Source organism: Tursiops truncatus, chromosome 18 (genome assembly GCF_011762595.2).
Source record: "Tursiops truncatus isolate mTurTru1 chromosome 18, mTurTru1.mat.Y, whole genome shotgun sequence".
In the NCBI taxonomy this organism is placed as follows: Eukaryota; Metazoa; Chordata; class Mammalia; order Artiodactyla; family Delphinidae; genus Tursiops; species Tursiops truncatus.
In genome coordinates this window covers 7,854,643-7,996,061 of record NC_047051.1, presented here as the reverse complement: position 1 = coordinate 7,996,061, position 141,419 = coordinate 7,854,643, and the positions used below count along the sequence as shown (strand labels likewise).

At 42.5% G+C, this 141,419-nt stretch overlaps 1 protein-coding gene across 5 annotated transcripts; it reads right to left on the bottom strand.

The window, feature by feature from the left end:
- Window positions 1–29,968: 29,968 nt before the first annotated feature.
- On the bottom strand, window positions 29,969–138,686 carry B3GLCT (beta 3-glucosyltransferase). Of its 5 annotated transcripts, XM_019936777.3 has the most exons (15): window positions 138,477–138,679; window positions 124,633–124,682; window positions 118,342–118,381; window positions 105,027–105,136; window positions 92,988–93,064; window positions 92,065–92,176; window positions 78,696–78,832; window positions 74,562–74,625; window positions 68,939–69,058; window positions 67,294–67,363; window positions 57,212–57,325; window positions 54,776–54,875; window positions 48,177–48,296; window positions 39,363–39,507; window positions 29,969–30,451 (listed from the first exon to the last, which is right to left on the bottom strand). In XM_019936777.3, the coding sequence occupies exons 1-15, from the start codon at window positions 138,547–138,549 to the stop codon at window positions 30,284–30,286; spliced, it is 1,500 nt and encodes a 499-aa protein (XP_019792336.1). In that variant the 5' UTR covers window positions 138,550–138,679; the 3' UTR covers window positions 29,969–30,283. The 5 variants fall into 5 exon arrangements, with proteins under 5 accessions (XP_019792336.1, XP_073651121.1, XP_073651120.1 ...); XM_073795020.1 differs by lacking the exon at window positions 48,177–48,296 and having other exon boundaries at window positions 138,477–138,684; XM_073795019.1 differs by lacking the exon at window positions 57,212–57,325 and having other exon boundaries at window positions 138,477–138,681.
- Between the last annotated feature and the right edge of the window lie 2,733 nt (window positions 138,687–141,419).

Here is a 141,419-nt window from a genome sequence, read left to right as displayed (position 1 = left end):
GTTATAACAAATTACGACCTCTCACCAGTCCACAAATAGGTGCATCTCTGGTCTGTTTTTCAGTGCCCTCTGTCTTCATTTGAAAATCGGAAAGAGAAGTGGATACTTGAAACACCACTGTCCAAAGACTCCTTTCTTGCCTGTGGGGACCAACATTGACCTCAGATGGTCCCCCTAATACTGAGACATTAGCTAAGGACAAACAAAAGTCTGTCACCCTGGAGACACCCTGAAAAGCAGATGCAGCCTGAAGGCTGTGGCATGTGGGGATTATTTTGTACTCACACAGAAGGACCTAAAGAGTGTGTCTGACAAAACACTACTTATTAGCCTCCCTGCAGCTTCCAGAACAGAAGGGCCACAGGTGTGTGCTGCTGTGAGCGTCCTCCAGAGCCCTTTCTGCACCAGTGGTGCTGGCATGCCACCAAGAGCAATGTTGAAACCAAACCAAAGATTAAAACTTAACATTTGGCTTCTCAGTAATGACAGATGCCCTGCCTCCACCCACGTGTACTCTTGTGAGACGAGGCCTGGAGGCGTGGCCTCCTTTGCCTCCTAACTCAGTTTAAATACTAGTTCATGTTGAGTAACTGTGCATCGCAAGAAAAGTGATCAGTACCGTTTTTGCTTCTGTTTATTTCAGAAAGTTTTGCTTATTTAAATGGAAGGCATGCTTGTGATGACTGTGATAGATAAATTCTTGGCTCAAACTGTTGGAATTGCTTCCTGGTGACACTCCGGAGAGTAACTTGGGACGTCTTAGTGGGCTTTCTTTTTGTTTTTTTCTTTTTTGTTAGTTTTTTGTCCTTTGAGGAGATTTTAATTTTTTTATTTGGTCTTGTTTTTTAATTAATTAACCAGGGGACCGTGGAAAGTCCTTGAGCAGAGGAGGATGGATTGAGTACCCACTCCACCTCCTAGATCTACTGGGAAGACACATTCCCCATCTGGTGCAATTAGGAAGTAAGAGTAAATGTCTTCTATAAGCCACATAGCCCTTTTTGAAAGTTGCCTTTTTTCCTCCACCCTTGACTGGATCCAATATTTAATGAAACGTGTGAGAGTGAATGAAAATTTCATGCCCCTCATCTTTTCTAGGATGTACCATGTATGTGACTGTGACTTTCAGGGAAATTTGTTTGCTACTTATGAAGTTATTTTCTAACTTATTTCATTGTTGAATGAAGAAAATTATTGCATCTTTTGAAATAATCCAAGTAGCTTAAGTTCGTAATTACTTCCCTGTTTTGAAATATGCACACAATGTGGGATTATAGCCCACTGAATAAAATAATAACCCACGAGTCCATGTTAATAAAAATAATATAAAGTGGAGAAGGGAAAGCTCTTCTTTAAAAGAGAATGCCAAGCAACATGTGTCGAAGGCATGATAAAAATAATTGCCGCTTGGCCACCATCACAGCAGCAGGTGACACAGGCAGGAGTTTTCAGTGCATGTGAGGTTTGGTGGATGGAGGTTTGAGGATAGGATGATTTCACAGCATCTCTCCACAAAACACTGATCAAATACAAAGGGGGAGAAGAAGGCTGACAGTTGCTAACTTGCCCAGGTGATCATGAAGAACATCTTAGTGGAACCAGTGCAACAGCATCATGTGTGCCCTGACGTGAAACTAGATCGGTAGTCACGTTACAGATCACCTGTATTCTTTAAGATTTGCAGGGACATGAGGACAGGAAAAGACTGAAGGAAACTTATGTGACTGTGATGTCCCCACTAAACACAACACACATCCCTGGATGGGGTGCTGCACCAGAAAGGAAAACAAGACCGTGGTGGGACAGGTGATGAAACTGGATCAGGGTCTGTGGACTGGATGGGAATGTGGTACCAACATCGATGTCCTGACTTTCAGAGAGTTGCACAGTGGCAGCATAGGAGAGCGTTCTTGTCTGGGGAAGTACATCCCAGAATAGTTAGTGGTAAAGGGGAACCTGGATGAAAGGGATGAGGGAGTTCTGTGTTTTGTTCTTGCAACTTTTCAGTAGGTTTGAAACCATTAAAAAGAAAAGACGGGAAGAAAATAAAGCAAAATGCTAAGAGTAGTTGCCCTCTGAAGGCCTGCTTTTTAAATGTTTTGTTAAATTTTGGTGTACTTTTCAGATATTCTACAGTAGACATGCATTTTCTAATTGAGGGCTATAATAAAGAACAAACTTTATTGTCTGACTTGACTTCTAGTGTACGTACCGTCATGACGTTGACTTTCCAACACCATAGAAGTTTCCCTTAGGTGGTTTCCTTGCCCATACCCAGCCCTCCCGCCAGAATTTTCCATTGTTCCATTTCTATCAACTATTTTTACCAGTTCTTGAATTTCATGTAAATGAGCCGCACAGTACGTTCTCTTTTGTGTCTGGTGTCTTTTGCTCAATATACCTATGAGAGAATCATTCATGTTATATCTACCAATACTTTGCTCCTTTTAATTGCTGTAAAGTACTCCACTGTATGAATATATGGGAATTTATCCATTCTCTTTTTGGTGGGAATTTAGGTTTTTTTTCCAGTTTGGGGCTATTAAAGTAAAACTTTGATGAACTCCCTTGAACATTTCATTTGTAGAACTATGCACTTAGGAAAGGAATTGCTGAGACATAGTGTAGACCAGGGATCAGCACACTTTTTCTGTAAAGGGACAGATAATAAATACCTTGGGTTTTGCAAGCCATATATTCTGTCATAGCTGGTCAACTCGGCCATAGATGACCCCTGAGCAAATAATTCCTGTGAAACAAAATTTTGCTGAATCCTGAGGCAGATGTTTGGTTTGCTTTAGCAGAAACTGCTGAATGGTTTTCCAAAGTGGCTGCTCTTTTAAAACTCTAAGCAGTGCTTCACAAGAATTCAGTAGTTGCTTCACATCCTCGCCAACACTCAGAATTGTCAGTCTTTTTTGTTTCAGCCATGTTGTAGTTGCGTAGCATATCTCATTGTGATCTTAATTTGTGATTCCATGATATTAATGATGCTGATGAGCACTTAAAACGTATATTTATTAGTCAGTTGAATTTCTGTGAAGTGTTTGTTCAAGTATTTTGGACGTTTTTGATCGGGTTGTGCTTGTCTCAGATTTGTAGGAGGTATTCTGCCTATGAGTCTGCATCATGTATTGCAGCACAGCAATATTACCACAAACCTGGTGACACAGAACAACATACGTTCATCATCTGACAGTTTCTGTGGATGAAGAGGCTGAGCACGAGGCTGCAGTCAAGGTGTTGGTCGGGGCTGCGGTCTTCCGGGCTCCGGCCGGGTATGGTCTGCTTCCGGGCTCGTGGTTGTCGACAGCATCCGGTTCCTTGTGGGCTGTCAGTTCGTGGGCTTCAGCTTCTTGTTGACTGTTGCCTGGAGGCTGCCCTGACTTCCTTGCCACGTGGGCTTCCCCAGCACGACAACTCGTTTCCTAGAGTCGGCAAGGGAGGGTGTCTCCTCACAGGCTTATGGAACATAATCACACACATCCCGTCCCCTTTGCCATATTTTGTCGGTTACAGATAAGCCGCAGGTCCCCCTACAACTCCAGGGGAGAGGGTTACACAAGGGTATGGGTACCAGGCGTCAGGGGTTAGGGGGCCCATTTTGGAGTCTGCCTGCCAGAGTCCTTGTCAGACATACGGATCATATGTACCTTCTTCAAGTCTGTGACTTACCTTTTCCTTTTCTTTGATAGAAAAAATGGTTTTATTTCTAACGAAATCAAATGTATCCATCTTTTATTTCACGGGTAGTGTTTCTTCTGATCTGTTCAATACTTCATTGCTACCTAAGATCATGAGGCTATTCTCCTGTTGTTTCTTCTAGACGAGGGGTTGTCAGCCTTGGCAGTACTGACGTATGGGGCTGAATAATTCTTGGTGGTGGGGACTCTCCTGTGCCTTGTGACATATTTAACAGCATCGAGATTTCCGTAGCACGTCCTCCCCATTGTGACAGCCAGAAACCTGGCCAAATGTCTCCTGGAGCCACAAAGCCCCCTGTGAGAACCACTGTTCTATATGCTGTTAGTTTAAGCTTTGAATAGTATGTTATTATCCATCAAAGCTTATGTGGCTGTTTCTATTGTTCCATAGACATATCTAATTTCTCTCCATAATTTCCCTCGTGAACTGCACTTACTGCTTTTGTCTTAAAGTGCCCATATATGTATGCATCTATTTTTGAACTCTGTTCTGTTCAGTCTGTCTAATTTATATCCTTCTGCCATAAAACACTTTTTAGTGGTTTTTTGCTAAGTCTTGAAATCTGGTCATGTAAATCTTCAAACCTTGTCATCAAGATTGGTCCAGCTGTGCTAGGTTCGTTGCATTTGCATATATATTTAGAATCAGCACGTCCGTCAACTTTTACACACAAAAAAATCTACAGAGATTTTGATTGGAACTGAAGCTGTAGATGAGTTTGAGATCATCGTGGTCCTAGCAATATTGAATAGTTCAGTACATGAAATGATAACTCTCTCATGTATTTAGTTCCTTTTAAATATCTCTCAGCAAAATTCTATGGCTTTCAAGGTGGAGGTCTTGCAACTATTACATTAAATTTGTTTCTAGGTATTTGATATTTTTGATTTGATTGTAAAGAACATTATTTTTCTAATTTTATTTTCTAACTGTTGCTAGTATGTAGAAATACATTTAATTTTTACATCAAACTTATATCTGGTGACCTTGGTAAAGTCATTAGATATGGTACTTATTAAATTTGTTTGGATTTTCTCTGTATTCAGTCATTTCATTACTGATATTGTTGGATTTAAGTGTTTTTACTTAGTTTCTGTTGGTCACATCTGTTCTTTGTTCATATTTTCTTCCTTTTTCTGAATTATTTTGGATTAATTATCTTAACATTCCATTTTATCTCTTCTACTAGATTTTTAGTTTTTATTTTATTTTTAGTGACTAGCAATTACAGTATACATTCTTGATTTATCTGCACCTGTCATAAATTTGTACTTTACCTCTTCACGAGTAGTACAATAAACAAGAGCACAACTCCGTTTACTCTCTTCTGCCCTTTGTACTTAGGTTGTCATATATTGTATTTCTATGTAGACTCTAAATCTCATAAGTTGTTATTGTTGTTCGTTTAAGTGGTCAGTACTCTTTTATATTCAGCCACGTATCTAGCCTTTCACAGATTATTCCTTTCAGCTAGAAAAATTTTCTTTAGTACTTCTTAATCGTAGGTCTGCTGGAAATTATTTATCTAGATTTTTATTTGTTTTCAGATATCTATTTTACCTTCATTTCCAGTTGATAACTTCACAGAGTTAGGAATACTAGGTCCTTTAGCACCTTAAAGATATTCCATTGTCATCCAGATTCCAGAGTTTCTATTGGAAAGTTTATCAATCTGTTTTTCCTTTGAAGTTAATGTGTCTTTTAATTCCTCTGGCTGCTTTAAAGATTTTTTTCCCCTGTATCATCAGTTTTAAGGATTATTTGGCCTGTGATGTATCTAAATTTTGACTTCTTGTATTTTTCTTGCTTGGGATGCGCTGAGATTCTTAGTCTGTGGATTGAGATCTTTCATCAGGTTTAGAAAATTCATATACTGCTTTTGCCCCATTTTCTGTCTCCTTTAGGGCTTCAACCACATATGTTACATGATTTGACAGTGTTCTTCACATGTTTTATACACTGGTTTTTATTTTAAATTCCTTTGTCTCTGGGTGCTTAGGTTTGGATGATATCGATCCAATTTTGAGTTCACTAATTGTGTCTTTTCATGTGTTTAGTGTGCTATTAAACTAAAGACTCAAATACAGAGAACAAACTAGTTGTTGCCAGAGGGGAGGGGGTGGGGAATGGAAAAATAGGTGAAGGGGCTTAAGAGGTACAAGCTACCAGTTATATAATGGAATACGTAAGTCACAGGGATGTAATGTACGGCCCAGGGAATATAGTCAATGTTATAATAACTTCATGTGGTACATAATGTATAAAGATATCAAATCACTATGATGTACAACTAAAACTAATATAAGTCAACTATACTTCAGTAAAAAACTTTTTTTAAATTTTTTCTAACTTGCCATTAACTCAGCATCTCCTGTTCATTTTTCGTCCCTCCTGCTCTCTTAGTATTCTTCCCCTCCTCTTATGCCTTCTGCTCTCCACATTGCCAGCTCTCTTTGGGATTTCACCTGAAATCCACTTCATTACCCTGTATATGTTGATACTTTCAATATGTCTTTTTTTTTTAAGATTTTTTTTTTTTTTTTTTGGTGTGGACCATTTTTAAAGTCTTTATTGAATTTGTTACAATACTGCTTCTGTTTTATGTTTTGGTTTTTTGGCCACGAGGCACGTGGGATCTTAGCTCCCCAACCAGGGATGGAACCCACAGCCCCTGCATTGGAAGGCAAAGTCTTAACCACTGGGCCACCAGGGAAGTCCCTCAATATGTCTTTTCTTACCTGAATCGTAGATATTGTAAATAGGCTTGGGGAGAATGACAGCAACTTTTACTAATTTACTTTAAATTGGCAGCAGCAGTTCAAAAGGTTTTGAATTTCTAGATTAAGGCAATGGATTGTTCTATTAATTCAGCCATTTAATACAGAAGAATTTGCTGGCTTTTGAGTCAACATGGCAAAGCGAAGACTCAGTAACTTTTTTGAAGTGAGCTAAGCAAATGTTTACTTCAGTAAAGAAGAGCAAATGTGAATCCCACACTTCTGATACCTTGGCATTGCTTTCTATTTTGGCTAAAACAGTGATTCTCAGAAAGGTACTCCTACAGAATAGTTTCCCAAGGAGATGGGTTATCGTGCTCAAGTGCTCAGGTTTTAACAACGGTTTTTTCCCAATTGCCTGGGGAAAACTAGATGAATTGAAATGCTTTCTGGATTTTAAGATCCCCACCCCACCCCGCCGTGGTGCCCACACCCATGCAAGCTACTGCTGCTTATCTGTTAGCAAAAGAAGACAGCCAAATCTAATGACAGCGGCAGATATTAACAGGGAATCCTAGTTGATGGTCCTCATAAACCTGATGGCATTTTTTCCATATATATCTATCATTTTATGTGTATGAAATTGTTCCTGGCTTCATGAGGAAATAAACTCAATATTTGTGGGTTTCTCAAATGAATTCTTTGATTTCTAGTCGATCTACTATCTAAACAAAGTTGTGACTCATTATTCCAGACCGTGACACAGATCAGTGGCCCCTCGTAACTGCAAAATTACAGTGTTTAAATTCAGTCTTGCAGCATCCTCATGCCACCTAATTCTATATTCTTCCAAATTCATTGGCGAAACCAGCCAGCCCAAGAGGGACTCCTGAATGAACACTAAAGAAGGTCAGTGCTCTACAGCAGGACTGTCCCTCCCATTGCCTCCTCTGTGGACTTTCTCATCTGGTTTGGCCCCTTAAAACCACAAAGTCAGAATGTTTCTTTCCTTCTGTGTATGTTGATTTGAAAACTGGTTGTTCCTGTCTAGGAAAACTTGGCCTACATAATGCCAAATGAACTTCTCCCAGGCTTCTTTCTTTGTTGATGGTAGTGCTGGAATGACATACCATTCAACCTCAGGTCAACAGAATGATTTAAACCACTATCTCTGTGGACCCATTTAAGATGAAAACACAGAAATCAAGTGCTATGAAATAATGAAGGCAACATCACTCATCAAACTGTTAGTCTGCAGGAATGAGGCTGGACGCCGGGCTAGCGTGGAGGGGAGTAAAGCCATCTCAAAACGTTTTTCACATATGGAAGCCGCGTGCCCAGGTGTTTGTGGTATAGATTATCTTGCAGGAGACTTCCTGCCTCCACTGAGAGAATGCACTTGATATTTATGACCCATCTGTCAACTCAAAGTTTCCCTTGGTTTTTATGTTCCTAGTGTTCCCTATCTTTGTGGTCACAAGAAAGTCAAGCAGTAATTGGTTACCATGGAGATATCATCACTCCTTGCATGGCGAACATTTGAATTCCACTCGTTTTCACCTTTAAGTGTATTAATAAATTGTTCAGATTATCTTTTCCCTGGGTGGATTCCATGTTCACTGTTGTTACTTTTTCCAAATGTCTAGTTGCCCCTAAAGTTACTCTGTGAGAGGTAAGAATACCTTGGCTGGTTTGAAATCGATAACCAAGACAGAATGACCCAGCACTTCATGGAAAATAAGTACCAGTAAATGTACTGACTGAGAGCCAGCTACCCTAACTTATCCAACTAAAATTCTACCTGTTACTACCTAACAATTAAGTGAAAAGTGAAAAATTCATTTGGTTTTTCTGGTTATTTTTCACAGCCTATGTATTCCGTTTCCCACTAAATAACTGCTAATTTCATGCCACGTAACTAGACAATTGCGATAGAGAATATGAAAATAAAGTGAGTTTCAAACAGTGTCTGTGCCAGGAGTTCTGAGATAAAGAGAGGTGTGTGCAAATCAGCGGCCAGGTGTCCTCTGAGGCATCCAGCCCCCAGGACGCTGCCGTTCCTCCGGGATCTTTTTGGAGATGCTCTTCTGGCCCGTGGCTCCTCCTGTGGCCTCTCTCTAAGTGATGTAACCCACAGTCATGGCCTCAGTGGACCCTAGGCAGGTGTGTGTGCTTGCCCCCAAACATCCCTCCAGAGCCATACACCCATGTTTCCAACTGGCCCAGGGACCTTCCAAAGGCCACGTCAGGGACTTCAAATGCAATGTGACCAAATGTAAACTTTTGTCTTCCCCCCTAGGTCAACCCGCCTCCCTTTATTCTTTACCTGTAGGATGGGCTGCACACACCCTCACTGCCCAAGCCACCCATCCTCACGTCCGATGCCCGCTGCTTGTTCAGGCCCTCAACTCTTCCTCCTTGTTGTAGTGCAGTAGCCTCCTTACTGTGACCTGTCTCTAGTCTTAAACCACATCAAATCAATCCCTCAAAATCTTTCTGCACTACGCAAATTGTACTAAGCCTTTCCCTTGATAAAAATTCTTCAAGATCTTACCCTAACCTAGGACAAAATCTACTCCTTTTTACAGACCACCAAGTTCTTCATAAATCTGGACCTTAGTTTTCAAATCAACACCATCTTTTAAATTTCATTGCTTTTGAGGTGTTTGTCTTTTCACATTTTATAAAAATAATACATACACATAGTCTTAAAAATCAAGTAATACAGAGGGAAGGTAGTGAAAAGCACAAGTTCTTTTTCTAGTCCTTTCCTCCCCAGTTCAGATCTCCAGGGCAGGCACTTTTCATCACTCGTTTCTAACTCTTCTGGTGTTTACCAGTGTATTTCTACATGATACACTTTTACTATCATTATTCACTTAGCAAATTTAGGGGACCCCCTTACCTGCATTCTCCACCTTCCCCCAATATAGTTATAGCACCTATTTATCTCTCTACTAATCACCTTTCTTAACTTCAAATAATATAGTTAAATTTTTATCTCTTACAGCATCAACTCTAGATATTATCTTTCAACACTTCAGATTGTATTGATAATATGAGCACATAGCCTTCCTACCCCTCCATCACCTCCTCTCCCCACTCTTCCTCACTCCTTGCCCCTTTGTCATATGCACTTTTACAATCTTTATATGCTATTTGGAATGATAATTAATTCTTCTGTTCTTTGTAGGTGGATTTTTAAGGTTTTAAATATCAATAATGTACTGACATTACTATATCTGTGTAAATACTGTTCACCGCAGAGCTAGTGTGTGATGATCATGTGTCATTCCTTTACAACTTTTATTTTCTGAAATATCTAACTGCCTTTCTAACATTTCCTCCCTTTGTCATATTCTTAAGTTCATCCAGCATCTCAATAGTACTCTAAGGCCTTATGGATCTCTTTTTCCCCAGGAGATCTCCCTCCTGGAGTTGTCCGTCTTCCTGCTGCAAGCTGGACAGATTTTTCTCTAGACCTGCTGCATTCTGTCACTCTGGACTCTTACTGTTCAACTGGGCCTTTGTTTTCTGGATCCTTTCCTTTGTCTACTGTCTCATTTGGCTGGAACATGAGCAACTTCCTAAGAAGCAGTGCACAGTGCATGAGAAATAAACTTTCTGCATCTTGGCATATTTAATAATGTATTTACTGGCTCTTCACACTTGATCGACAGTATGGCTTGTATAGCATTCCGAGTTCCAAGTCACTTATTCTCTATTAATAGTATTGCTTAACGCCCATCTTCTTCTCCCTTCTGTAGGAGTCCTGTGGTTTTCTTCATGGACATTTTAGATAGTCCCTTTATCCTTGGTTCTGTCAAATGTCACATTGCTGTCTAAGCATCAGAGGTGCTTATGTTTCGCTTTATGTTTTTTTATTTATCGTGCTAGACATAGACTAGGACCTCTTAATTGGAAAATTGAAGTCTCTCTACCTCCCTGGGAAATTTTAGAAAATTATTTCTGTGATAATTTCTCCTCTGCAGTTTCTATATTATCCATGGAAACCCCAATCATTGGATATTGTACTGGATGTTTTCATTTATATGAAATTCTGGGAAAAGCAAAACTGTCATGACAGAAAGCAGATGAGTGGCTGCCCCAGGGCCCTGGTGGGCAAATGGGATTGTCTCCAAGGGGACGTTTAGAGAGATGAAAATGTTCTACATGATGGTGATTTTGGCGGTAGTTTCATAAATTCATACTTTTATCAAAGCTCATCCACTTGTAACACTTAACCATGGGGTACATTAGACCTCAAAGAAAATAACTTTTTTTTTTAAGTTCCTGAGTCAAAGTAAAAGGTGTAATGAGATCTATAGCAGAATTTATGTTTGTGTAAATTAAAAGTAACCACAGCATAATCCATACGATTAAATATTTCAGCCGTAAATAGAAAAGAAGTATGGACACATGCTACAGCATGGGTGACCCTTGTTTTCAGTGATGCTGAATGAAAGAAGCCAGACACAAAAGGCCGCATACCGTGGGATTCAATTTATATGAAGTATTCAGAATAGGCATATTTATAGAGACAGGAAGCAGACTTGTGGTTTCTAGGGCCTGGGGGAGAAAGGAATGGGAGTGACTGATGAATGGGTGTAGGGTTATTGTGTGGGGTGATGAAAATGTTCTAGAATTAGGTCGTGATGATGGTTGCACAACACTGTGAGTAAACTAAACGCCACTAAATTGTACACTTTAACATGGTTAAAATGGTACATTTTGTGTTATGTGTATTTTCCCACAAAAAAGTACATGTATACTTTTCTGCTCGCAGCACTGATAGAGTAGCTTGTATTAGACCAAACTTTCCACCAAGACCTCTAAAAACAGAGTAAAATTTACAAAAAACAAAACAAAACAACAAAGGTTTTGAGGATGGTCATCAAAGATTGGCCAAGGCAGGCAGGACATGAGGGATAGTGGACTCCCACATGGTCCCCAGTGATCCTTGCCTCATGGTATCCATGCCTTTGTGTAATCCCTTCCTCTTGAGTGTAGGTGTGACTTCTAACTTGCCTCTAACCAGTGTATCACAAAAGTGACAGGCTGTCACTTCTGTGATTTCATTACGTGAGACTGTAACGTCCACCTTGCTAGCAAACTCTCTCTGTAGCCTTCTCAGCATGTAGACATTTGTATAGATGAAGCAGCAGCCATGTTGGAGTAGGCCATGTGGAGGGAACCGAGGGGCTACAGCCAAAAGATGGTGGGGAGTGAGCTCTCAGCCCTGCAGCCCACAAGGATTTGAATCCTTCCAGCAACCCCGAGTGAGCTCGGAAGTGGGTCCTTCCCTGGGCTAACCTTGAGATGAGAACCTAGGTCCAGCTGACACCTTGACTGCAACCTCATGAAAGATCTGGAAGCAGAGGACCCAGCTAAGCCAGGTCTGGATTCCCGACCCTAAGAACCTGTGAAATAATAAATGTGTGTTGTTTTAAGCCTCTAAGTTCATGATAATCTGTTATACAGCAAAAGAAAATTAATACAAGGAGCTAAGCCCAAAGTTAAGGGCAATATACTGAGGTGAGCTGAACCTTCTTTATCCCCCTTTCCCTCAAGAAATAAATCGCTCATTTTCAGTGCAAAAGGTTGAGACTGAGCAGAAAATAGCTGCCTGGAGCTTTTTCCAGTTGGGAGGCAGAAGTGAACGCAGGGTTAATAAGGCAGCCAGGGCTTGAGGTACCAAGATCCTAAAGTCAAGGAAACTACAGAGAACATTCTGTATTATTTCGTATTGCGTCTGTCCTCAAGGAATTTGCCGCATGGTAAACTACTCTGGGTTGAGAGGCCAAGAAATGGCGCAGAAAATAGTTGCTAAGTGGCTACCTGATGAAACAGAGTTTACACAGTCACAGAGCCGAGGAAGTCAAACTGCAGATCAGGATGAGACAAGGAAGAAGGACCTTTGTGAATATTTCAGGTTTTTAGCAGAGATCCCTGAAGTGCCAAGCCCTAGATGTAAGGACAGAATGGAAGACCAGCCCTCAGATAGCCTGAAATTCCCCTTGAATCATCTCAAATCCTGATTGGATCAGTTTTTTGCCCCTAGTCTAGGTACTGTCTAGAGGGAAATGAAATCATGTCTGGGGAAGCTAGAAATAGAAAATAAAGAGAAAATAGAGAAAATCAGTGAAATTGAAAGGTGGTTCTTTGAATAAATTACAGTGTATCTCTATGGTGGAATATTATGCAGTCATTAGAGCAAATACACACACACACACACACACACACACACGTGTTTTTGTATTTATTTGTTGACCTTAAGCATCTTCCTGACATTTTATTAGGTGAAAGCATCAAGTAACAAACCAGTTCGTACTGTATGATCCCAATTTTGTGATTAGACATAAAATAACGCCTTGTACAATGTATATGAATTGTTTTTCCAGGTACAGGTATTACATGTGACTTTTATCTTCTTCAGATATTTTTTCTTCTTTATATATTCTGCACTCTGAATTTTTAATAATGAACATATGCCTTTTAATCAGAAAAAAATACAAAATGTTTCTTATTTATAAAACAAAAAGCAAAGTATTTCCTAAGTTATAAACTTAGGAGCAAAATTTGCTATTCCTAACATGACTGGAAGCTACTCCAGAAGAGGAGGAGAAAGATGTTCTTACATTCAAGTTTGACAAGAATGCTTATAACAAATTGGACATGCTACATAATGTCAGGCCATGGACCCAACTTCCCAGGAGTGGACAACAGGTACCCCACCTACCATCCAAGTCATGTGAGGAAAAGTACCAAAGGGACTTAATGTAGTTCTAGAGTTCAGTCCTTGCTGTGCTACAGGTAATCCCCCACGCCACACCTATTGTCTTAGAGTCTCCAGGGATGGAGCCTGAGCATCTGCACTTGTTCAGAGCCACTCAGGAAATCCTAGTGATCCTTGAGAGTTGAGGACTTAAAGCTCTAAACTGAAGAAGCATGAACAATGAACCTGTTAACTAAATAGAGGAAGGCGTGCTTTGATTCTGCAGTCGAGTAATGCAGAGCACGAGATAAAACAAAAAAAAATTAATTTGAGGAAAAGAGAAACCTTCCCTTTCCTCACTAGAAACATTTTAAACTTTGATTTTGAATTTCCAAAGCGTGTGGGAAAATGTTTGGGGTGAACTCTTTGGTTGTGGCTTTCTTTTTTTATCCTCCATCCTCTTCCCAGGCCAAAAGCCATTTGCTTAGTTGGGAGGATGAAAAGCTGCATGTAATGGATCACTTCCCTTCATAGTTCCATCTGGAAACTGTGGAGCCAAGAACTAGGGGAACAAGCTGCCTCCTGCCCCTGGGCCCAGTCACCCAGACTTGTGTCCCTCCCCTTCCCTTGCCCCTTGGGTCAGCGGTGAGGGTGAGTAGGGTGTTTGGCTGTGGACTCCCCGCCAGGACGACGGCTCTGCCTCCCCCTCTGCCACAGGGCACAGGAGGCCACCGTGAGGCCCCTGCTGGCCGGTCCCGTCCCAGAGGCAGCAGGGTAACAATCTCATTCCTCTCTGCTGGGCCCATGTGATGGTGAGGGAGTCATGGGGAGAGAGGAGATGAGTGAGAGTGTGCTGACCACTCACCCTCACAGATGGACACTGGCAGTGACCCCTGTTCTATGCTGGGGAAACATCTTAATCTTCTGGCCTTAGAATTACCTTCATAAAGCCAGAGGGCAGATAAATATTCTCATCTGGATTATTGGAATATGTATATTACCTCATTAGCAAGGACTAGCTTACAAGTTAATATAGCATGCCTTAGGATGAGTTTAGAGAGCTTGTTATGTTTTTTATATGTTTGCTTTTTTCCCCAATTAAGTTAGCCCTGACTTCCATGTGAGGTTCTGGAATGAAATAATTTGGAAGTGGATTGCAACAAGAGAATATAAAAGCCTGTTTCTTTCACATTTTGAAGATCACTTATTGAAATTTAAGTATAAGCTCCTTGAGAGTTTGCTGGAAGAGAAGAAATGGAGGGGACTACATATCTTTCCCCTTTTGTGTGGTTTGAACTGATTATCCAGCAAATGATGATAGCTCTGATTAGACTCTTCAAACATTGGTGTGTTCTGCTAACTTTCTTGGGTGGACTGCCTTTCTTCGTATCACTGGGGACATGATATGATATTTCTGCATCTTAATTCCAGGCAAGTGAGTCAATACAACTTTACGTGTTAATATGTCAGAATAAAACATCACCATTAGCTTCCGATGATAGAGGATATTTCTCATCTTTCTTAAAGTGCTTACCTCAAAAAATTGTTGTTAAATGCTGATATAACTTTTTAGGTTGTATTTTCTTCATTTTGTGAGTTTCTCTTTGGAATTATATTGGCAGGTATGTCTGGGCTAATTGCGCAGCTGGTATGATGCGTTCGGTGCACCTGTGCTGGAAAGTCGTTTAAATCCATTGAAAGGTCAGCATTGGTGGCCAAGGGAATCCTGTTTTGCAACATCACAAAATCATGGGCTAAATTCTCTAGAGTAGCAGCCTTCAAACTGTAAGTGGTTTTGGATGTTTAACAGAATGCATTTCCAGACCCACGCTTGCATCCATGCTGTGAACTGTGTACCGCGGGTACGGGTTCTCCTTCCCCACCTCCCCTTTCACAGTCTCCCTTCTCACTCTGTAAAAGAAAGGCCTACAGGTCTTCCACCCCTAACCTCACTATGATATATCGCTCTGGGTAGACAGACCCCTAGGTGCAAAACAAAGGATCCATTCAAAACCTTGGAATCAGTGATGGGAAATGACCAGGTGAAAATCCTTATGTAAATCAGGTGGTTTCCAATTCTTTGCTGTCAACAAAATTGAAGGATGATGTAATGGAGTTATTAGCTGGTAGATCACTAAACATCCTTTTGGAGGACTAAATTGCACTGTTGGCATTATAACTCAGGATTTCAAAGAATTAAATGACAATACTATAATAATATTATTTCCATTTCCCATCTACTTATTGATGTGCTTACATCAATAAAAATTAAAATAGCAATAACTAATATTCATCCATGAATATATAAAAATTGTATAAAGCTCCACTAATCTCACTGAGTTGCATTTCCAATAAAATACTTTCTTATATTTAATAACTATCAAAAAAATCTAATACATAACTTGTTTTAATCAATTGTGTTTTCATAGTAATTATGATAAATCAACTGAGAATTTTTTAACATTTAAATCCTCAGAGGAAATTTTTTAAAACAATAATTCCTATATATATATATATCTCTTTTGCCAAGAAATATGACAGGATTATTAATAAATGGCTTTTGAGAATTGTGGGCACGAGCTTAAGGAGGAAAAACAATGATTTAAGCTTCTGCTTGTTAAAGATGAGCTCATTCCTGTATTTTTTAGAGAATGATAGTAGGTATTAAGTCACCATTGTATTTGGATTCATCTGGCTAGATCAAAAGATGATTTAGCAGTTTTAAAGTTTTTACAGTATACTACAATTACATGTTTTATGACTATTTGAACTGTCAAAGCATAACTCACAAAATGTTAAAAACATAATTATCATACAGATAGATGAATGAACATTTTAGTTAACCAACTAAAGAAGGGACCAGCGTGAGACAAAGCCATTTCAAAAAGGATATGAGAAACTGGGGTTTTATGTAGTTAGTGAGAGAAGGAATGCTGAAACAAGACTGCTAAATTAGAAGCAAAACTGGCTAATTCCTACAGGGCAATAAACTCATAATCCTTAAAGGTCATCTGCTCTAGCAAACAGAAGAAAGATCAACACACATTATTTTTCTACAAGCTAACCCCTAACTTTACAGAAATGTAAAATAATAAAATGACTGGGCTCCAATCAAGTATAAAACTAAGTCAAACTTCCATTCCCTCAAAGAGTCAGATTGTTTTAAAACTGGCTTGTTAGAAAATGCTCTTAGCAAAACGAGAAGTTCACAGAATCATCTTTTTATCTTATTTACAAGTTTTGGATAATTCTCAGTAAAATCTATGATTAAACACTTTAAATGTTAACTTCAAAAAGGTAAGAAGAGTAACATAATTTTTCAAAACCCTTTTGAGGACTACACGAACAATAACGCTGTAAGTGTTTAAGTATGCAGTTCACGCTTAGCTATGATTTAGAGGATTAGTAAGTAGGCTATTTTTGCCCAGGGTTGTATGTATTTTCTAAAAACAAGAACAGAAATAATAGCACAAGGATCAAACTCAGAAAATTTAACATAGATAGGATTCTAGGAGTGAATCCACAAATCCACAGATGTCATCATTTATCCCAATCAAGTCCTTTATAGCTGTCTTCCCCTATCTGAGGCCCAGTACGTGAGGCGGTGTGATACGTACCAAAAGAACTCTCCGATCTTTCCCATTTGTGTAGTTAGGAAACGAGAATCTTTGTGGAGATGGATCTCAAGGGCAGGCAATCAAGGCGGAGGAGTATAAAGTTGGATGAGGCTGAGATGGGCTCGCTAAGCACAATTCTGGATTCAGGATTTTAGCAGGAGTAGGAGGAAGAGCTCCGTTCCGTCAAGTGTCTGAAATATGGACTGAAGGTGGCAAATGCCAGCACTGGCTTGGTGTACTGCAGAGGAAGGTACCCAAGATGTAGGGATGTTGGAATGTTAAAGTGGATTTATCATAGAAACCCTGCTCACCCACCTTGGGCGGGACCAGAGAACACACGTGTTACCACGACTGTGGACAGATTTGGTAGGGGACCCCCCAGCATCCTTGCAGGGTCTGTGGTTGCTCTTCTCTGTAGGTCAGAAATTACAGTGGGAACCACTACCACACAACTGGGATCTCTAAGTGCAGTGTGGATTATGGGGTCCCAGGGTGGCAGAGACCAAGAGGTGACACTTTCCAAAGGTGGAAAATACTTAACATGATTCCAGTAAAAATACCAGCATATTTTTTTATTCCTCAGCACTCAGTACTTAGATATACCAGGCCACAGGCCTGTCCTTAGTATTTCCCTACTTGTTATGGAATTCTCATCCAGGGGTGATTTTGTGTGCTCTGGCCACCCTGATCCACCTCTGACTCTCTAGTCATTGTGAGATTCCAGCTCCTCAGTCTTTATATGGAAGTGGTACCTTCAGGGAACCATTCTGAGTTGTTAAAATGTTTCTCTGATCTGTACTCCCCCCCTAACTGTTGGTTGTTATGAATCAGGCCTTCCTACGTCTCTGTGGGCCTCTTTGATCTGAGTTAGATACCATATTGCCCACAGATGCGTCAGTTTCTTCAATAATGTATTTGATTCTCTGGTCCCTCAAAGTGTGAATAATAGAACTTAAATGGGATCATTTGAAAACAATTACATTATCTTCTTCTTCTGAACCCTGAGGTTTTCCTCCCAGAAAAATGTATTCGTAAGTCTTTTTTTTTGCGGTACGCGGGCCTCTCACTGTTGTGGCCTCACTGTTGTGGCTTCTCCCGTTGCAGAGCACAGGCTCCGGACACGCAGGCCCAGCGGCCATGGCTCACGGGCCCAGCCGCTCCGCGGCATGTGGGATCCTCCCGGTCCAGGGCATGAACCCACGTCCCCTGCATCGGCAGGCGGACTCCCAACCGCTGCACCACCAGGGAAGCCCCTTAGGACCTCATTTAACTTTCATTACCTCCCTAAAAATCCTTCCTCCAAATTCAGTCATATTAGGGGTTAGGGCTTCAACCTATGAATTTGGTGGGGATACAGTTCAGTCCATGACAGTTTCTTATGTTATAGCTCTTATACAACTATGAAAAGACAACTAATTGATAAAGTAAATACAAACAACATTCCCAAACCGATAAAACTAATCACATTATTTTTTTAAGTATAGTTGATTTACAGTGTTGTATTAATTTCTGCTGTACAGCAAAGTGACTCAATGATACATATATATATATTCTTTTTCATATTCTCTTCCACTATGGTTTATCACAGGATATTGAACAGAGTTTATACAGTAGGACCTTGTTGTTTATCAATCCTATATATTACTAGTTTGCATCTGCTAACCCCAAACTTCCAATCCTTCCCTCCCCCTTCCCCTTGGAAACAAGTCTCTTCTCCATGTCTGTGGGGTCCGTTTCTGTTTTATAGATATGTTCATTTGTGTCGTATTTTAGATTCCACATATAAATGATATCATATGGTATTTGTCTTTCTGACTTACTTAGTATGATAATCTCTAGGTCCATCCATGTTGCTGCAAATGGCATTATTTTATTCTTTTTTTTATGGCTGAGTAATAGTCCATTGTGTATACGTACTACATCTCTATCCATTCATCTGTCAATGGACGTTTAGGTTGCTTCCATGTCTTGGCTATTGTGAATAGTGCTGCTATGAACATCGGGGTGCATGTGTCTTTTCGAATTATATTGATAGTTTTGTCTGGGCATATGTCCGGGAGTGGGATTGCTGGGTCACACGGCAGCTCTAGTTTTAGTTTTTTGAGGAACCTCCATACTGTTCTCCATAACGGCTGCACCAGTTTACATTCCTACCAGCAGTGTAAGAGAGTTCCCTTTTCTCCACACCCTCTCCAGCATTTATTATTTGTAGACTTTTTAATGATGGCCATTCCGACCGGTGTGAGGTGATACCTCATTGTAGTTTTGATTTGCATTTCTTAAAAATTAGTGGTGACGAACATCTTTTCATAATCACATTAATTTAGTGTGATGAATTCTTTTTTCCCTAAAAGTAAATTTCTGGTATTATGTTTAATAGCAGAAAAATGGAACCTCGGGTCTGGTTCTGTTATGACGCTACCTGCATTCTAACTTCAATAACCGTATAGTGCAAAACAGTATTAATAACCTCAAGACGTATCAAAAGAGCTCAGCCAGACACCAATGACTGACGCTAGCTGGAAGTCACGGAGTCGCAGACCCGTGAGTCTTCCCCTGGTTTCTGGCACACACCCATGCATGGGACCTCGGCTTGACCGGGACACAGCTGGGGACATCAGCACCTCGAGGCTGTGCTCCAGGACAGGGAGCCTGCCCCTCCCCTCCTCCCCCAGCAGGTGCTCTCCCTTTTAGGCAGGAGAGCTGCCTTACAAGCCGGGGAGCCGCTGGGCTGGGGCGCCTGCTGCTCAGGGGAGTTGCACGCTGGGAACAGTACCCAGAGCATCTTGTTAAAGCTTGAGCACACGTGCAGCATCTCCTGCGGAGGGGAGGGAGCGCCTGGTCCCAGCTAACTCACTGGCAACCCTGCCAGGGGTGTCAGAGCCCTGGCAGGAAACAGATCTCACACTCTAATTGGGTAATTGAGAAGAGTTTGAGAAAGGTACTGTTGGCAAAGGTGTGGGCAGTGTGTGCAGGACACCAGCAGGAATCTTGCAGTACCTCAACCCTAGCAACTTGGAGAGGCCCGAAGGGGCAACGGGAGGGGCTGTTACTGGACCACGTGCAGAGGAGCTGCGTGGGAGAGGCTGTCCAACAGGAACAGAAGGGCAGCGCCACCCCACGGTGCCCAGCTTGGAGGGAGCCAGAGGGAAAAGACGTCTCTCTGCACCGCCTCGCAGCCTCCTGCAGGTGTCTCCCACTGGCTAACCCAAACTGGAAGCCAGAGGGCCAGTGAGCCTCCCGGGACATGAAGAAGGGTGGAGATAGATCCAAGGGGCAAACAAAGTATCCAGCACACCCGGCCACCTGGAGAGAGCCTCTGGGGTCATTCTGCAGACAGTCTCATTTGTCTGTCCACAGACACTTGGTTTGCTGGTTCATGATAATTAAACAGGTAACAAAAGCAATGCTAATAGTTATAATAGCAACATTCTTAGAACAAATTGGTCTTTTGAAAAACAAGATTACTATTGTGGCATTATTGAAATCTAATTTAAATGAATATTTAATCCAGTTATTGTGGACTTGGGATCTGAAAACTATCTAAAGTTCATTTGCATGCGAATAATGAAAAAAATTCAAACTCTTAAACCAGTAATAAGGGAAATGGTTTATTCACTCCATTTTCAACAATAAATCAAGGTTTGTTGCTGTTGCTTCCACTTTGCCTTCGATGCCAATTATGTCCACACATGCAAAGTCTATTTTCGTAGGTGCCATGACATCATTTGGCCTTTGCGGTATACAAACTCACCATTTGTGAACTGGGTTTGCCCCTGTTCTTTTCCAACTAAACAATGACAAAGTATCATATTACTCACCCCAAACTGTTGTTTTCACATCAAGTCAAGGCCTTTATTAAGTAGCTCTTTGTGAAAAAGACTTTCATTGATTAATTATCTGAAAAAGGAAAGGTTTACTTCTGTAATTGATAAGAGAATGTGCTGTTGTCATTTTGACATCGGTGATTGCTAGGTGTTGACACAGAGAAACAAAGATTACAGCTATAACTGGTGGTCAGAACGCTTCAGTTGATTATCATGTTATCTAAAGGTAAGCTCAGAATTAAAAGCTTGTCAAAGAGAATTCTCAAACTCCAAGAGAACGTCCAGAGATTTGTAATCTAGGTAGGGGAACTGCGTGGAAGGTTCCTGACCACACAAGGACGTTTGTGCTTTGAAAACACTCAGAAATGTGGGCTCAAGATGGTGGAGAAGGATCTGTTTCATGTGAGCAGAAGGTCCAGGATGGTCAGTCCTGTATTAACCATTGCTGACTGACCTGCAGGTTAATGCTATTCCACACGTATTTATTGAGCACGAGCTCTGTGCTGGGCTCTTTTGTAAAGGACACAAGAACGAGTATGCCGACGTCCTTCACCTGAGACTCCTCCAGGGTAATAGAGGAATAAGTGGATTTAAATCAAAATGAAAAGAAACATACCAAAAAAGGAAGGCTCCCCTAAAGGACAAAAATATTACGAAATATGAAGAGCCGTATGGGTTGGTGGAAGTCTAACTTGGTACATTTTGCTCAAGCACTCCTCCTTGATAACATGCGGTAGACGCCTTCAGACATTTATGTAAGTAGGAATTTAGCCTAAAGAAGTATAATCTTGAACTCTTGAACACGTACCAAGGTTTAGCTATTAGGATGTGCATTACAGCCTATAAAATTTTATATATATAAAATATATTGACAGGTTCTCCCTGGAACCTGTCAATATATATATGTATATGTATAAATGTGTGTGTGTGTGTGTGTATAGAGAGAGAGAGAGAGGAGAATGAAGGGAAAAGGGAGGGAGAGATAGGAAGAGAGTTGGGAGTTGCAATAGACACAGTTTTTACTATTTTCCTTTCACTTTCTTCAAACAAACACCTTTAATAAGAAAAACAGTTAAGTTCCACAACCCACCTACCTGATAGGACCAACATAACCAATCTAACTCAGAATCACCACCTTAAGTCTAAGCCAGGTCATCCTACTTCTCTTGCTTCAATTTAATCTCTTACAAAAATTAAAAGCACGGAAACGGCTTTTATTTGATCAAAATAACCAATAATAGAGAAATCCTTAGATGAATTACTGTATAAACATACAGTGAATACTCTGGCGGGGCGGGGGGGGGGTTGTTGTAGAATATTGACAGCATGTGAGATGTCCATGATGTATTAAGTGAGGAAAGCCAGTTTCAGCGGGCCATGAAATGCGATCCTGAAGCATTCCAGTCTCACTAGCTTTTCTCAGTTTCTCAAAGCAGCTGTAATCCCTCTGCCACAGAGCCTTTGCATCTGCTGTTTCTTCTTCCTAAAATTCTCTCCTCCTGACCCCTTACCTGGTTAACTGTTTTCTATTTCTGTATCTCAAATCAAAGCCCAACTCCGTCAGCATTTAAGTTTATGAGTATATGCTTTATTCGTAGTAGTACTTGTTTTTGATGACCGTCTGTGCCCTAGATGATAAAGTCTGCAAGAACAATGAATGGTGTGCTTTCACTCACCATAGCATCTCCAGAACCTTAAAACATAAGAGAGAACTTAATAAATATTTATTGAATGAGCCAAAGTTAACTTCTGTATCCATAAAATGATATAACCTCAAAACCTTTATTACACAGGTGTCCTATGTTTCTGAATCCATGAATGAAAGTCAGATTTATTTCAAATTGGTTAAACTCAGTATGACAAAATTTTCCAGATTGAGCAGATAATTCATTGTAATGAGAGAACCTTGAAGTGTTGAGATGAAGGTCTTTTCAGGATGGAGCACAGATGTGGAAATAGCACCCACCAGGAATATTTAGTGATGCAGGTCCTATATTTAGACAGTAAAATCATAGCATTTTAAAGTTCAAACTGCATTTCGTTACAAAACTGAAGCCCAGAGACATGACGCGACCTGCCCAAGGTGGCACAGTGAGGCCACAGCTCAGGACCTTTTAACGCAGTGCTCCTCCCACACACCTCGATATAAAAGAGCAGAATAAACTCCCAGTTCCAGTTGTGGAATCAGTAAAAACCCGGAGGAGGGATAAAACAGGAAGGTAAAATAGTGAAAAGAAATTCTGGATTTAGCAATGTCTGAAAATATCCAGTAGACTGGTGGGCAGAGAAGCCCAGAATAATACCAGGCAGGTCTTTAGCCTAATTTCTTCTCTGCCTAAACAATGACCAGCTTTTTAAAATGAGAAATTGATTGTGTGTGTGTGTGTGTTTGCTGATGAGATGGTCCAGGTGGCACCACTGAGTGCCCAGTGTTTAGCACAATGCCTGGCACAAGGTGGTTGCTCAAAACATGTATGTCGGGCTCCCCTGGTGGCGCAGTGGTTGAGAGTCTGCCTGCCGATGCAGGGGACACGGGTTCGCGGCCCGGTCCGGGAGGATCCCACGTGCCGCGGAGCGGCTGGGCCCGTGAGCCATGGCCGCTGAGCCTGCGCGTCCGGAGCCTGTGCTCCGCAACGGGAGAGGCCACAACAGTGAGAGGCCCGCGTACCGCAAAACAAAACAAAACAAAAAAAACCCTTGTATGTCAAGTGAATGAATGAGTGAATGAAAGAAAGAACAGGCAGGCCGTGCTCAGACCCCCCTGATTCACCCACTTGTCTGCCAACGGGAGGAATCACGCGTACTCTGGTAGGCTGAACGGTGCTCCCTCCCCAAAAGATATCCAGATATCCACGTCCTAATCCCTGGAGCCTGTCGATGTCATTTTATATGGAAAAAAAAAAAAGAATTTTGCAGATGTGATTAACTAAAGGGTCTAGAGATGGGGAGGTTATCCTAGCTTATGCAGGTGGGCTCTAATGCAGTCACGTGTATCCTTACGAGAGGCTGGCAGAGGGGTATTTGATACACAGGCATGAGATGAGAAGTCAGAGTGACCACGGGGGCGGAAATTGGAGTTATGTGACCACAGCCAAGGGGTGCAGCAGCCACTAGAAGCAGGAAGAGGCAAAGAATGGATTCTCCCCGAGAGCCCCTGGAGGGAACGCTGTCCTGCCAACACCCTGGCTTTGGCCCAGTGATGCTGTAATAAATTTTGGTTGTTTAAAGCCACTAAGTTTGTGGTAACTTGTTACATCAGCCACAGGGACAGATTTTGGTCCTGGGAAGTGAGATGCTTCTGTAACAGGTGCCTAGGAATGTGGAAGTGGCTTTGGAACTGGGTAGTGGGGAGAAGCTGGAAGAATTTTTGATATGCATGATAGGAAAAGCCTACACTGCCTTAAACAGACTTTTGGTAGAAGTGGATGTTAAAGGTGCTTCTGGTGAGGACTCAGGAGGAGGTAAGGAGCAAGGAGAGAAAGCCTGTATTTTCTTAGAGAACACACGTATCATTAGAAACAGAATGCTGGTAGGTATTTGAACCTTAAAGGCCCTGCCAATGAGGGCCCAGAAAGAAATGAGGAAAATATTTTTGGAAACTGGAGGAAAGGGGATCCTTTGTTATGCAGTAGCAGGAAGTCTAGGAAGTAATTCTTCTAGCAGGAAGTCTGAATTGTGTCCTATAGTTATACGCAAAGCAGAACATATAAGCAGTGAACTTGGATGTTTTGCTGAGATTTCCAAGCAACGTACCGGATATGCAACCTGGTTTCTTCTTGTAGTTTATGGGAAAATTTGAGAGGAAAGAGATAAATTGAGGTAACTGTTAAGGAAAAATGAACCTGGACTTGATGATTTGGGAAAATTTCAGCAAATCCACATGGTAAGAGATGCTAAAATTAGGATATTCACCATTAGAAAAGCACATTCCGAAAAGAAAGCCACAGGTGTAGCTGGACAGTGGCTAGTGCCTTGAAAGGATGGAAAGGTTAGAGTGTCCCATCACACAGAGGGTTCCCTGATGACCAGTGGAGCCCCTCAATCATCTCAGCAGGAGCCGGGAATAGGGATGACATCATCAGAAAAGATCTGTGGAGGAGCCTTTGTCTAATAGCCTGAATCCCCTTAACATACACGGGAGATTCAAAAGGTTTTTGAGCTTGTTATCTAAGCAGAAATGTTGCCAGATTGAATCAGAAGGGACAAAAACAGGACAAGATGAAAGAAGGCTGATAGACTCCCCAAATTCTACAGGCAGGACACAGGATAATTATTTCTGGTTTTTGAAAGCCAGCCAGTTTGTGATAAGTTGTTGCAGGAACAACTGTTAATACTCACGGGAAATTAATACTCACACATTCGGTGCTAAACAAGACATTTTTCTTTAATTAAAGCAAGTCATTATTAACATTAATTACATCAAAATTAAATGTTGAACAGGGAATATTCATAACATATTTATCAGGCATAAAGAATACCTATAAAACAAACACCCGTGTACCCACCAACCTGTTTAAGAAATGGAAATAACCATTAGCTTTGAGTCTCCTGTGTCTCTCTCTGAGAGCATATTCCTCTGTCTTTCCTGCAGAGGTAACTACTGTCTTGAATTTTGTGTTTATCCTTCTCTTTCCTTAATTTTTTAGATGTGTATCTTTACATGTTTATTTTTAAATTCTGCATGGTTTTAAATTATATAAAGGAGATCCTATTGTAAGTTTTGTCCTGTGACTTCAAAATTTGCTTAACATTGAGATGTGTCATGTAGCTGTATTTCATTCGTACTAACCGCAGCATAATGTGATATTGTAAAGACATTCCAGAACTTATTAATCCTTCAAGCAATGGACATGTAGGCTGTTTCCAACTTTCAGCTCTCCTGAACTGTGTATGCTGCTGTGAACGTTCTTGTTTATGCTTCTTAGTGCAAGGATGTGAGTGTCTCACTAGGGTATAGCCTCAGAGTAGAACTTCTGGGTCACAGTGTAACAATGTATGAGGATCTTAACCCTTACCAGAGGTATTGTTTTCCAAAGTTCTAGAACAAAAGTTCAAAATTCAGTTTCAATTCGTTTCTTCCTTTTTTAACCTCCCAGCACATACTGCTTCTATAATTTATTTGATATATAATCATATTTGCCTTTTATCTCTCTTATATAGGGTTACTTCATGATTAACTCTTGGATTCTTGGTGATCTTTACCTGTGATAGTGTTTCAGAACTAGATATACATTCAGTTGGGGAAGAGGCAACATTGTTCCTGATAGAGGTGAAGGAGCACAGGGATTACATGAACAAACTCTAGAGCCAAAATGTCTGGGTTCACAACTTACTAGCTCTGTGACCTTGAGCTGGTTAATCAGTTACCTCCAATATAAATTGGAGAAAGCACTAGTACTCACTTCTGAGGGTTATTGTGAGGATTAAATAACTTAATGTGTGAAACACTTGGAATTGTGCCAAGTATAGTAAGCATTATGTAAGTGGTTGTCATTGTGGTTATTATTATTAACGTTGCGGTTTCCATAAAGCAAACCCATGTAAAAAGTCAAACACTCCCAGCAAATAACACTGTCTCACACTTAATAGAAATGATCAGATGTAAACACCCATATCTTCACATCAGCAAATCTAAAAACCTTTCTCTGTGCCTACACCGTCCCCCCATTTGACCGCAGACCCTCCTGTCAGATTCCCCCACTGGGCTCTGGGTTCCATCTCATGTTGCCAGGACCGTCAGTGCAGTCACTCGTCATCCTCCCTCTCTACGAGGCCATTCGCATCTCATACAGACGTTTCCTAGAATCTTCCATCTTAAAATATAAACTCCCAAGACCCCCTGTTTCCTTGTCTTTAAATCATAAAAAGAATTAACTATAGATCCCCCCTGCCCAAATGTTTATAATCGCTCTCCACAATCGCAGCTCCCATCCTGCCCGCCTCCTGCCCCACTCACTGGGAGCAGTCTTGTCAAGGTCACTTCCACGCTCTCAGTCACACTGTCACTTCTCCGTCCTCTCGGCAACATGTGACACGCTTGATCATTTGCTTCTCAGAACACTCCTTCCTTGGCTTCCCTTACACAGCTCCCCTGCCTGCCCCGGTGTCCCTGCCACCTCACTGACTGCTCAGGCTGACTCTATTTCCTTCTCTCCCTGCACGATCTTGTCCAGTCTTGTGGCTTTCAAAACCTTTAAAAATGCTGATGAGTTCCAGAATTATCACTCCAGCCCGACTGCTCCAATGAGCCCCAGACTTCTGTAGCAACTGTTTGACATCACCTGGATGTTTACTAATAGCAGTGATGACAGGTAAGCGGTCACAGGCTTGCTTTTTCAGACATGCCAGATTTGTCCCCGCCTTAGAGCCTTCACGTTTGCTGTTACTGCGCGCATATCTCAGCGTTCCTGACTCTATCTATTCAGTGGGGTCTTCACTCGACCATCACTTTCTTAGCAGCCCTCTCTGACCACTCTATCCAAGCTAGTCCCCAGCCCCCATCCAGTTCTGCCTCCCTGTTCTTAGTGTCTTTAGGTATTATTAGAAATCATCTTGTTCATTTGTTACCAGTTTATGTCCTTTTCCCTTGTACCTACCCCAACTCCCTCCAGAAATATGTGTCTTTAAAGTGAAAACATGTGCTCAAAGACTTGATGCCAGAAACGAAGTCTTCACTTTCTGTAGATAGGGGGAAAGCACATTTGCAGGTGACATGCTTATAGAAAGCTTGGGAACATAAAACAGTAGCACCTACTGTGTGCCAGGCATTCAAAGGTGCCAGGGATGGAGTGGTGAGTAGAAGAGACAAGGGGCATCCTGGAAGGTCTGACACATAGTAGGGGGTTAATAAACAGTTGCTGGATGAATCATTGATTCATTTTAGTCCACGCAAGTTCCGTCTCTGATTATGAAGGGAAGACAACAGAAACATTCTTACAAATGTCTACTCTGTTATTAATTTTTGAGGAAAATACATAAACAGTTATAATGATATGGATGTGGAAGCACTGAAGGTATTCAGGGGTACTAAAGAAACCCAGGAGCACTGATATTTAAATACCCATGCACAGCATCACTTGCAGCCCAGCATGCTATTGTTCTGTGTTCCCAAACAGCCTACAAAGGCCGTGTTTGTGTCTGGATTTCCAATTTGGCAGAAAGATGTAAAAATCCTACGCTGTCCGATTTTTTTGCTTTGGCTTTGGCCAAATTGCTTTGGCTATATCAGCAGAAGTGGCTTAAAAGCAAGAACGGCATTCCAGTGGTTCCACCTGTACCTCCTTGATGTTGATATCCCAGTATAAAAACGGCCATTTGAAGCAAATTTCTATTTAAAAGGCAAAGAAAATATGAATAGGAAAGAGTCTGTCCAGGAAAGTACAGATTCAAAACTGGTTCTTAAGTTATGAATTCTATGAGAATCAGTTCCAAAATATCTCCAGTTCATTATTTAATAAAATAGATAATGGTTTTGTAGACTTTGTATAAATATATCTTCAGTGTCTGATGGTTTTCTCTTAAAAGGATAGGTTTTTATTTTTATTTTTAAAAACTGTGTTTACTGAGCTGCCAACTTTTTTCTCTGATTTCATTCATTCCTTTTCCTCACAGCCCTCCCAACTCCTGCTCCACTTGGACTAATAAATACATCTGAGAAATCAGAAATTTAGGCAAAGGTCTTTTACTTGTGGTTAGGCTTACATCGTTCCAAAAAGTAAACATAACTAACACCTAAAAGTACCAGAGAAGGTGCTCCGGTATCAGCAGAAGGCACTGATCATCGTCACACAGGGAAAGCGTGATGACGGGGATCTTCCTGTATGGATGCCAGTACAGTCCTATCACGAGTACACTTTTTTCTGAGTGTAACAGTGTTAGGCAAGAGTAGGAACTGGAGGCTCTTCTCCACTGGGTTAGGCAGCCAGGCCCTCCAGGAGCATGATTACAGATGACATGAAGGTGACTACCAGTGACAGTAATCCCAGCTATGACAGCAGTACTGACGTCACCGGCAATAGCTTGGCCAGATCTACACGTCCTGCGGGTGCTTCTTATCCGGCTGATCATCCCGGATCCGTTCCTTGGACGGACCACAAAATCCACCCTCACAGCAGTGAATCCAGTGTATTCAGTTATCACTGAAAACACAACAGTCCTGCTATTTGCTAGTTTGGAAAAATGGTAAATACTATTGCGTCATTTTGGAAATCAGTTACATATAAGCTACAAGAAAAATGTATTGTTAAAAAACACGCACGGATACTTTTGGTGGCATGGCTTTAAAACCCTGTGCTTGGCTATAAAAACGTTACAGGCAAAATTAATAACAATTTTTATTAAAAAAAAGAGGAAAGTATTTTACTATACCAAAACTAGTTTAAGACATATCAAATTTTATGCAAATACCTCTAGAAAACTGAATTATATAGTTAAAATGTTAAATACAGAATATGCTTTAAAATTAATAATGTATTAAGTTACTGTATATTAAAGGTATGATTTGGAAATTAGAGCTGTTTCAAAATACTGTCTGCAAATTTCATTATTTAGGAAACCTGGGAAGTTGCCAAGTCACCATGCGGTCCTCCCTTACACTGGGGGTCTCTTCTGAGTCTGGAGAGAGTCATTATATAACGTACAAATAAAAATAAGAGGAAGACACCAGGTACAATTAATTTAATTCACTTCCTGAGACTCAGAGCTCAGTGACTTGAATAAAATATGACTTTTTTTTTTTTTAAATATTGAGAACATTACCTTCTGGCAGCAGCCACTACACTTTTGTGTTACAAGTAGGTCATAAAGATAGGGCTTCAGGGAGAAACAGAACACAGATGAACCTCTAAAGAGGGAGAAAGCTCTCGCAGAAGACTTATTCTTCTCCTTTTATGAGGTACAAACAGAAAACCAGATAAAACATAACAACCCGGATTACAGACTCCAGGGGATTTTTCATCACTAGACTTTTATGACGTTTTATGAATGATCCTTAACACAGCAGTCTTCCTACTGAGTTACCAGGAAATCATTTCGATCATCAATAATACGGTTAAGGGCTTCCCTGGTGGCGCAGTGGTTGAGAGTCCACCCGCCGATGCAGGGGATGCGGGTTCGTGCCCCGGTCCGGGAAGATCCCACATGCTGCGGAGCGGCTGGGCCTGTGAGCCATGGCCGCTGAGCCTGCGCTCCGCAGCGGGAGAGGCCACAACAGTGAGAGGCCCGCGTACCGCAAAAAAAAAAATACGGTTAAAAAGTTCACCCCATTGTAATGTCCAGATCAAGAGACCTTCCCTCTTCTTTATTTTATGTATATAGTAACACAGTCACGTCTCTCCAGACTCATGCCCAGCTGAAACTTTCATTCTAATGAAGAGACAGGACAGGAAGGAAAATTCTGGTACCATTTATTTTTCTATGACAGAAATAAAGCTGTTTCACAGCTTGAAAGATACACCGTAATCATTGTGTATCACAATAACTGCATAATGCTAAAGCAAGTGATCTTCCCCAGAAAACAAAACTCTCTGTTTTCCCTATGACTCCTTCCCCACCCTCAACTCAAAAATTACCGTATAATAACGTCCACCGAAAGTCAGGAAGCTTCCGATGCTGCATGTCGCACGTAAGCGGTGTGATCCAGCACAGCAGGACAATGCCAGTCTCTGCTTCTGTGTCCTGCCTGTGCCCACAGGCCACCATGCTTTATAACTCTTCTTTAAAGCCTTTTCGTGTCTCCTGCCTGGCTCTGTCTTCCTCACTGGGTGCCAACCATGTGAAATAGACCTTCACGGGATCGATGTTCCAGTGCTTGTGGAACGATATGGGAACTTGGTGAGATAGGTAGTCCTTAGGGTAATCCACAGGCCGAGCCTGCAGGAAGAACAGAGAATCCCGCGCTCTCACTCATCGAAAACAATTGTGCTTCAGAATAGCATTTAAATGCGTGAAACGATTGCTCTCCTTCAATATCTGATGTTTGGTTATGGGAATCTAAAAGCAAGAAGGAAAATCTTTTCCACTAAAATCTTCCCTCTAAGTGTAGGCTCTTTGTTTCTGCATCTCCAATTACTTTTGTATCCCCAGTGCATCGCTTTTTGCTTCTAGGTTCCACAGTCATGCCTCTGGGATATTCCTCAACCATGGTAATAAGTGTGAAAAGTTTTCCTTGGTAAGTCATTTAAGTTACTATTATGACTTCTGCAAAGAGGCAGAAAAACTTATTTCCCAGGTCTAAAGAAACTTTGGCCATACATGGTTGTGTGGCGAGGTGGGGCAAGGAATTTTGGGCGTTCCCACTGCCTGTCCGCTGCTCTAACTTGGAATTAGGCATGTGTCTTTCAGAGTAGGGACAGCCTAGAAAAGGAAACACTTTGGAGACAAAGCAAATCGGTGGTGTTCTGGGTCTGCGAATGGGGGTGGGGAATGAGTGCAGATTCACACAAGGGAGTTTGGGGGGCATGAGCCTAGTGTTTTAAAACTGCGTTTGTGGTTGCCTAGCTCTGGAAATTTGCTAAAATTTTTCAACGTACCATTCACACCATTACTGTGTGTGAATTGTGTATGGTATGTAAATCATACCTCAGGTACAGCTGTAAAAAAAAAAAGTATGTCTAAAATACAATCAATCTCCATTTGTTACACTGTTCAGTGTGCTGTAACCTTTACACATAAGAAGGTTTACATTTTGCTCAATTTCTGTCCCGCTCATGCAGTTTAAGCCAGCGCTCTTTCCGTGTGTACAGCTTCCTACCCTGCTCCGCCTCTGCTCCCAAGTCCTCGTTCCTCACACTGACCCTGCCTGTCTGGGATTTCCTTTTGGCATTTTGGGCACAGAGGTTGATTATAGACTTCTCAGCATCACAGATGCCTCTTTGTATGCATTTTACTCTTCTAGTTTTGTCTTGTTCTTTTCCATGACCTCATTTATCAGAAATGATTAGCACATTCTAATGCTTAATAATCCAGCTCGTCACTTGCAGAGGTGACTCCTGAGAGGCAGTTAATCACTTCTGGAATCTGCATTAATAAAGGCAGAAATATTATGGATTTATTTTTTCCTGTGTTACATCTATTTGTATCTCCAACAGTTCATTTTTAAGTGTGAAAAACAAGCAACAATTTTAATATATTGCTGGACTCAGTTTGCTAATATTGTATTATGGACTTTTGCATCTATGTTGAAGAGTAACACTGGCCTGTCCTTTACTTCTGTAATGTACCATTTTAATTCGTTAACTTCTTAGCTATTTTTTTTTTTTTTTAGTGATTTTCTTAGTGCTTGCTCTAGGGATACAATGTACATCTCTGACATTTTAGGTTAATGTTGGCCTCATAAACTGAGTTAGGAAGCATTCTTGCTTCTCTAATTCAACTTCATCAATGTATATAAGTTTAAATACATTTTCTATTTCTTCTTGAGAAATAGCCTTGCTTAAAAAGTGTAATCTAGAAATTTCTCCATTTCATTTATTTATTTATTTTTCAATTCATCATTAAAAAAAAATTTTTTAGTAGCTTTATTGGAGTATAATTGCTTTACAATGCTGTGTTAGTTTCTGCTGTATAACAAAGTGAATCAGCTGTATGTATACATATATCCCCATACCCCCTCCCTTTTGAGCTTCCCTCCCCCCCCTCTAGGTGGTCCCAAAGCTCGGAGCTGATCTCCCTGTGCTATGCAGCAGCTTCCTACTAGCCATCCTTTTTACATTTGGTAGTGTATATATGTCAATGCTACTCTCTCACTTCGTCCCACATTCCCCTTACCCTCCTGTGTCCTCAAGTCTGTTCTCTACATCTGTGTCTTTATTCCTGCCCTGCCGCTAGGTTCATCAGTACCGTTTTTATAGATCGTATATATGTGCATTAGCATACAGTATTTGTTTTCTCTGACTTACTTCACTCTGTATGACAGACTCTAGGTCCACCCAGCTCACTACAAATAACTCAATTTCGTTTCTTTTTATGGCTGAGTAGTATTCCATTGTGTATATGGGCCACATCTTCTTTATCCATTCATCTGTCGATGGACACTTAGGTTGCTTCCACGTCCTGGCTATTGTAAATAGTGCTGCAATGAACATTGTGGTACATGACTCTTTTTGAATTATGGTTTTCTCAGGGTATATGCCCAGTAGTGGGATCGCTGGGTCATATGGTAGTGCTATTTTCAGTTTTTTAAGGAACCCCCCCCTTACTGTCCTCCATAGTGGCTGTATCTATTTACATTCCCACCAACTGTGCAAGAGGGTTCCCTTTTCTCCACACCCTCTCCAGCATTTACTGTTTGTAAATTTTTTGATGATGGCCATTCTGACGGGTGTGAGGCGATACCTCACTGTGGTTTTGATTTGCATTTCTCTAATGATTAGTGATGTTGAGCCTCTTTTCATGTGTTTGTTGGCAATCTGTATGTCTATTTTGGAGAAACGTCTATCTCCATTTCATTTAAACTGCCTAATTTGTTGGCATAATTGTGGTAGGGTATATAGTGATGTCCCTCCTTCATTTCTGATTTTGGCAATTTTTGTCTTCTCTTTCTCTTGGTCAAGCTAGCTAAAGGTTTACCAAATTAGAGCTAATTTTTGGCTTAATTGATTTTCTCTATTTTTCTGTTTTCTATTTCACTGATTTGTGCTCTGATCTTTAGTATTTCTTTTATTCCACATAGTTCAGATTTGATATTCTTTTGCTTCTCAATGTAGAAACTTAGATTATTGATTTAATATCTTTATTCCTTTCTAACATGTTTAAAACTGTAAATTTCCTTCTAACCACTATATAGCTGCACTCAAAGTTTTTGATATGTTGTGTTTTCATTTTCATTCCATTGAAGGTATTTTCTAATTTTCCTTATGATTTATTTTTTGACCCATGGGTTATTTTAAAGTGTGTTGTTTAATTTCCAAATATTGGGGGAATTTCCCCAATTTTTTTTCTCAATTTCTAATTTCATTCCATTGTTCTGGGAGGTGAGTCTTGTTTCATGACTTAGCATACGGCCTATCCTGGAGAATGTTCTATATACATTTGTAAAGAATGTTCATTCTGTTGTTGTCGGTGAAATACTTTATATGTGACAGGTCACGTAGTTAATACTTGTCTATTTCTCTTTTCAATTCTGTCCCTTTATGTTTCATGTAATTTGAAGATCTGCTGTTAGCTGTATATATACATTTATAATTGTTTTATTCTCTTGATGTATTGACCTTTGTCATGAAATGGCCCACTTCCTGTCTAGTAATATTTCTGTTCTTAAAATCTATTGTTTTTAATATTACTATAGCCACTCAAGCTCTCTGTGATCAACTGTTTACACAGTATATCTTTTTTATTTAAATTTTTAAATTGAAGTATAGTTAATTTACAATGTTGTGTTAGTTTCAGGTGTACAACAGCAAAGTGATTCAGATTATATATATATATATAAAATCTGAATATATATATATAAAATATATATATTATATATATATATTCTTTCCATTACAGATTACAAGATATTGAATATAGTTCCCTGAGCTACATACAGTAGGTGGTTGTTGTTTACATATACACACTACTATATATAAAATAAACACCAAACTCCTGATTTATCCCCCAACCCCCACTATCTCTTTTGGTAACTATGTCTGAGAGTCTAGTTCTGTTTTGTAAATAAGTTCATTTATATCATTTTTTTAGATTCCACATACAAGTAGTGTCATATGATTTTTGTCTTTATCGGACTTAATATGATAACCTCTAGGTCCATCCATGTTGCTGAAAATGGCATTATTTCATTCTTTTCTGTGGCTGAGTAATATTCCATTGTGTATATATATCACATCTTCTTTATCCATTCCTCTGTTGATGGACATTTAGGTTGCTTCCCTGTCTTGGCTATTGTAAATAGTGCTGCAGTGAACATTCGGGTGCATGTATCTTTTCAAATCATGGTTTTCTCTGGATATATGCCCAGGAGTGGGACTGCAGGATCATATGGTAACTCTATATTTAGTTTTTTAAGGAACCTCCGTATTGTCCTCCATAGTGGTTGCACCAATTTACATTCCTCTCTATGATCAACTGTTTGCATGGTATATCTTTTCCTTTTATATTCAACCTGTTTGTGTCTATGAATCTAAAGTATACTTGACTCTTATAGACAACATATAGACAAATCATGCTTTTTATCCAGTCTGACAATCTCTGCCCTTTGACTGGGGTATTTAGTCCATTCATATTTAATGTAACACTTGATATAGCTGTATTTTCATTAGCCATTTGCCATGTTATATGCCATTGTTTTTGTTTTTTTGATACCTTGTTTTTATTTCCTTTTGCTATATACCAGGATGTGGTATTGCTGCAGCATATGGTCCTATATTTAATTTTTTGAGCAACCTCTACAGTTTTTCTGTAGTGTATATGCCATTTTTTAATACATCTTTTTTGTCCATCTGTTCCTCCTTTATTGCCCTTCTTTATTAAAATCTTTTAGTGTACATTTAAGTCTCTTTAAAAATGTAGCTAAAACATCAAAAAAGTTACTTTCTTAAAGGTTTCTCTAGGGATAACATGTATCTTTAACTTATCGGGTTAATACTGACTTAACTCCAACAAAATTAACCTTGCCCCAGTAAAGCTCCACTTCTTTCCCCTGCCTTTGTTCCACTGTCATCATATATATTGCATTTATCTATGTTATAAAGTCAACAATATAGAGTTATATTGTTTTAAACAATCTTGTGAAAGAAAGTAAGAGAAAAATATCTGTATATATACACATCCATATATTTTATGTTCATACGCACATTTTTTCCTTATATACACACATATGTGTATATATACACACAAACCTGTATATACATAGTCTTTCCAGTGTACTTAATTCCTTCCTATATATTCCAGGTACCACATGGTGCCATTTTCTTTCAGCCCAGAGAATTTTCTTTAGTTTTTTTAAGGGAAGGTCTGTTAGCAAAGAATTCTCTCACTTTTTGTTTATCTTGGAATGTCTTTATTTCCGCTTCCATTTGGGAAGGATAGTTTTACTGGATATAGAATTTCTGGTTAACTTTCCTTTTTCTTTCTGCCTTCAGGCCTCTTAGTTCTAATGAGAAATCAGCCAGTAACATTTTAATTTCCATTTTCATTAGGTTTTTTGTTGCTTTTACGATTTTCCCTTTGTCATCGTTTTTCAATGATTTGACTATAACATGTTCATGTGTGATTCTTTTCCTGATTATCCTACTTGGGCCTTGTTGAGTGAGTTTCTCAGATCAATAGATTGTTTCTCATTACATTTTTGAGAAAATGTTTTTCTTCAAAAAAAATTGTTTTTGTCCCTCTCTCTCTCCCTTCTCTTTTTAAAAAGGACCCCCATTAAATGTATGTTGGTATACTTTGTTTTACCACTTGTCTTTGAGGCTGTGTTCATTTTTCTCCGGTCTTTTTTCTGTTCTTTGGATTAGGTAATTTCTATTGATCGGCCTTCAAATTTACTGATTGTTTCTTTTGCCATCTCAAATCTACTGTTACGTCCATTTAGATAATTTCGCATTTCTCTTATTGGGTTTTACAACTATAGAATTTTCATTTGGTTCTTTATCATAGTTTCTATCGTTCTATTAAGACTTGCCATTTGTTGAGTTAACATAATCATATTTTCCTTTGACTACAGTTTCCTTTAATTCTGTGAATATAGTTTTTTTTTTATTAGCTGCTTTGAAGTCTTTGTCAAACCCAACATCTGGTCCCATTCAGAGTCTGTTTCTGTTGATCAGAGTCCATTTCCGTTGACTACATTTTTCCGGAGTTCAGTGTTTCTTTGCATGTTTCACAGTAATTGATTGGAAACTGGTTATTTTTAAATGATGTATTATAGCAACTCACAAATCTGTTTACTACTCTTTTTTAAAAACTAATTTGCCTGAACTTACACTGTGGAATCTTTTCCCCTAGAGTGTGTGGCTGCTAGTTTCTCAAGTTTTAGCTCTTATTTTTATTCTTTAGGATGACTTTCTAGAAGTCACTCCTGTGCCTGAATAACTCAGTAGTTAGTCTGTAATATAGGCAGAGATTGTGCTCAAACGTCTCAAGCCCATAAAGCTTCAATCTGTGTGCGGATTGGAAAGGACGTTCAAAGCTTCAGCGGGTTCTCAAACATGCCTTAGCTTGTTAATTACTTTCATCCACGGTCCCATGTGCACGCACACAGTTTCCCAGTGGACCAGAGAATTGTAGCCAGCTTCTCTAGCCCTACTATGCTCTCTTATTTCCAGGGTATTAGGTATTAAACTTCTGACCAATAATCCCTACACCATAACTGAGACTGCAACTTCAGGCCAGTGAAGATGCAGGTTTTTCTTGTTTGTTTCCTACCCAAATTTGACAATTTTAGCTGACATACCTGTGGGTTTTCATCTCTCCCACAAATCAAGTCCACCCCCTCTGACAGCAAACCTGTTGTTTTTTTCCAGCCAGGCCCATACTGGTGAAACTACTGCTGCTCTCTCCAACCAAGCTTGGATGGAAGGTGGGTAGGGTGGGTTTCAGGCAGAAAGGCCTCAGACTCTGTTGCTCTTACCCAGAACTACAGTAGCTTTTCAGGAATTAATGCTTCTCAGTGCTTTTTGGTTGACTTCCAGATTCCTGAAAGTCATTTTGACAATTTTGTGCAGAGGATTCACTGACCATTGCACACTGCCATACCCATTAGTAGCATATAATTTTAGAAGAGCAGAAAACCACATGCTCTAGATACTTTGTTTTTAACAGAGGGATATACTAGACATTCCTTGAGGCTGCCTTCTGAACCTGTGATCTCACAATAACCTTCCCTGACTAAAAGGAGAAGAAATGTGGCCCAGGCAACTTTGTATCTGAGCTTGTTTCCAAATGCCTGCTCTAACTTACCAGGAATCCGAGATTTTCTCTCTTTCTCAATATGAACAAATAACACTGTTTGGACCAGTGTTCAAACATTACAAGTGGAAAGTAATGTCCAAATCAGAGCAAACTCTCTTAAAAGAGGCTTAAGAATTAGAAGATAAAGCAGTGTCTGTTGGGGAGGATACATTTTGAGCATACTTTATGACTTTGGAAAGGTTTAAAATTTATTATGTGAATTAGAGAAATCAAGAGTTCTAAAGTATGGGAAACAACAATTTTAAAAAAATTTTTTAATTATCTTCAAAGGACTTTTACATAAGGAGAAAAGAAAGAAGGAAAATAATCCTTATCATTTAGTAACGTGTTCCTCCCTAAGTGAAAAAGGCTGCTATGAAAACCTAAGACCGAGTCTTCCCTGGTGGCGCAGTGGTTAAGAATCCGCCTGCCAACACAGGGGACACGGGTTCAACCCTGGCCTGGAAAGATCCCACATGCCGCGGAGCAACTAAGCCCATGCGCCACAACTGCTGAAGCCCACAGGCCTAGAGCCTGTGCTCCTCAACAAGAAAAGCCACCGCGATGAGAAGCCCGCGCACCACAACGAAGAGTAGCCCCCGCTCGCCGCAACTACAGAAAGCCTGCGTGCAGCAACGAAGACACAACTCAGCCAGAAATAAATAAATAAATAAATAAATAAAAACCTAAGACTATGATAGTAACAATGATAAATTATTTCCCTTATACACCAACAGTTTTAATTACCCTTCCTTTCTGTGAGTGCAACATTATGAGAGAGAGGGTAAGAGAGAATAACTTGCTTTTCTAAGTCCTATAATACCACACATAGGCTCAAGGTAAAACATGGCAAAGTACCTTCTGACTAGTACCAGGAGGGAGGTTTCTCATACATTTCTTATTGTAAAGGTCTATCTTTATCTTTCCTTGCAGTCCTCAGGAATGCAGAAATGGATTCTGCCTTTCTTGGTAATGCAAGCACTTTCTTTGCCTGGTTCAGGTGATCTCCTGTAGTGCTATTTCTGTCACGCCCAATTCTCTACATGGCTACAATAGCGCTTGCTACTGGTTACTAAATAAAGCATGAAGACTATATTTTCAATGTAAGGGAGGGCACTTAAAATACCTATGCATTCAAATTTCAAAAAGCTTTGATTTCTTAAAGGAGAGCATTAAGTGAATGTGGGCTCTAGGTATTTTTAGTACAGATATATCTGCTATTATTCTTACAGCATCAGGATAGTCACTGATCAGAATACTCACTAACCCGATTCTTCAAAAAAGAAACTACTAAAATGATTGCAAAAGGATTCCCTTCTTACCCCACACTGCAGGATGGTGAAACTATTAGCACCAACCACCTCTGGTAAACATCATCTCTTCTATAACCCCCAGAGTATATGCTTATTGAGATATTATACTGAAATTTAATTAAGTTTAGTCTGTCAGTTTAATAGCAACCAAAGGGGAGAAAGCCCATTAGACAGTGTAAGGACTGAGGACAGTGTAGAACTGCAAACACTTGGTGGCTAGCGGGACAATGTTAGGTCAGTCCTGTATATTTTTAAATAGCATCTGATAATTTTTAAATACCATCAATTTTTTTTTTTAACTCAAAGAAAAAAAAAACAGCTTTTACCTGAGCCTACGTGCAAGGATGCTGGCCAAACACCATTTCATTTTTTAGATGTTTCTGCGTTCCATCTTCATGCTGTACCTGGTACAGCATCAACCCTCTGCACGAAGAGGTCTGTTAAGGATTTCCCCCTGGAGCCTGTCCACACAGTTAAGACTGCTTCCAGAAGAACAGGTGAGGGGAAAGCAGTAGTACCTTCAAGTGAGAAGAAAACCCCCCTCTCTCCCTCTGAGGTAGGAATAAAAACATTTTTCTCACCTGATGGAAGAGAGGGCTGTGTGTCACAGGGACTCCTAACCCACTGAAGCACATCCCCAGGACCATATCATCTGGAGCGTCATTGCTGTAGCAGCGACACTTGCTGGCGAGAAGTCTCCTGATTGCCTCTCTGCTGAAGACCATCCTGGGGGAAGCCAGAGCAGACAGAGAAGGCGGTTAGCTCCTCACAACCGGTAATCTCAATAAGGAGACAGAGTTCAGAGCCACATTTCTGGTAAATATGTTGACATCAGCAGTGTTTTATATTTGTTATTCTGAGGAAAATGTTTCTGTGTTTCTATGAAAGGAAAAGCACTTTTAAATATGTCTGCCTATCTAATAGGCAATTTTATTTCTTTATATATACCCTATACACTAACACTTGGCAGTGTTCTTTTTCTAGTATGTCACTGGAAAATTAGAATAATTCTTAAGTTTACACACTCTCGATGAGATCAGTAACAAAATCCGCCAACATTCCCAGCAGGTAGATGGGCCCAGAAATACTAGGTACCTCAGTTATACAGGTGACGACTGACAATGAGAGCAAATCTAATTGAAAAAAACCATGCATGGTCCAAGTGATTCCAGTCCACAGAAGCTTCCTTTAGGTAATTTCGAGAAAGAGGGGAAAAAAGAGAGAGAGAGGGAGAAAGAGATTGATTTGCCTCAAATAGTGCTAAGACGCTGCTTGACCAGATACGTTGGGTACTTTCTGGTGGAACTCACAGCCATCCCCACCTTTCTGTGCTCTCCTCAGCACTGCAGGAGGCTAGAAACTCTACAGTATTTTCCAGACTCCCTGGCCAGATGGGTCCTGGCTTCATCCTGACGACAAAGGGCCCAGTACTGGGGGAGGCCCTCTGCTTCTGGCTCTGGTGGTCTCTGCGGCAGAGGCAGGTCATGGGGCGTGGGTAGCCACAGGCTCCAGCACAGCCGGCACGGGATGGCAGAGCGTCGGTGATGGTCCCAAAGCAGCCGTGACCTGGAGCCCATCCCAGGTCTGCCCCAGATGCAGTGCTGTTAACCCGAGAGTAGCAGCGGCCACAGCAACCCACACCAATAGGCCCCAGAAACCAGCACCCTTTGCTCCTTCAGCCTCAGAGGCAACAGTGCTTCCTATAGTTACTGAGCTCTGGGGAAAGCCACCTGCTCCCTCTTATTCCTCTGGCCCTTTCCAATACATTTGTACCAAGTTCCTGCAATAAATTCTCCTCTTTTAAAAAATATAGATTGGTTTCTGCTTTCCCTTCTGGTCCTAGAGTAGTAATGGATCTCCTCATATCATGAATAACCCAATAGCTCATAGGGCTGATATGGTTCACAAGTTCATTCCCAATAAGCAACAACTTTCTTGATGGCAAAACTATCTAGAATTTATCCATATATTCCCAGAGCTAAATACAGGGTCTCACATACAGTAAGCCCTTAGTAGAAGTCTAATGATCCAACAAGTGAGAACAAAGCTGCCTCTGCAGAGCTCTTCCCCAGGGAGGGAGAGTTCTATGAATCAGTCTAGTTGGGAAGGAAAGAGGACAGAGCCCGTGAGCACGATCCCTGACGCACACATGTCGACTCCTGCTCAGCTGGGCTCACAGTTCAGTGCCATGCAACTAACACCAGCGACCACGGCTGGTGATGCAGCGACACGGAAGTCACCCCTGCCCGTGCTGAGATGTCGGAAGACGGGATGGAATATGACCAAACAGGAGGAAAAAGAAGCTCTTCGTTTAAGGTGATACAAGGAAATATGACCGTACAAGAAGAAAAAACAAAAGTGCTTATGACCTATACAACAGGGAAAACTGCAAGTTTGAAAACTCACCGTAAAATGCCTCTCTCTTAAAAATCTAGTGTCCATCAGTGACTCAGGGCCTCACACCTACGTGCCGAGCCAAATTCCTGCTCTACTGACCAATCCCAGGAAAGAGCCTGTGTGAGGGGACATGTGTTCACCCTAAACAGACATTTCCCTTAAAGTGTCTGCCTGATGCCGTCAAGGAAAGTTTCATGGGTAACTAATTGTCCCAGTCACAGCGGGCATCTTGTCCTCTCAAACCCTATTTGAATAAAAATGCTTCTCTTCTGCCAGCATCCAGTAGAACAAAAAAGAAAAGGAAAGCCTTTCATTTTGGCCTGCTCTACCCACCCACCCCCCACCCCCAAAAAGAAAAATTACCAGTTACAGCACGGTATGTCTGTTCTGCCAACTTTTAAATATTAAAAAGATGTTGATCAGTAAAACCAAGAGCTGGTTCTTCGAAAGGGTAAACACAATTGACAAACCTCTGGTCAGGCTCACCAAGAAGAAAAGAGACAGAAACCCAATAAAAAGAAATGAAAAAGGAGAAATCTCAATCGATACCACAGAAATACAAATAACCATAAGGGAATACTATGAACAATTATATGCCAACAAATTTGACAACCTAGAAGAAATGGACAACTTTCTAGAAACACACAGCCCACCAAAACTGAATCAAGAAGAAATAGATAATTCGAACAGACCTATCACTAGAAGTGAAATAGAATCTGTAATAACAAAAATTAAAAATAAAAAAAAAAAACTCCCTACAACCAAAAGTCCAGGACAAGATAGCGTCACGGGCAAATTATACCAAACACACAAATAACTTATACTGATCCTTCTCAAACTCTTCCAAAACATTGCAGAGGCGAGAACACTCCCAAAGACATTCTATGAAGCCACCATCACCCTGATACCAAAACCAGACAGACACTACCAGAAAAGAAAATTACAGGCCAGTATCTTTGATGAATATAGATGCAAAAATTCTCAACAAAATGTTAGCAAACTGAATCCAACAACACATAAAAAAGATCATAGGGCTTCCCTGGTGGCACAGTGGTTGAGAGTCCGCCTGCCGATGCAGGGGACACGGGTTCGTGCCCCGGTCCGGGAAGATCCCACATGCTGCGGAGCAGCTGGGCCCGTGAGCCATGGCCGCTGAGCCTGTGCATCCAGAGCCTGTGCTCCGCAACGGGAGAGGCCACAGCAGTGAGAGGCCCACAGACCGCAAAAAAAAAAAAAGATCATACACCATGACCAAGTGGGATTCATCCCAAGTTCACAAGGATGGTTCAACATATGCAAATTAATCAGTGTAATACACCACATAAACAAAAGAAAAGTAAAAAACCACACGATCATCTCACTAGATGCAGAAAAAGCATTTGACAGAATTCAACATCCATTCATGATAAAAGCTCTTAGCAAAGTGGGTATAAAGGGAACATATCTCAACATAATAAAAGCCATTTATGACAAACCCACAGCCAATATAATACTGAACAGTGAAAAGCTGAAAGCCTTCCTGCTAAAATCTGGAACAAGACAAGGATGTCCACTCTCACCACTTCTATTCAACATAGTATTGGAAGTCCCAGCCACAGCTATCAGACAAGAAAAAGAAATAAAAGGTATCCATATTGGAAGGGAAGAGGTAAAATTGTCACTATATGCAAAGGACATCATACCATATATAGAAAACCCTAAGGACTCCACACAGATACAGCTAGATCTAATAAATGAATTCAGCAAAGTAGCAGGATACAAGATTAACATTCAGAAATTGGTTGCATTTCTTTACACTAACAATGAAATATCAGGAAGGGAATGTAAAAAAAAAAAAAAAAACAATACCTTTTAAAATCACACCAAAAAAATAAAATACCTGGGAATAAACCTGACCAAGAAGGTGAAAGACTTACATGCTGAGAATTATAAAACATTAATAAAGGAAATTAAAGAGGATTCAAAGAAATGGAAAGATATCCCATGCTCTTGGATTGGAAGAATTAGTATTGTTAAAATGGCAATACTACTCAAAGCAATCAACAGATTTAATGTAATCCCTATCAAATTACCCATGACATTTTTCACAGAACTAGAACAAATAATCCAAAAATTTACATAAAACCAAAAAGAAAAAGAAAAAACCAGAATTGCCAAAGCAGTCCTGAGGGGGAAAAAACAAACCAGGAGGTATAACTCTCCCAGGCTTCAGACAGTACTACAAAGCTACAGTAATCAAAACAGTGTGGTACTGGTACAAAAACAGACATACGGATCAATGGAACAGAATAGCGAGCCCAGAAATAAACCCACACACCTACAGTCAATTAATCTTCAACAAAAGAGACAAGAATATAAAATGGGAAAAACATATGAAAATGTGTTTCCCAGTCTCTTCAGCAAGTGATGCTGGGAAAGTTGGACAGCTGCATGTAAATCACTGAAGTTATTAGAACACACCCTCACACCATGCACACAAAAAACAAACCTCAAAATGGCTTAAAGACTTAAAACATAAGACATGACACCATAAAAGTCCTAGAAGAAAACATAGGCAAAATATTCTCTAACATAAATCGCACCAGTGTTTTCTTAGGTCAGTCTCCCAAGGCAATAGAAATAAAAGCAAAAATAAACAAATGAGACCTAGTCAAACTTACAAGCTTTTGCACAACAAAGGAAACCTTAAAAAAAATGAAAAGACAACCTACAGAATGGGAGAAAATATTTGCAAATGACGCAACTGATAAGGGCTTAATCTCCAAAATATACAAACAGCTCACACAACTCAACAACAAAAAAACAACCCAATCGAAAAATGGACAGAAGACCTTAATAGACATTCCTCCAAAGAAGACATATAGATGGCCAGTAGGCACAGGAGAAGATGCTCAACGTCACTAATTATTAGAGAAATGCAAATCAAAACTACAAAACTACAAATCAAAACCTCACAATGGTCGGAATGGCCATCATTAAAAAGTCTACAAATAACAAATGCTGGAGAGGGTGTGGAGAAAAGGGAACCCTCTTACACTGTTGGTGTGAATGTAAATTCACACCATGGAAAACAGTTATGGAGGTTCCTCAGAAACTTAAAAATAGAGTTACCACATGACCCAGCAGTCCTACTCCTGGGCATATACCCAGACAAAACTATAATTCAAAAAGATACATGCCCCCCTATGTTCACAGCAGCACTATTCACAATAGCCAAGACATGGAAACAACTAAAATGCCCATCGACAGAGGAATGGATAAAGAAGATGTGGTACATATATACAATGGAATACTACTCAGCCATAAAAAAAAAAACAAAATAATGCCATTTGTAGCAACATGAATGCAACTAGAGATTATCATACTAAGTGAAGTCAGAAAAAGAAAGACAAATACCGTATGATATCACTTATATGTGGAATCTAAAATATGGAACAAATGAACCTATCTACAAAACAGAAACAGACTCACAGACATAGAGAATAGACTTGTGTTTGCCAAGGCGGCGGGGGGAAGGAGAGGGATGGACTGGGAGTTTGGGATTAGCAGATGCAAACTCTTATATTTAGAATGGCTAAACAACAAGGTCCTCCTGTATAGCACAGGAACTATATCCAGTCTCCTGGGATAAACCATAATGGAAAAGAATATAAAAAAAGAATGTATATATGTGTATAGCTGAGTCACTTTGCTGTACAGCAGAAATTAGCACAACACTGTAAATCAACTATACATCAATTAAAAAAAATTAAAAGAATGTTAATAAAAAACAGATGTTGAAAGGCTGTAAGACTAATAATATGACTTCCTTTAATATACAATATACTAATTTTAAAAATAAGAAAAACTGAAATGAGAGGCAGGGATTTGCCCAAGGGAATACCTGCAAATCAAGAACAGCCATGCAGCGTAGCAACAAACACACAAACACACACCACGTACAGAAGATAAACTGCATCGTCAGAAACGGGCCTGCCCCCCTGGACTCCTAGCAGATGAACGCGGGTCACGGCCGCCTCTTTGGGCAACACTGCCAGGGCCTCTTCATCCTGACCACAGCGTCCTACCCAAATATATGTAAGGAAGTATTTTCAAAAAAGAAAACAGTTATTGAACTAATTGTTATTGAACTAATAGTTATTGAACTAATCCTCCAAATACCCAAACTTTCAAGAAGTAAGCAACAAAGCGGAAAACAGACACTTGGATTCAAATAGTACAAAGGTCTCATTTTCCAAACAATACAGAGTACCTACACATAAATCCCTGGAGTCCACACTCCTGGGTTAGCTCTGATGAGTGGGGCTGAAGAGGGGTGGTTTAAGGCAATGGTTTTCAAAAACCTATTTGACTATAACACAGTGAGAAAACAAGAAACAGTTCATATGCAACCATTTGTGTTTTGTGTATGTGTGTGTATGTGTATAAAAACTGTAAAAATATCACATAACAATAATACTCTTACTACATGTGATGTACACGATATATCTGTTATTCTATTCCATTCTGAATTTCATTATTTTTAAATGATGGTATGATCCATTAATTGGTTTTACCATCCATTAGTTGATCCTGACTTGCTGATTAAAAAAAAAGCTGATTCTTAAGCTAGATGACCAGAAAAGTCTCTTGTAATATTAGAGAAACTCTTATGTCTGCAGCTTTTATCAATGGTAGATATAAGACAATCTCATGAAGAATGTTTCTGCATCTTTGTAAAGTGCTACTAAGAACAGAATATTACACTGGTCAATGTTACGTAAAGATTAGTACCAGTGTTCATGCATCTATTTATTCATTTATCCCTTGTATCCTGTAAAAAATGAGTCCCCATGCTAGGAAGGGGGAATGGAATGGGAAAGGAGACTCAGGTGCTGCCTTCAAATAATTCATAATCTGGGTGGAAAACAGAAAAGTAAACAGGCAATTAGATGATAATGGTTTGTATAATATGCTATGAAGGTATATTAGAAAGGCATCAAACCCAGATTTCAGGGGCTGGACTAGGCCGAAGGCTTCCAGGAATAAGTAACTGATAGCGCTATCAAGTCCAAATGAAGGAGGATTGGCCAGGTGACAGGCAGAAGGCGGGGGTGAGGGACAGTGCGGTGTACAGACCAGCAGACGCCATATCTGAGCGGAGGAGTTAAAAAAATAGTGCCTCTGAGGAACTGAAACAGGTTCAGCACAAATTCTTTTAAGATGAGGGTGCAGATAAATGAGGCTAAGAAGCTAGAACAGCGTCTGCCGAGATCACAAGAGGCCTGGTGAGCCTCAGCGAGGAATTTGGACTTAACGTTCTGACGGCAACGAGAGGTTATAAAAGGATGTGAAAGACTTTAACTCCCCTGGTAACACAAAGAAAAATCCAAATAAAATAAAAATCACATTAACCTATGGAACTGTTGAAGAGATGGATGACATGAAGCCCAGGTGCTTCCAGGGAGGAGCCCTTCCCGGGGGAGCCCTTCCCGGGGGAGCCGCAAGCGGGCAAAGTGGGTCTGGGGGCGGGAAGGCGGAAGGGAAGACCCGCTAGAGACTCCAGCTCCACGGCCTCAGGAGCGCACCCGGGACGCTGGGAATTAGGCCAACAAGAGGTGGTTAAAATTGAGCCCTGACCCAGATCAACGTGGCTCTGGTTGAAATCTGAACGATTATCTCCCAGTCAGATGACAAAAGTAGGAAAGAGTTCGCACTCAAATCCACGGGAAGGCAGCGCAGGCCCCCGAGTAGGGGAGCGAGAGGACCAGGTGCTTTCAGAGAAGCCGTGTGACCGCGGCGCGGACGACAGCACGGAGCGGAGGACGACGACGAGCAGGGAGACCAGGCGGCTGTGGCCGTTCCTTCCGGGTTCAAAGGATTAGCACCTTCCTGCTACAAAACGTACAACCCCCGGTACAAAGAACAGGGCCCTTTACAAAAGGGGAAAGCTCTGGCTTAATGGGCACCGGCGCCTCACCCGGGAAACTAATGCATCACCATAAGCCTGCAAAGAGCTGGAACCTTTTTTTTTTAACGAGGATGAGCTCAATACGCCTTGGCTTTACGCTTTAGTCTCTTCTCAAAGGCCTCTGTGGACCTCTGTCTTCTATTGCTAATGGAGGATCAACCTTAGCACTGGATCAGCAAAGATCAGTACTCCTGCCCAGGCCTGGTCATCACTAGGAAAGGGTCACCTCAGTAACAATGCTGCAGTCACCACTGAACGGGCCAGAGCAAACCAGAACTCCTGGAATACGACCCCGCAGTAGCAGTCCTGCAGCAGGAATGGTTCTAATCTAGGAGATCGCAAGGTAAGAATATAAAGTCCTAGCCTTCAGAAGTCTACAATCCAGTGCCCAGAATGTTGCTCAGCACATAGTGGACATTCAACAAAAACCTGCTGAATAAATTTAAATCACTATAGTGGATAACAAGACTCTCCCTAAATACCCCAATAGCAAAGACTATAGAAATAATAGAACCGACTGACTGCTCGATTGATTTACTCACATAAATCAAATCAAAAATCTTTCCCCATAAGAGATTAGGCAGATGCTTATTTAAAAGCAGTGATGTTTAACTGTTATTTAAACCCTATAAATCCCACACAAATATCACTTAATTGCTTAAGTCTAAACTTCTGTACCACTCTTTTCCCACATGTGATTTATAAGCACCGGGTAATTAAAAAGTCTAATGACTTATTTTCTGAAATTAATATCCAAAACTTTTTGCATTTAGACTATCAAAACTAACTGGCTTCCTAGAAGCACTCACGGCTAAAGGGACATTTCTACCAAGTTCCCTGACATACATTTATATACTGTCCCTTCAAGGAGTAAAATATTCTTCACTGTGGGTTCTTTTTAATGTTCACTTTCCTATTATAGTAGCAGCTCCCATTGACAGAACACCTGCATATCAGTATAGATCCCATGGCCACAGACCCATCTCTGCATCCTGGAAGCGGAAGTGTAATGTCCTGAGTGTCTGCAGAAAGCCATGCTCATAGTTACCCTCCTCCTCCTGTGACGTAGCTGTAGCCGCCGGTGCCCAGGCCGTAGCCGTAACGCTCTCCCAGAAACACGGGTTCACTGGCGTCGTAACAGCTCAGCAGGTGCTGGAGCCTGGAGATGCTAAGGTTCCCAAGGGAATAGAAGCAATAATCACTTAATTCAAATGCATTTTCAGAGTAAATATTTCATGGTTCTTACAGCCCACTGGTTATATTATGCAATACAATATGGAAGTCATTTAGAGATGAAATTCAAGAGATTTACAGAAGAAAGATTTTTTTAAAAAAGAAAAAAAATTGAACACTGTGCATTACTGGAAACAGGAGAGGAACTGAGAAACAAGGGCCTCCTCTCCAGTGTTACCAAGCCCCTGCTGGGCGTGGCTGCCTCGTGTGGGTGGGCAGGGCGGCAGGTGTCCTGGCTCACTTCCACCAGTCCTGCTCACCACTGAGCGTGAACTAATCATCACACCTTTTCAAGTGCACTTGGTATTTTAAAATCTTCTTCATGGCTAAAAAAGGAACTTTTGAAGTATAGATGAGGTCCATGTCAGGCAGGGAGCCAGCAGGTAGGGAAGAGTGTGTGAGCAGCAAAGCTTTCCAGGAAACCTTCAGATTATGATGCACCACTGTGCTTCAATGAGCTTCCCTAATCTACGCTCTTTTGTGTCTATTTGTTTATACCTCTGGCCCCTATGCTTCTTTGTCGTGTCTTGCAAAGGGCCTTGAGAATATCCATGAGCTGCTCAGAAGAATGCCAGCAACTATGGCTGCTGCAAGGATGAGGAAAAAAGATTTCATAGGAAAATAAAATCTATAAATATTTTGTTTTAAGTGGAGACAAAGGTTGATGTTAAGAAAGGCTAGTTTTCCCATGTTTTAAGAACTTCTGTCACTTACAAATGCCCTGTAAAGTCCTTCTACTGTTTCTTCTAATTTAGAGCTTCTCAGGTCATACACACCAAATCCTAGCTTCCCTCATGTTATTAATCAGCGTGCTTGAAAAAAGTTTTCCATGGCCGACCTTGGATTAAATATTTTTTATGCATGCAGTAAATTTCAGTGTTTCTCAAGCCTGTGACTCATGAGCATCGTGCATCTCTAAGAGCTCGATGTATCAAGCATTTCTCTCAGTTACTAATCATGAATTCTTTTCTCAAGAGCAACATTAACATCTAGAACACTGCTGCTCTGGAGTCTCGTTTTTCCTGTCTTTGAGATGTACGGGAAGGGCCGTCTTTTCCATCTGTGCTTATGCATCTTACACCCAGCTAATAAAGCTGACGCTGAAAGAGAAGAAAACAAATTTGATGTATGAAAAAAAATCCTTACAAGTGCGGTGCTCAGAGTCTCCAAGTTGACTGCTCAGGTTTATATCTGCCTAAAGGTCAAGGGCTCTGATAATGGTGACAGTTTCTAAGTGGCCAGAAAGTGTTTGAAAACTACCCTGTTTTTGACACAGAAGTTAAACATTCTAGGCTCCTAGTTTGGAATCAGTATTCAGGAAGTCATCTAATAAATACCTCTGCAGGGGAAAACAGGGAAGGGTGTGGACACCTAGTAAATCACCATTCGGTCATGGAGACACAAAGATCTCTTAGGAAATCGCAGCCTTTGCTTGGTAAAAAGCTCCCTAAAAACCTCAGAGCCCCTTCTAGCAAATGCGTGAAGAAATGAGAAGTATTTCCCTTCTTCCTGCACATTGTAAAATTATCAATTAAACCATAAACACTCAATTTCTGAGGTTAAAATAACTAGGATTTAACATCTCATCTGGGTTTCTTTTCCTGGTAACATTAACCGTTTCCATATTTGCAAGATCATTTTAAAGCTGAAGAAGCATAAGCTGAGCCTGACAACGATTACACACTTCATTCACATTTGGTAGAAACTGGAAATGTGGCCAAAGCAGGCAGATCTCCAGTTCAATCCAAGGGAACTGGCCACCGAACCAGGAAAAGAACTTCATTGAACAATCTGTTACCATTTCAGGCAACCTGAGGCACAGAAATGAACAGAAACAGTATGGAAATGTTCAAGTGCAATCAAAATTGCATTAATACATTTTAGTGCTTTATCATTCTCACTCAGTCTCTCTCTCTATATATACACACACACACACACACACATATCTGTATTATGCCCCTTCCCCCCCAAACACACCAATGTGTATATTCTAAGAACAGTGAAAGTCAGCCACCTCAGAAACTACCACTGACACAAGTTTCTTAAAAAGTTAACACACCTGTTATATGTCCCAACCATTCTGCTCCTCAGTATTTCGCCGAGATAAATGAGAGCAGATGACTATACAAAGACACGTACACAAAGGTTCACAGCAGCCTTAATTATAATCCAGAACTATGAACAGTGACACAGTGCTTGTAGCTAAGCTAACACCCATTGTCCAATTTTATCGACTGACCCAGTAACATTCTTTATAGCAATTTTTCCCTCCAATACAGGATGGAGCCCAGGATCCTTTACTGCATTTATGTTTCACTTTATTCTCCTTTAATCTGGAACAGTTCCTCAGCTTTTTGTCTTTCATGACATTGGTATTTTAAAATAATAAATGCCCCCACACACCCCTTTTTAATGGACTGATCTTCATCTTGGGTTCGTCTGATGTCTCCTCATAATAAAGCCAAGGTTACACATTCCCAGGTGCAGTATTATATAAGTGATGTTGTCTGGCATGTGGTGTCCACCTGTCCTCCAGTGGGAGTATCTATTTTGATCACACAGTGCTGCCTGGTGTCTCCCCTGGACACTTAGTTTTCCCTTTGCCATTTCTCAGGCTCCAGGCAGACACTTTAACAACCAGCAAATATACTGGTCCTCATCAAAATTCACCCCGAGTTTAGCATCCATTAATGATTCTTGCGTGAATCCATCTTTACTATGCTGGTTACAAAGAGATGAATTTTCCAGCTCCATCATCGCTCCACATTTATCAGTCAGAACCCCTCGTTAACCTGCTAGCTAGAGCCCGCCTGTTACGGACTGAATTATGTCCACAACCAAAATATTCATATATTGAAGCCTTAATCGGGGATGTGGCCGTATTTTGAGATGGGGTCTATAAGGAGGTAATTAAGGTTAAATGAGGTCGTAACGGTAGGACCCTGCCGTGACAGAATTAGTGTCTTTAAGAAGAGACACCAGAGGGCGCTCTCTCCATGGCACGCAAAGAAGAGGTCACGTGAGCACACACCAGGCCGGCGGCCACCTTCACACCAGGAGAAGATGCCTCAGAAACCTCCCATGTCAGCCCCTTGATCTTTGACTTTTCCAGCCTCCAAAACTGTGAGAAATAAATTTGTGTTGTTTAAGTCGCCCAGTCTGTCATATTTTGTTATGGTGCCTGATCTGCCTCATTTACTTACTTACCTATTTCTTTATCATAAGCATGGACTCCCTGATTCCTAATTTTAATGGTTGCTAATCCATTACCGTCCTTAATCACACTGATGCTCTTGTCCCAGATTCCGCCAAAGAGAACCTTTCCAAGCTCACTTCTGTGTCCTCTTGACATGCACTTTTCTTTTTTTTTTTTTTCCTAAGCACTTCCTTACTCTCTGGTATAAAAAAGAATGTTCCAAATATCTTCTTGTATCTTCCTTGCCTCAGCCTTTAAATCAGTGATTTCTCTGAGACTGGTGCCTTTTAGTAGGAAAGTAGCAATATCAGTTCCGGTCGTTAGTTGCTCAGGGCTACGGGGGTATCTTTGCTTCTGGTCTTCTTTGGTGAGAAGGACTAGGAAGGGGTGTGTGTGTGTGTGTGCGCGTGCGTGACACACACACACACACACACTTTGGCAATCATGAGTCTCAGAAATTATGAATTCTTGCAGATTTCTCCACTTCCAATCTTCCAGCCCTACCTTAGGCCTCTTCCTTGACCTGGCCCGTCCCATATCCTCCCACAGTGAGCACCACGGTTCCCAACCAACACTTACTCACCTACTCAGCCCCACAGTGTACCTAAAATGCCTTCAGAGTTGCTTCACCCACACGGCGACTGAAAACTCAGGAGCTGTCTGACATGCCCCCCTCCTCCCACCCCTGACTGAAGGTGTGTCTCTAAATCCTGTCTTCAGCTGTATTTGCATTAGTTATACTTTCCCTGTAGTGTGATTACGTTTTCATTTGAAATGCAGTTGGGTTCACTTGTTTCAGCTTTCTCCTCATCCTTGTTGATTTTTCTTGTCCTTACAGATTTATTTTATTTTTCAATAGGTAGAATATTAGCATGCTTCCCAAAGTCAAAACTAAACTAAGAGATAAACTCAGCAAAGGGTCACACACACCCCCCACCCCATCTACCCGATCCTCCCATCCACCCGTTTGGAAACTACTTCACGGTTTTCTGGCTTACCTGTCCATTTGTCTTTTGTACAGGTAAGTCTACATGGGTATGTTTTATTTCCCCCTCTTTCTTCCATACAGGGAAGCAAACTAAATACATTCTTGTGCACTTGGCTTTTTCCATGTAATGGTATCTTCTGGAAATCACTCAATACAATTTGATTTTTTTTTTAAAGGAACCAAAATGTTGGTTCATTAGTTTGATCCTCTGCTTTTTTGACCTCTACCTCATTATTTCTGCGTTTATCTTCATTATTATTTTCTTGTTTTGGGGGGGTTGACTTTGTGATTCTTTTCCTAACTTGTTGAGTTGGGAATTGAATTTTTTAATCTTTATTGTTCCCATTGGCTTGGCAAACCTTATCCATCCCTTTATTGTTAGACTTCTTGAACGATTATGTATCTTTCATATAAAGCATAGAGTTAGGGTTTGTTTTATGAGCCAATGTGAAAAGTTTGTTCTTTTATTAGGGGATTGAAACCCACTCACATCTTGTGATATGACTGATGTTTGATTTCAACACTACAATTATTTTAGGTTTGAATTATTATACATATTATACTATATGTACTGTGTTTCTTTACTAACATTCTGGATATTAGAAAGTTTTCTTTTCCTGGTATTTATGTTCTATTTAACTTTTCATGTCTTATCATGCTTTTTTTCTTACTTGGTCTGTCAGTTTTACATCGGTATCCTTTGAATTCTATCCATTACCTGTACAATAGGCCATGATCTTATCCTATTGTCCTTTTTCCTTCCTTTTTTTTTTTTAAGTTGAATACTTTGTCAGAACATATAACATTTACATACTGTTATTTACCCATGTCCCTACCCCCGTTGTGCTTTTAGTTCTACAAGTTAAATACATGAAATGCTCACCATCAGTCGTTTTACCCAAATTTCATCTTAGTTGCATGAACTTCTTTCCCTAATATCAATATATTCCTTAGGAAGGGCACGTGTGTACACTATTCCCTGAGTTTATGTGCTGAGAACCTTTTCTGTAGCCTCAATATTGAAGAACATCTTAACTGCGTATAAAATCCGTGAGTCACAATTTCTTTGTTGAAAATGTTCCTCCACTGTTACCATATTTCTTGTGTTATTTTGAGAAGTCTGACACCAGTCTAATCTTCTTGGTCTTCAGAGTATTTCATCACTTTGCCTAGAGACTCAGAGGACTTTATGATCAAAATCTAACAGTTTTACTAGGATATGTGAAGAAGCTGATGATCCCAGGTCAGTTTTCCCTGGGACCTACTAGGCCCTTTCAAGATATAAATTAAGGTCTTCTTTTATTTCTGGTAATTTACATATTATTTCTGTTCTTTTGATTTTCGTCCATCAGGGACTCCAATTATACATGTGTTAGATTTCACTGCTTCCTCCATTTCAAACACAGACACTGTAAATGTTACTTTGTTGGGTGCTAGATGTTTTGTGTTTCTATAAATATTCTTGAGGTCTGTTCTTGGATGCAGGTCAATTACTTAGAAACCGTTTGGTCTTTGAGGGTCTTGCTTTAGTATTTGTTAGGTATGACCAAAGCACTGCTTAGTCTAGGGTTAGCTATTTCCCACTATTAAAGCAAGACCCTTCTACAAACTCTACCCAATACCTGTGAATCAAGGGTTTTCCAGTCTGGCTGGTGGGAAGAGGTACCATACTCGGCCCTCTGAGAGTGGTGGGCACCACTCCCTCTAATCACTCTGGTTGGTTCTTTCTCCAGCCTCCAGGAGTTTCCTCATACATATGCACTGACTAAACTCTACTGAATACTTAGGGCACCCCTCCACAGGTCTGCAGTGTTCTCTTCCTATGCAGCTCTCTCCTTTCCAGTGCTCTGTCCTGCAAACTCTAACGGCCTTGGTCTCCCCAGACTCTCAGCATCATCACTTCAACTCAAGGGCTCAGCTGGATTCCACCTGGGTTCCCCTCCCTGAGCAGGGACGTGGAAACTCTCTACGACAGTTAGCTGGGGCAGTCATAGGACTCACCTCATTTGCTTCATGTGTCTCACTGATGACTGTCGTTTGTTGCCTAATATCAGTGTCTTAAAAACACTTATTTCATATATTGTGTCCTTTTTGGGGGTTGTTTCAGATGGGAGGGTAAATCCAGTCCCTGTTACTCCATCTTGGCCAGCGGCAGAAGTACCCATCACCGTTTCTGACTATGAATATATGTAGAATTTAAAGCCACCCTAGGACAGGGACGACTCCTTACCTTATTAATGTGTCATCATCCACAATGACTAACCATGCTATTCTGTCATAGCTGTGATTCAAAAATCTTTCCAAAATGGCAAATGTCTTTCCACAATGACCTAGGAAAGGTGAGAAGAAAACTTACAATGCATTATTTTCCTTAAAATATATATAATTCACTTGGAAACATTATTTTAGTTTTAAAGTGTTGTAAGTAAAAGTGTAAACACTGACATGCACCGTAAGAATTTGAAATTTTAAAAATTATCCTTTTCCAATTTCCATAGACATAGTGAACCAGGAAGAACATTAGAGATCTTGAAATCAAAGGCATTCATTTCACACATGAGGGACTGAAGACCTAGAGAGATGAGGGGAATTACACAAGGTCAAGTACAGGTAGGACTAGTATCTTCACGCCAGACATACAAGAAAATTGTAAGCCTCGAAGAAATTACAGGAGCCTGGCCATCTTTCCTTAGATCTACTTATTCTGAAGGGAAATATTAGAACCTCAAGCATCACAACCTTAGGGAAACAATGGTGCAAAAGTATAGTATTACACCTTCAATTATTTATTTTGTAAATATTTGCTATTAAGTTTCTAATATGCCAGACATGGTGGCCAGTTCTCAGATGTCACTAAAGATACAGTACTGAGTAAGACAGAGGCACAGTCCCTTAGATGCCAACGGATATCGAAGCTTTAATGGAAAATGCTGGGGCCAGGGTAGCAATGGAATGCTTGGGAAGAGAACTCAAGTCAATAAAAAAGAATAAGCCCCTCTCTTCAACAAAGTATTTGGTGACACAATAGAGAATAAACCACTTGATTTAACCTTTATTTTCCTTATTCTTGATCTCTTAAAGTATTTTTAACCATTATAGTATGTATTTTTGAAAGCCACCTCAAATTCCTTTTGGATAAAGTAGACTATAAATGTGAGCAATAATAAGGTCAGACTAAAAATAAATTAAGAAATCAAGTAAGGAGTGCATCAACAAATACGTGATTATTATAGTCAAAGTCTAAACAGCAAGGTTACAGAAACAAACAAACAAAAAAATTCAAACAAAAATCATTTTTCCAAAACAGACAGACTTAGTGATATGTTTACTAACCTTGTCAGAATAATTGATAACTACAGGAATGACGTATCTGATCTACACTGTACTTTTATCAATCAGGGCATATGAGCAACACTACCATAAAATAATCAAGATAAATTATAGAACAAGATAATCAACTCACTTTTTTTTTTCTTTCATAAAAGGGTTTGGAGAAACCAGAAAACTAAGGAAAAAACATGGCAGGAACACTGGATAAAAATTAAGATGAACAGGGCTTCCCTGGTGGCGCAGCGGTTGAGAGTCCGCCTGCCGATGCAGGGGACACGGGTTCGTGCCCCGGTCCGGGAGGATCCCACGTGCCGCGGAGCGGCTGGGCCCGTGAGCCATGGCCGCTGAGCCTGCGCGTCCGGAGCCTGTGCTCCGCAACGGAAGAGGCCACAGCAGTGAGAGGCCCGCGTACCACAAAAAAAAAAAAAAAAAAAAAATTAAGATGAACAAAGAGCACCTGAAGGTGAGGTGGCCAAATTTCTACTTCCATTTTTTTTGAAATAAAAAATGTTTTGAATTAGAAAGCCTGCAATCTGAAGAGAAAAGCAGGTATACTTCCAACAATTTACTAATTAAAAGATTAATATATATGATACATATATGAGCTTATACTACATACAGCCCATGTAGAATGTGGTTAAGTGCTCTCAGAAGTACAAGCAAAATGCATCCTAGACCATAACAGACCATAAGCTTCAGGAGGATGGAAACGGTCAGCTTCATTCCTGCTTCCCTCAGTATCTACCAATGGCTGGCATGCAGCAGTTGGGTAACAGTCCTGGCTGGATAAATGGCTAAAATTAAATGAGGAGATGCTTTGTATGGGAAGATGATAAATTAACTCTGGACACCCCATTATGGCCACAGTGATCTATGAAGGTACAAAGAAATCTATTATTAAACTCTATCATAACTGTCATATGCATAATTGTCATGTGCGTCAATCGTATCAGTATGACCGACTGAAAACTTGTAAACTTTGTTAGCACTAAAAGCACTTAAACTGCAAGAATCCGTCCACATCCATGGGTAAAGATGTGAGGGAAGGAAAGAAAGAAACTTACACGTGGCAAAAATTATACTATTTATAAAATATTTCATTTTTATCTTAATTCACTATATTTACAGAGTGGACATTTTGCTTTTTGCTTTTTTTTTGGTGGTGGTGGGATGGTGGGTCGCCGCATGGCTTGCCGGATCTTAGTTTCCCAACTAGGGATTGAACCCGGGCCATGGCAGTGAAAGTACAGAGTCCAAACCTGGACTCTGGTGGACCGCCAGGGAATTCTCCAGAATGGACACTTTTGAATAAGAGTCGTCAGAACTAAGGACTCACCTCTCTCTGTATTAGGAATTCCCAGATCCACCGTCGGAACAGAACTGTCTGCGTAATCGCTGTAGTATTCGATGTGACCTGCCTGCCCCGCCCAAGTCTGCTTTACGATGGGGACTGAAAAAATGAGAGAGGGGACCGTCACTGGCACGGGCATCTAGGAAGCCTGGAATCTCAAAGTGGCGGGATAACCACCTATAAAGGAAGGGAAGCATTACTTGTTCTTCTTCAGGTGTCTCAAGACTAAGAGCTTGCTTTCTACCCTAAGAAATGCCAACAGCACAGGAATAAAATCCCCTTCTTTGAGGCATTTTCACATATACTCTAGAGCCGAGCACTTCTCATTGCTGGTGGTAAATACACTGCCTCCATATAAGGATAAATTTTCTAGTCTGATTATACTGTTGTGTTTACATTAATTTTAACTTTAATTAATTTTTCTCTTTTCCCAATGGGCTGCTTCATTTAAAATTCACAACTGGACGTCTTAAATGCTTTTGGGGGGGGGAAATATAATTACTCCTAAAGATTGGAATATTGTACGTGGTTGTAGCTGAGATGTAAACTTGCCTCCCTCACGGTGGAGGGGGGACCTTTTCAAACTACACATATCTCTGCCCGAAGATTCTTACAGGACCACCCAACCCTATAAAGGGCATGACCCTACCCCTGAGAATCACTGCACATGATGGCTGACGTTACTGAGCTGCACTTCCGGAAAATGTGGAAAAATAAGATTGAGAACCGTTGCAGATTCTAAAACTCTATCATGAACAGATAAATTATTTTAATACAGTGAACACGAACAGCAGAAAACTCTCCTGGTTTTCTGCATTTTAGGGCGAGATGCTCAAAGGTAGCTGTGTCTCCGCACCTGACACAGGAATCTGCTTGATCACTGTGTGATATTAATTCACTTGACCAACTATCCCAGTAATTATTTTCTTCTGTACTTTTTTTAAATTACTATCTGCATCTCTGAATTTTAAGAGGGGGTTTCTGCTGTTAATTTTAATAGAAAAGATCATCATATCTAGATTTTATATTCTGTTGACTTAAGAATCTCAACTCTGATGAACCACATCTTCAGTTATTATTTTGAGACTTTATCAGATCACTTATCTTTCCCTTTTTCCCAATCTAAATAAAAATAAATGATATGCAAAAACTACCCATGCAATGCCAAATTTAAGTGTCTAGCTATGTTAGCCAGCAAACTGGGAGAGAAACTCAGACAGCCCTTACACAGAAAATACAAAAGTGCACCATTTTATAGTGCCATTATTGACCAGCTTTTAAAAAAGAAAAAGACCGATGAGTTCTGGACATTTGCTATAGTCATCACCAAATTGTGTATTTTAAGCCACTAAATATTATTTTTATACATTAAAATGCAATTCTTCTGTAATCATAAAAAGGCAGATATAAAGATTTCTCCATACCAGAATGGACAAAGATGCAGTAAATAATAGATAAGGTCGCTGAGGGGGAAAAAAAAGAAAAGAAATCCTTACTCTGTCCAAATTCCAGCACAACAAAAACCAACCTTGGCCCTGCAGTGGCAGTTTGCTTTGCATATAATAAGCAGGACTTACCCAGACAAGGCTCCCCGCAGCCTGCAGCCGCTAGTGGTCGCACTCTTGGGTAAAATGTCCTCCACTGCATAACGGGAAGAAGCTGTGAGGAAAGGCCAAGAATTTCCCTGGGTCCCAGCACCGGGGTCCTGCAAATTCTGCTTGCACTTTCCTCAGCCTTTAGCCTTCAGATTCTGTTTGCTCTAAGAGCTTTAATAAACAGGACAGGCATTTCTTCTCAATTCTCTAATTTGAATGAATTAAAATCAAAATCAAGCGTGAGTTAGCTCTTCCCTACACCTAACTACTTGCTTCCAGTTTTCGTTTGAAACAGATGAAACAGAAATGTCAATAAAGGTAAGAATTACTGTTAGACTTAGTGCCCAACACCCCGCACAGGGCCGGGGACATAGTAGGTGCTCAATAAATAGCAGACTGAGGACTGAGTTTTGTCAGAATTCCAACAAAAGGCCAAGGGCTCTTTTTGGAACTAGTTTAAAGGAAGGTTTTATTCTTATCAACGATTCATCCTTTGGTACAAGACTGGTACCACCATTACCAATCATTTGAAAATAGACAAACCATTTCAACACAGTAACGTGTTCTGAGACTCTACCACCAAAAGCATCCAGCAGTGTGTCATCTGTCCCCTTATCACTGTAACACCTGTGCATTTGTAAAGTAAGGCTGTCTCCTACAACAGCAGGTGAAGACTATTTGCAACCAGAGTTGATTCAAAACTACTTAAAACTTTAACAATATTGGTCTATTTTATTGTGACTGTTTGAATCCTAAATTGAATTCATTCTATTACTTATATTTCATATTGTATTGAGGCACTAGATTCCTAAAGATATTAAACTTGGAGAAAATACTTCAATATAGTTATGTGATCTACTATCTCATTTTCAATACAGAGAAGCATACTTTCTCCCACATAATAAAACAATAGTGAATGCCTCTTTCCAGAATGTTTGCCACAAGATAATTTAAAATTGGGGCAAAGTAAAAACTGTACTATTTAAAAAAACCCTCTGCCCAGATGGCATACGTCTTCCACATGGCTTTAAAGCCTGGAAGCAGGAGATGCATCTCCCTAAGAGGCACAGAACACACTTTTACTCCCAGTGAACTGACGTGCGAAACTGACTACAAGTGAAAATGAACTGACGCTTGAGCCCTGTACAACATCTGCCACCCAATTGTGCATGATCGTTGTGAGTTAAGGAGTCTACTGTTTTCAATTAACAAACGCACCTTTTGTCTCAGTATGACCACAGAGTAAAAGCCCTGGTTTCTCTTCTCTTCTCAGGGAGAGACTTAGCGACAGCACCAAGCGTGTGCTCTGATTCCCGGGTTTAGAGATGAGGCATCTGGAAGACGGAAGAGCCCCCCCTCCTGGCTGACCTAACACAGCAGTTCGGGGCAGTCTGGCCCGTCTTCATCTGCGCAGCAGCCAGGGGAGAACCAAACTCTCCTTAATGACTCATGCACTCACTTCATCTAACACGGGGTGTGGCCTGCTAGCCGGCTGCATTTTCATTCAAACCCTCATGTTTTCAATGAGCAGACTGCGCCATGGTACCTACCAGACGGAACACGGCTACCACACACTCTTCAGAGTAAGAGTGTTCAGACCTAGAGGAAAGATCACTACAGTGAAGATAGCAAACAGGGACTTTTTAATTCTGAAAGGAGTAAAGTGTTTCTTTTTAGGAGCTCAGGAAGCTGTGAAAAGGAACTAAAGGCTGAGCAAATAGTAATTTAACCTCTTTAATGAGAGGGAGACCGCAGGAGGAGAAACACCTCAACCCACCGCGAACAGAAACAGTAGCTGCCACATGGTATCTGAGACCCGCGTGGGAACCGCGTGGCAGGAGGACACAGAGAAAATCCATAACATTCACTGACAGCTCATGTCACACAAGGAAAAACACATAACCCAGGAGGAAGTGATCAGGCGGGACGTTAAACTCCAGAGATCTTTTCCTTGCTTAAACATAACTTCACATGCTGTGGCAGTTCATCACTTTATGGAATACCTTCAAAGTTTCTTTAAAACCCTACCAACTGCTTGCATGTCAGCCAGCACTGCTGTTCCAATGCTGTCAGTATGTATTTCTTTCTTAAGCCAAAAGATAGAGTATATTTTTGCTAACTGTGTCCTAAGTTGCTTTATTTCATCTAAATCAGAATCAAGACACAAGCAGTTATCAAAACGCTTGTTTCACTGTTGGGCAAAAAAAAAATTACAAGATGTAAAATCATTTTTTCTAATTTTGGAACTTGGCTTTATTATCAATTTTTCCAAAAGAGTATGAAAAATGAGTTCACTGTATATGTCCCCTTGCCTTGACTACAGCCTTAAACAGAATGTTTCATCCCTCACCCTCGTCCCTGGAGGAGCCAGGAGTAGGGGCCATGGCTAGGGTCCACCTACACTCGGAACCAAGGGCAGCGCACACACAGTGAGAGCCTGCCTCCGGAGAAGTCACTGACTGTGTAGCCAGCTCTCAACTCCTCACAGATAAATACAGTCTTGTCTGTGTTTATTTTTTCCTTCACTGTCATTTGGTTTTTGTAACTTCAAGTGTTTCTACCAGAGTGCATACAGAAAGAAACAAGAAAACAAACCCCCCCAGTCCGTGTATTCTGCTTGAATAAGGCAGTAATATGCGAGGACAAGATGGGAATCTGAATTCCCAGCTCAACGTATATTTGAAATCATCTGCGGGTTTGAATTCCTGGCGACCCCTCCTGCTACTGAAAATAAAAAGCCTCCTGCCACAGCTTCTGGCCACGTCAAAACTGACCCTGAGCACAGCAGAGCATCAACACGGCTATCAAATACTATTTATCAAGCATTAGATTTATAATACATCCACAGAGAGTGCAGCACAGCTCTCTGTGGCAGAAAGAATTGGGGATTTGGAGCCAGAAACCCTGAGCCCCAGCTCCCGTGCTCAGTCTACAAGATGCCAAGCTATTTGTGTCTCAACCCAAAGGCAGCTTTCTCTATGATATCAAGCGAATAAAACTAATGACCACATCGCAAGGACTGTCCACATGAAATCAGATGATAGAATACATGTGAAAAACACACGAGAAAATGTAAAAAAAGATTAGCAGTCAGAAGCAGCTACTGTGGCGTTCTCACTGAAACTAAAACGATTACTGGATAATTCTCTGGGCCAGCTGGTGACTGGACTAGATTTCCAAAACGAGGAGCAGAGCCCACTGGCCCGGGCAGGTTTCACTTCCATCAAGCAGAATGGACCTCAGCGCCCCTAAAATCCTGCTGCCTAGACTATCTTTTCAAACAAACAGGTCCAAGTTTAAAAATGGCTTCTCACAGCAGCTCGGCTGTGACATCCGCAAAACACCTCTTAGGTCTCGGGCTGCAGTGATCCCAGGTGCAAATTAAGAGCTGGTTTTGGGAGGCTTGGTTTTAATGCTCCTAACAGGCTTCGAAGATTTTATCATTTTTAAAGAACTTCGACTCAAAATTCAAATATAAAAGCATTTGATAGATACCTGAAAGGATTATCACAACCTTATGCAAAGTTAAGCAAGCAATAAACTAGATTATTATAAATGACATTAAAATTAGCAAACTTTATTTTTTTTTTTCATTTCTGTAGAACATGAAAACTACAACAGGGATGGTCCCTAATTTTAGGGCTTTACTGTCAACTTGAAAAATGTGTTTCTAAAGAGAAAATACTACCACCCCCATTCCTAACATTGATATTGTACTCCAAGTGCAGCTTCAAGATCAAGTAAATCAATTTGAGCACTTCTGCTTGCTGTTCTTAAAAAAAAAAAAAAAGCAGCTAGTTCATTTCCCTTGACACTTTTTATTTTAACATCTTTATTGAAGTATAATTGCTTTACAGTGGTGTTAGTTTCTGCTTTATAACAAAGTGAATCAGTTATACATATACATGTGTTCCCATATCTCTTCCCTCTTCCGTCTCCCTCCCTCCCACCCTCCCTATCCCACCCCTCTAGGTGGACACAAAGCACTGAGCTGATCTCCCTGTGCTATGCGGCTGCTTCCCACTAGCTATCTATTTTACGTTTGGTAGTATATACACGTCCGTGCCACTCTCTCACTTCGTCCCAGCTTACCTTCCCCCTCCCCATGTCAAGTCCATTCTCTACATCTGAGTCTTTATTCCTGTCCTGCCCCTAGATTCTTCAGAAGTTTTTTTTTTTTTTTTTTAGATTCCATATATATGTGTTAGCATATGGTATTTGTTTTTCTCTTTCTGACTTACTTCACTCTGTATGACAGTCTATAGGTCCATCCACCTCACTACAGATAACTCAATTTCGTTTCTTTTTATGGCTGAGTAATATTCCATTGTATATATGTGCCACATCTTCTTTATCCATTCACCTGTTGATGGACACTTAGATTGCTTCCATGTCCTGACTATTGTAAATAGTGCTGCAATGAATATTGTGGTACATGACTCTTTTTAAATTATGGTTTTCTCTGGGAATATGCCAGGTAGTGGGATTGCTGGTTTGTATGGTAGTTCTATTTTTAGTTTTTTAAGGAACTTTCATACTGTTCTCCATAGTGGTATCAATTTACCTTCCCACCAACAGTGCAAGAGGGTTCCCTCTTCTCCACACCCTCTCCAGCATTTATTGTTCGTAGATTTTTTAATGATGCCCATTCTGACTGGTTTGAGGAGATACCTCATTGTAGTTTTGATTTGCATTTCTCTAATGATTAGTGATGTTGAGCATCCTTTCATGTGTTTGTTGGCAATCTGTGTATCTTCTTTGGAGAAATGTCTGTGTAGGTCTTCTGCCCGTTTCTGGATTGGGTTGTTGGTTTTTTTGATATTGAGCTGCATGAGCTGCTTGCGGAGATTACTCCTTTGTCAGCTGCTTCATTTGCAAATATTTTCTCCCATTCTGAGGGTTGTCTTTTGGTCTTGTTTATGGTTTCCTTTGCTGTGCAAAAGCTTTTAAGTTTCATTAGGTCCCATTTGTTTATTTTTGTTTTTATTCCCATTTCTCTAGGAGGTGGGTCAAAAAGGATCTTGCTGTGATTGATGTCATAGAGTGTTCTGCCTATGTTTTTCTCTAAGAGTTTGATAGTTTCTGGCCTTACATTTAGGTCTTTAATCCATTTTGAGTTTATTTTTGTGTATGGTGTTAGGGAGTGTTCCAATTTCATTTTTTTACATGTAGCTGTCCAGTTTTCCCAGCACCACTTATTGAAGAGGCTGTCTTTTCTCCACTGTATATTCTTGTCTCCTTTATCAAAGATAAGGTGACCATATATGCGTGGGTTTATCTCTGTGCTTTCTATCCTGTTCCATTGATCTATCTTTCTGTTTTTGTGCCAGTACCATACTGTCTTGATTACTGTACCTTTGTAGTACAGTCTGAAGTCCAGGAGCCTGATTCCTGCAGCTCCGTTTTTCTTTCTCAAGATTGCTTTGGCTATGTGGGGTCTTTTGTGTTTCCATAAAATTTGTGAAATTTTTTGTTCTAGTTCTGTGAAAAATGCCAGTGGTAGTTTGACAGGGATTGCATTGAATCTGTAGATTGCTTTGGGTAGTAGAGTCATTTTCACAATGTTGATTCTTCCAATCCAAGAACATGGTATATCTCTCCATCTGTTTGTACCATTTTTAATTTCTTTCATGAGTGTCATAGTTTTCTGCATACAGGTCTTTTGTCTCCTTAGGTAGGTTTATTCCTAGGAATTTTATTCTTTTTGTTGCAATGGTAAATGGGAGTGTTTCCTTAATTTCTCTTCCAGATTTTTCATCATTAGTGTATAGGAATGCAAGAGATTTCTGTGCATTAATTTTGTATCCTGCTACTTTGCCAAATTCATTGATTAGCTCTAGTAGTTTTCTGCTAGCATCTTTAGGATTCTCTACGTATAATATCATGTCATCTGCAAACAGTGACAGTTTTACTTCTTCTTTTCTGATTTGGATTCCTTTAACTTCTTTTTCTTCTCTGTTTGCTGTGGCTAAAACTTCCAAAACTATGTTGAATAACAGTGGTGAGAGGGGCAACCTGTCTTGTTCCTGATCTTAGTGGAAATGCTTTCAGTTTTTCACCATTGAGAACAATGTTGGCTGTGGGCTTGTCATAAATGGCCTTTATTATGTTGAGGTAAGTTCCCTCTATGCCTACTTTCTGGAAGGTTTTTATTATAAATGAGTGTTGAATTTTGTCAAAAGCTTTCTCTGCATCTACTGAGATGATCATATGTTTTTTCTCCTTCAGTTTGTTAATATGGTGTATCACATTGACTGATTTGCATATATTGAAGAATCCTTGCATTCCTGGGATAAACCCCACTTGATCGTGGTGTGTGATCCTTTTAATGTGCTGTTGGGATTCTGTTTGCTAGTATTTTGTTGAGGATTTTTGTATCTATGTTCATTAGTGCTACTGGCCTGTGGTTTTCTTTTTTTGGTGACATCTTTGTCTGGTTTTGGTATCAGGTTGATGGTCGCCTCATAGAATGAGTTTGAGAGTGTTCCTCCCTCTGCTATATTTTGGAAGAGTTTGAGAAGGATAGGTGTTAGCTCTTCTCTAAATGTTCGATAGAATTCGCCTGTGAAGCCATCTGGTCCTGGGCTTTTGTTTGTTGGAAGATTTTTAATCACAGTTTCAATTTCAGTGCTCATGATTGGTCTGTTTTTATCTTCTTTTTCTTCCTGGTTCAGTCTCGGAAGGTTGTGATTTTCTCAGAATTTGTCCATTTCTTCCAGGTTGTCCATTTTTGGCATATAGTTACTTGTAGTAATCTGTCATGATCCTTTGTATTTCTGCAGTGCCTTCACACATTTTTAATGAAAAGTATTTGTCAAAAACCATCCTACACTGCCAATGCAGGGGGCACGGGTTCAACCCCTGGTCCAGGAAGATCCCACACAATGTGGAGCAGCTAAGCCCATGCACCACAATTACTGAGCCTGTGCTTTAGAGCCCACGAGCCACAACTAATCAGCCTGCACGCTGCAACTACCGAGCTCACGTGCCACAATTGCTGGAGCCTGCGTACTCTAGGGCCCCTGTGCTGCAACTGCTGAGCCCGCATGCTGCAACTACTGAAGTCCACATGACTAGAGCCTGTGCTCCACAAGAGAAGCCACTGCAATGAGTAGCCCGCACACCGCAACAGAGTAGCCCCCCTCGCAGCAACTAGAAAGCCCACACACAGCAACAGACCCAAAATGCAGCCAAAAATATATATATAAATAAATAAAAGAAACTTAAAAAAAAAACATCCTTCAGAGCCCTTACAGATTATGAAAAAGACAAAAGAATATTAAATCTAGGTTAAATTTATGATAAATGAAATTTTTAAGTGCTATATTGATTTTTGATAGTGTTTTAGGACTCATATAATGAATGTATATGTTTATTTAGGCTGATTTAATAGGACTTAGAATTTATCATGACTTTTAGGTAACCATGAAGGTTTATAGTAAATGTACTTTAAAGATAGTGTTGACTATAACAAGATTTGAATTTATGTCAGTGTCTTAAACACTTTAATCCCAAATTATAATTTTCTTTTATTTGGAAAATATGATCCCCTTTAAAATATAATTTGTAAATATATTATCACATAAATTATATAAATGAACTCCCCACATAGCTCTAATCCCACAAAAAAAGACAGCTGGTTTAGAAATCTCTCCTCTATAAATATCACACTCTTGGTGAAATTGAGTCTGTTCATGGAAAAAATTAAAATATGTGCTAAAATTAGAAAATGCAAAAGACTGTCTAACCTTCAATTTCAGAAAAGTGCTGCTTGAAATAAGGTGAAAAAAGAGATAAATTATGTATTTATATTTAAGGTAGGTTTTTTAAAAAATAGTATCATAATAACTTAGTAGAATTCTGAAATGAAACCAACAATTTGAATAAAAACAACATTCATCTATCAATACATGCAGGATTTCCTTAAGAAGGAACCATTGCTTGTAAGGCACATTTTTCCTTTTCTGTATATATCTACATGTGAGCAAATACATATCCTTACTTAAAAGTTCTGATGTGTACATTTGAAATAAATATAAAAAGAAGGAACGGTGTTAGAAAAACATTCTTTTTGGCATTCTGTTACCCTGAAATCCCCTCTCATACTCATACAGCTCAGAGACTGCACTTGGACATAACAGGACATTGTTTTGCAAAATGAACTGTTATTCACTAACTGTCTCCTAGATTGCCACAGCTGAGCTTTTCCATTTCCAATTTAAAATACTGCTCTAATCAGTCCTTAGAAGGGCTATGACCGCTCATGTTGCAATACAAAATTGTCTTTTCTAATTGATCTTGGTGATTGAAGTGGTATGATGAAGAATACTGATTAAATAACTGCTTTTACTTCAATGACATATTTGTCATTGTCCCTTTTATTTAGGTTGAGTTTATATCTGGTTTGTACTGTTGTTTTCAAGGCAGTTTACATTTTTAAAGGTCAATAAAAATGAATAACCCAAAACATACTTCTGTCACCATGAAATTTCTTGCATGTCTTTACTGCAACAAAAATATCCTTCTTCTTCACTGGATTTCCCTAAAAAAAAGAAAAAAATATATATGCATACATGAGTCAATGTGTCTTAACTGCACATCCACATTAGCTCTCACATGCTCTCAAGTTCAAATTCACCAATGTCAGGGACGTCACACTTGTCTCCAGGATTAAGTTTTAGGGGAAAAAAGGGACTGTAGCTCCACTGACCACAAAGCCTTTGCTCAGCCAGACCGGCCCCAGGATCCCGGGTCAGCATTTCCACTGTGTCACCTGGACAAGTGTCCTCAGCTCTCTAAACTTCCATCTGCTCATTTAGGGAATTAGGATGATAACCAACCACCCGTACGGCTGCTTTTATTACTACTATTGATTAAGCACATCACAGGTACCCAGTAAATGTTGGCTACCTTCCCTTTCCTTTTTCCAGCTGGTGAAGATTTTTGTCAAAGGGAGAGAGAAGTAGGGGGATGTTTTAGTGTAACATAAGAGACGACTCCCTTCTGGGGGCCCAGCCTTACTTTGATGTTAAAGTATTTTTATGGCCCTTTATCGTCTACCCAAATCTAGGCAACAGCGACGTTCTGTCCTCTGCCAAAGGCAGGATAACTTCCAGCACTTTGGAGGAGCCTGGAGCCCTGCCCTGGTTCCAGCCCAGGCCGATCACTCAGATGAAGGGGCTCACGGAGGGGCTTGCGGACAATCCACACCCAGGCCGTGGGCACTTCACGGAGGGAGCTGGGTTGGGCGGTGTGTTCTGGCCCCTTTATCGCTATCTTAGCCCTGCAGTGATACTCAATCCTGATTCTGCATCATTTGGGGCTGGTTTATAGCGACACGTAACTGCAGTTTTGTCATGTCACTCAAGGCACTAGGAGGTCAACCCCTCCAGCTTGTCCAGGAGAACATTAAAGAACAAGCAAGCGTAATGTCTAAAAAGACATCTCCCCCTCAGGAACTGTGCCAACAGGACAGATTCTCTCCCACTGTTGCAGTGCGTGTGTGTCTGTGTGTACGTGTATTCCTCTTTGAAAATGCAACACACAGACTTCTGTGTCAATGACTTGAAAATAACAGACAACATGTGAGGTAGTGAATATATTTTTCATTGTGAGGAAGGACTGTTACCCACCCAGCTGAGTCCCGGGGTCTTCAGGCCCATCCCGGGGACTGGTCCAAGGGTCCACCCTAACAAGCAGGTTCAATCTAAAAGTTCTGCACAGTGTCAGGTGAGATCAAAGTGAGGTCACTGGCTGAGAAAGTAAAGGGGGTGGGCTCGAGGAGAAGGCTTAGAACTAACGGGCAATGTCTGAGATTGCCTTGCTAGGAAACAGAACAGGAATTCCAACAGCTACACGCTACATCTTCAACAAAAGCAATGCCTCCAGGCCACACCTCCGCAGCTCTCAGCGCCACTCTGCTCTCTTCCCTTGTGCGAAACAGGGTAATGACAGTGCTCACCTTATAGGGCCAGTATCCCCGAAACATGATATATAGTGCTCACGTGGCACATGGCAGATGTTGGGGTTTTTTAGGATGGAAAGTGCTAGGACAACATTGTGCACAGCATGTATGTTTTCCTTTGACACACGAGGAAGCTGTCCTTTTATTACTTACGCAAAGTGGTAGAAAAGAATGAAATGTGGTGGCACAGGAAGAGTCCGCCCCGTCTGTACAAAACTCAGGCACAGGAGTGAGGGGCGGTCCATCACCTCGGTCCCAGATGTAGAGAGCAATCTGTCACACAGGAAACTGGCATGAATGAAAGCTCTTAACCAGCACCACAGGTCCACAAAGGTATGAAACATCTCAAGGCAAGCAGACCTGACCTTCTCTAGAGAATGTTAAATTGAACCACATCAACATGTCAGCATTCAACAGTTTTTTGGTTTTTGTTTTTTTTTTTGTGGTACGCGGGCCTCTCACTGTTGTGGCCCCTCCTGTGCGGAGCACAGGCTCCAGACGCGCAGGCCCAGCGGCCATGGCCGACGGGCCCAGCCGCTCCGTGGCATGTGGGATCCTCCCAGACCGGGGCACGAACCCGCGTCCCCCGCTTCGGCAGGCGAACTCTCAACCACTGCGCCACCAGGGAAGCCCTTTGGGGTTTTCTTACTTACAAAAGGAGTAATTCCATGTGGAGCAATCTAATCTTTTATTAACCGTAAACAATTAATTAAGAATCAGTATTCTGACCTCCAAAAAATTCCACATTGTCATAAGCAACTTTAGGGAAGCTATTTCAGGGATTCTAAAACATCACAGAGAAAGATAAAAGGAAATATCATGACTCTGGTTTCCTGCAGGATGCTAATTACATACCCTGAAAAACCGACTGGCTGCAAATATCTAAAAATATCGAGATAAAATATTTTTCAAAGCATTTTAAATGTATTGCTAACTTGGCACAAAAATGTGGAGCTTATGAGGACAAAAATGGAAAGTGAGAACCTGAGGAAAAAGGCCACTGAGGGTAGTTTTCCCCAGTAGGTATCAGCTGGGCTCTGAGGATGCCAAGGTTCTGATGCACGTTAAGAGAATAAAGCCCATGACCTGCCCAAGGTGGGGCGTGTCTAACAGCAAAGCCCCAAAACTGGCACTAGATGGAGGGAAAAATCATCTCCAGATATCCTGAGATTAGGTAACCAAAGGCAGGCCTCCCTCATTTGTCACCTACGTGTTCCAGAAACACCTCGGAGTAATTTAAAGTGGCCCTAAGTCAGCCTGAGCCTCTAGCAGCCGGCAAAAACTAATGCAAATCCTTACTGAGGAGCCCACAACCTTAATATAGGATGGGGGACGGCCACAGTTCCCAAGGAGCTAAAGTACTCGGAAAAGTCACAAAAAGTAGTACAAAGAGACGAGATGATGGGCAAGAGCCAGCAGACACAGCTTGCTCAGGCCCAGAAGACTTTGGGGATTGGAATGATCAAGCACAGAATAGAAAATGACTGTTTCATGTATTTTTATAAAGAAAAGAAAAACTTTAAAACATGAGCAAAATTTCTGAAAGATTGTACAAGAGAGCAAATTTGAAAAAGAAACGTCTAGAACTTGTAGATGTGAAAAAATACAATGCTTAGGGCTTCCCTGGTGGTGCAGTGGTTGAGAGTCCACCTGCCAATGCAGGGGACACGGGTTCGTGCCCCGGTGCAGGAGGATCTCACATGCCGTGGAGCGGCTGGGCCCGTGAGCCATGGCCGCTGAGCCTGTGCGTTCGGAGCCTGTGCTCCGCAACGGGAGAGGCCACAGCAGTGAGAGGCCTGTGTACCGCAAAAAAAAAAAAAAAAAAAAAAAAAAAAAGAAGAAGAAGAAAAATACAACGCTTAAAATGAACATTTAAAAAAAAATGAACATTTTAATGGTGGGGATAAACAGCATATTAGACACAGCTGAATAAAAACTAGGGAACTAAAAGATGAAGTCCTCCAAGTTATTTGAAATGTAGCCCAGCTAGAAACAGAGATGGGGAATGTAGAAGAGAAGTTCAAACCTCTAGCATATATCTAAAGTTCCAGAAGGAGATAACAGAGGGGATGAGAAAACAGCTGAAAAGACAATGGCTGAGAATTTTTTTAAAATGTAATTTAAAAAAAATAGGATTGCTTAACAATCCTATTATAGAAAGGCCCAATGAATTCTAAGCAGGATTAGAAAAAGAAGAGTCTGCACCTAGACATATATATACCATAGTGAAACTGCAGAACACCAAAGACAAAGAACAATCTTAAAGGCAGCCAGAGAAACGGCAGATTACTGACAATGGAACCATGTAAGAGTGGCGGTTGATTTCCTAACACAACAGCAGTAGCAGAAGCCAGAGCACAGGGGAACAACAGTACTGTGATGAGAGAAAATGTCTCACAACCTAGAATTGTACACACAATGCAACTATGTCTCAAGAACAAAACTGAAATAATTATTTTTTTAATTACTTATAGTCCCTATATATTTATTTATTTATTTATGGCTGTGTTGGATCTTCGTTTCTGTGCAAGGGCTTTCTCTAGTTGTGGCAAGCGGGGGCCGCTCTTCATCGCGGTGCGCGGGCCTCTCACTATCGCGGCCTCTCTTGTTGCGGAGCACAGGCTCCAGACGCGCAGGCTCAGTCGTTGTGGCTCACGGGCCCAGTTGCTCCGTGGCATGTGGGATCTTCCCAGACCAGGGCTCGAACCAGTGTCCCCTGCATTGGCAGGCAGATTCTCAACCACTGTGCCACCAGGGAAGCCCCTGAGATAATTTATAAGGAAAAACAAACAAACAAACAAAAAAAAAACAAAACGGAGAATTTGCCACCTCACTAAAAAGGAAATTCTGAAGGATGTACTTCAGGAAGAATAAAAATGATCCCCGTTGGCAGGTCCAAGAAGCAAAACAGAATAGTGAGCACAGACACGGCAAATACAGGGTTAAGCTAATACAAATCATTTAACTGTGTAAAGTAAGGAAGGACAATATCTGAGTTGCGGGGTTGAAAAAAAAGAAAGAACAAAAATACTGGACAAAAGAGCATAAAACCTGGGAGAGGGATAATCATAGTTATCATGCTCAGGCCCTTAGATTTTTAGGCTATTGATTAATCAGCCACTTACTGTACATGTTAAAGTAAGTCCCCTGCATACGAACAAGTTCCGTTCCAAGAGCGAGTTTGTAAGTCCAATTTGTTCGTAAGTCCAACAAAGTTAGCCTAGGTGCCCAACTAACACAATCGGCCATCTAGTACTGCACTGTAACAGGTTTATAATACGTTTGCATCTTTGAGAGTTCGCAACTTGAAGGTTCGTATGTAGGGGACTTACTGTATTTAAAACAACCATTAAGGAACAGACATTGAGAATGAACTTCAAAAATAACAGAGGAGGGAAAAAAATGGAATAAAAATTTTAAAAATCTAAAAGAAAGCAAGGAAATTTTCAAAAGAAAAAAATGGGAGACAAAGGATAAAAGAAAGTGTTAGTAAGCATGAAAAATGTAAATGTAAATTTGCTATATGGTTTGAAAGATAAAGATTGTCAAACTGGGAGAAAAAAACAAACACGTCCTCTTTAAGAGAGATGCATCAGAAGAGGACACAAAAGAATTGAAAGAAAAAAATGAAAAACAGTGATGAAGCAAACACCAAAAGAAAGCTAGTATAGAAGTGTTCCTATCAACAAAATAAACGCTAAGGCAAAGAGCATTACTAGAGATAAAGATACATTTACGGAGAGGAGGTAACAATTCTAAACTTGTATGCATCTAATTAACATAGCCTCAGAGTATAAATAGCAAGAGTTGGCAGTTCCACAAAGAGACACTGTCACCACTATCATGGAAGATTTTCACATTCCTCCCTTAGTAAATGCCGGATCAAGCAGACAAAACGAAAGCAGGAAAAGGGAGAGAGGGAGGAAATAAAATATGTGAAAAGCACAATAGATTAACTGATTAATCTATTTGTTCTTTAGTAGACATAAAGAGAATATTATACCACCCCCAAATCAGAGCACATACATCCTTTTCTCCATTTATGAAAAGTGAACATGAACTAGGCCATTAAGCAAACCTAAAAATATTTCAAATGACTGTTGTATAGACCCATCATACTAAGTTAGAAATCAATAACAACACACAAATATACTGAGTCACAATGAAAAATGTATCTTTTAAAGTCGGTCACCGTCAAAAAACAGTTTAAAAGCTTCTGCCCTAGAGAAACTCTTGTAGAGGATCATCATGACACATGTCAAAAATATTCATAGAACTGGTGACTGCAACAGCAAAACCCAGTCGCCGCCCGGAGGCCCACTACCAGCAGACTGGGCAGATACACTGTGTGTGGTCCTGGGAGAGACAGTTATACAAAGTGACGACAGTTCATTAAAGCCACATGTATCAACACGGATGACTTTCAAATTAGAACATTATTCAGGGTACAGTTCTGTTTATATAAAGGCCAGAAGGATGCAAAACTATGTATTATTCAGAGATACATTCATATGTGATCAAATATGAAGAAAAGGGAGCCAGGGAGAGAATTCAAGAAAGTTGTTGACTCTCGTTAGAATGAAGGGGGACCCTCCTGGGGGGATACTTACAGGTAGCCTCCAAGCAACTGATCAAGTTCAATCTCTTAAGCATAGATATTCTGACTGATCTTTATACCTTTCATGTATGTTAGAGGGTTTTTTGGTATGTTATTCAATGTTTCATAGACTCCCAAACCTGGGTATCTATACCTGAGCTGACTTTTCATTAAAAATATCTAGACAGGGCTTCCCTGGTGGCGCAGTGGTTGAGAGTCCACCTGCCAATGCAGGGTACGCGGGTTCGTGCCCCGGTGCAGGAGGATCCCGCATGCCGCGGAGCGGCTGGGCCCGTGAGCCATGGCCACTGAGCCTGCGCATCCAGAGCCTGTGCTCCGCAACGGGGGAGGCCACAACAGTGAGAGGCCCGCGTACCGCAAAAAAAAAAAAAAAAAAAAAAAAAATCTAGACAGACCCTGGCTTTCAACTAGTCATTCTTTCCCTTCTGTGGAAAAGAATGATTTTTAACATGAATATTTCTCCTCAAATAACCTATTTCATCATTTAGAAATACTCCCCAAATTAAAATCTTGTGAGTGCCCTTTTCGCTCCTGGCAGGCTACCAGCACTGCTGGACTGAGTCACGATTGGCCCCAATGTCCTAAAATACAGATTCCTACAGAGGGAAAGGCAAGTCTGTTTCAGGCAGTCAGATGTACGCATGAAGAGACCTTCTTGATGATGATTCAGGAGAGATTAATGGATTAAGGACGGGACACCCGCCACCTGCCTCCAGGACGACTGGTCACAGATGTCCACTAAATGCCAGGGTGCTGGGGGACCAGCTGGCCCAATTCTGCTCCACAGGGTCCAGTACAAGAGACATGTCGAAGACATATGTGCAACCAAAGCGCAAAAAAAGACCAGAGGTATTTTACTGACATTTTTGCATGTTTTTAAAAATCCATCTCTGGACCCATCCACCTAGCTTAAAAACAAAGGATGAAGGATCACAGACACAACTGTTTTCTCCACCGTTCCTTCCCCACCTACGTGACCAAAATGGGCTTAAAGAAGAAAGCCCTCACAGACTGTAGCATGTGCAATTTCCTTGTTGGGAAAATATGGATGTGAATGGCAGAGGGGATGCACCTTTCAGGGAACACAAGACACCTTTTGTATCAAAAGACACGAATTCTTGATTACGAAGACTTTGAACCAAACAAATCATGACCTACCTCATATTTTAAATCTATTGTAAAGTCGGATTTCAGGGACTCGCTCTTCAATCTCTTGGTAAGCCTAGAAAATAGAGACAATTTGAGTTTTTTGAAAAAAACCAAAAAAGCATCAAACAAGGAGAACACATTCTTGAGACTTTTTAATGTTTGAAAACAAATAAAAATATAAATTTTAGGACAAAACTAAGAGTTTAATTTCCTTGAGGCAAAGGACTATGAAAACACAATTATTTGTGGACCAGGACACGAATGCAAGGCTTGTTGCAAACGTAGTGTTCGTTATTCAACATCTGGAAAATAACATAAAACACCATACGATACAATACATGTCTTTTAAAAAGCCACGGAGTGTGCTGACTCCTGATAATCCTTGACTAAATAATGACAGAGAAAGAAAAGGAAAAGAAAAAAGCCTGCCTGATAGAGAAACAGAAGTTGCTACTTTTCAGTCTCCTACTTTTAATGACCCTATGAATTACAGTTTGTGGAGTTTCCTGGGGGAGAGAGCATGTGGTTTCGGGACAGAATAGCAGTTTCAAGTCATTTTCTTGCTTCAGAAAAGCCGTAATGGCTCTTTTCAACACAGAAGAGAGGCCCAGACCCCTGGGCCCCGGCTCTAGAGCCCCCCGCTCCCCAGCGTGCACCAACCTCCCCCGAAGCGCGCTCCTGGCCACACAGCGGCCCAGTTCGCCCCGACCCAACCTCTACCTGGCAGCCTTTTCTCCAAGACCGAATTCAAGGGTGTCCAGACCTGCCCACGAGAATAAATGGAAACTTCCTTTGCCCCCAGAGTGGGAAGCACAGCCCCATTCATCACACACGGCGAGCCCCCTGCACCCCCCTCCTGCTCTGCACCCCAAACAGCGCCCACCGCCCGGGCCCACACGAGCACTCGGTGAGCGATCTGAAGGGATGAGGGCACATCGCAATACATTCCTCCATTTCAGGCTGAGTGAGGCAGAACGACATGCTTACCAAGGCCACGGAGCTGCCACAGGCTTTACGCTTATCACAGGGCTACAGACGGAACCCTCGTTTCAATGACGAACCTCCTAACAAATATTTTAACTACAAAGAAATAATGGTAATCTGAAAAGGAAAACTAGTAATCAGTTTCAAAAGTCCTCCCCGAGTTTTTAGCCTGGTTGAGCCACAGACATTTCTCTAAAAATTTATCTCTAATCGGAGGAAAGATGAAGGAGGACACAGGTTATAATTTACGTGTAGTCAGGAAGCACCGGCCTCACGGGTGACAGGAACGTGGCTCGATGGTACACGGCTCGGAAGGAAGCCCCATGGAACCTCTGCTACATTCCTGCTCAGTACCTGCCCGCCGGCTCGGGCAGGAGTGGGTGAGGACACTGCATAGAGAGACTGCATTCTCAGAACATTCCTGACGTATATTAAGAGAAAACTCTGCCCTGGTGTGGCATCTTGTCCAACTCGAACTCTGCTTGGCTGGAGCCAGTTTTCATGAATAAACTCTTTTAAGGTAACTTGGGGACTTGGACTCATGCCAAGTGCCTTCAAAGCCTGAGCCAACCACATTCAGACACCAAACACACACACACAAAAAGAAAAGTCATACCTGGGCTCATCGCCACGGACAAGGAACACAGAACTGCGATCAGCACCCAATGGCACGTGACATCCACTGTCAGGTGGCCACGCTGCCCACACCCGTTCTTAAGAGACAATCAACACCTCTGAACTGTTACCCTAAACATGCTCTCTACGCTTCCTGACTTTTTAAGTTTCTTTCGCATTCAATTCTTGTACATTTTTCTCTGAGGGAAACTAGAGGAAAATGTGACAGCCACTGATAGAATCTCTTTAAGAGGAAAGAATCTCTTTAAGATGAACACTGACTGACTGGAAACAAATCAGTATGTACACTGACATCTGTGGCTACGTTTAGCAGCCTGTGGAATCTGCCAGAACCAGTGACGGTTACCTCAATATTACGAACGTCGCATGGATGAGTCAGCCTCGTGGGACACCTGGGGCCTAACCCAGTCACCTTGCAAACAAGTCCCAGTTCTGAAAGTGTGCAGGGGGGCATTCACCCGACTTAAAAGGCCAGTCCTAGTGGTGGGAACTAGGTTTCATTTTTCTATACACCAAGCAAGGGCTATACCCAAGGGCTTTTCAAATGCTAATTTCAGGAACCATCATTGCCAAAAAAAACAAGGCCAGAAATCCCAACTACTTTGCGAAAATATTTCTTCATTAAATATTCAGTTCCTGGCAAAAGAGAATTTGACATTCAGCTTTCCTGTTTTTAGAAGGCACTAAGTTATGTCCCGATAACACAGTTCTAATGACACAACCAGCTAGACCGGAAACTTGCAACAAATATAGGGCTCCTTCAACTCCATACCAGGAAAACTTCCTGACTCTTCTAGTCCCACGTGCGAGACAGTCAACAGAGCAAGATATTGCAGGACATCTAGATAAGCTTTTCTGATGGAAAAACAACAGGGGAAACCAGTAACAGTGTTCTGTAGTAACATCTATTTGAAGAAACCATCTTACTGAAAATCAATGAACGTTTCTCCAAAGATGCAAGTTTTTTTTTTGTTTTTTTTTTTTTTACAGATGCTATCGTGAGGAGATCACGTAGCTAGAGCACTGGGAAATGTTGGGCAGTGTTAATTCAACACTCACTGATGCTCCGGGATTGCTAGCCCCAAAAATATTTTCGGTGAGAAAGTCTAAGAAAGTGAGTGTCATGAAGTGTCTTTAAGTAACCAGTTTTTCTGGTGACTTGAGTAACTATAAATCATTGCCCTACCTACCAAGTGAGCCATAAGTCAAGGAAAGGAGACACAGTGAATCGACGTTCCCGTAGTGGGCACTGTTGCTTACCCACATGATACAGAGCCTCTCCTTCCTTCCTCTAAGAGAATTCTGATTTTGATCAATTACTCAGGCCAAAAAAGGGGCTCCAGGGTCAGAGTTAGTTTGATCCCAACCGATGCACTGAAGTTCTGGCAGCTGTTAACGGTGCAGAGGATGGTAGAGGCCTGAAGTTGTCCCAACTGACTTTAATTGGACAGGATCCACCTACAGACTGGGGATAAGTACTTTCATTCCATGGTTAGAGGCTGTCTCCTGCTGTACATAAATAAGAAGTTCGTAGCCCTTACTGCCTTGAAAGCACAAAGCTAACCAGATTTAGGGTGAAATGATGCTGTGCACTAAGCCGGAGAGACAGAGATCCAGCCTCCCCTCAATAACACTGCTGGACGCCTGCACCAAACCACCACCCACCTCCGCTTCCAGTTCCAGCAACAATATTCCCTTCATCCACTCTGCATCCTTTGCTGCTGCTTGCATCTACGTTGGGAAGGAGCGCGTTACATTGTAAGGAACTTTCAAATGTCAAGGGAGCAGTCCAGAAGTTTCAGCAACCACAAATGACAAAGTATCTACTATCTTATATTACTACAATGGGCTAAAAAGCTTTTCAGGACTCCAAACCCTAGAAACAGGACACTTACTGTAAGAAATAAGAGAAACATTTTCATCTTTGCAGATATAAAAACCACAACTGCACTATCAACTTTCCATTCCCTAAAGAACAAAAACTCACAATTAATCTGAACTATTTAGGTTAAGAGGACTGTCAACAGCCATGCTTCTCCTGAATTACGACTTATCTTCCCCTTTCACATCGAAAACTGCATGACTGGGATTCTCACACCGAGAGTTAGGTGTGCCTCCTGCCCAGCCCACGTTTAAACGCGTCTACACATCCACGCACATAACCAGTCATCACCCAACCCGAGGCGTGCTGATGACAATCAGAGTCACACCTAGAGCTCACAACAGTGGCCACACCTCCGGGTACAGAGTCCTGAGCACTCGTGGGCCCTCCCTCGGCCTCACAGTTGATCATTCGCCTCATTTTGCAGGTGAGTAAGAGGAAGGGCAGAGCGGCTGAGCGTGAGTCTGAGGGGGTGAGTAAGTGATGGAGCCTGTGTCCGGCTCCTGCCGCGGGTCTCCCTGCACTACCACCCGCTGCCTCTGCTGAAAAGTTCACTCAGCTCCATCAGCTGCAAGACTTGGCGAAATAAAAGTTGATTCATACACGAGACGCAACGAAAAGCAAGTCTCATAAATTCTTACTTGTTTACCAGTGGGATACTAAGGGCCCAGCCAGCAGCGAAGTCTGGGTACTTAAACACTGTAGGATTTTCGGAAAAGGCATAATGGTGAATGATTGTAGATTCTTCGTCATGCAATGCTTTTCCTAAAAACCATTCCTGTTAAATAAAGATATAAAATTTTTTTAAAAAGCCATTTCATGCACGACCAACAACAAATTGGTATCATTAGTTTTAGTTAAATATCCTGGGTGATAGAGAATAAGCACAGATTATATATTTCTAAAGAATTTTCACAAAAATCTAATTATTACTCATGTGATAATGAATATAGCATAATCTTGGTCTATAAAGAAAGTAATTTAAGATCAGATCATCAGGATGAACAAAATGCTAGTCACCATTATACTATAAACATATAAAAGTGGTATTTTATAGAATATTCCTTATCAAAATACTATTAATGTGAAGAAAACAGTGTTCCTTTATGTCCCACTGAGGTTTGCAAAGAAGAATTCGAAAAATTCCTTCCAGAATCAGTGCCTATTTTATTCATTTATTCAGTCATTCAATTAACATTTATTATCATTTGTTATCAGTTAACATTTATCCCACGCCAGGTGGGAACCGAGCTTACACAATAGTGGGGAGACAGAAAGTAAGCAAGTAAATAAAGTAAGTTCAGATAGTGCTATGATGAAAATAAAAGAGTGACGGGGGACCCTGGAAAGAGAGAGAAACCTCTTAGGAAGTAACAGTTGAACGGAGATTAAATAACATCAAGGAACCAGCGAAGCACACATCTGGGGAAGAAGAGGTGAGGCAGTTAATACAAAGTCCCTGAGGTGGGAAAAGGCTTGATATATTCTGACAAAAAATGAGTGCAGTGTGGCTGGAATATGGGAAACATGGTATGAAAGAGAAGCAGGAGATAGACCAGGGTTCAGATGTCACAACACAACAGCCTGGATCAGACCGACTCTCCCACCAAGAACAAGTATAAAAGCTGGAGGAATTCTTAGAGCAAATGACTGAGGGCATCAAAACACAACGAAGGCAAATAGGATGTGAGGGCTAACATCTGAGAGAGAAGGGGAGCCCACCCATGGGAGCCCCATGTTCACCTCCTTTCACCCTCAAGGAATCTGCTGATTACCCGAGCAGAGGACAGCGCACCACCAAGGGCAGCAGCTGGGGACTCGTGCCATCTGGCTGCACTGCAGAGACAGAGGCTGGAGCTGCAAGCTGCCGAGATGGTAGAGATTCAAGGGGATCCCAGAGGCGTGAGCCCCAAATTCTGCCTGCAAGCTTCCCTCAACTCCTAGGCTGCACAAAAACCAAGGGAAAACACAAGAACCAAGTGGGAAACAGCAGTGAAGTGGCTAAAACCTGAGCAGAGACTTCAGCAGTAGTTCTGGGAGCCCAAGGCTGGAGGGCAGGGTCTGCCGGAGGAAAAGGGTCTAGAAGTTAGGGCAGTCTGTAGCTAGACCTACCCAGACAAGGTCTACAACCCAGAAGAATAGTAAATGCACAAGACCAGACCAATAACAGAGAAAAATGAGAAACAGAGATTCGCAGATAAACCGGTTTTGCAGTTTAAAAAATATATAATTAATATGAAAACAGACGAAAAGATGATGATTTTTACCAAAGAACTAGAATCTATAAACAAGAGTCAAATGGAAATCCTAAAACCGAATAATGCAATAACTCAAGTTAGGAATTCAAGAGAATATTAGACATAACAGAAGAGAGAATAGTGACCTGGAAGGTAAGTCAGTAAAAAATTTCCACATTTATGCACAAAAAAGAAAACAAAGAGGAACATACAGAAAAGAGCTTAGGGGCAACACGGGACACAGTGCAAGGTCTAAAGGTCTAAAACACATGATGCTCAAACTAAGCGAAGTAAGTCAGAAAGAGAAAGACAAATACCATATGATATCACTTGTATGTGGAATCTAAAGCATGGCACAAATGAACCTATCTACAGAACAGAAAGAGACTCACAGACACAGAGAACAGACGTGGTTGCCAAGGGGGAGGCGGGGATGGAGAGGGATGGACTGGGAATTTGGGGTTGGTAGATGCAAACTATTACATTTGGAATGGATAAACAACAAGGTCTTACTGTAGAGCACCGGAACGATATCCAATCTCCTGGCATACCATAATGGAAAAGAAGACTTAAAAAAAGAACGTATGTATGTGTAAAACGGAGTCACTGTGCTGTACAGCAGAGATTGGTACAACATTGTAAATCAACTATACTTCAATAAAAAAATAAATTAACTACATGATGTTCAAAACCCAGAACAGGAAGAGACAGACAATGGAACTCAATCAACATTTGAAGAAACACAGGCTTAGAATCTTCTTAAAAACTGACACAAGTCATCAAGCCATAGATTCAAGAAGCTCTATAAACCCTAATCAAGAGACATATAAAGAAAACCACATAGTCAAATGCTGGTTGAAAAACCTAAGATAGAGAAAATCTTAAAAGTAATTTTGGGGGACAGGTGTACACATTTCTTTCAAAGGAGCAAAAATAAGACATACAGTTAACTTTTCAACAAAAACAAGAGAAGTTAAAGAATGGAGCCTCTTTACAGTGATAGAAAATTACTGCTGACCTGGAGTGCGACACCTCATGAAACTATCTTAGGTGCAGTGGGAAACCACAGGAGGTTTTTGAGCAGGTGAACAAGAAGATCTGAATTACAGAGATACTGGATTATTGGGATGGCGAGAACAGAAACCAGGAGGGCAGCGAGGATGCTTAAATCATGGTCCAGGAAAGAGATGACGGTAGCCTGGACCACAGTAATAGTATTCAACACAGCGGGAAGATAGATGAGAGGTGTATCCTGGAGGGAGACTCCACTAAATGTGCCAGCATGAGGTTGAGGGGAAAGAGGAATCAGTCATCAGCCCCAGGTGTTTTCATATGAGCAACTCAATAGACAGTGATGCCGTTTCTGAGATGCAGGAGACTGAAGATGGAAGAGGTTAGAAAGGGGCATGAAGAGTTCAGTTCTGAACAAGTTGAGTTTGAGGCTCCTGGTAGACAAGTAGGCGGCTGGACATAGGAGTAGGGAGCACATAACTCCCTCCCTCGGTTCCTTCACGCTTGGCTCAAATGTGACCTGATCTGTGAGATTTTTCCTGAACACCCTCTACAGAAAAGTAAGCCCATCCCAATCTATGCTTCATCCCTCTTATTTTGCTTTATTTTTCTCCGTAACACTTACTACCACCTGACACATTGTTTCACATTTGCCTGTCTCCCCTGCAAAAGACTATCCCCTCCTTGTGACCAGGGATGTGGTCTATTTTGCTCACTGCTGTATCCCAGGATACCTAAATGTCCCAGGTGCCCCTAGTTCTGTGTTAAATGATGCAGCCAGCCCGGGAGAGCTTTCAAAGGCAACTATGAAAGAAGTGTCAGCGGATAATTTAAGTCAAGTACCCTAAGTTCTAAAAGTTTTGTATATTTTCTCTCTTACCCAACCATCACCCCCTCACTCCCTATCCCTTATCAGAAAATAAAAGCAGGAGGGATACAGTGCTGTCTTCCCAGGGCCCTCTTCTGCTCATGGCTGTGTTCCAAATACCTCCCAGAGTCTTAGTTTGGGTCAATTCAGCAACAAGTCATAAATGAACATACGTGAAAGCCAGTAACACAAGTGTGTGTCCAGGTCCATAGTTCCGCCCGAGGATTTCTTCCTGACATTTTATGGATATATTAAGTCACCACTGGGCAAGAGAAGTGATTATAAGGCAAACAGCCTTGGCTTGAGATAGAATATTCAGCATCTTTTTAAAAAATCAAACTACTAAACATTAACCAAGATGAAAATCATCACACTTAACACACCATGTAAATACAGCTCGTTTAAAGAAAATAAACACTTCAGTATACGTTAGCACCTTTCTCAATAATCTTTCACTATTATAATCTCCTGTTCCAAACATAAATTTATGCAGAACATGTTTTTATGTTTCAACAACTAATAGCAGTGTTCAGCTATTATCTAGTATATAAGATTGTTTTTCAATATTTTCGGGGGATTATACTGTCAACTACTCTAAGGGAGAAATTAATACAGATTCTGTGAAGAGACACTGCCCCATCGTTCTTATTAATTTTCTTAATGCCTTCTTAATAAAGACAATTACAATCAAGACAGACTGTAAAAGAATAACTCAACGTTCTATTAGTGTGTTAGAATTACTCTTTGCCAGCACTGTCTCACCTCTATTAAAAATTAAAAATTAAAGACATTTCAGCAAATATACACATGTTAAAAGCATACTGTCGGGAAAAAAACAGAAAGACTTCAATAAGATATAGAAATTTATAGAAATCACCTAGAAAGGCAATTTAACAAAGATTAATTACTTTAATAAAGATTAAACTTTTTCATTTAAAATATTGTGTAACAGCATAAATCTGCATTAGTAAGAATGACAAAATGATACTGAAGGGAAAAAATGTCAGAATCCAACAAAGTAACTGATACTCTAACACATTATTATGAGTTTAATGTCGTTTATCTCTGTCAGTATCAAAGCCAGGTTTGTCTTATACGTTTTTCCTAAAATTTCACATGGTAGGGGGGAAAAAAAACACACTGGTTTGAGCTAACTTCAACATTATGTAATTTTTATTCCCAAATGCTAGTTTCAAAAGAAACAAAGCATCCTAGATTTTTTTTTCACGTGGTACTGCTCACAAAAGAAGAAGAGAGCATCTCATTTCACCTCTGGCTCTGTATTTGCTTTGCATGAACTTGCTTTGAACTTATTTGTCATTCCAATTTTCATTAAAAAGTACAGTGAGTCACCGTCTTCTGTACAGAATTAGAGCTATGGATCATGGAAAAAATAATCTCCAGGTGAAACGAACACTAGGAGGAGATCAAAACTCCTACATCCTAAAAAAGATCTGGAGTTTTTCTCAAGTCAAAGGCAAACATAAAAGCCTAACAAATGTTTTACATAAAATACGGCACCGAGTACACAGCTGCTGCTCAGCCGTCATCTGAAAAGACTAGATGAGACACGTTCGTAATTCTTTTCTCCTTTGAAGGAATTATTCTTTTAACCTAACAACGTTCTCATTCAATTACATCTGTACTTTCCCAGAAATCAAATGCATGAAGAGAAATCAGAATGGGCCCTTCCAGCATTTAAAAAACATCAAGACCAGTGGTTTTATTATAGTGACAAACTTTCCAGCGTTTGAGAAATCAACCTAATGATCACTGTTGCCCAACTCTGTGTGTCCCCATCAATAAACCAAGTGGGCACCCAGAAGCCACGGCTCCTTTTCCACATCCTCCTTAAATCTGACTCACTTCTGGAGTGGGTGTCAGAACAGGGGTGGGGCAGGTGTCCAGTGATCCCAGAAAGGACCCAGTTCTGCTTATTCCGTGTTTCAAGAATTCTTTAAGTTGATCAGGGTGCAGCCTGGGCTGCTCGAAGAGAACTGAACGGCCTGATTTCCTCTCCACAAAACTCCAGGGCTGCCTCTAAACCTCCAGAGACACTGAATGTAGTCCAGCAGGACAGCTGACTTACAGAGTTATTCAGTCGTATGCAAATATTTATTGACCACCTACTAAGTGTTAAACACTGTGCTCAGTGCTCAGACAGAACTTAGAGGTAAACAAGATCCAGCTGCAACATCATATCTGCACAAGATAAAAATGTTAAAATATGAAAGTAGCGGTGAACTTCTCACCCAAGATGCATACTGTCTCACCCCGAGACCTTCTCAAATATTGTTCCCTCTGCTTAGAGCACTCTCTCCTATTAACTCCTACCCATCCCATGGACTTAGATTAAATGTCACTTCCTGTCATGACCTTCCCAGATGCGGTCTGATACCCTGCTGTGTGCTTCTAACAGCGCCCAATGTTTCCCTTAAATGTCTCCCTTTTAAAGGTAATTGCTTTTATTTCCCTTAACATCTTTATTGGAGTATAATTGCTTTACGATGGTGTGTTAGTTTCTGCTTTATAACAAAGTGAATCAGTTATACATATACATATGTTCCCATATCTCTTCCCGCTTGCATCTCCCTCCCTCCCACCCTCCCTATCCCACCCCTCTAGGTGGTCACAAAGCACCAAGCTGATCTCCCTGTGCTATGAGGCTGCTTCCCACTAGCTATCTATTTTACATTTGGTAGTGTATATATGTCCATGCCACTCTCTCACTTTGCCACAGCTTACCCTTCCCCCTCCTCATATCATCAAGTCCATTCTCTAGTAGGTCTGCGTCTTTATTCCCGTCTTGCCCCTAGGTTCTTCATGACCTTTTTTTTTTTTCCTTAGATTCCATATATATGTGTTAGCATACGGTATTTCTTTTTCTCTTTCTGACTTACTTCACTCTGTAGGACAGACTCTAGGTCCATCCAACTCACTATAAATAACTCAATTTTGTTTCCTTTTATGGCTGAGTAATATTCCATTGTATGTATGTGTCACATCTTCTTTATCCATTCATCCAATGATGGACACTTACGTTGCTTCCGTGTCCTGATATTGTAAATAGAGCTGCAACGAACATTTCGGTACATGACTCTTTTTGAATTATGGTTTTCTCAGGGTATATGCCCAGTAGTGGGATTGCTGGGTCATACGGTAGTTCTATTTGTAGTTTTTTAAGGAACCTCCATACTGTTCTCCATAGTGGCTGTATCAATATACATTCCCACCAGCAGTACAAGAGGGTTCCCTCTTCTCTACACCTCCAGCATTTACTGTTTCTAGATTTTTTGATGATGGCCATTCTGACAGGTGTGAGATGATATCTCATTGTAGTTTTGATTTGCATTTCTCTAATGATTAATGATGTTGAGAATTCTTTCACGTGTTTGTTGGCAGTCTGTATATCTTCTTTGGAGAAATGTCTATGTAGGTCTTCTGCCCATTTTTGAATTGGGTTGTTTGTTTTTTTGTTATTGAGCTGCATGAGCTGCTTGTAAATTTTGGAGATTAATCCTTTGTCAGTTGCTTCATTTGCAAATATTTTCTCCCATCCTGAGGGTTGTCTTTTGGTCTTGTTTATGGTTTCCTTTGCTGTGCAAAAGCTTTGAAGTTTCATTAGGTCCCATTTGTTTATTTTTGTTTATTTTCCATTTCTCTAGGAGGTGGGTCAAAAAGGATCTTGCTGTGATTTATGTCATAGAGTGTTCTCCTATGTTTTCCTCTAAGAGTTTGATAGTTTCTGGCCTTACATTTAGGTCTTTAATCCATTTTGAGCTTACTTTTGTGTATGATGTTAGGGAGTGTTCTAATCTCATACTTTTACATGTAGCTGTCCAGTTTTCCCAGCACCACTTATTGAAGAGGCTCTCTTTTCTCCACTGTATATTCTTGCTTCCTTTATCAAAGATAAGGTGACCATATGTGCGTGGATTTATCTCTGGGCTTTCTATCCTGTTCCATCGATCTATATTTCTGTTTTTGTGCCAGTACCATACTGTCTTGATTACTGTAGCTTTGTAGTATAGTCTGAAGTCAAGCAGTCTGATTCCTCCAGCTCCATTTTTCATTCTCAAGGTAGCTATGGCTATTCGGGGTCTTTTGTGTTTCCATAAAATTTGTGAAATTTTTTGTTCTCGTTCTGTGAAAAATGCCAGTGGTAGTTTGATAGGGATTACATTGAATCTGTAGATTGCTTTGGGTAGTAGAGTCATTTTCACAATGTTGATTCTTCCAATCCAAGAACATGGTATATCTCTCCATCTATTTGTATAATCTTTAGTTTCTTTCATCAGTGTCTTATAGTTTTCTGAGTACAGGTCTGTCTACTTAAGTAGGTTTATTCCTAGATATTTTATTCTTTTTGTTGGAATGGTAAATGGGAGTGTTTCCTTAATTTCACTTTCAGATTTTTCATCATTAGTGTAGAGGAATGCCAGAGATTTCTGTGAATTACTTTTGTATCCTGCTACCTTACCAAATTCATTGATTAGCTCTAGCACTTTTCTGGTAGCATCTTTAGGATTCTCTATGTATAGTATCATGTCATCTGCAAACAGTGACAGCTTTACTTCTTCTTTTCCAATTTGGATTCCTTTTATTTCTTTTTCTTCTCTGACTGCTGTGGCTAAAACTTCCAAAACTATGTTGAATAATTGTGGTGAGAGTGGGCAACCTTGTCTTCTTCCTGATCTTAGTGGAAATGGTTTCAGTTTTTCACCATTGAGGATGACGTTGGCTGTCGGTTTGTCATATATAGCCTTTATTATGTTGAGGAAAGTTCCCCCTATGCCTACTTTCTGCAGGGTTTTATCATAAATGAGTGCTGAATTTTGTCGAAAGCTTTTTCTGCATCTATTCTGATGATCATATGGTTTTTCTCCTTCAATTTGTTAATATGGTGTATCACATTGATTGATTTGCATATATTGAAAAATCCTTGCAACCCTGGAATAAACCCCACTTGATCATGGTGTATGATCCTTTTAATGTGCTGTTGGATTCTGTTTGCTAGTATTTTGTTGAGGATTTTTGCATCTATGTTCATCAGTGATATTGGCCTGTAGTTTTCTTTCTTTGTGACATCTCTGTCTGGTTTTGGTTTCAGGGTGATGGTGGCCTCGAAGAATGAATTTGGGAGTGTTCCTCCTTCTGCTATAGTTTGGAAGAGTTTGAGAAGGACAGGTGTCAGCTCTTCTCTAAATGTTTGATAGAATTCGCCTGTGAAGCCATCTGGTCCTGGGCTTTTGTTTGTTGGAAGATTTTTAATCACAGTTTCAATTTCAGTGCTTGTGACTGATCTGTTCATATTTTCTTTTTCTTCCTGGTTCAGTCTCAGCAGGTTGTGCATTTCTAAGAATTTTTCCATTTCTTCCAGGTTGTCCATTTTATTGGCATAGAGTTGCTTGCAGTAATCTCTCATGATCCTTTGTATTTCTGCAGTGTCAGTTGTTACTTCTCCTTTCTCATTTCGAATTCTATTGATTTGAGTCTTCTCCCTTTTTCTGTTGATGAGTCTGGCTAATGGTTTATCAATTTTGTTTATCTTCTCAAAGAATCAGCTTTTAATTTTATTGATCTTTGCTACTGTTTCCTTCATTTCTTTTTCATTTATTTCTGATCTGATCTTTATGATTTCTTTCCTTCTGCTAACTTTGGGGTTTTTTTGTTCTTCTCTAATTGCTTTAGGTGCAAGGTTAGGTTGTTTATCTGTGATGTTTCCTGTTTCTTAAGGTAGGACTGTATTGCTATAAACTTCCCTCTTAGAACTGCTTTTGCTGCATCCCATAGATTTGGGGTCTTTGTGCCTCCATTGTCATTTGTTTCTAGATTTTTGATTTCCTCTTTGATTTCTTCAGTGATCACTTCATTATTAAGTAGTGTATTGTTTAGCCTCCATGTGTTTGTATTTTTTACAGATCTTTTCCTGTAATTGATATCTAGTCTCATAGCATTGTGGTTGGAAAAGATACTTGATACAATTTCAGTTTTCTTAAATTTACCAAAGCTTGATTTGTGACTCAAGATATGATCTATCCTGGAGAATGTTCCATGAGTACTTGAGAAAAATGTGTATTCTGTTGTTTTTGGATGGAATGTCCTATAAATATCAATTAAGTCCATCTTGTTTAATGTATCATTTAAAGCTTGTGTTTCCTTATTTATTTTCATTTTGGATGATATGTCTTTTGGTGAAAGTGTGGTGTTAACATTCCCTACTATTATTGTTACTGTCAATTTCCCCTTTTATGGCTGTTAGTACTTGCCTTATGTATTGAGGTGCTCCTATGTTGGGTGCATAAATATTTACAATTGTTATATCTTCCTCTTGGATTGATCCCTTGATCATTATGTAGTGGCCTTCTTTGTCTTGTCTCTTGTACTAGTCTTTATTTTAAAGTCTATTTTGTCTGATATAAGAATTGCTACTCCAGCTTTCTTTTGATTTCCATTTGCATGGAATATCTTTTTCCATCCCCTCACTTTCATTCTGTATGTGTCCCTAGGTGTGAAGTGGGTCTCTTGTAGACAGCATATAGATGGGTCTTGTTTTTGTATCCATTCATCTAGTCTGTGTCTTTCGGTGGGAGCATTTAATCCATTTACATTTAAGGTAATTATCGATATGTACGTTCCTATTCCCATTTTCTTAATTGTTTTGGGTTCGTTATTGTAGGTCTTTTCCTTCTCTTGTGTTTCTTGCCTAGAGAAGTTCCTTTAGCAGTTGTTGTAAAGCTCGTTTGGTGGTGCTGAACTCTCTCAGCTTTTGCTTGTCTGTAAAGGTTTTAATTTCTCCATCAAATCTGAATGAGATGCTTGCTGGGTAGAGTAATCTTGGTTGTAGGTTTTTCTCCTTCATCACTTTAAATATGTCCTGCCACTCCCTTCTGGCTTGCAGAGTTTCTGCTGAAAGAGCAGCTGTTAACCTTATGGGGATTCCCTTGTGTATTATTTGTTGTTTTTCCCTTGCTGCTTTTAATATGTTTTCTTTGTATTTAATTTTTTTTTTTTTTTTTGCGTTACGTGGGCCTCTCACTGTTGTGGCCTCTCCCGTCGCAGAGCACAGGCTCCCGACGCGCAGGCTCAGTGGCCATGGCTCACAGGCCCAGCCGCTCCGCGGCATATGTGGGATCTTTCCAGACCGGGACACGAACCCGTGTCCCCTGCATGAGCAGGCGGACTCTCAACCACTGCGCCACTAGGGAAGCCCCTGTATTTAATTTTTGATAGTGTGATTAATATGTGTCTTGGCGTGTTTCTCCCTGGATTTATCCTGTATGGGACTCTCTGTGCTATCTGGACTTGATTAACTATTTCTTTTCCCATATTAGGGAAGTTTTCAACTATAATCTCTTCAAATATTTTCTCAGTCCCTTTCTTTTTCTCTTCTTCTTCTGGGACCCCTATAATTCGAATGTTGGTGCGTTTAATGTTGTCTCAGAGGTCTCTGAGACTGTCCTCAGTTCTTTTCATTCTTTTTTCTTTATTCTGCTCTGCAGTAGTTATTTCCACTATTTTATCTTCCAGGTCACTTATCCATTCTTCTGCCTCAGTTATTCCGCTATTGATCCCTTCTAGAGTATTTTTAATTTCATTTATTGTGTTCATTGTTGCTTGTTTGCTCTTTAGTTCTTCTAGGTCCTTGTTAAATGTTTCTTGCATTTTCTCTGTTCTATTTCCAAGATTTTGGATCATCTTTACTATCATTACTCTGAATTCTTTTTCAGTTAGACTGCCTATTTCCTCTTCATTTGTTAGGTCTGATGGGTTTTTACCTTGCTCCTTCATCTGCTGTGTGTTTTTCTGTCTTCTCATTTTGCTTATCTTACTGTGTTTGGGGCCTCCTTTTTGCAGGCTGCAGGTTCGTAGTTCCCGTTGTTTTTGGTGTCTGTCCCCAGTGGCTAAGGTTGGTTCAGTGGGTTGTGTAGGCTTCCTGTTGGAGGGGACTAGTGCCTGTGTTCTGGTGGATGAGGCTGGATCTTGTCTTTCTGGTGGGCATGTCCACGTCTGGTGGTGTGTTTTGGAGTGTCTGTGGCCTCATTATGATTTTGGGCAGCCTCTCTGCTAATGGGTGGGGTTGTGTTCCTGTCTTGCTAATTGTTTGGCATAGGGTGTCCAGCACTGTAGCTTGCCGGTCGTTGAGTGAAGCTGGGTGCTGGTGCTGAGATGGAGATCTCTGGGAGATTTTCACCATTTGATATTACCTGGAGCTGGGAGGTCTCTTGTGGACCAGTGTCCTGAGCTTGGCTCTCCCACCTCAGAGGTACAGCCCTGACGCCTGGCTGGAGCACCAAGAGCTTTTCATCCACACGGCTCAGAATAAAAGGGAGAAAGAGAGGAAGGAAAGAAGGGAGGGAGGGAGGGAGGGAGGGAGGGAGGGAGGGAGAGGATAAAATAAAATAAAATAAGATAAAATAAAATAGTTATTAAAATAAAATATATTAAGAAAAAAAATTTTTTAAGTGAAAAAAAAACGGATGGACAGAACCCTACGACAAATGGTGGAAGCAAAGCCATATAGACAAAATCTCACACAGAAGCGTACACATACACACTCACAAAAAGAGGAAAAGGGGAAAAATCATAAATCTTGCTCTCAAAGTCCACCTCCTCAATTTGGGATGATTAGTTGTCTATTCAGGTATTCCACAGATGCAGAGTACATGAAGTTGATTGTGGAGATTTAATCCGCTGCTCCCGAAGCTGCTGGGAGAGATTTTCCTTCTCTTCTTTGTTCACACAGTTCCCAGGGGCTCAGCTTTGGATTTGGCCCCGCCTCTGCGTGTAGGTTGCTGAGGGCGTCTGTTCTTCGCTTACACAGGACCGGGTTAAAGGAGCAGCTGATTCGGGGGCTCTGGCTTACTCGGGCCGGGGGGAGGGAGGGGTACGATGTGGGGCGAGCCTGCCGCGGCAGAGGCTGGCATGACATTGCACCAGCCTGAGGTGCGCTGTGCGTTCTCTCGGGGGAGTTGTCCCTGGATCCCGGGACCCTGGCAGTGGCGGGCTGCACAGGCTCCCCGGAAGGGGGGTGTGGATAGTGACCTGTGCTCGCCCACAGGCTTCTTGGTGGCTGCAGCAGCCTTAGCGTCTAATGCCCGTCTCTGGGGTCCGCACTGATAGCCGCGGCTCGGGCCCATCTCTGGAGCTCCTTTAAGCAGCGCTCTGAATCCCCTCTCCTCGCGCACCAGGAAACAAAGAGGGAAGAAAAAGTCTCTTGCCTCTTCGGCAGTTCCAGACTTTTTCCGGGACTCCCTCCCAGCTAGGCTAGCCGTGGTGCACTAACCGCTTCAGGCTGTGTTCAGGCAGCCAACCCCAGTCCTCTCCCTCGGTAATTGTTTTCTTAATGGTCCCTCCTCTCCCTGCTACTCTGTACCATCCAGGCAGTCAGGACCCCTGTCTGTCTAGCCTCTGCTATCATAATGCTTGATACACAGTTGGTACTCAAAAAATATTTCTTGTCTAAAATAATGTGGTCATTGTTGATAAAGAGAAATAACCAATTTAAATTTATTTCTTAACTCTAGGTTATATCAATAGTTTTTTAATTCTTCAAAATTGATAACCCATATATTTTTTTCATTTAAAAATGGCTCATTTTAAGTTCCATCCTTCTGAAAGCTCCAAACATCAAAGAGAAGTATTTAACATTGCTTCCAGATATTCAACTGTTATTTCATTCTTCTTTTTTTTTAAGTGAAAGCAGGTTTTTTTGAGAGAGATACACATTGCATAGACAGAATGTGCTCCGTTTCACAAGGCAAGAGCAGCCTATTTCATTCTTCTTAATCTTAAATTGTGTTTTTATTAGACTGAAAAACCTCTTAATCAAAATTAAACTTCTTTTAAGCATTTTCTCCAAAATAAAAATACTCGTATTGAAATTGTATTTACCTTTGATGGGTCATATCTTCTGAGTGCTTGTAAGAGTTGTGGAATTTGTATTCTTGTCTCTTCTTCACAGAAGAAAATCCATGATGAATTTCTGCTATATGTTACAGAAAAGCTGACAAAAACAAATAGGTTATAGTAATCACCTTTATAAAGTGAGTTTATAATAAGGTTTAAAACTGATCAACAGGAAATGGATGAAGGACATACAAAATGGCAAGAAATCTGGATTTTCTTCCCATAATATTTTTCTTCCGTGTATAGTTTAAGCGTATAGGAAAGCCAGATACTATCGGTTTATGAAACAGCTAGACTTCTTAAAGTTAATTCTTTCTGTGACAAACCCCAATTCAGAAGAGACATAATTCTCAAATAAAATATCAAATATATTGACATTATATCTTTTAAGAAAGAAACATATTTAAAAATAAAAGCTATTCATGATTAAGAATCAATCATCAATGCTTAAACTGTATGAATAATGCAGTTTGACTATAAACGTATCTAATTTCTCTAATAGTAAGTTAAAGTAGTTCTAAAGACACATGGTACACTAGATATAAAAACAGGAGACTCAGAGAACTGAATCACATTTGTAAAATATCCAAGAAATACCTAATTAGTTTGAAGTAGTACTTATGATGTATAGCTTGGGAAGAATTGTTTTAGATACGAGACAAACAGTAAGGAGCTGGGGAATTACGGTCACTGTAGATTAATTCAAATAAAACCCACTGCCTAGTGAAACAGGAAAAAAAAAAAAAGAATCAATCATCAAGAAATCCGATTACAGTAGTGGTCATGGAGTCCAAATGGACTTTACTTCCTGACTCTGAGGAAAAAACACCCTCTGAGTAAGAAAACTAGGGAGCCTACGAGCGTCAGGTAGAGATGCCAATAATGAGCGCATGTCACGTGAAACGTACTGCGGTAACAATGGAAGTATGGTCCACGCGCCTTCCTGCTGAGCCAGCTGGTGAAGGAGGAGGACTCTGGGGACTTCCTGAAGAAACAATCGTCAAAGCAGAGAAACAAATAAACACAATATGACCACAGCAATTTCTTCAGAAGACTCAAATTTAAAACCAGGTATTTTTAAAGATCTGACGCTTTGCTCTTCCTACTCATCTCTTTTCTCTTCCCTTTGGAGCTACTAGAAGTGAAGGATTTTCGCTGAAGCCACACAGCCTCCTCAGCCCCCAGGCTCCGCGTGGCGCAGAGGCCCTCCAGGAAGGGTCTCCAGTGACACCCAGAGCAGACCTGGAATTTGCAGGTGTGCAAAGGCGACTGGAAGGCAAGAGCCCAGGGGAAGTCAGGGCAAACTCAGAGGCATAAAGACAGCTTTCTCTGTGTACACAACAGAGGAAGCATGTGGAAAATAAAACACTTCGGGCTAAACAAGAGGATATAATAGCCAATTTACCTCAAGTGAAGAAAAAATTTTAGAGTGTCCTAAAAACACTAAAACACCATCATAATGAAGAGCTTTGGGTCTAAACACTAGAAATAGAATCCTCAAGTATTCAGGCAACAACAGTAATAGCGTAATGATGGAATATCAAAATTTATAAACTTAGGAGGAACTAAGATCCAGAAGTAGACACAACTACGGTTACATATACATACCTGCTCTACTATAGAGAGAGAGAGAGAGTCGTATCTTTAAAGCTATCAATGTGAGCTTTGAAGTTAAGCACTATTTAATCTATTTCAAGTTGAGACAAGTCAAAACCCAGACACCTAATATGCTTGGACACCCCCCAACAAACTGTAGGATATTCTGTGTTTTGTAGCGCCTACGGCCCGGTAATTGTTACAAAAGACTTTAAGAATACATGCTTAACTATATGAAATATTACCACACTAAAGTAGATGCCATACCATTCTTTAAGTTCACATACGTTTATTCTTTAAGAAGAAAAGAATGGTTTCCAATATAACTCTTCGGGCAATCAAATAAGCCTCATTTCTTCATCGCATGCAGTATTTTTTTAACTGCCGTGGACAAATATGAAACGTAAAAACAGCAATCAAAGGTTAAATCACACTAACAATACGGCACGTCAGAGAGAAAAACCAAACTCCTAAAGGTTGAACTAGCAGCGCCCCAATGTAGTCTGGGCTTTCCTACTGTTGATTCTGAATAATGAAGTAATTTTCATTGTCTTCAAAAACTGCTATATGTATGTGTGTATATATATATACACATATATTGGCTATATGCTGTATACATGTATATGCCATACACGTACATATATATGCCATATATATACATGCATATACAGCTATATGCTTATACATACATATGGCATACACATATACACATACACATATATCACACGCATACATATTCATGAGGATTACATAAGAGCAAAAATCATGTGTGAAGAAAACTAGTAACATTAATATTTGCATAAAACTTTCAGATAATTATGGGAGCATGCTAATATGAACTACCTAGAAAAGAAACACAGCAAACACTAAAGAAGTCTTACAAGAAAATAAGTTGCAAATGAGCTATTATATAGCAACTGAAATTATAATAATGAAGACATTATGACAATGGGAATGTCTTTCTGTCCAATGTTAAAACACATAATTCCAACCATGTAAAACAACATCACAGATGAATAGAGACTGGAAAGGAGCCAGAATCAGAAGGATGAAATTACTACATATATGCTTTAAAATATATTTTAACTAAAACATTATTTTGAGCAAAAATAAATACGAAAATGTGGTTACCAAACAAGAACCACCCTTCCGAGTTTTAGGAACTATACAAGTGATGTCCACAAGTATTACACCCAGACGGGTAACCTCTGCAGAGAGGCTGTGAGGGTGCTTTCCTGGCAGAGGTGCAGAGGCAGGCCTACGAATACCTTCTGTCAAGACAATCTGCAGGAGGCAAAGGTTCAGTCAGCGCAAAGGAGTTATATTCTAGACTAAAATAAACGCTCTGGATTACTAGTGGGTTATAATCTTTCCTATCTCCATTACTTTCTGTTTACTAAATCACATGCCTGGATTTTGTATTTGCTTCAGTTGGTGAACACAAAAATGGCAATCAAGTTTTCTGTACCCCTGTATCTCCAAATAGAAACACTTCAAAAACTAGTATGCTATGTTGATAACTATCTCCAAATATGTGTGAATACCTTTGTCTTAAAAATATAAAATAGGTCCTCCCTTGATACTCAGAAACCTGGTCTTGATTAACTCTTGATTAAGCCAAAGCCATTCTACTTATAAACTTTTGTCTACTAATCCTCAAAAAGGACCAAGAGCTTTTATTCTTGTTTTATATATATGTGTGCATATACATATGCATGTCTGTCTGTGTGTATATATTCTGTGTGTGAATGCACACACAGACCCAGACTTAGATACACACATACTCATATGTATTAGCAACTCTAAGATAAAATAATTTAAAAGGTCACAATAAAATTTTCCATCAAATGATCTTATCTCAGTTCTTACCACTCGGGATTGTAATAATTTATGTTCTTTATATCTACTGTCTGTTCTAGCCACAAGAATTAAACCTCCTTAAAGATGCCACATCACCACCTGACAGCACTTTTACATGAAAATAGAGTTCTTTAGTATGTAATTGCAGGGATGAATAAGGAAGAGTTTTCAAACGAAAAATCAAGGGAAAAGTAAGAAAATGTTCTATCAACAGAGCCCTTTGGAATAAAAGCTAAAAGCTATAACAAAGGCAGTCATGCCTGTCAGCAATCTAAATGATGTCTATTCACCAAACCATGATTCTATTTCAAACCTAAAAGTTGAAGGTAAAATTCTATCAAAAATGAGGTAACACCATAACAGAGGCAATCATAAAGGGACTAAAAATACAAATAATCAAATATGGGTAAATGACAGAAAAGGAAAAAAAATGAAAAAGTTGATCACAGTAATTTAAACATCTTTCGTTAACACTATTTGTCTTGTTGAACCAAAATCTACCTTTCTTTCCATCACTGGCATCTACTGCTATCCTAATAAGCATTTTGAAGTCAGAAAGCCTACTGGACCTTCAGGCAGTACTTCCTTTAAACATTTTTTATCATGGCATATTCACATTTAATGCCATTAATAATTACTGAGAACCAACAAATTCAGAACCCACACTCTACTTCATTACCTGTTTCTCATACATATTCATCATCTTCATTTGGGAGAGGGTTTGGATTGCATAGCTGCGTATTCTGAAAATGCTCTGAGAATGGAGAAAGCCCATAGTCTTGATATGGAGGCAGAAATCATTAAAAATTTATATCTAGAATGAGTATGAATGAAAAAGCCAACATTGGAACATGGATCAAAGTAGATTAATATTTTAAATGTCATAAATAACTTTATCAGGCAAATTTGGTTTTGAACCACTTTAGTCTTTCTGCCTCTGTCTGGAAAAAGTTCAACTAATTTAACTCCATGATGCTGGCCTCTTCCCTTGTCAACAGACTATTTCCCAATATTCGTTACTTGTCCATACCTTAATTTAAGGACATGAGTTTATGGTCTAATTCGGTCTCATTATTCAGACCAAGCACTAAATTAGAAAGCAAAAACCAAGATATTTGTTCGGTATTAGGCAAAAGTTCTAAAGGACTGAATCCTGCTTTTAAGACTGATTCCAGTTCAACTGTATTTCCAAATTCCAACTATTACATAGTTCTTAGGCACTGGACTTTTAGACCAACAAATAAATCATGACAAAAATTAACATCTGTTTATTGTTATTTCTTCCATAAGAAGTAGGTCTATCTTATGAGGATATAATATCCTGTTTGGAACATACATCAGACAGATTTACTAGCCTTTAAAAACCCAGGATTCACATGTGGACCAGGAGATTACAGTGATGCTATAATGACAAACATTCCAGGAATCTGAGCCTATGTTAAAATATATTTTTTTCCCCAGAAACCTGTCATTTCCTAACAAGAGAAAAATATTACCTCATCATTGATATAATTTCTCTTTATTAAATATTTACTTTGAAATGCATTACTATGTACATTTTTATAGCTCATATAACTCTATTTTAACGAATCATTCACTCCTTCATGAAAGGCAATAAAGCTTAGCATGTAGGGACCTGACTTCTGGAGGCAAAGTCCTTGCATCAGAATCCTCGCTCCAGCTCTTCAGCCTTGAGCAAGTTCCCAGACCTGCCTGTGGTCTGTTATCTCATCTCTAACATGGGGGTCACAACAGTCATGGGGTCAAGTGACTTAATACATGCCAAGCACTTGGCACAAGCTTGCATGTGATGGTTATTAATATTATTATGATTGTACAATATTTGTTGAGCAACTACTATGTGCCAGGCGCTGTTCTAGGAACATAGGAAACATCTGTGAAAAGACCGGGCAGAGTCTTGGATCTGACCTCTTGGATCTCAGGTTCTAATGCAGGATACAGGCAGTAAGCAAATATATCTAGAATATAATGCCAAGGATAAATGGTATTAAAAAAAAAAAAAAAGCCGGGTAAGGTGAGAGAGGGCACAGACCACTGTTTACAAACTGGCGTGGAATTCCTTGCACACAGCAGCGGCAGCGATCTGCCGCCTGGCCCCGTGATTAAGGCCCCACCTGTGTGTCAGCAGGCACACCTGTGTGTCAGACGCAAGCCTGGCCGCACTGCTCGTTAGTGATGTGAGCTTGGGCAAGTCGCGCAATCCCTCTAAGCCCGTTTCCTCTCTGCAAATGGGGAGAATTACAGAAACCACTTCATAGACTTAGATGAGCTGACGCTTGAAGGCGGCATAGTGTATTGACATGAGCGCGAGGTAAAGTAACGGCCATGGTGAGCACTCAGTGAACGTCCGCTGCGGGCACTACTATGGCTTCCAACCCTCCTCCAGGGTCTCTACTGCAGACCCAGGCGCCACGTGTTAGGTGTCTCACTAGTCCCTCCAAGCCCACCTCCCCAAATGTGAACTCATGGTAGTAGCTCACAGAGTAGCTGAGCCCTTTGCCAACATCCCGCGAGACCCAAGATTTCCTCTCTCCATCAGTGGGGGTCCTCACAGTCGCCCCGGCAAACTCTTCCTGCTTCTTCAAGGCTCAGTTCAAATGTCATGACAAAGCCTCCGCTGACCTCTCCCGGCAGGGCGGGCGGGCTGCTGCCTGGCCTGTGTTCTCATGGTGGCTGCTGATGCGGCTGCAGGAAGTGACATGCAGTGCCCCGCCCCCCATCACGAGCCTCCCAGAGGACGGCACAGGCAGGGCCCCCCTCCACAGTGAAAAGGCCGCCCTGCAGGGCATCACCCGCCCCAGAGCACTGGCCTCCTCCAACACGTGCACGCATGCATTGCCACCTCACTTGGTCCCCTGGGCACCGATGTCACCACCAGGAGAGTGAGATCTAAAGTGACCACTCGGGACTTCCCTGGTGGCACAGTGGTTAAGACTCTGCGCCCCCCCATGCAGGGGGCCCAGGTTCGATCCCTGGTCACGGAACTAAGATCCCACATGCATGCCGCAACTAAGAGTTTGCATGCCACAACTAAGGAGCTGGCAAGCTGCAACTAAGGAGCCCATCTGCCACAACTAAGACCCAGCACAACCAAATGTAAATAAATAAAGTCAGTAAATAAATAAATAAACCACTTATATGGGTCCCTAGCTCCAGACTCAGAATCCTGCGTGGCAACGTCCAGCTGGCCACCCTCCATGAGCTGGGGAGACCCCGAGTCTGGCCTCTGAGGTCCTGAGTGGGCCGAGCCCACTCCCACCAGATTCACACCAGGTAGAAATCTCCAGTAAGGGAAGGTGTCCCAATGCTGGGCGCCAAACAGAGACCCACATTCACGACATGGTGTGAAGAATTCATTACAGCTGAGCAAGCCCCAGAGGAAGTGCACTCGGTCTCACTGCTCTGTTTTCTCCTGCAGCATCTCGCCCAGGCCCTTGCCTAAGTAAATACTCCACAAAGATTTGGTAAATGGATGCATAAATTCTTACTCAACAGCAACGCAGTAAGAACTCCACTTTAATAAATAACTCAGTGTGATTACTTAACACCTACCGATTACGACAGAAAACAAACTTTCACTAAGTAATTCAGCATCCGATTGCTCTCACCTAAAAAGGAAAGTGTGGTGAAAGCGACTTGATTCTCACAGCTAACCTTTTAATGAAGCACCTCAAGCTGTCTCCTTGCCAATACGATAACGTCTGAAACTAGAAAACACAAGGCCACTTTCTCAAGCTTCTTCACGCTCCTCTGTGAAAGGCTTTGCTTCCAGCTTTCCTGCCTTATCGCATGGAAATGAGGTTTTTTAAACTAATGAGCCAAGACCTAACTCTTCTTGAGAAAACAGTGATTTCCAAACCTTTCTGTGAATAAGCAGAATCATTTATTTGTAAGGTGGTGATTCTGCCAGCTTTTAAATAAAGTTCGTACCACAAAAGAAGGCAACGAAATTGGAACCGTCTGCTCTCTTCAGAAGCTCGTTAGCTGTGGGAAGGGAGAGTATGGAGGTTTCTAAGCAGCTAGTCTGGCCCCTTTGGGCCTAAAACAGAAAATGTAATCCATTATTGCCATAAGATGAAATTTACAGGGGCACCATAACCCCCCTAAAAAGAAAACCTTATAAGCCTAACCCACTTCTGAATTTTCTTTTCTGTATTTGGAGGATGCCTTAAAAATGCGTCCATACGTAGATGCAGAGAATGGACTTGAGGACACGGGAAGGGGGAAGGGTAAGCTGGGACAAAGTGAGAGAGTGGCATGGACATATACACACTACCAAACGTAAAATAGATAGCTAGTGGGAAGCAGCCGCATAGCACCGGGAGATCAGCTCGGTGCTTTGTGACCACCTAGAGGGGTGGGATAGGGAGGGTGGGAGGGAGACGCAAGAGGGAGGAGTTATGGGGATATATGTATACGTATAGCTGATTCACTCTGTTATACAGAAGAAGCTAACACACGATTGTAAAGCAATTATACTCCAATAAAGATGTTGAAAAAAAAAAAGGGGTCCATAACTTATCCGTGGTTCTGCCCCTCCCTCAGGTCCTGCCTTCATTCTAAATCCAGCCTGTCCCCTCTCTCTGAGTAGTCACTCCTACAGGGGCTTATTCCCTGTCTCCCATTCAAAGTGATTCCCCAACCACACATGACCTGTGCCTTGTGCTAAGATCATACTTCAGAGTCTTCAAAATGTACATGAGTCTTTATTTTACTAGAACCTAGTTTTAAAACAACACAATGATGCTCTCTCCTCTCTCCTTTTTTGCCTCCAATTTAATCTTATTTTGAAATTCCTTTGGCGAATATTAATGGCTTCTATAATTTTAAGCAAGTGTTGATACATTTCTGAAGGTGCAGTAAAAACTGTGTCAATCTAGGATCAGCCTTGGTTACCGGATCCCAGGTCCCAGAAGGGAAAAAATACTCTCATTTGACAGCCTCTCCATCACAACATAAACTCAAGCTTCTCCAACAGAGTCTTCGCCAGAGACCGAGCTGACTGCGCCCATTTCACGTAACAAAAAAAAACAAGAATTTTCACACAAACACTGACTCAAGGAGGAATTTTTTCCAAGTTCAAAAAGCAGAAGTCAAATCACAATTGACACACAGATGCCACGCACATAACAGGTATTTAAAACAAAATACACTCAAGGGCCTGATTAATTCAGAGATTGTTGCACAAACTCTCCTTACGGGTTTCTGTTAGCCTTACCTCCACCTGGCTTTTGTTCATGCACCTCTTTGTATAGTCAGTCTTTATAAGTTCACATTACCCTTCCACCTGTAATGCAGGGAGAAAACACTCAGGAAAAAAGGTAGCACTTCTTCCAAATCTGCATTCTTCTATCTGTAGATGTACAGTTAGGAACCCTGTACTGGTCAACCACATTACCAGCTCTACTTTCCATCCATTTTGATCTAGAAAGATCACTATTCCTGCTAAAACACACTTTACTCACCCCCCCGAACAAATCCTAGGTCCCCTGGCATCCCAAAAGCAAACCTTCCTGATGACTCATGTCTCCGTCTTCCAGATCTGGTTCCCTGTTCCAAACCAGCATCCCTCCAGCTAATTTCCTGTCTCTCCTATCTGATCGGATAGAAGTCTTCCTTCATGTGCTGTTTACATATCGCTGTACTTCCTAAACAACTTCATGACCACCGTCTTTCTCAAGGGCCCCATGGACTGTCTAGAGATGTCCTGTTACGTTCAAAAGTACCTAATGTCGCTACAGATGTGCAATGAATATTGTTGAATAGATATTTTAATAGACTTATATCGGATTTCTAATTTCTACTTAATGATACAGTCATTTCTATTATGAGATCGTTACCATCTACCTTATAAGTAATTCAAAGAACTAGAGTATCTTTTCTAAATCCTCTCTAACTCGGCTCCACCACAATCCAGAATGGTTCTCTGTACATAGGAAGCACTTGGTAAAGTCTGCTAGCTTCCTGACTAGAAGAACTATATCATTATAGACTTCAAAACCATTATGACCTGCCTTATAAGCATCAAACCTGGAAGTGGGAGTGACAACTCCCAATGACCCAGATTGTTTCAGAAAACAAGGGAGACAGTTTCACCACTCTGGTAACAACTCCGAGTACAGTGTCGTGTTTCAGATAGAAAGTTCGCTTAGGCTCCTGTTTTTATACTCAAATGAGAAGAATGAAAAACATTTGTGTTTTCAGTAAGACCACATTTTAGCACCTTGAGGCGAAACAGGCGTAGGCAATGACTTGCCAAAGCAAAAGAGAACAGCTAGAAGCAGATGCCTAACTGCGGAAACCATTAAATTTCTGCACCTTAATCTTTGGCAGATTTCGTAGTCAAGTGCAACCCGACAGGAGTAAGGAATAAATAAACAGCAGTTCTAGACATCTGGTGGCGTGGAAGAGATATTTTGGACTATCAGATAAATATTCAGATGGTAAAACTTGTGGCTGATTCCTCCCTCACTAAGCAACTGTGGTGAATGCTCATGGTGGGCAAATCGATGGAGAAAACCAAACCTGCAACCTGAAGACTTCATGATTCAGGTCGCAGGTGACATCCTGTCCCGTTAGAGGCGCAGCACATACCTGGCAAACCATGGGGCTGACCCCTCAGAGGAGCCAGCCTGCTTCTGCCGCAGCACCGGTGATGCCCTGACAACTCTGCCCCGGATTCGGCTGTCCTTGTCTTCCCCAGCTGACGACTAGGCTGTCAGTTCTTTTTCAAGAATATGTCAGTTTCTTAAACCAAGTTCCAGTCAAGTTGCAACTAGGGAGCCATTACCTGCCTCTCCAAGTGACTCTGCTGCCCTATAGTCTGTGCATCTCGGCACTTAATTCTCTGCAGTTAATCTTCTTTCTCTGTTTTCACGTAGTTCTAGGTCAGGGTAGCTCATCATTGCCCCAGGTATTGTCTACAGACCCGGTGCGAGCTTTTGACAATCTGTGGATCTCCAAGATGCTATTCGTGGAATAAATTCAACTTTAAATCACATACGTAACATAAAGAACTCTACACAGAGGAAAAAAATGAACCAGGATCATGTACAGATGCAAACTGTAAAATCTTTCCAGCCATTTCAACTACCAAAAGACGCGTTAACCCAAATATGAAATTACCTGAGTTGTAACAGTACACCCTGGATCTTGTGAGCAAATTAAATCCAAGTGCTAAAAATGAAATTCTGTCATAACTACTTCAGTACTCATAGCTGGCTTCCACGCTAGGAAAGAACTGAATAAGAAGAACAGACCATCTGATAATTAAAGGGAGCTTTCCAATTGCTTCAGTCTAGACTCCATTTATTATCACGGAAATTAGATGCTGGGGGAGGGGTTTGCTTGGTGATACTGCTTTATTAGGTGTCTTTAAATGTAAAACCAATACTGCCACCTAGTGGCGATCTAAGTCACCAGCTAAATAGGTGGTCTAAATGGCAAACCGTAAATGCAAAGGACAATACAAATTAAGTAGAAGCACACTGAAACTAAACAGAAGCGCAGAATAAACTGCTAGAAAAGTTCAACACTTTAGAGAAATAGAAATGTTTTCTAACCTTTCTAGGAAACGTTACCACAAGCAGAACACTGATCATGGTTGAACCATATTACAGCGTGTAACCAGGATGTTACATTCTTATGTTTTATACTGACCTCAGAGAACTTTAGAAAAGAGAGACACAAGGGCTTCCCTGGTGGCACAGTGGTTAAGAATCTGCCTGCCAATGCAGGGGACACGGGTTCGAGCCCTGGTCTGGGAAGATCCCACATGCCGTGGAGCAACGAAGCCCACGCACCACAACTACTGAGCCTGCGCTCTAGAGTCCGCGAGCCACAACTACTGAGCCCTCGTGCCACAACTACTGAAGCCCACGCACCTGGAGCCTGTGCTCCGCAACAAGAGAAGCCACTGCGATGAGAAGCCCACGCACTGCAACGAAGAGTAGCCCCCTCTTGCCACAACTAGAGAAAGCCTGCGCACAGCAACGAAGACCCAACGCAGCCAAAAAATAAATAAATAAATTTATTTTAAAAAAAATAAATAAAACACACATGAATCTGCCTCTACAAAAGGGAAGGTACTTCTGGGAACAAGGTACAGAGATATATGTGCCCTTAATTCATATATGAATTCAAACGATACATAACTCTGTCCTGACATCATCACTGATTCACAGTTTGGGGTAACAGCCAAGGCCCAACTGAGCTAAATTCCATGAATGCTCACCTGAACCCCACTGAGGGACTATGTGGGGCCCTGCTCCCCGACCCCCGCACAGGCCTCTACCAGAGCCCACGGAGGAACCCCAGCCTGTCAAGGTTGCTGCAGGACTTCCTCTCTGATGGCATCTGAAAAGGTTTAGTAGAAGAAAATCTCCAAAGTTGGGTTTCCAGACAAAGGGGAACTTAAAACTCATCAAGCTGCTCCTATCTCCAAGTATCCCCCCCCCCAAAAAAAACCAACCACCTGTCTATAGCCTGCAACACTTTCCTCTCCCTTGAGAAGGTATGAGGAACCGAGGGTCTGTCCTTGCGGGGACGTGGGGAGGGTGGATGAATTTCATACGTAAAGCATTTAAAGATTAAGCACAGTAAGCTTTCCTGTCAGCAGTGCCTTAACCTTGAATACCATTTACAGTTGTTCATTTTTCCATTGATACCTCCAACCCTTTATTTCCCAGCTCCCACCAACAGAAAGAAGCTGTCTGTCAAACACACAGGTCTCTTCTCAGAGAGCTCTTGACGGCTTTTACCTGCAGACAGCACTTCTGTCTCGAAGGCCACAGCCACACAGTGGAGCGGGCTGGGAGGAATTTCTTTGCTTGGCTAAAGAAGAAAGCTCCTATACGGCAGCACAAGAAGGTAGCTCTTCCTTTGCCCCAAACCTCCAGCATCATTCAGAACAGATTTAAACTCAGCTCACGCCTATTTCAAACATCATTAAAGTGTACCTGGACGTGTCAGTCTTTCTCGCCATAATCCTTCTTGGATATTACATTATAAATCAAATCAAAAGTTCAATTAATAAGATCCAATTTAAAAACGGATTAAGAAACTCACAGAAGCAGCACCGCACCAAGGTTAATGAAAGTGTTATTTCAACATAGAAATTCCCATAGAACTTGTTACCAAAATTTTGAACATTAATTATCTTTGCTATTTTAAGCTCTGCCTTTAAAAAGTTATTTCTTCCACTTTTTTCTATCATACTTTATGATGAAACCGTGATAGTCCTATACATTTATATAATTCTCTTAAAAATATATATAATAATTTAGAATACGATGCTTTGAGCATTAGAAATTAACTAGAGCATTTTAAACAATATAGTCCATATTAAACCAGCAAAACAAAAACGAGGTATTTTATCTCAATAAAATTGATCATCTATGGACCAAGAGCTTTGGAAAACAAATGAATCAACACATAAGTAAGTACTGACATTCCAAGTCACCTCTACGTACCTGGGTAAGATCTGCCGCTTGCTTTAAGATGCTTTGTTTTAACTGTTCTGCTTTCTTTGCATGAAAAGAATTACTTTGACTCTGGATGACAAATGCAATTCCTTTTAAATCTAGAACAACAACGACAAAAAGTTTTCAGGTATTTTTTTTAACAACAACTGAAATAAACTTGAAAACAAATCAAAACAAAAAACAAGGCAAGCCTTCAGGCAATAAACTCTTAGGGAAAAAAAAATCAATTTATATGTAATTCTAGTAACACAATCTCCCTTTTTAAACTGATCTCTGCAACTTCCTTCCTAGAAGTTAGTAAGTAAATAAGCCCGCTGTACTAACCAAGTCTGTGGTAACAAGCTGTGACGTTGCCCCTGCATCTGTCAGAAAGTACGCAAATGTTAATGTGGGAAAGAACACTCGCTTCCCTGTCACTGAAAATCCAATGTCTGCAAGAAGCCTTTTAACAATTCCCACATAACCCTACAGTGTGTCTACCTGTTAGGGGCTGCATTGTGTCCCCCAAACTTCATGTGTTGAAGTCCTCACCCCCAGCACTTCACAATGTGACCTAATTTGGAATTGGGTCTTTACAGAGGTGATCGAGTTAAAGTGAGGTTATTAGTATAGGTCCTAATCCGATATACAGTACTTGGCGTCTTTATAAAAAGAGGAAATCCAGGCAAGAGACACACGGAGGGAGGATGCTGTGAAGACACAGGGAGAGGACGGCCACCTGCAAGCCAAGGAGGGGGGCCTCTGAGGAAACCAACCCAGCCTCCAGAACCGGGAGACAAACGTCTGCTGAAGCCACGCGGTTTGTGGCACTTAGTTTCAGCAGCCCTAGCAAACTAACACTCTACCTCAAGCACATTCTGGACAGCCCTTCAAGGTGACGCTCAGCAATGACCTCACAAGGCACCTGGCCAGGATGCAGTGTTATCTCCAGGAAAACAGCCACGATTCCACACAGCAGGGCTGTGGCGGGAAGGGCTGCATAAAAGCCTGTCGGCAACACTGGCCATATCTGCCGCCAGCTAAGACTGGCTTCGGGGCAGCCGGTATCTTGACAGGGTCCAGACCAGGGGAGACCACAGACGTCTCGCCGCAGAGGGGGCTGCTCAGGCCCCGCACCAGGGAAGCACATCAGGCCTGCCCAGGTTCGGAGCTCGTGATAAAGAAAAGGAACTGCCGTTGTGTCAGGACGCTGCCACCAGACAGGGGTGCTGGCCGGAGGCAGGTGTCACAGACTTTTAGCCTCCAAGCAACATGGATGGACCTGGAGATGATCATACTAAGTGAAGTAAGTCAGACAGAGAAAGACAAATACATGATATCACTTATATGTGGAATCTAATAAAAAAAAATACAACTGAACTTTTTTACAAAACAGAAATAGACGCAGACTTAGAGAATGAACCCCTGGTTACCGGGTGGGGGGGCAGGGAGGGGAGGGTTGGGGGGAGGGATAGACTAGGAGTTTGCGGTTGACATGTACACGCTGCTATATTTAAAATGGATACCCAACAAGGAGTACTGTACAGCACAGGGAACTCTGTTCCAGTCCTCTGCAATGACTTAAACGGGAAAAGAATTTGAAAAAGAATAGACATATGTATACGTAAAACTAAATCACTTTGCTGTACACCTGAACCTAACACAACACTGTTCATCAACTATACTCCAATATAAAATAAAATTTTTTAAAAAATTAAAAATTTAAATTTAAAAAACTGTAGCCTCCAGCAGGCTGACAGTAGATGAATGTGAGGACCCTCCCCCACCAGGAGCTTTTCACTTTAACCCCTCGACTCAGGGCCGCTAACTTGGTTTTAATTTATTCCATTAAATTTTATCGTTCTCATGTTCAGTTCTATAGTTCCATTCATTTATTCACTCAAATATTCATACAACAAATAGCTCCACAGTGAGCAGTCCAGATCCTAAAAATAATCCAAAATGCTCTCTGGTTAAAACTCAACAAAAAATTTAAAAGGAAATGCTGAACAACCTGCTGACTATGACGTCATTCTTTCTTTGTAGGAGTTTATAGAAATATGAACCCTCTACATACCCATCTCTGTTTTAAATCAGTATAAATCAGACACACAGATACGGCTCAAACGGGTATCTTCTACTTCAACTGAAATGTAACCTTCGATCCACTACATCTGAAACACTAACGTAACTGCTTTATCAAAATGAAAAGTATTTATTTTTTTAAGACTGGAGTCATTAAGCCTCAGAGAATAATTTTTGCAAAATTTAATAAAGTTGAAGACGCACATGTGCAATGACCCAGAAACTCCAGCCTTATTAGTCATCCTTGAGAAACTCGCAATGCGTGTACAAGGGAATGTAACAAGAGTGCTCACAGCAGCACTGTGTAAAAAGAAACAATTGGAAGCAAACCAGGTACCCCCTAACAGGATACACAGATTGGACTACTACACAGCAATAAACATTAACTGACGCTACATGGATCAAGCCAGATGGATACTGGAGATGAACCCTACAGACAGAATGCTGAAAAAAGCAAGGCACAAGGGAATAACCATACAGTATAAATCAATGGTTTACAAAACTATAAACACAAATATATAAAAAATGGATATATACCATATATATGCATGTATACATATCAAATATGGTGTGAAAGTATAAAAGACCACAGGAGAATGAGACACCAAATCAAGATAATGGTTTAAATGCTACAGCTGTGTTAGGAATATTTTATTTCTTAATCTGAGTGGTAGATACACCATGTTACTCTTTGTAGCTTCCTGTATGTTCAAAATAATTCATAATAAATTTTTTTAAAAGAGCAGCTCGGACTTCCCTGGTGGCACAGTGGTTAAGAATCCTCCTGCCAATGCAGGGGACACAGGTTCAAGCCCCGGTCCGGGAAGATCCCACATGCCACGGAGCAACTAAGCCCATGTGCCACAACTACTGAGCCTGCACTCTAGAGCCTGAGAGCCACAACTACTCAAGCCTGCGCACCTACAGCCCGTGCACCGCAGCGAAGAGTAGCCCCGCCTCGCCACAACTAGAGAAAGCCCGCACGCAGTCATGAAGACCCAGCGCAGCCAAAAAATAAATTAAATAAATAAAAAAAATTATTTTTAAAGTTGAAAAAAAAAAAGAGCAGCTCCATCTGTCAAAAGGTTAACCCTGCAGGAATCAACTCCCACCACCTCCTCTACCAGATCAGCAAAGTTCCCACTGTTGGCACAGAAGCAGCTCTTTGGTGTGGGGAAGAGGCTTGGGGAGAAGAAAAAAAGCGAATTCTTCCCCTTTTCGTATCTGGGTCCTGCGCTATTTCCTCTGCTCCTGAGAGATCATCCCCTTCCTTTGTCAAGTGCTTGGACTGCGCATGCTGTGTGCACTCATTCAGCAAACATCTCCAAGCCTCTTCTAAGCACGAGGATCCAGGATACACAAAGGAGCAAGCGCGACCCCAGCACGGGAGTCTAGCTCAGAAGACGCCATCACAGCACGAGGCCGCGGGTGTCACTGCAGAGCCAAGTGGGGACCCTGGGGGCACAGAGGAGGAGAGCCAGTGCAGGGAGAGCTTCTGGGGAGGGGTGCTTCCTGAGTTTCCTCTAAAATGCAGCAGTGGGACTTCCCTGGCGGTCCAGTGGTTAAGACTCCGCACTTCCACTGCAGGGGGCACAGGTTCAATCCCTAGTCGGGGAACTAAGATCTCACATGTGCACAGTGCAGCCAAAAAAATAAAATATTAAAATTAAAAATTAACATAAAAAATAAATTAAACATTTAAAAAGTAAAAAAAAATAAAACAGTTTTCTACAGACTCAGGCACAAGGTAGCAGATCAGTGGCAGGAAGAAGAGAGTTATCACAGAGCCCACAGCCACCTTATCTTGGGAGCAGCCCTGAGAGGCGACCAGGGAGTTTATCGGGCATTTCTGAGAAAAGGATGAAGGGAACAGTCAGTGATAAAGTTAGAGAGGAAGGCTGCGTCAGCCAGATCAGATCAGGAAGGATTTATGTGCCATGCAACGAGGCCGGGTCTATAGATTAACAGCTTTCAAACTGGGGAAGGGCCCCAGAGCGCTCTGGGACCCCAGACAGCAGAGCCTCCCCAGAGGATGTGATGAGGACACCAAGTCCTGGGGACACCCAGGGACGACTTTTCCAACAGAGAGAGCAGTGAAGGTTCGGGACAGCAAATGGAGTGTTGGGCCCTGAAAGTGTTACAGTTAGGGGAGGCTGTACGGTGAGGTAAGGAACGGCATGCGTGTGCTGGAGTTACCTGTATGAGGCAAAAGCGGAAAGGTGTACCCAGGTCCTACAACCCTGACACAATGAACGATGACCACGTTCAGCCCTACCCCCATTCCAGAAAAGAACCAGCATAGTGCAGTTTGGTCCTTAAATTCCTGCTGTTCTTTATATCGGCACCAGGAAATGTTTCCTGACATACATCCTAAGCCCTCCTGGACTGCATTGCATTCTGGCCGAGTCTAGATCTCCGGGTTGTCTTCTCTGTTCATGCCGTTCAACCACGTGACTCTTAAGCTCTCACTGCCTGGTCAGTGGAACCAAATGAGACGATTCCGCTATTTCCCCATCCCTTTGCTGATACCTCCCTAAACCCACTGCAATGTGCCTTGAGCAAATAGTCACAACTCAAGACAGACTGTCACTGTACCTCCTCCAGGAATGAGTGATAAATGGGTCACACACTAAGTGCCTGACAAGAATGATGAGTGTGACGGGCGAGAAGGGAAGATAGTCAAGGATACAGCGAGGACCCACTCGGTGTTAAAGCCGACGGTAGCTGTAGAACTTTCAGGAAACAGGACCAGAGATGGCTACAGAGGGAGCCCTGTAGGAGGATTAACTCTTCTGTGAAGAGGAAAGCAATCAAAGGTGGGGACACACAGTTCTTTGAGGCAGAAGCCCAGTGTGTCTCCCTTTGCTAGCAAAGCAATAAAGCTATCCTTTTCTTTTTTTTTTCTTTTTTATAAATTATTTATTTTTAGCTGTGTTGGGTCTTCGTTGCTGTGCACAGGCTATCTCTGGTAGCGGCGAGCGGGGGCTACTCTTCATTGCCGTGTGCGGGCTTCTCATTGTGGTGGCTTTTGTTGTGCAGCGTGGGCTCTGGGCACACAGGCTTCAGTAGTTGTGGCACATGGGCTCAGTAGTTGTGGCACACAGGCTTAGTTGCTCCGTGGCATGTGGGATCTTCCAGGGCCAGGGCTCGAACCCGTGTGCCCTGCATTGGCAGGCAGATTCTTAACCACTGCGCCACCAGTCATTGGTTCAAGATGCTGGAGTAGAAGGACGTGCTCTCACTCCCTCTTGTGAGAGCACCGGAATCACAACTAACTGCTGAACAATCATCGACAGGAAGACACTGGAACTCACCAGAAAAGATACCCCACATCCAAAGACAAAGGAGAAGCCACAATGAGATGGTAGGAGGGGCGCTATCACAGTAAAATCAAATCCCATAACGGCTGGGTGGGTGACTCACAAACTGGAGAACACTTATACCACAGAAGTCCACCCACTGGAGTGAAGGTTCTGAGCCCCATGTCAGGCTTCTCAACCTGGGGGTCCGGCAACAGGAGGAGGAACTTCCAGAGAATGAGACGTTGAAGGCTAGTGGGATTTGATTGCAGGACTTCGACAGGACTGGGGGAAACAGAGACTCCTCTCTTGGAGGGCACACACAAAGTACTGTGCACATCAGGACTCAGGGGAAGGAGCAGTGACCCCATAGGAGACTGAACCAGACCTACCTGCTAGTGTTGGACGGTCTCCTGCAGAGGTGAGGGGTGGCTGTGTCTCACCGTGAGGACAAGGACACGGGCAGCAGAAGTTCTGGGCAGTACTCCTTGGCATGAGCCCTCCCAGAGTCCGCCATTAGCCCACCAAAGAGCCTGGGTAGGCTCCAGTGTTGGTTCGCCTCAGGCCAAACAACCAATAGGGAGGGAACCCAGCCCCACCCATCAGCAGACAATGAGATTAAAGTTTTACTGAGCTCTGCCCACCAGAGCAACAGCCAGCTCTATCCACCACCAGTCCCTCCCATCAAGCCCCTTAGACAGACTCATCCACCAGAGGGCAGGCAGCAGAGGCAAGAAGAACGACAACCCTGCAGCCTGTGGAACAAAAACCACATTCACAGGATGACAGACAAGATGAAAAGGCAGAGGGCTATGTACCAGATGAAGGAACAAGAAGAACCCCCAGAAAAACAACTAAATGAAGTGGAGATAGGCAACCTTCCAGAAAAAGAATTCAGAATAATGATAGTGAAGATGATCCAGGACCTCAGGAAATGAATGGAGGCAAAGATCGAGAAGATGCAAGAAATGTTTAACAAAGACCTAAAAGAATTAAAGAATGAACAAACAGAGATGAACAATACAATAACTGAAATGAAAACTACACTAGAAGGAATCAACAGCAGAATAACTGAGGCAGAAGAACAGATAAGTGACGTGGAAGACAGAATGGTGGAATTTACTGCTGCAGAACAGAATAAAGAAAAAAGAATGAAAAGAAATGAAGACAGCCTAAGAGACCTCTGGGAAACATTAAATGCAACAACTTTCAGATTATAGGGGTCCCAGAAGGAGAAGAGAGAGAGAAAGAACCCAAGAAAATATCTGAAGAGATTATAGTTGAAAACTTCCCTAACATGGGAAAGGAAATAGCCACCCAAGTCCAGGAAGTGAAGAGAATCCCAGGCAGGATAAAGCCAAGGAGAAACACACCGAGACACACGGTAATCAAATTGGCAAAAATTAAAGACAAAGAAAAATTATTGAAAGCAGCAAGGGGAAAATGACAAATAACATACAAGGGAACTCCAGTAAGGTTAACAGCTGATTTCTTAGCAGAAACTCTACAAGCCAGAAGGGAGTGGCATGATATACTTAAGGTGATGAAAGGGAAGAACCAACCAAGATTACTCTACCCAACTCTACCCAGCAAGGATCTCATTCAGATTCCATGGAGAAATCAAAAGCTTTACAGACGAGCAAAAGCTAAGAGAATTCAGCACCGCAAAACCAGCTCTACAACAAATTGTAAAGGAACTTCTCTAAGTGGGAAACACAAGAGAAGAAAAGGACCTACAAAAACAAACCCAAAACAATTAAGAAAATGGAAATACGAACATACATATTGATAACTACCTTAAACGTGAATGGATTAAATGCTCCAACCAAAAGACACAGACTGGCTGAATGGATACAATAAAAAGATCCATCTATATGCTGTCTACAAGAGACCCACTTCAGACCTAGGGAGACATACAGACTGAAAGTGAGGGGATGGAAAAAGATATTCCACGCAAATGGAAATCAAAAGAAAGCTGGAGTAGCAATACTCATATTAGACAAAATAGACTTTAAAGAATGTTACAAGAGACAAGGAAGGACACTACGTAATGATCAAGGGATCAATCCAAGAAGAAGATATAACAATTATAAATATATATGCACCCAACATAGGAGCACCTCAATACATAAGGCAACTGCTAACAGCTATAAAAGAGGAAATCGACAGTAACACAATAATAGTGGGGGAATTTAACACCTCACTTACACCAATGGACAGATCATCCAAACAGAAAATTAATAAGGAAACACAAGCTTTAAATGACAAAACACGGCTTCCCTGGTGGCGCAGTGGTTGAGAGTCCGCCTGCCGATGCAGGGGACAGGTTTCGTGCCCCGGTCCAGGAAGATCCCACATGCCACGGAGCGGCTGCTCCCGTGAGCTATGGCCACTGAGCCTGCGCGTCCGGAGCCTGTGCTCCACAACGGGAGAGGCCACAACAGTGGGAGGCCCGGGAACAGCAAAAAAAAAAAAAAAAAAAAAATGACAAAACAGACCAGATAGATTTAATTGATATTTATAGGACATTCCATCCAAAAACAGCAGATTACACTTTCTTCTCAGGGCGCACGGAACATTCTCTAGGATAGATCACATCTGGGGACACAAATCAAACCTCAGTAAATTTAAGAAAATTGAAATCATATCAAGCATCTTTTCTGACTGCAACACTATGAGATCAGAAATAAATTATGGGGAAAAAAATGTAAAAAAGACAAACACATGGGGGCTAAACAATACGTTACTAAATAACTAAGAGATCACTGAAGAAATCAAAGAGGAAATCAAAACATACCTAGAGACAAATGACAATGAAAACACAACGATCCAAAACCTACGGGATGCAGCAAAAGCAGTTCTAAGAGGGAAGTTTATAGCAATACAATCCTACTTTAAGAAACAACAAACATCTCAGATAAACAATCTAACCTTACACCTAGAGGAACTAGAGAAAGAAGAACAAACAAAACCCAAAGTTAGCAGAAGGAAAGAAATCATAAAGATCAGAGCAGAAATAAATGAAACAGAAACAAAGAAAACAATAGCAAAGATCAATAAAACTAAAAGCTGGTTCTTTGAGAAGATAAACAAAATTGATAAACCATTAACCAGACTCATCAAGAAAAAGAGGGAGAGGACACAAATCAATAAAATTAGAAATGAAAACGGAGAAGTTACAACAGACACTCAGAAATACAAAGCATCCTAAGAGACTACTACAAGCAACTCTATGCCAATAAAATGGACAACCTGGAAGAAATGGACAAATTCTTAGAAAGGTATAACCTTCCAAGACTGAACCAGGAAGAAACAGAAAATATGAATAGACCAATCACAAGTAATGAAATTGAAACTGTGATTAAAAATTTTTCCAACAAACAAAAGTCCAGGACCAGAGGGCTTCACAGGTGAATTCTATCAATCATTCAGAGAAGAGCTAACACCCAACCTTCTCAAACTCTTCCAAAAAACTGCAGAGGAAGGAACACCCCCAAACTCATTCTATGAGGCCACCATCACCCTGATACCAAAACCAGACAAAGATACTACAGAAAAAGAAAATTACAGACCACTATCACTGATGAATATAGATGCAAAAATCCTCAACAAAATACTAGCAAACTGAACCCAACAACACATTAAAAGGATCATACACCACGATCAAGTGGGATTTATCCCAGGGATGCAAGGATTCTTCAATATATGCAAATCAATGTGATACACCATATTAACAAACTGAAGAAGAAAAACCACATGATCATCACAATAGATGCAGAAAAAGCTTTTGACAAAATTCAACACATATTTATGATAAAAACTCTCCATAAAGTGCTCATAGAGGGAAACTACCTCAACATAATAAAGGCCATATATGACAAACCCACAGCAAACATCATTCTCAATGGTGAAAAATTGAAAGCATTTCCTCTAAGATCAGGAACAAGACAAGGATGTCCACGCTCACCACTATTATTCAATATAGTTTTGGAAGTCCTAGCCATGGCAATCAGAGAAGAAAAGGAAATAAAAGGAATACAAATCAGAAAAGAAGTAAAGCTGTCAGTGTTTGCAGATGACATGATACTATACATAAAGAATTCTAAAGATGCCACCAGAAAACCACTAGAGCTAATCAATGAATTTGGTAAAGTTGCAGGATACAACATTAATGCACAGAAATCTCTTGCATTCCTATACACTAATGATGAAAAATCTGAAAGAGAAATTAAGGAAACACTCCCATTTACCACTGCCACAAAAAGAATAAAATTCCTAGGAATAAACCTACCTAGGGAGACAAAAGACCTGTACTCAGAAAACTATAAGACACTGATGAAAGAAATTAAAGACGATACAAACAGATGGAGAGATATACCATGTTCTTGGATTGGAAGAATAAACACTGTGAAAATGACTATACTACCCAATGCAATCTACAGGTTCAATGCAATACCTATCAAATTACCAATGGCATTTTTACAGAACTAGAAAAAAAATTCTTAAAATTTGTATGGAGACACAAAAGACTCCGAATAGCCAAAGCGATCTTGAGGGAAAAAAACGGAGCTGGAGGAATCAGATTCCCTGACTTCAGACTATACTACAAAGCAACAGTAATCAAGACAATATGGTACTGGCACAAAAACAGAAATATAGATCAATGGCACAGGATAGAAAGCCCAGAGATAAACTCACACACCTATGGTCAACTAATCTATGACAAAGGAGGCAAGGATATACAATGGAGAAAAGACAGTCTCTTCAATAAGTGGTGCGGGGGAAACTGGACACCTACATGTAGAAGAATGAAATTAGAGCACTCCTAACACCATACACAAAAAGTAAACTCCAAATGATTTAGAGACCTAAACGTAAGACCGATACTATAAAACTCTTAGAGGAAAACATAGGAAGAACACTCTTTGACATAAATCACAGCAAGATCTTTTTTGATCCACCTCCTAGAGTAATGGAAATAAAAACAAAAATAAACAAATGGGACCTAATAAAACTTAAAAGCTTTTGCACAGCAAAGGAAACTACAAACAAGACAAAAAGACAACCCTCAGAATTCAAGAAAATATTTGCAAACGAATCAATAAAGGATTAATCTCCAAAATATATAAACAGCTCATGCAGCTCAATATTAAAAAACTAATAACCCAATCCAAAAATGGGCAGAAGACTTAAATAGACATTTCTCCAAAGAAGACATACAGATGACCTAGAAGCACATGACAAGCTGCTGAACATCACTAATTATTAGAGAAATGCAGATCAAAACTACAATGAGGTATCACCTCACACCAGTTAGAATGGGCATCATCAGAAAATCTACAAACAACAAATGCTGGAGAGGGTGGAGAAAAGGGAACCCTCTTGCACTGTTGGTGGGAATGTAAATTGATACAGCCACTATGGAGAACAGTACGGAGCTTCCTTAGAAAACTAAAAATAGAACTACCATATGACCCAGCAATCTCACTACTGGGCATATACCCTGCGAAAACCATAATTCAAAAAGACACATGCGGACTTCCCTGGTGGCGCAGTGGTTGAGAGTCCGCCTGCCGATGCAGGGGACATGGGTTCGTGCCCCGGTCCGGAAGGATCCCGCATGCCGCGGAGCGGCTGGGCCCGTGAGCCATGGCCGCTGAGCCTGCGCGTCCAGAGCCTGTGCTCCGCAGCAGGAGAGGCCACAGCAGTCAGAGGCCCACGTACCGCAAAAAAAAAAAAAAAAAAAAAAAAAAGACACATGCACCCCAATGTTCATTGCAGCACTATTTACAATAGCCAGGTCATGGAAGCAACCTAAATGCCCATCAACAGATGAATGGATAAAGAAGATGTGGTACATATATACAATGGAATATTACTCAGCCATAAAAAGGAACGAAATTGAGTCATTTGTAGAGATGTAGATGGATCTAGAGACTGTCATAGAGTGAAGTAAGTCAGAAAGAGGAAAACAAATATCGTATATTAACACGTATATGTGGAACCTAGAAAAATGGTACAGATGAACCGGTTTGCAGGGCAGAAATTGAGACACAGACGTAGAGAAGAAACGTATGGACACCAAGGGGGGAAAGCAGTTGGGGGGGGCGGTGGGATGAACTGGTAGATTGGGATTGACATATATACACTAATTTGTATAAAATGGATAATAAGAACCTGCTGTACAAATAAATAAATAAAATACAATTCAAAAATTCACAAAAAGAAAAAGCAATCAAAGGTTCTCTAATTCTCCCGTTTCTGAGTATATACCATGCACCAACCATTCCACTAAGTACTAATCTCTCCCGGTCAAAAATTATCTCACGCTGGTGTTTTTCCGATGTGAAATCAATGTGATGGTCTTCTGACAAAAGCTGCATAACAAGTGCCTGGGACTTCAGGCTGGGGGATGGACACACACACACACACAGGAAGAGCCACTGGAGGGATGTCGTACTTGGTGAGAACCATGGTCCCCAGTGAATGTACTGATTAGGCAATGAGTCAAAAGAGGAAAAAAGACTGCCCCACGCTTGGAGTCGGTCACCCAGCCCTGAGCACCGTGAGACCAGGATCCAGGCACTGATTCTGCTGGGACGGCCGCTTTAGCAGCCCCACCACCATCCCGGTCCTGTAGACTGACGTTAAGACTGAAGCAAGTAAGCTCCCTGAGTCGTTTTTCAGATGAACTGATACCAAGTTCAGTTATCACTGGATTTGCCATTTGCACCTTGGAGACTGTAGATTCACTTGCTCAGGCAGCTCCCCAGGTACGTTCAAGACCACATTCCAGATCAGGGCCATTGTTCATTTAAGAACCACTTACTACGAGGAGGCCCACCAGCTCCCACGAAATCAACACACAGCCAAATGCCCAAATGCACAAGGGTTGGCCGCAGAGGTTAAGTCTCCTCCCGTGAGTAGAGGCTCAGCCACACAGGGTGTTGTAATGCAGGGAAAGCAGAGCGATGAACCCCTGTGGCTCCTTAAACACTGCTGCTCTCAGATCCGAAGACTCCAGCCCACCCCCTGCGGTCCCCGCACACCCAGGCCCAGCACAGTCCATCCCACCCTGCCACCCGGAGGGGGGCCTCTCCTGCCTTCTAGACGCCTCAGAACCCAGGCCCAGGCAAGGAGGGCCTAGGAAGGAAAGCGTCCCTTTCCCCAGTCCAAAGGCCCACCTCCCAGGTCTCCATGGCCCACCCTGGGATGACTGACAATGATCAAGTTCACACCCTCTAGGAAGAGACCCAACACGCAGAGGCGCGGCCCTGCCCTCTCATCAACACCCTGGGGCCCGCTGCCCACGGAAACCGAATCCGAACTCGTGGTCACACCCCTGAAGATGCTCACAATAATGGGGAGAAAGATGTGTGTAAAAGGGAGTGAAGACATGAGTGCTGATGGGCTGTGAGGCGGGTACAGTGTGTCTGCAAGGCAGCCAGGAGCGGCCTCGCCCCATGTTTTAACAGAAGACGCGGCTGCCAAGCTGACCCGAAGGGGACGGGCATGCTGCCTGCAGGTCAGCAGCAGCGACCCGGCTCCCAGCGGAGGGCACGAGAGCAAAGGCCACAGCTGACCCTTCATCCCGCGAAGTGTGCCACCCTCAGAACAGCCTCTGTCTCATTGGCCTCTGCACCCTCACAGCGGCCCCCCCCCCGGCATGGGAATCTGTCCTTATTGGCAACTCAGTAAACTGTGGCCGAGGGAATTCAATCCAACATATTAGCTGTTACTTCCAGTATGTCAATCTGAAAAGTGCTCCCCCCGTGTCTTCATGAGGGTAAACACTGGGCTGGGCCAAAGACGGCCTATTTGGACAACAATATTTATCCCATAAATAAAATCAGAAAGGAAAATTCACTTCACTGAAACATAATTTACAAGAAGTACACCTGAATACATACTCTTAAGTTAAAAAAGAAATCATTACTCACCTACGTCATTTTTCTCTGATATACCACTTTTCTCCAAATTCTGTATTTTAAATAAAAGAGAAAAAGATAAATCTCGTCACATAACAAAACTAGCAATACACCAAATACATATGTATGGTACATATTAACATTTGGGGGTAGACATTGAAAATGAGAGCTTGGAAATGCTTCCCTAAAGAAAGAGACCAAAATTAAGCGGGCAGGGGCGGGGGGGGGGGGGGCAGCAACAACGTATCAATACTTCTGCATCACAGCAGAAGATTCCTATGGGGCCGTTCCTCTCTGATGTGATCCTGCACGTCACTGAATTGAGGTGAGGCTCGCTCTTCCCGAGTAAGATGGTTCATGATGCTCTTGGGAGGGTTAATTTTAAAAACTTGTAAATGCTAAGCATTACAAATATATCAGAGATAGTACCGATTCTAGTTGTGTGTTCCTCAGGTAAATGGGCTCTACTAATTTTCATATTTAACATTTTGGGGGCTCAGACGTACTGCCGTCAAGAATGACACCACCAGGACTTCCCTGGTGGTCCAGTGGTTAAGAATCCTCCTTCGAATGCAGGGGACGTGGGTTCGACCCCTGGTCGGGGAACTAAGATCCCACATGCCGCGGGGCAACTAAGCCTGCGCACCTCAACTACTGAGCCCGTGCATCACAACTAGAGAACACCACGTGCCGCAACGAAGATTCAGTGCAGCCAGAAAATAAATAAATATTGTGCTTGCGTGGTACATCTAAAAAAAAAAAAAGAAAAAAGAATGACACCACCATGTTCTCTCCTACCTGAGAAGCAGCCCTGAGGGCCTGAGTAGGACCGTGGAGGGGGTCAGCCTCGGGCTCATGACATTTCATGAGCACAGAAGGGACGTCTCAGAGCTGCAGAGCTTCAGACGCAGAAATCTGGACGTGGGCACGTAAGCACAGAAGTACCTGATCCTGATTAAATCAGGGAGGAGCTCTTCAAAGACTTCTCTGACAAAGCACAGAGTGTCAGCAGCTAAATCTGCCACTTTCGTTGTCTTCTCTGGAAAAAGGGATTTTCTCTCTAACTGCCCCTTTCCATTCGCAACGGTACATGCTATAATTATGATAAATGGACGGTGGCAAATACCCCTCCATCTTCTTCACAGACTGCAACGAGAAGCGCAGTTGCGAGCCTTTATCACCAAAACCGGAACAGCTGAAAAGCCAAGACGCTGCCACAGAGACGTGTCCTCTTAGGATGCAGGAGGGACCGTGACAGCAGATGAGGAGAGGGGGAGGAACACAGGGGAGCGGCCACCTTCGGTAGCATTTTCGGAAATTATCTTTGTCTCAAGAACAGAAATACCACCGAGTCGAGAAGAACCTCAGAGTTACGTACTGATTTGCTGTACCTCGGGATCAAGTGACACTTTACCTAATCCTGATAAAACTCTTTTCAGAAGAGCCACTAAAGAAGACTGGAGGGCTTTCCTGGTGGCGCAGTGGTTGAGAGTCCGCCTGCCGATGCAGGGGACACGGGTTCGTGCCCCGGTCTGGGAGGATCCCACATGCTGCGGAGCCGCTGGGCCCATGAGCCATGGCCGCTGAGCCTGCGCGTCCGGAGCCTGTGCTCCGCAACGGGAGGGGCCACAACAGTGAGAGGCCCTCGTATCACAAAAAAAAAAAAAAAAAAAAAGCAGACTGGAAAGCTCAAGCCACTTCCCTACATGTGCTGAAGCAGAGCCAGGCTATTGTCCTAGGTTAGTGCGTGTGGACTCACTGCCCCTCTGGCCAGGAGCATGGCCTGCACTCGGGGAGGGAACCCTTGGCTTCCCCTGGGGCCAGGCTGCCTTCTCCTTGCCAGGCCACAGCTTTGGCTGCCAGATGAGGATAACGGAAAATTGGAGATTTTCGATTTAAAAATAGCACTGGAATGGATGAAGAAAATGTGGTCCCTCCATACAACGGCCTTAGAAAGGAAGGGAATTCTGACATCTGCTACGATATGGACGCACCTCGAGGACATTATGCTAAGTGAAATAGGCCAGTTATAAAGAGACAGAGACGGTATGACTCCATTTACATGAGGTACCTAGGACCACTGAATTCACAGAGATGGAAAGCAGGGTGGTGGGGGCTGGGGGAGGGGGATGGAGAATTGTGGCTTACTGGGTGCAGAGGTTCAGTTCTGCAGGATGAAAAGAGTTCTGGAGATTGCTTGTGCAACAGTACGAATATACTTAACACTACTGAACTGTACACTTAAAAATGGTTAAAATGGCTTCCCTGGTGGCGCAGTGGTTGGGAGTCCGCCTGCCGATGCAGGGGACACAGGTTCGTGCCCCGGTCTGGGAAGATCCCACATGCCGCAGAGCGGCTGGGCCCGTGAGCCATGGCCGCTGAGCCTGCGTGTCCGGAGCCTGTGCTCCGCAACGGGAGAAGCCACAGCAGTGAGAGGCCCGCGTACCACAAAAAAAAAAAAAAAAAAAAAAAAAAAAGGTTAAAATGGTAAGTTTTATGTTGTGTATTTTACCACAACTTTTTAAAAATAGCACGGGAGATGATCCAATCCAACACTCCCCTTTTGCAAGTCAGGGAGGCTCAGAAAGATACAGGATTTGCCCAACCTCCAAGAGCCATTCCAGCCACAGAGCCAGGATTAAAATCCAGGTCTCTGTCTCCTTTCCGGCGTTCTTTCCTTCCACCCACCGGTAACGCGTGCCCGGGCCTCGTCCAGAGGCGTTCTTCAGAAAATACGTGTCATTAGATGGAAATATATTTTGAGTGTACACTAAGAGCCATACCTACAATAAAAGTCACCTTTATCCACAAGTAGAACACAAAAACTATCCTGAACTCAGCGATTCCAGACTAAACAAGCTGGAACAGGAACTGGACTTTCTACCAGATGCCCTGCTAAAACCAAAGAAAATCAACCAAAATTCCACAGCTTTCTATCTGTTATTAAGCACTGCGGCTCCGACTGCCTGACACAATAGCTAGGACGTGTAAACTGTAAAAATAAAATATCCAAGAAATACTTGAATGAGGTGAACTGAAACGGAACCAGAATGGTCTTCAGTAATTTCCCCTTTGAGAAAGAAAATGAGACTAAATGAACGAACTGACAGAACATTTACAATTCTGTCTCCAGCTTCCCTCGTGAAAAGGCTTAGCTCCTGCCAAGAAGAAACACACGGTTTGTTTTATTATCCATGTTTCTGACACTGACTATCAATACCCATCAAAATGTGCTCACTGTCAAAGTTTTCTAAGTCAACGGGATTGCTACTCGGACAGGAAAGACATTTGCTACCAGGGCATCTACCCCCCAGACAGCTCCTACCCTGGCCAGGAAAAGACAAATCCAAGTCACCCTTCCGTGCAGGTTTAATTTTTAAGGCACAATAGATTTCAACACTTGCAATCCATATATGCGATGCTCAGTTTATAAATCCTTCATTAAAAGGAGATAAAACAACCTCAAAGAATTTGTTACGACATCTTTTAAGAAGAAAGAGACGTAAACTGGCATCTTCTACTCGGTCGCAAACAATCACCACCCCCTAGATCTCGAATAAAATGAATGAACCAGATGTGGTCATCATTACACTCAGCTGTAAGCTGGGCCCGTGCTCTAATTCTGCCTCTACCATGCACTAGTTCAGGGCTCGGTTTCAGTGAAATAGGAATCACAATTACAAGACCTACTTGCCAGGGTTGTTGTGAGGGTTTCGTTAGATGACGTAATGTCTGCCCAAAGCAAATGCTCAGTAATTATTAACTCCTGCTCTTTTTATCATCCTCATCATCCACTTCATATGAAGTCAACAACCACCATAAAAGACATTTAACTGATAAAAGCAGGAAGGCCTATGGCTCCTCCGTTACTTTGATCTGTGTGGGTACCTCTTGAAAGGTTGCATAAGACATTTCTTGCTGTTAGAGCAGGTCAACATTTAAACAGGAACTGGCACTGCTCTAAGTGGTGGACACACACGGACACACACACCCACTTCATCTTCAGAACAGCTTTTTGAGGGCAGTCCTGTTACCCCGTCTTACAGACGAGGACGCTGAGCTTAGTGAGGTTTGCTGAGTCCCGCAGGGGTTCAGGGTTGTAGGAGGGCCGTGAACCACAGCAGTTTGGCTCCAGAGCCCGGCTCGAAGCCTACGTCCCACAGGGTCCAGGATCACAGGCCAGCACAGAATGTAAGGCCGGGCAAAAGTGCAACTGGAAGACAGTCTGGTGGCCTGGCTGAGGTAGCAGCCTGAGCCCCAACCTGGGAGGGCAGGCTCCACGGAAAGCTGGGCTGGGTCAGAATCTGACAAAAGCCAGGGGCCAGGAGCCCAGGAGGGGAGCCTGGGCCAGAGGGCAAGCCCCGGGCAGGATGACAGGGCACTGGCAGCCTCGGGATTCTGGTGCAAAGCCACCAGATGCCAACCAGCGAATCTGATCCGTCTGGGGAAGGACCCCAGCCCCGAGCAGGGCTGGCCTAGTTCTAGGGAACCAGAGCCCTTGACCAAGGCGAGCAGTGCAGTGAGCAGGACGGAAGGCGGCCTTCTGCGCAGCAGTGTCAGATCCCGGTCAGCTCTGCTGAGAGTGATAAACGAATGATAACACCGGATTCCTGCGGTTATTGGAAAGAGCCTTAACTCCTATCTCAGGTTCATCTACAGACGACCTTGGACAAATTGATTCTCCTCCATCTCCCAGCCTTGGGTATGGGCTACAGTGGACATTTCATCACTGCCGCTCCTCATGGGATTAATGGCTTTTCGGCTCTGCGGCCTAAGCACAGATGGGGTTGATGGCCTTTTTCAGGGGCTTTACTACTTTTGCACGAAACATGACACTAAGATATAGGACTCACCTTATCTCTATTCTATTTATATATGTATTTAAGGCCAAATATATATATATATTTCCTCTTTTGAAAAGATTAGTAAAAACCTCCATTTGAAAGAATGGGCTATAATTTCTAAATTTATTACACAACATTTTAATTCCCTATTAATAACCCTTAAGTTCATTATAAATGAGCCTCATCATTGCCAAACACACACGTGGCAATGCACGTGACAATGTAATACAAAACTGCAGTGTGAAAAATTCAAGGAGTCTGAAAATTTGGATTCTAACTTCACCTTTTAACAGTCATGTGACCTCGATCAAATCACTTAACTTCTCCAAGGGTAAATTTTCTCTGCTCTCCATGGGAATGTCCGCTTTGCTTAGCAATAACGTGATCACTGAGAAAATCAAGTTAAATGAAATGCCTGAAAATGCTTTCTTAATCACAAAGAATCTTAAGACCGTAAGGAATTATTATTCGCGTTTAGGGATCCCACAGCATAGTTAGCACAATCATACTCTGATGGTAAAAGAAACATGCTATTTAAAAATGCTTTTATACTAAATTGCGAGGGAAAAAAATAGAGTCAACTGAGCCTTAATTAAAGTGACAAAAACAACTCATGGGCTTCCCTGGTGGCGCAGTGGTTGAGAGTCCGCCTGCTGATACAGGGGACGTGGGTTCGTGCCCCGGTCCGGGAAGATCCCACAGGCCGCGTGGCGGCTGGGCCCGTGGGCCATGGCCGCTGCGCCTGCGCGTCCGGAGCCTGTGCTCCGCAACGGGAGAGGCCACAGCAGTGAGAGGCCCGCGTACCGCAAAAAAAAGAAAAAAAAAAACTCACATTTTAAAAATATTCTCTCTCTCGTATGCTAAACTGATCTAACGCAACCCCAAATGGTAAAATTCAGATGCAGTTCTTGAATGCGACCAATGATGGCAAAGGAGCAGCTCTGAGATTTGGAAACGTGCTATCCCCTCTCCATGGGTCCCCCACGTGTTGGTTTCGGGTTCTGACTGTGCAAGGAGCCTGCCAGTCACCTTTGGGGTCTCTTGACCAGTCCCCAGGATGCCCTCTCAGACGGTGCCACCTTCAAGGTGAGGGATACTCAGGCTCTTGTGACCCTCACACAGCAGAATCCTTTCACAGGCTGGGAAAATTAAGGCCAAGGTTAAGACGCAGTAAGACTGGAGAAAACTACGGTATCCAAGCAAGACTTCTAAAATGTCTAGCTTCGTAACCAAGCACCTTTTTTCTTAAAATGAAATTTCAAACCAAGTGGATCTGCCTTAACTCTAAAGGATTTTTTTTTTTTTTAAAGCAAACCTATCTGTAAGTTGCTGCTTGGGTTCAAAAATCTGTGTTAACCAACATTTCATTAATGCATTGAAAGATGAAATCATTACAGCTCCTATTAAAGAAAATACAGACAAATCTCAGGAGGAATAGATTTGACTTTACAATTCGTACCTTAGACTGTTTGACCTCCTTCTTCACATCTTTAGAAACCAAAGCAAAAGCTGGAAAAAGAGAGAAACATTTTTACATTAAAATCAGCAATAAGGGTTCATTCTCATAGTCAACAGTTTTACTTCAAATGGGGAAAAAAATCATAGTTCAACACGATCAATTTTGCTCATTTTTAAAAGCACCTGCAATTGCTACAAACTAGTACCGCAGGCTGCCTTTCTCCAGACTTAAGATTATCCATCGGTGTGAAGGCAACATGCTTAGGCTACCAGCTAAGGAAATACTACATCAAAGGAGATAGGATCTGAGTATACCATTCGTGTCTGTAGCTATAAACCACAAGATAGATGCATGTGGAATACAACTTCTTAGAAACCTGGATTCTGGTGCCTTCTGAAGCAAAGGGGAATTGCTGAGAATCGAGCAGGAAGAAGTACAAATTCCTACTCTCACATCCCCGCCGGAGCCTGGCGGGCCGCAGAGCTAAATCTGGGGCAAGCTTTCCGTCTCAGCGGTTTCGGGTCAGCAGCGCGCTGCATATACTGCTCCAGGCACGCAGGGGAGCGTTACCAGAACCCTGCTGAAGCCATGGGGCCAGGGGAGCGAGAGGAATTAGAATCATTCCCCATTTAGAATGATTTAATGTTTCGAGTCGGAGCATGTAAATAGACAAAGATATCCCTAGAGACACATCCAGGCTCCACATTAAAAATCATAATAATAGTAACCTGACAGTAACATGTGGAAAATAGAAAGCAAAATGATAAACCAAACGGTCAGGAAGGTTAACCAGACAAAGAATAACGCCTTAATTTTACAGTGCACTTCTCCTGAAAAGCTAAGAGGAAAGCATTTCGTAGAGTTTGCTTTCTCCAATTAGCATTCCCAGGAAAAAAACGAGCAATGCCATGGAGCAGGAAGGTACTGAAGGGCTGGCCAGGCAATTCCAAGGAGCAGTAATGCAGTGCAAGCCCCATGGGGGTTGGGGGTAGTCCCTGAGTAGCAGGAGGTCCTACTCAGAAGCAGGAGACAACGCCACCCATCCCGATACCTCTGATCCCTCCCACCCTATCCCCAGACATCCACTACCTCAAATTCTCTCTCAACTAACATTTGCTCAAAGGAGATAATCTAACACATATTCACGCTAAGAGGCAAACGACTAACGTGGTTTAATCATTCCCACCTCCAGGATGACATTTCAGAAGGCAGGGTGAAATACAAATGAACCTCTCTGTGGGAGCTGAGATGCCAGCAGGTGTTGGATGTGGCTCCCGAGAGAAAAGCCCACCACTGCCCCCTCCCTTGCCTCTGCTTTATTCTCCTCCAGAGCCCTTACCACCACTGACATAACATATACTTATTTGTTTACTGCTTGTCTTATGTATTAGTTTAATGTAAGCCCCATGAAGGCAGGAATGTGGGGTTTTCTTCCTTAGGAATGTGGTTTTATGTACTGTTTGCCCCCAAATCTAGAACACAGCCAGCACACAGAAGAAGGTCAATAAATATTTACCCACATGAGTGACTGAACGAATGAATGCAAGTCTTCCCAATCCGTCACTTCAGGGCTGTCTCCTCCTTACAGCGAACATGGCCAACCCAGCAGAACAAAAGAGCTTAGTGCCCCCATTTAATTTATGTTCACTAGGGTATGATCTGCTTTCTCACTTTTTATGCACACACGCACACACACACGCCAAGGCAAATGCAGAGCCCAAATCATTCATTAAGTTCTAAGAAGAGAGGAGAGATTTAACCTCAAACACCATTTAAATTCTGCTTCTGGGTATTTAATATTCTGTTTTTGTTTATCTCTAAACTAGCATGCACATTTAAAACCCTCAAGAAGGTCTCAAAAATAGAATTTTTTTTTTTTTTTTTTTTTGCGGTATGCGGGCCTCTCACTGTTGTGGCCCCTTCCGTTGTGGAGCACAGGCTCCGGACGCGCAGGCTCAGCGGCCATGGCTCACGGGCCCAGCCGCTCCACGGCATGTGGGGTCTTTCCGGACCAGGGCACGAACCCGTGTCCCCTGCATCGGCAGGCGGACTCTCAACCGCTGCGCCACCAGGGAAGCCCCCAAAATAGAATTATTAATAAACATCATACAGGAAGGTTGCAACACATCAACACCACTCAGCATCACAGAATTCCAGAAAACAGAACACTGTAGCAACTTGCGGGATATAAAAACTAAGGTCAATCTAATGTAGGACCTGATACTCAAAAATCCATCTTCCCCAAACCCATCGATGCCTTATTCCAAACATGGACAGTCAAAGCTCTCTGGGTTAGAATTTCCTCTTTTATCAAGAAAAATAACCTTCCCAATTTAACAAGTTCAGTGACCCCTCAGCTAATAACCAGGGTTAGTCTCACCTCACTTTTTTGCCAAGCCCGGTAGCTATGTGAAAAAGAAGAGTATGTCAACACAAAAGCCCCTGCCCTTCAAAACACAGACTCCGTACTGAAGAAAAACTGTCTTTAGTTGGTGTTGGTTCTAAATATTACTAACACATAACCTTTCATAAATAAGCAACTAATATTAGTTGATAGTGTTACTGTTTAAAGTAGAAATTACAGGGAGGAAAGATGTTCCCCTGATATCAAGTGAATTCCACAAATCCTCCCTGTCTCTATGGAATAAAGACACCATACTTTTATTCAGACAAGGCTGCACTGAGGGAAGGGTAAACTAGATTTTAGTTCTCTCCAAAAATATACCGGCCTAATGGTAAAATATCTTTCTAAAAAAAGGGAAACAAAACATATTTCTCCCTATCACTCTGCTGTGAAATTAAGAACTCCTTTTTCCCACGATGGAAATAAATTATACAATATTTAAAGCAGTAACATAAGAAATACCGTTACTTTCAGGCAGAAGAGCAAATCATAATATGGCAAGATAATCCCCATTAGATGAATATTAAAAAAAAATACTAGCTGGTTTTATCTTTGCATTTCCATAATCTAAATAAAACAAAAGAAATCATCAAGGAACCAAATGCATTTTGAAGGCACAGAATATGCTACACCATTAACAAATCCAAATTGAAAATAATGAATCATTTACAGAATTCCTACCAACAGAATGCCAGCTTTTGCAGTTCGTGGAAATGAAGGAGAAATGGTGCTGACAGAGGAGGAAAGTAAGAAAAATTAGCAAGTGAGGTAAGAAAGACCTGTCACCTTCAACAAGGCTAACAAGAGCACAGAGTAGGTATCTCACAGAGCGTGGCGGGGGCCGGGGAGGGGGGGCCCTGAGGCTCCGTGTTTGCTGTCTGGCTTCATAATTTCCAGGTTCAGTGGGGAAAAAAATTACTCCTGAAAGCTTGGCCTTGATGCGCAGTTGGAGGAATACTCGAAGGTAAATCAAGCTCTTCTATGCCAAACTGCTGTTTAAAAGTCATTTTCCCTTTTCTATTTTCAACATGAATTCCTGTGAGTCGCTGCAGGGAACTGTATCTAAAGTGCAAATCAGGGCAGGCAACAGAAATAAGACCTTTCTCAGGAGAACTTTAAATGATTCAAGCCAGCTAATGTGCCTTAGCACACCTATCCCGAGAGATAAATCAAACTGTACAGCTCACCTGGGCCTAGGATTCATAGGCCAGCCCAGCCCTCGAGTGCGAGAAAACGGGAGAGGAATTCATTGCAATGACTTAAGCAACACTAACCTACGGGGTCTTCTGTTCCTGGGAGGGAAGAAGGGAGGGAGCAGGACCAGCCCAGGCAGGAAGGCGACTGCGCCTCCTAACTCCCGTTTCCTTCCTGTGCCGGACTTATCCTCCCAAGCTCTCCCGGTAACATTTATCAGAGAAACCAAATTAAACACCAAAATACGAAAGCAGTAAGACGTTAAATGACCCCCTCGGAGGAGAGCTGCCGGGATGAAGTGAGACGAGGCGGAAAGTGTCCAGCGACGGCTCAGTATAGACTAAAGGCTCAGGAGGTGCTGGCGGTGGCCCTGCTGTAAGAGGAAACAAACGATCAACTGCGGTGGGGCCGGGTGGTCGTGGGTCCTCCACACAAGCCGGGAGGGAGGGATCTGAGCCAGGCCGGACAGATCGGAGCTCACCACACCCCTGGGAGCCCACGGCTGGAGGCCCCCCCCCCCCCCGGGCTCCCCCCAGTCCGTTCTTCGCTGCGACCTACTTCACTGAACAGGTTTCAGCGGCACAGCCTTGCCCCCGGCGACTCAAGCTCCCTGGGGCTTCCAGGTTTAATCACAGCTCCTCTGAAGGGGCCTGAAGCTCCAGGATGCAAGGTCTGCAGCCAATTTACTTTGCTCCAACTACCTGCTTTGTAGATAATCTCTGGCAGCAGAGGGAACAGAAACAAACGCGCTTGGTCCAGGAACTGGGGCAGGGCCTGCTTTCCTCATCCTCCTCTGACAAATCCACTGTCTCCAGGGTTGTGGACATGTCGGGGGGAGGAGGGGGCACCCAACCACAGGATGGAGGGCCCATCCCTACGCAGGGCCGAGGACAGAGGGCAGAACCAGCTGCCGGCAGCTGAGGATCCGGTGGTGAAGCCCATGCAGCGGGCCCAGAACGGGGCCTGGCACACGCTGAGGCTCTGGGTGTTAGCAGCTACTGTCACCATCATTATTCATCTATGCTATTGTTTGTTCAACAGAAAATCAAAGAGTGGCTGCATGTGTCACGGCCACGTGTCATGCCAGCAGCCGGGAGAAGATGAATGAGCAGCTCCCCAAGGAGCTGATGGTCTCACATGACAGACGAGTCTCTCCACCAACGACCAAGTGCAGATGGGCACCCTCTGATGGCAGTTGTTCTAATGGCACTGCCAAGGGAGCCCCTGAAGAGGGAGGGCAAAGGACCAAGCAGGGCAGCAAGCTCAACGCGGGGCTTGCGTGGACAGCCGGGGGGAGGGGAGCGACCCGGGCGTGGACATCAGGGGAGAGGGGAGCGACCCGGGCGTGGACATCAGGGGAGAGGGGAGCGACCCGGGCGTGGACAGCCGGGGGGAGGGGAGGACCGGGGCGTGGACAGCAGGGGAGAGGGGAGCGACCCGGGAGTGGACAGCTGGGGGGGAGGGTGTGACTGGGGCCAGAGGTGAGGCTGGGGATGACAGGGCCAACGGGAAAGGGGTTAGCGCTAGGGAGTCTGGTTTTGTTCTGAGTGCCATTAGAAGCTTTGAGAGGCTTTTAAGGAGGGGAATGCCATGTGGAAGTGTGTGCCCTAGACAAGTTCCCAGAGGCAGCGTGCGGGGTGGGCTGTGGAGGGACAAAGAAAGACACACACGCATGCCAGCTGGGAGGGTAACGGAGCCAGGCAATGAGAGGTCAGGGACTGAATTAAGACGAGGCAGCGCCTGCGCAGGGCGACGTGGGGACCGAGAGTGGAGCTGGAGATACTGAAGAGGCAGAATTTCCAGACCTTGAGACGGACCCTACAGGTGGATGAGGGCAGGGAAGGAGCGGGCAGAGAGACGAGTGTAGGTAATTCCGGGTTTCAGATCCGAGGGGCGGGCAGACTGGGGTGCCCGTCACACGCTGGAGTATAACGAGCGGTGAGCGGATTGTGGGAAAACTCAGTCTGGTTCCCAATCTCCCGAGGTGCTGCCGGGCACTCAAGTGGCCACACCGCATGGCAGCCTGGTCCCCAGGGGGCCGCGCGGCGCAGAGGCGTGGGGAGCCTCCGCGCTCAGTGTGTCCACGAGCCAGGGAACTGAGGGCGCAAGGCTGGACGGGGAGGACGGGGGCGGGGGAGCCCCGATATCTCAGGGGCAGAACTGCAAAGGAGACAAAAAGGCACGGCCAGGCAGAGAGGAGGAGGCAGGCGTGTAAGGCGTTTTCAAGGTGTCCTTTGAAGGAGCCCTCTCGTGAGAGCTCCACAGAACGAGGGAAGACGCCGCATTGCGGGGGTCCCGCGTGACCCCGAGGACGAGCGCAGCACCCTGTTCACACATGGAGTCTTAACTGCCACACCACGCGCCATCCAACCTGCCGCTGAGCAGCTCAGCAACGAGGCCTCTGGGAGCTTCTGCCTCCCTCCCTGTACAGGCCTACGGGAAGAGCTGGAGCTGAGCCGTCTGCTCAGGTGCCAGGTACCAACAGCAAACTCTCAGGGAAAGAGATGTGCCGCTCTGGGGACAACGCCAGCACAATTCTGCCACCACAGCAGGTGGAGAGGTGGATGGCATTCCGTGTCGGGAACCCCTCTGCGGTGTTCCATGGGTTCACTTACAAAGGATGCAGCCAGTTGGGAGAAGTAACGAGAGGCGTGGCAGGGAGCACACAGCCCCGACACTCAGCCCACGGCTGCCCGCGCTTGGGCTCGCTCCGTCTGAAACACGTCCCCCGTTTCCTCATAGAAGTCAGTGGGAAAGTGGAGCTTGGAATACAGATTTTTCCTCACTTGGAAACGACGTTTGCCAGGACCAATATATTCTATGTGCCAGAGGGTAAGCATATGCACAGGAAGGACAGTAAATGGGAGGGAGAAAAAGAAAAAGGAAATAACCATATATTTTAGGAAGGAAAAGATCTTTGGCTTCTTTGATTCGTATCTCATTTAAACAGATGATACGAAAACCCATATGCCGCTCAGGATCTGAAAACAAGAAAATTCTAACTCAGAGTTTGGGGAGAGATTCGTAAAGCACGTTCCACAGGCGGAGTCATGGGTGAGGGGCATCACACGGCCCATTCCAGAACACACACAAGGGCTCCGGGAGAGCAAATACACAAACCCAAGGGAGTCGGCACTCCGTCCAGTTCCTGTACACTGCTAGAGGACGCTCAGCAGTTAACTGTCAGGATCATTTATGCCTGACTTTTGGTATCTTAATTTTATAACGTAAAAAGCCGGTCCTAAAAAGCACCCCTGCTGGTGCCACTGAATCCGCGGCATCCGCAGCCTGAGATGTTCTAGCGCCTCTGGGAACTCACCTATTACCCAAAAATCTCTGCTCCAACAACGTACTGCTCCTGTTTTTGAGACTCGTGCTCCATGCACTACAGTCCCTCCAGCAGCATCTATAAATCTGCCAAACGAGGCCGGAACCAGAGGAAGACTTCTGAGTTCGAGTTCTGGGGTTTCTAGTTCCCTTTCCAAAGAGACAGAACACCTGACTGCCGAATATCAGGCCTCAGTTCCACGCTTGGCTTTCTCCATAACAGCTCCTGACTTCAGCTTAAAGACAAAGCAACCAGCAATCACCTTTACCTTCTACAGACTTGCAGGAAAATCGCCCAGTAACAGTCCCAGTTTACACCTGGGCCAGGGGGGCCTGAGAAGGGTTCTGCACCTGCCAGCACACACAACTCACCTGGCCTCTTATTAAAGCTGCAGACCATGGGGCCTCATTTTGGCTCTCTTGAATCCGAAAATTCTCAGGCTGGGACCCAGAAATCTGCATTTTAACAAAGGAGACCTTAACAAAGGGGACTCTTTAAGACCCTGAGGTGTTCCCGTATGTGCTGGAGTCTGACAGGCACTGGGATGGACAAGGAGACTGGCACTCAAGGGGACGGAACAAGGCTTTTCTCCCGACAGGCTTTAGCCATTTATCTTCCTTTACTTCCTTCATTCCGTAAATGAAAAGCAAACTCCTGCATATCCACCCTCGAGGATCCGGAGAAGATAAATTCAGCGTGATGTGCAAAGGGCCTTGAGCTTCTTATGGGAAGCAATGATGTAAACCAAAACACATCACCTCTTCAGATCATAAAATATTCCTTTATGAGTGGAAGCAAGTCGTATCCCTTGGAGAGACCAGCATTGGTATACTTGAGATGCATTCAAATCTTATTTGATGATACTTTAACTCATTTGTTTTGTCTAAACCTACAGCTTTACATCATATCAGCTTTACAGATAGACTGTTTGCTTCCCCAACTTCTTCCAAATCTTCAGTACACATACATTTTGAGTAAACGTTTAAATAAATTTATGTTGTCAATCAACGCTCTCTTCTTTAAGAAAGAAAACTAACAGGGCTTCCCTGGTGGTGCAGTGTTTGAGAGTCCGCCTGCCGATGCAGGGGACAAAGGTTCGTGCCCCGGTCCGGGAAGATCCCACATGCCGCGGAGCGGCTGGGCCCGTGAGCCATGGCTGCTGAGCCTGCGCGTCTGGAGCCTGTGCTCCGCAACGGGAGAGGCCACAACAGTAAGAAGCTGGCGTACCGCCAAAAAAAAAAAAAAAAGAAAGAAAAATAACAAACAAAAAACTCAAATTTCCCCCAAATCTCTCTTGAGCTGACCTCTCCTCTGAGTTCCGGACCCGCAGAACTAACCGCCCACCAGACGTGGTACCTAAGCATCTCACATGCACCCCCAAACTCAAATTGACCAAATGGAACTCATCATCCTCAGCTCCCCTTAAAACTAAAAGTAAATTTTAGAAAACCATCTGGGTACTTAATGCCACAGAACTGTACATTTAAAAATGGTTCAAATGATTCATTTTATGTTGTGTATATTTAACTACAATAAAAAATTTCTTCTTTTGATTAAATCTGGTCCCTCTCCATCAGTGCCTGTATCAGTAAACAGAGGCACTCTCCACCTACAGCTCAGAGCAAGAACCTATGACATCCCTGACCCTCCTCTCAGCCCACTGGACCAGTCAACCACCGTGCCCCAGACTCTTAATCAGCTCTCACGTGGCCTCCTCACTGGTCCCTCATGTCCACACGGGCCCCTCCCATCCTTGTTCTAACGAGCGTGAGCTTCTTAAAATGGAAGTCAAATCACTGTCACTCTCCTAAGACAACCCTGCAGTACCCACTACCACTCTAAGGGCAAAGCCCAGAACTCCTCCCCTCGCCTTCACAGCCCTGCATAAGCGGCCCGACTGACCGTTCAGCCCCTCCCCTCTCCAGTCCTGTCTTTCTCCACCAGCTTCCTCCAGCACAGCTCTGCCCCTGCGGGCGTGCTCCCCTCCTCCCTTCCTCCCTCCAGGTACCTGATCTCTGCTTCCCCTTTGGGTCTGAGCTCTGATGCCCTTCCCTGAGAAACTCCAGAGTTCCCTGGTGGCCTAGTGGTTACAAGTCCGGGCTTTCAAGGTTGGGCCCTCTGGGTTCCATCCCTGGTCCGGGATCTCAGTTCCCACAAGCCGCACGATGTGGCAAAAAAAAAAAAAAAAAAAGAAAACAGGCAACTCCAAGGTTTCTCAGCCCTGCACTATTGATGATTTGACCGGATAATCGACTCTTTTGCGGTGGGAGCTGTCCCGTGCACTGCAGGCCACTCACCAGCTGTCCCGTGCACTGCAGGCCACTCACCAGCACTCCTGCCAAACCAGCCCCTACAAGCCATCTACAAGCGCTCCCTGGGGGGCAAGATGGCCCCCTGTTGGGAACCACTGCTCCAGACTCCAGGTAAAAAGCCACAACCGTCCCCGCAACACTTAGCACAGAGCCCTGGACACCGTCACCGCAGCACCGGGCAGGCTGCAATTCTACTCCTGGTGCAGTTCGTGTTCAAGGTCCCCTTCAAGACTGCGAGCTCCACGAGGGTAGGGACAGACTAGATGGGTCTCCTTCCTGCCCTGTCAACCCCAGGGCTTGACACATAGTAGACAGTACTCGACACTTTCGGAATAGATGAAGAAACTGTGAGTACAGCTCTTCCTTTTAATACTATTTAAGTTATTAACACGTTCCAGTAGTTCAAATCAGCACCTACACTGAATCTGTTTTCTTTGGGAGGAGCTTAGTGATCAGACGGTTGAAATGTGACATTAAGAGAGACTCTCGACCAATAAGAGGTCTGATAAGCCCCTGATACCCACCATCATTTTTCCTTTATATTTGGAAAGATGGAATTAGCACTCCTGTATATTGTTCTTCAGCAAGAATCTGCTCAACACCAGGATGGACTACCTGTAATGCTACAAGGAAGCAAAACGGGTAACAGTTGCAAATGAGGCTTGCTTTATAATGTTTCTAATGAAAAGCAAAACACCTGGCCCTTAATGGTCCAAATGAGATCAGTAATTACGACCTGCTCAAGTACTGGGCGCACAGTGTTTCCCTCAGAAGAAGTTAACAAGAGGGTCAGGACATCTCCTCCCCTCCCCCACCCCCACGTGAAACAGCTACTCTTCCTCCCTCCCCTTCCACCACCCGCCCCCCCAGAGCCTGACTATTGGCCACCGGCCAACTCCCTTGGGTCAAGTCCATGAGCAAGCCGGCCATGCCAGCTTGGGGGGCCTGGACTACCTGGACAACAGGGGATCCATCCAGACGGTTAAAATCTGTGCCAGTAATACCTGAGTACTGCTGAGGAAGTAAACGGAGGGCTTAAAAGTCCAACTAAAAACACAGACCAACCTGGAGCCAGGTGCGACTCTTGGGGCCCTAAAATGTCTGGCTTACTGCAATGAAAAGAACCAGAGCGAGACCTGGCTCAGAATGAAAAATCATCCCTAATTTTGGCAGGTGCTAAGAGAGATAATCCTGACTCAGAGTAGAAACAAGGATACGAAAGACAAACGTTAACATCTATTATTTGACCACCGGTTCAAATAAGCTTCTTCACAGATGCATCAATTAGAATTAGGTTTGGCTGCATGTAATAACCCCCCCCCCCACCAACAACAACTGAGGCTTCAACAAGGCAGATTTTTTTCTTTAATGCAATACAAGTGTGGAAATAGGCAATGCTGGGCTAGCACAGTGCCCCACATCCACCTTGCACCCAGGGGGTACCATCCTTTCTGCTCTACCATCCTTACTACTGGCTTCTGTCTTCAAGGTCACCTCGTGGTCACAAGATGGCCACTGTAGCTCCAGCCATTAGATTCACATAATAGGCCATGGGAAGGAAACAATGGCAGAGGACCTGCATCTCAGCTGGGTCAGCCACCTTTAATAAGCTTTACCAAGAGACGCACCCAAAGAGCTCTACAGATAGCTCACTGGCTACCGCTGTTTGCAAGGGCCAATGAAAAATGTTGTCCACTAGACACACTGCCCCCACCACCACCACTACCACTCCTACACCCTTCCCCTTACCCCTGTATTATTAGTTTGCTAGGGCTGCCATAATAGAAGCCATAGACTGGGGGGCTTAAACAACAGAAATTTATTCCTCACAGTTCTAGAGGCTAGAAGTCCAAGATCAAGGTGCCAGCTGGGTTGGTTTCTGCTGAGACCTCTCTCCTTGGCTTTTAGATGGATGTCTTCTCACTGTGTCCTCATACAACCTTTTTTCTCTGAGCCTGTCTGGCATCTCTTCCTCTTCTTATAAGGACACCAGTCCTATTGCATTAGGGCCCCACCCTTATGGCCTCTTTTAACCTTAATTACCTCCTTAAAGGCACCTCTCCAAATACAGTCATATTGGGGATCAAGGCTTCAACATAGGCATTTGAAGGACACAACTCAGTCCGTAACAGTGCTGATTATCTAAGAGGTTTTTCATCCAGGAAAAGAAGGAACTAAGGGTTTTGGAGTGGCAGATAGCAGATTCTGCTACAATAGAATCAGTTAAAACTGTAAGAGATGGCAAAGTTCTAGTATTTTATCTAGTCTATGCCTCCTGTTTTATATGAGAAAACTGAGACTCAAGGCAACGAGAAGCCACAGTGGCTGACCTAGAGGCATGAATAAATCTTCTGAGGCTAGTACTAGCTTTGGACTTCAGAACTGAAGTTGCAGTGGATTTTGTCTGTATAACTGTATGGGTTTAAGATACACGTTCTATATTGACTTTTCTCTCAAAGCTCAAATGAATATACTACAATTTGTGGGAAAACTAAACTATATACAGTCAGCCCCCACCCAGCCCTTATAAGGGAATATTTAAGGTGTCTTTACTCTGTCCGTATTGTTCACATGCCTTGGAACTCCTATCATGTTCTCTATTTCAGCAAGAGTCCAAGAACCCTGATTTCAAGATATAAAAAGACTGAGTACCACAGCTTTTTATTTCTTGGTGCCCCTCCACTACATCAAAGCAGAGCTCAATAAAAGGAACTCAAGATTTACTTCAGACCTAGAATACAGTTTCCTCTCTGTACCAACCCATGAAAGCTAGTTCACAAAGCCAAATGTCTCCCGGGGAACTCTTAATAGGTTTTATGTTTTACTTATTGTGCTTATCCTAAGACAACTTCACAAGGCTAACAGACATCTGTAAAAATATGTGGACATTTTAGTTCATTCTTTACGTCCTTTAATGTGTTACCAAGTGTGGAAAGTGCAGATACTCCCTTACACCAAGTGTGGACAGTGCAGATATTCCCTTACGTGCAGTGAAAAATACATACACATAGCAACACAAGTGTGCACTTCAGCCTGTATAGGGAATATATTATATACGTATATTATATCCCCAGTACATCTTACAAAGTGCAGGGCTATAAATAGAATACCAATTTCAGTTACCACCCACCCCATTTGGTGAGTTGCAAAACGTCTAGGCAGCAGGCCAACTGATGCAGCCAGGAGTCCCCTAGCCCCCGTCCCACCCCTCCAACCTCCCCTTCTCCCAGGGCTGCCCGCCCCCCTCCCAAGCAATGCAACCCTTTCTTCCACTAAAGCAGATCCCCGCCAAGTTCAGTTGCTCCCCACCGTCAGTTATAGCCTTCTCTGCCCAAGGTGCCCAAACATTTTTAATTACATTGTTACTTAATCACGCATCTGAACAATTACCAATTAATCTCACTCGATTTTCCCACACTTACTGAGCTCCTACATACATGCCAGGGGTACACAGGTTAAAGTCCTTATTCGGAGAATTTAAGTCCAAATCAAAACGGCTGTCCGGTGGGCTACCAAAACAGCAGTGTACAATGACGCTATGTCTTTTTCTAAATTGCACCAGTCTGCCATATCTAAAAATCTGAAAATTACTGCCTCTTAACAGGCTGGAAACACAAAAGTCTGGGATAAAAGAGACAACAACCCTGAGAACACTGAAAAGGAATAATTTTTCCTCCAAACTTGAACACATCTCATCGTGAAAGTCAATTGCAATGATTTTTTTTAAAAACTTTCATCACATTATTTTATGATAAAGGGGGGGAGCACGCTCTTGTGAGGAGCATGGAAGAAAAAACGGAAGGGGCATTACAGCAGCAGCAGACAGCACCGTTTGCAGAAGTGTTCTCTAATTTTCCCCCATGAAGACGCAAGATTCTGGAAGGCTTCCCCACGGCCTCCCCAGAGGCACGACCGATACACGGAGGCCCAGCCGGACACCCGGTCCTCCCTTCCTGGTCAAGGAATCCGTAGAAGGGGCTGGTGCCCGGTGGGCATCCCAGCCGAGGGGACCAGGGCAGGTCCGCGAGACCGCTCAGGAAGCCCCGGGGGCACCGCCGGTCGCCCTCGCGGGCTGGGCGGGCGGGGCGCTCAACGGAGCGCGCGGGGACCTGGGCCACGGAGCTCGCCCGCCTCTAGCCTCTGCCGCCAGCGCCGGGCGCGCTGGGGGCCGGGGGGGCCGGGGGGGCGCGGGCGGAAGGCAAGGGGGCGGACCGCGGCCGCCGCTTCCCTCCATCCAAAGTTTCTCGCAGTTGCGTTCACTCCGCGCTTCCTGTGGGGGTGGGCGCCGCGCCCTCGCGGGCCGGCCGGCCGGCCGCCGGCTCGCAGCGGAAGGAAGCGGGAAGACGCGAGTCGGGCCGCGGCGGCGGCGGGACCCCGCGAGCCGAAAGGGGCCGGGAAGGAGCGCCCTTGGGTCCCAAGGTCCGGGGGAGCCAAGTCCGGCCGGGGCGCCGCGAGAGGGCGCTGCCGTGGGCGCGGCGGGGCGCGGGCGCCCGCGGGGCAGGGCTGGGCCGCCCGGCGTCTCCCTCGGCGCGGACGCGGGGCGCGGGCGGCTGCTCCCGGGGAGCCCGCGCCTCTCCCGTGCGCGCCCGGGCCGCCCGCTACTTACCCAGGGAGCAGGTGAGCAGCGAGAGCAGTGCCGGGAGCGCCAGACGGCGGCCGCGGCGGGCAGGCGGCCGCATCCCGGCGGCGGGGCTGCGCGCCCTGTCCGGACGCGGGGACGCGAGACGCGCGGAGAACGGAGCTGCGCCGCTGCCGCCGCCGCCCCTGCCGCCGCGGCTGACCCTCCTCCGCCGGCTCCCCTCTTCCCTCCCCCAGCTCCGCGCCGGCTCCGGACGCGCCCTCTGGCGGCCAGTATCGGGAGCGCCCGCCTGGCTCGCGGCCGGGGTGCGGGTCGAGGTGGCCGCTCCTCTGCGGGAACAGCGCCCTCCTTCCAGGCATCTGACCTTTGCTCCCTGCGGTCTCCACCCCTCCTTTTCCTTCCTCTCCCTCACCTAGGCCCCATCCTTTGCCTTCGTGCGCTCCCACCTTACTCCATCACCTCCCTTTCCGTGGTCGCCAGTAAGTCTCTAGTGCCCCTTCTTATCCCCAGAGTGAAGCGGTTGTGGGGGGGGGGGGGCGGGGGGAGGGAATGGGCGGCAGAGGAGGGGAAGGAGAATCACTTTTCTTCCCTGCTAATGTACCATCTGCTATATTTAAAAAAATCAATAATTCAACTCAACATCGTTGGCACCAATGTTCTACTTTGATGAAGGTGCTTTTAATCAGCTCAACTAATTTACTTCATATTCTTTTGTTAATGGAATTTGGCCAATAGCTTAGGCCTGGAATTTGGCTTTTAATAGAAATTTGTGTAAACGTAATTCTGTATAAATGTAATTTTAAGTGTTCACCATAATGGAAGAGGGAAGGACTTTTATTCAAAAGTCTGATAAAAAATAAATTACATTAAAATGCAGAAGAGTGGAGGGACCACAGAAACCTCCTTTGGAAAGTCCCTCTTGTCCCCAGGTGACTGTCCCTCCCCAGCCGGGAAGATGGTGGCCTAAAAGGAAGCAATTACAGAGGAAGAACTGCAGCCCCCTCTGAGGGTCCTGCACCCGCTCTGCCTCCCCCAAGCCTTGACACACTTCTTTCTCCCAGGAAGGAGGCGGGACCAAGTGCTAATGTTCACCTGAGTTTAGACCGTGACCTCCTGAAGGTCACATCAATGTTCTCATTCATACTTCGTCATATTTTTTGGATGCCCACTCTGTGCCCGGGAGTGTACCAGGCACCCCATGAACACCAGCATCTTCCACATGGACATGCAACGTTCACCCAGTTGCTAAACATTGCATGAAGACCAGTCCCAGGCCCTAGGGATACCAGTACAACGTGGGGAACATAGAGAAGCAGGTGCTGAATGAATGTTTGCTGTCTTGAGACTAATAAACTTGAATGCTCACTGGGAGGTTTAACCTTGAACGCACGAGGCCAGTATGGTCATCTGTCCTTACAACAGCTGCTACGAGTATTTTAAAAGGAAGTCTGGAGACAAAGGGTTTTCTCTCTCTGGTTTATGTTGCCATCTTAAAACTGGGAACTGAATAGTTTGTGTGTTTTCCATTTTATGTGAATGCAAACAGTGCCATTTGTTCTGGTGAGCCAAGGTTTGTGGCCCCATGTCAACACCATTGATCTGGGAGGGAAAAGAAATGTAAGACTGCTTCCTTGCCTTTTTTAGTGAAGGTTTGCAAATTTATGGTTGACTACATTGATCCCTTCTATCCTGCTTTAAAACCCACCTGCCTAGTTTAGAGTTCTAGAAGTTTTCCAATTTCCAAAGCTGTTTAGCTTTCTTCCAAGAAGATATTCCTCACGTATATTAGATATTAAACACTAAAACAAGGTGTTTAAACAGACACAGAAGCCTAGAAATTAAGCAGCTTACTTACTGGGTATGTGTTCACACACCTACTCCATGTTTGGTAACAAGCAACTCTAGGTGCTTAATCAAAATTTTCATCCAGATTCATCATGTGGAGTAAAGGTGTGGGAAACAGCCCTAAATACAGCCGAGAGCACCGTCTAAGTCATAAGCTTGCCCCAGTGTTCTTCCTTCCCACGGCAGGCACAGATAAATGGTACATCACAAAGCTCCATAACTCACATTTTAAAAAGGATTACCTTTCACTTACTCTAATCACATGATAAATGGACTTGCCGGGAGCACTCCCTCCCGATCACGGGTTGGGAGTTTCCTGGAACAAGACGTGCGCGCGGGGACACTAACATTCCTGGTGATGCATGGCCTGCCTCGGCACCTGAAACACCAACTGTAAGGGGACACCTTTCAATAGAGAACAGTTAATCTCATGCCCTGTAAGACTGTGATAGGAAAAAAGGGCAGGTCACAGCTCTGCCTGCCTGGGTTTCACTCAGCTGAATTCCAGATGCCATCCCCACACTGGCCCTCAAAAGTATGCCCTTCCCCTGTGCAGGGGTAGAACTGGGTGTCACCTCTTTTGGGGGGCCCTATTGCATCATGATTAAAACAGACTGGTAATTTTGGGGGGGCACGGGTTCGATGCCTGGTCAGGGAACTGAGATCCCACATGCCTTGCAGCGCAGCCAAAAAAAAGAAAACAGACCGGTAATTTTTAAAAGAATTTTCTAAATACTAAAGGAGAACATAAAGATATATGCAGAAAACCATAGATAGCCAAATAATCTAATAAGTTCCAAACAGATGGTTTCTGATCTCATAATAACTATAGGCCCAAAAGACTGGACTACATTCATTCATTCAACTGGCGCTGAACGCCTTCTAGCTGGCACACCCATTGCTAGGCTCTGGGGCAGATACAAAGAAGCATAAAGCGTGGCCCTGGGCACAAGAACTCACAGTCCAGTGAGGGAGATAGAAACGTTCAGAAGTAATGTTCCTGCTGCAACGTTATGCTATAGCACAGGTGGAAACACTTTGGAACATACGGAGGCAAAAACAGAATCTATCAGCGCCTTGGGATTTGGTCAGAAAAGCAGAAGTGACTTTAGGGCAAGGTCTTAA

Coding starts and splice junctions, on each gene's coding strand:
- B3GLCT (XM_019936777.3), bottom strand. CDS start 138,549: ATGCGGCCGCCTGCCCGCCGCGGCCGCCGTCTGGCGCTCCCGGCACTG. Junction 118,382..124,632: donor AGGAGGTCAAACAGTCTAAG/GTACGAATTGTA, acceptor TTTAAAATACAG/AATTTGGAGAAAAGTGGTAT. Junction 105,137..118,341: donor ATCAGAGAAAAATGACGTAG/GTGAGTAATGAT, acceptor TTGTTGTTCTAG/ATTTAAAAGGAATTGCATTT.